At 34.2% G+C, this 144179-nt stretch overlaps 1 protein-coding gene across 1 annotated transcript; it reads left to right on the forward strand.

Annotated features, from left to right (window-relative positions):
- Positions 1–81313: 81313 nt before the first annotated feature.
- On the forward strand, positions 81314–82199 carry LOC101682662 (eukaryotic translation initiation factor 4E). The gene has a single exon (XM_045082963.1). It carries the CDS (start codon positions 81323–81325, stop codon positions 81974–81976), a length of 654 nt encoding a protein of 217 aa, XP_044938898.1. The 5' UTR covers positions 81314–81322; the 3' UTR covers positions 81977–82199.
- The last annotated feature ends 61980 nt before the right edge of the window (positions 82200–144179 follow it).

The following is a 144179-nucleotide window of genomic DNA, read 5'->3' on the forward strand; positions in this document are numbered from 1 at the left end:
GAGCCTGCTTCCTCCTCTCTCTCTCTCTGCCTACTTGTGATTTCTCTCTGTCGAATAAATAAATAAAATATTTAAAAATAAATAAATAAATAAATAAGATCTTTTTAAAAAATAATAATTCATTTATCTTTGTTGCTGAATACAATTGTACCTATGGATATACTACAGTTTGTTTATTCATTTACCTATTGGGTAACATCTGAGTTATTTACAGTTTGGGGCCATTACAAACAAAGTTACTATGAACATTTATATATATATAAGTATTTATATTTTACTTTTTCTTAAGTAAATGCCTTAAAGTGGGATAGTTGATGCATGTGGTACTTTATTAAACATTTGTAAACTGATTTACAAAATTATTGTACCATTTTTGAATCCTACAATTAGTGCATGAGAATTCCAGTTGTTCTATAGCCTTGCAAAAGTGGGTGTTGTCAGTGTTTATAAATCTTAGTTTAACATGTGTAGTAGTATGTTGTGGTTTTGTCATTGTCCCCATTATCTACTGATATTAAGCATTAATGGCAGAAAAGGTTTTCCTGTCCTTATTTATAATCATATGTATATGTCTTCTTTGATGAAGTGTGTACCAATATTTGAACTACTTTCACTTTTTTATTATTATTGAGGTTTTTTAAAAGATTTCATTTATTTATTTGAGAGAGAGAAAGAGAAGGCATGAACAGGAAGAAAGGCAGAGGGACAAGCAGACTCCCTGCTGATTGCTGAGCCGGATGCAGGGACTTTAAGATTATAACCTGAGCCAAAATCAAGAACCAAGTTGCTTAACTGACTGAGCCACCCCTGAGCCACCCAGGTGTTCCTATTTTGAGTTTTTAAAATTCTTATTATATATTATGGATATAAATCCTTTATCAGATATAAGATTAGCTAATACATTTTTTCTTGCCTAAACATACTGTCTAGTACTTCTAAAACAATGTGGTTGGGAGTGCACAACATTGTGGGTTTTTTTCTGTTTTAAGTGGGGAGCCTTTAGTCTTTCACTCCTTTTTTACTTAAATTCAATCAGCCAAGGTATAGTACCTCATTGGATTTTTTCTTTTTAAGATTTTATTTATTTGACAGACAGAGATCACAAGTAGGCAGAGAGGTAGGCAGAGAGAGAGAGGAGGAAGCCTGCTCCCTGCCAAGCAGAGAGCCTGATGCGGGACTCGATTCCAGGACCCTGAGATCATGATCTGAGCGGAAGGCAGAGCCACCCAGGCGCCCCAGTACATCATTGGATTTTGATATAATGTTCAATGATTAATTAGTTTAGTATAACACCCAATGCTTATTGTATCAATACCCTCTTTAATGCCCATCACCCAGTTACCCCATCCCACCACCCATCTCCTTTCTGCAAACTTCAGTTTGTTTTCTGGAGTCAAGAGTCTCATATGGTTTGTCTCCCTCTCTGGAAAACTGAATGGGAAGAAATCAGAGAGGGACACAAATCATAGTCTTTCACTATTAAGTATAATATTAGCTTTGGGTTTTTGGGACAAGCATATATCAGGTAGAGGGATACCTTCTTTTTTTATTTCTCTTAAAATCCATGGTATGAATGGATGATGGGTATAGCCATTTGATTTTTTTTGCATCTAATGAGAATATTATATGGTTTTCCTCTTCTAATTTCTTAATGTGTTATATCACATGACTAGTTTGAGAATATTATACCAATCTTATATTCCTCTGATAAACTTAAATTAGTTTTAATGTATTATTCTTTTTATATATTGCTGGATTTGGTTAGCTAAAATTTTGTTAGGAATATTTACATATATATCCAGGAACAATATTCATCTTTAGTTTTATTTCTTATTATGTGGTTTTCTGATTTTGACATCACGAGTGACCTCTTCATAGAAGAATGTGAAATATATTTTCTTCTTTTAAATTTTTGTAAACAATTTGTGTAAGATTCATATTATTTCAAAATATTTATAGAATTCATCAAAGAACATGTAAGCCTGGAGGTTTTTTTCATGATAATATTTTAAATTAAATTGCTTTAATAAATGAAGAGTTGTTTAGTTTCCCTGTTTCTTCTTGAGTGAGATTCAGTAGATTGTATCTTTTGATGAATTCATGCATTTTATCAACATTTTTAAATTTATTGACATAAAATTTTTGTATTTTCCTCTTCTATCCATAAAATCAGTGGTAATGTCATCTGTCTCATTCCAGACATGGGGTTTTTTTGTGTTTTTTGTATTTTTTTTCCAAAATCTGTCTGTGTGGATGTTTATCAGTTTTATTGATCTTCTCAAAGAAAGGTCTTTTGATTTCATTGAACTCTATCATTACCCTGTTTTCTTTTTTCACTAATTTCCGTTCTGAATTTTATTTTCTGTTTTCTTCATGCTCTTATTTACTCTTATTTTTCTAGTTCCTGAATGTGGAAGCTGAGGTCAACAAATCATGGCTGTTTTTTATAACAGAAACATTTAGTACTACAATCTTTCCTTGAACATTTAGTGTCAGCTGTGCTTTCATATTCATTCATTTCAAAATACTTTTTATTTTTCATTTGGTTACTCTTTTAATGCATGAGTTATTTAGAACAGTGTTAGTTATAATAAATATAGAATAAATATACAGAATTTTTCCAGAAACCTTTTTAGTTTTGATTTCTGATTTAATCCTATCATTATTTTTTAAAAATTTTGAAACTTGTTTTTGACCAAAAATATAGAATATATAAGTACATATTCCATGTGTACTGAAAATAATGTGTGTTCTGTTCTGTTTTTGTCTGGTAGAATGGCCCATAAATGTCAATGTCATCTTGTATGTTGATATTTGTTCAAATGTTCTATATTTGTACTGATTTTTTATTTTCTTGTTCTGTCAGTTATTCACAGAATAGTATAAAAAAGTCTCTGGTTATGATTCTAGATATGTTTGTTTCTCCTTACTATTCTATTATGTTGTGTGTGTATGTGTGTGTGTGTGTGTGTGTGTGTGTTTTAATTCAGGAGCCTATTTGGTAGGTACCTATCAGCTCCCTTGTTTAGTCTGAAAATGTACCTTTAGTAAGTGTGTTGTTCAGACCCTTTGCATTAAATGAGTTTATTTCTGTTGTTACAGTTAAAGAGATCATCTTGTTATTTGTTTTCTGTTTGATCCATGTGTTTTTTTTTTTTTTAAGATTTTATTTATTTACTTGACAGAGAGAGACACAGTGAAAGTGGGACACAGCAGAGGGAATGGGAGTGTGAAGTAGACTCCCTGCATAGCAGGAAGCCCAATCCTGGACTTGATCCCAGAACCCTGGGATCAAGACCAGAGGGGAAGGCAGATGCATAATGACTCTGAGCCACCCAGGTGCCCCCGTTCCATGTATTCTATTCTTCCTTTTTGCCCTTTTATTTCATTATTTGACAATTTTTTTAAAATTTTACCTCTTTTGAAATATTATTAAGCAATTGTTAATTGATTAATATTATTAAGCATTGCTATTTTGGTGATTATTTTAAGGCTTATTATATTCACTTTTAACTAATCAAAGTCTTGCCTATATATAGTACAAGAGATTTGAGTTGAGTTACATTTTTTGTATAAATAATTATTCCAGTGTGATCTTTCTCCACTGATTTTCCCTCTATTAAAGGTCTTATTCTTTATGTGTGAAAGAAATTAAAGATTACCATCATTTTACTTCTCAACTGTCTTTGAGTTTATATGTGAAGTGTATTTCTTGTAAACAGCATAAAGTTGGGTCTTGCTTTCTTATTCAATCTAAGAATCTCTACCTTTTAATTGGGCAGTTTACATTTATACTTAATGTAATTTACATGACAGGGCTTAAGTGTATCATCTACAATACAAATTAAGGTCTATTTATCTTACAATTTTCCCTCTTTTCCTCCTTTCCTTTATTCTTCTACCTTAAAATATAGTATTTTTATATGCATCTTATTTCTTGTATTATTATTACTTCATATTTTTTTATTATTTGCTCTAGGAATTATTACATTATTAATTATATATATTTATAATTATATATATATAATTATATATATAATATATATATATTATTATATATATAATTATATATATATATAATAATATATATATATAATTATTAATTATATATCAGTTAACATTTAATCTAAGAATCATACAACAGTATAATTTAATTTAACCCATCTCATCGTTTATGACATTTTATCATATATTTTGTTCTAATGTTTTAACCTTTCCCTAATAAAATATAATTTTGTTTAAATGGTCAAGTTGATTTTAAATAATTAAGGAAAATTTTTAAAAATGACTTAAAGTGACCCACATATTTATCAGTTCTGGTCATCTTTGTTCATTCATGTACATTCAGATTTCCGTAAGGATTTTTCTTCAGCTTAAAAACTCCCTTTAACATTTTTTTTTTAACATTTATCATTTTATTAAAGTATATGATAAAAAGGAAACGAATCAACAGCCAGATGAAGAGATACGGCAAGGTCCTAAACAAAAGAGCTTCTGATGTCATGAAGTTTGGGGCCCCACTTCTGGCACCTGGGAGCATTCTTTTTTTTTTTTTTTTTTTTTTTTTTTTTATAAACATATATTTTTATCCCCAGGGGTACAGGTCTGTGAATCACCAGGTTTACACACTTCACAGCACTCACCAAAGCACATACCCTCCCCAATGTCCATAATCCCACCCCCTCCCTTTAACATTTTTTGAAGTAGGAATCTGTTGGTAATAAATTCTCTTAGCTTTGTTTTATATAAAAATTTCTTTATTTCACCTTTATTTTTAGAAGATATTTTCAGTGAATATGGAATTCCCGATTAATATTTTATCTCTTGAGAGTATACTGTTCCATTGACGTCTGGCATGTACTTCTAATGAGAAGTCTGCTGTAATTTTTATTTTTCTTTATGCAGTATGCCTTTTGAGTTGTAATTTTTTCCTTAACTTTGAATTTTACCAGTTTGACTCTGATGTATTTTACTTGAAACTATTCTTCTCAATTGTATTGTTATTCTTTGCTGTTGAGTTAATGTTTTCATTCAAATTCGGGGAAAAAAGTCACTTATTATTTCATGAACATTTCTTTCCCATCACATTCCCTTTCGATCTAGATCTCTAATTATACAAATGGCAAACAGCTTGATATTGCCTAGTGAAACTCTTTTAAAATTATAATCTTCTGGGGTTCCTGGGTGGTTTGGTTGGTTAAGTATCTGCCTTCAGCTCAGGTCATGATCCTCAGGCCCTGCTTAGCAGAGAGCCTGTTTCTCCCTCTCCGTCTACCATTCCCTCCCATTCGTGCATGCACTCTCTCTCTCAAATAAATAAATAAATAGATAAAATATCTTAAAAAATTAAAATCTTCTTTTTGAGTTCCAGCTTGCAAAAAATTTTTGAATGAATGTTTACTGACACTTTCAATTGTTCAGTGTTCAATTGTGCAATGTTCAATTTGTTGCTAATACTGTCCATTGCGTTCTTAATTTTAGAGATTGTGTTTTTCATTTCTATAATTAATATTTTTCTCTTTTTAGAATTTCCATTTCTCTGCTGAATTCTCTAATTCTTCTGTTATCATACCCATCTTTACATATAAATCTCTACATGTTATAATAGTTACATAAGAGTTTTTATTTGTTAATTCTGATTTAAGAGTCTTAACCCATTCCTTTGTAGACATGTGGATCCATTTCTAATAACCAGATTTTCACGATAGTATTATAGGTTCTACTTTTGATCTTACCAGGATGTCCTTTGGGTCCTAACACTCAGAGTTGCCAATTATTGAAAGGAATATTAGCCCATTATATCAGACCCTTCCTGTACTGTTGTTTCTAAAATTTCTTTTTTCTTTTTTTACTTTTTTCTCTCTCAAAGCATGTTGAGAGTACCTCACACTCTAGACTATACCTTTTCATTCCCCATTCAGGGAATCAGAAAATACCCTGAAGAGGAAAAAAAAAAAAAAAAAAAAAAGTTGACCAATGTGGGGATCAACTTAATGCATTTTGTCTTCTCAAAGATCTTGCCACCTCAAATCTAACCTCCCCTGGGTTGTTCTCCACTGCTTCAAACTGCCAAATTTTTACATTTATTTATTTATTTATTTGTTTGTTTGTTTTTATATAATTTCAGTAAGAGGCTTAGTCTGATACCAGCAACTATCAACTCAAAATAAGAAAGTCTTCCCTTCTTTCTGTTTTGTGTTTATTACTGCATCAATATGTAGCTGATAAGATTTTTTTTTTAATTTTTTATTTTTTATAAACATATATTTTTATCCCCAGGGGTACAGGTCTGTGAATCACCAGGTTTACACACTTCACAGCACTCATGTATACAGTGATTCATTCATTTCTTTGATCTGCCATTCATTCAGCAATTGTAGTTTATATACCAGGCATTGTGTTAATTACTGAGATCACTGGTCAAAGTAGATAAAAACAGTTCATAACAGCCTTGCATTGAACACAACATATATGTTCATATTATCTACTATTTACTAAATACCTAAGCATTTAAGCATATTAGAGATACATCTATTTGCATACACATATGTATCATGTCATTGAACCTTTTCAGTAAGATTATTATTATTATTATCTTTTGAATTTTTGTTAAATTAAAGCTTGATGTTCAAACATTTAATAATGCATTTAGATTCTGGTCACACATGTGTATAACTTCACATAGCATACACCTTTATTGGGATTTAATCATAGTAACATTAGTGGAAAGAACTATATTTTCAGAGAGTACTATAATACCTGGTACAAAATAGGCATGATGAAAATAATTACTTCATTTACAAATAATTGAATCTAAACCATTCTGCTTACACAGAAACTGAATCTATATCAGTTCATCTAAATTTTGACATTTTTACAAAATTGTTAAACAATTGGCTCCTTCATGTTCACCATCTTGCCTAAAAACCCTTTCTTGTCTTTCCAATATACACACACTATATGTAAATAGGATATACCATTTTTTTAGAGCTAACTTCAAACCACTCAAAAATATCCTACCATACTTATAGAATGGATACTTATATAATAGTTACTAATACAATACTTATAATTCTGTGATATTTTATGCAAAAATTTATTAACCAGGTTATATACATCCCCTGTGTCTTTTTCATAGATTAAATACAGAATTATGTGAACCAACCATTTATTAACAGGGATTGATTTTAACCAGAAGTGGAGCTCCTAGACACTAAAAATATAAACATTGATCAAAAACATGCTCTGACTAAAGAAAAATCTAGAAAAGAGTCTATCTATAATTTTGGATCACAGCCTGATTAATTAGAGGTAAATATTTTAGTTATATTAGGTTTCCCTAACATTCGTGGAACTATGACATTTATACAGATCTATGGCATTAAATTATTAGCTTAAATTTTATTGAACACCAATGTTATATTATATGAACACATGACTCTTTTTGTACTTTTTAAAAAATAATATCACCTATGATTTTACTACTTATATAGCTTTCTACTGGGACCATTATGATTATAGAAATTGTTTGTCTCTTGGGAGTATTGAATTACATAATTTTTATCAAAGAGGAACCTCCAGTATCTAAAGCCCACATTTTTAAAATTGTCCTTTTGTATAATATACATTATATTTTCATGGTTTTATATTTTAATAAAGAGTGTATTTGGATGTACATATTTGTTCACAACTCCCTTGGGAACTTTTTAGGTATAATCTGAAGCAACCCCTGTATGTGGAGAGTAGGGAGAAACCAAAGAAAGAGGCAGACCACTCCAGATTGGTAGGTGGCAGCTTTATAAAACAAGGGAACTTACTTAGGAGGTTTGTTTTGGGCAATCTCAAGATGAATATATCTTTTCAGCTGCCCGGCAATTCTTAGAAGTTTATGTAGTGGTCTTGACTGGGTTCAGACACATATACCATGCAAATAATCTCAACACCACAATTTAGCCTCAGTCTGTGTCCTTGGGACAGCTTCTGGGAATGGCGAAGGCAAGTAGAATGCACATTCCAAGGACTGGTCAACCTTCGATTGCCTGGGTCCAACTTGCAGGTCAACCAGTGGTCACATCTTCTCACTGACTTCCCCAACATCATCACTGGTGCCCTTGGTTATCTATATGGAAGGAACGGCATTAGAACCAAAGCAGTTCATTGAGACATTACCTCCATCTGTTGACAGAACCAAATTTTTGGCACAGCCTCAAAGAGAAACTAATAAGCTTCCAAAGAGAATGAACTTTTTTTGCTTTTTAGCTAATACAAAATATAAGAGACCTGATCTGAAGATCTGCAAAGTTCATCAAAGAACTCATCTGCTTTATTGGGTTGTAGTAAGATTTCGCTATAGTTAGAGAACATAGGACACAGCTGGTCTCCAGCTGGTGCTTTGTACTATCTCACTGAAGTGGAATGTTTGTTACACCAAGCTTCATTAAAATTAAATTCCACCTTCACTCTATTTACAATGAAAATTAATATGTTTTATAAGGCAATGCTCAAGATTCTACAAGATACAGCATAAGAATAAATAAAATAGAATATGTTAAGATATGTATAATTTAATAGAGCAAAGAGAAGGGTCTGAAAGAAACTTTAAAAGAATCATTTAAAGGAAAGTCAGTATTTAGAGATTAGTAATATCCACAGTTTGATGAAATTATTCTTGATGCTGATAGTCCTATAATCAATCAATCTAGTAAGTAGTAGACTTGAGATCAAACTAGGGAAGAACCAACTGACCATAAACATATTTATTAAGATAAATAAATATACAAAAACAGAAATGTGATCTAAAAAGGAGGAACATTTATCAATTAATAGTAAAATAAACACAATTTAAGTAACTCAAATATGAACCTAAGACCTGAGACTTGGGAAAATAAGGGCAAATGGTAAAAGATAAAGACAATCAGAATAGAGAAATCATTTAGAATTTGCTTCCAGTATGATTGGCTTTAGACTTGCAGCCATTCCATTTTTGCTATAAATTATAGAAGACCAATAAAATAATGGTTTAAATAATTCAGGAATTTATTACATAAATTGACAAGGCTGGAAGGGAGCCATTTCACAGTGCAGTGACTTACTGATGTCCTTAAGGATCCAGGTTTTTCTTATTTTGTTCTGTCATCCTCAGCATAAAAATAATATTCATGTGACAGTTGCAGTGGACCTGAGCATCAACTGACATGCAATAATGTACCAATAAGAAGGGGAAATGAGTTTTAAAAAGTTGTCTATTTTCTCTGCTCTCCTTTCCATAAAGGAATAAGCTTTTCTTCTAAAAACACCTGGCAACCATTCTCTTGAGGATCAGTGGTCAGGAAACAACCATAGTCTGTCAGGAGACAAATGAATGGCAGCAAGGACAGAGTTTCAATAGTTGGCTTTTATTCATAGATAAAAAATAATCCACAGTAAAAAGGTTACTTTTATATAAACACTCTTACACACAATTTGTATTTTAATAAAAATAGCAGTTCTATAAAACTATATTTACCATACACTGGAAAAAAGCACTTTGGTATTTTCTTCACAGTTTAAATTGATTTTGACCCACTAAATAAATTTCATGACTCACAGTTGGGTAATATTCCCTAGATTGGAAAATGCTCACTTACCTATTTCTTGGGGTTGGCAGTTGCTAAATAGTTTCTGTGAGCCAGGAAGTTGGACAAATGACTATTAGGCATGTATTCAACAGTGTCCCACTACCAGAGACACAATGTGGCAAAGTGGCTTGCTTTCGCTTTTCTCTGCTTTCCTTTTCATAGGAACTATGAAACTAGGAACTAGGAACTACCGGCTATTTGCCCAGTGTGGATGCCATCCAAATTGTCCCCTCTATAAAGTTCAAAGTTGCTCTGAAATCAACATTCTCCTTTGCTTGACATGGGAAACCATGTTTATTGGCTCAGTGTATGTTAAAAAAAAAAAAATGTATTAATTCAGACAAGTGTGAAGGATTATTAAGCTATCATAACACAGCATTTTAAAAATAAGATGATTTCTAGCCAAGCAAATATTCACTTGGTGTCAGGTAATACAACCAACTATAGCAAAAACAAAAATCAAGCAGTATAAGGAAAATGCTTAGTTACGTAAGTGTCAACCACTAAGCAAGTGAGCTATTTCTGGGGTTGTCAGCTTGTGTCTGCCTTTTAGCCCATTCTCAATTTTCATAGGTATAATTTTTCCTTTTCCTTTTCTGGACACACTAGCAGTATTTTACTCCAAATGTGTGAAATATAGAAGAACAGAACGGGAAATAAAGTATTTTGACCCACTTGGTAAGTTTAAAAGTAACATGGCTTTATAAAACTCAAGTATTACAGAAAACTCAGTATAAGACATTAACATTCTATCATAGAGGTCAAATGATTGGCCTTATAGAAACTATGTATTCAATCCATTGTGGTTTTGTTTTTGTCTTCTGATGCTAGTTTGGAAGACATAGATGGGCAAATGCTATGATCCCTGCTTGGGAGTAACAGGGGAAGCAGGCAAGCAAAGAACCTAATAAGCAAACCAAGTTGTAAAACAGTCTATTTCTGATTAAAGACAGAATTACTTCTGGAGTGGGGGGAGAGTCTTCCTTTTTATATAGTCATTGACTTCTAGATTTTGAGCTATTTCATGTAAATGTCTGATTTCATGAAAAGATAATATTTGTGATTATTATTGACTAGATAGGTAAATATATAACTTTCTAAAGTGTTTAAGAGAAGTCATGAGTAATTTTTTTTTACATATATTCATTGTCCATTTCTGGGTTTTCTATTCTGTTCCATTGATCTAAGTGTCTGTGTTTGTGTCAGTACTATACTGTCTTGTTCACTACATCTTTTTTTGTTTTATTTTATCTATTTGTTTATTTGAGAGGGAGCAAGCATGAGCAGGGGGAGGGGTACAAGAATAAGAAGATTTCCCCACTTAGCATGGCTCTGTCCCAGGACCCAGGTCTCAAGACCCTGAGATCATGACCTAAGCTGGAATGAGTTGTTGGACCTTTAACTGAGCCACCTAGGTGCCCCTTGTTTGCTACAGTTTTGTAATATAACTTGAAGTCTGAATTGTGACGTCTACAGCTTTTTTCTTTTTTTAAGTTCTTCATTTAAAAAAAATTATTTAAATTCAACTTAATTAGCATATAGTGTATTAGTTTCAGAGGTAGAATTTTGTACTTCCTCAGTCCCATACGACACCAATGCTGGTTACATCAAGTGCCCACCTTAATCCCCGTCACCCAATTACTCCATATCACCACCCACCTCTTCTCCAGCAACCCTCAGTCTGTTTCCTATAGCTAAGTATCTCTTATGGTTTGTCTCCCTCTCTGTTTTTATCTTATTTTATTTTTCCCTTCCCCTATGTTTATCTGTTTTGTTTCTTGCTTTTCTTTTTCAAGATTGCTTTGGCTATTTTGGGTCTTTTGTGATTCCATACAAATTTCAGGATTATTTGTTCTAAATCTGTGAAAATTGCTGGTGATGATAATTGCATTAAATACCCATTGACAGATGAATGGATAAGATGTGGTTTGTACATACAATGGAATATTACTCGGCCATAAAAAAAGAATGAGATCTTGCAATTTGCAGCAAGGTGGATAGAGCTAAAGAGTACAATGCTAAGTGAAACAAGTCAGTCAGAGAAGGATAAATACCATTTGATTCCATTCATGTGGAATTTATGAGACAAAAGAAATAAACACAGGGGAATAAAAAAGAGAGAGACAAACCAGGAAACAAACTCTTAACTATAGGAAACAAACCGAAGGTTACCAGAGGGGAGGTAGGTGGGGTGATGAGCTTAATAGGTGATGGGGATTAAGGAGGGCATATGCGGCCATGAGCACTGGGTGTTGTATATAAATGATGGATCACTAAATTCTGTACCTGAAACTAATAATTACACTGTATTTTAACTAACTAGATATTAAATAAGAGCTTTAAAAAAAAACTTTAAAAATTTAATTTTCTAAAATCACCAAAACGTTTTAAAAATAAAAATATATATTGTCAAGCCCCATTTAAAAAATAATGAATATCCATGCTGTACTCCTACTCATCTTAGATATCATTTTGTAGATGGGAGGGAGTAGGTCTTGATTTTGGATTTCTTAATGTACTTACAGTCTTGTTTGTTTAATTATATTTTTGTTTTTGTCTTTTTTAGCTTTCTAGTTTTCCTAAAAAATCAAAAAATCAAAACTAAAAACTGAGATACTTCTGTTTCAATTTTGTTAACAAGCTGAACATGTAGTGAAATAATGTAGTTTTTAATATTAAAACAAAAAGGCATGTGCATTCTTAAAATTACTATTTAGGAAAAATAGAGAATAGAATTATTCCTAAAACTTAGCAAGGTATTTTCCTGTGGCATAACCTAAAACTTAGTTCATTTTCTTCCTAAAGAGAAAGAAAAAGAAAACAGTAATACTTGGCCACTTCGTTTATTTGGGTTCTAGGGATTTGTCATATCTATAATCTGTAGATGACTCAATAATACTTTTAAACATAATAAGGGAATGAAAAAAGAGAGAAGTAGGGTGATCACATAACTTATTTCCAGACTAGAAAACTTCTTGAAAGTAGCAAGGAACACTATTAATAACTTTGTAACAACAATAGGTATAAAGCCCACAGTCAGGGAGAAAAAGAACATAAATTTATTCTAACCATAGAAGTAATTCTCAGGTTCTTTTGCCTAGCATAAACTTTCTTCATTTGTTAAAAAATAAGGTTCTTTATTATTATTCTGACATTATTGACCGCTTATTATGTGCCTGTCCTTTGCTAAGTATTATACATGCATCATTTCATTTTTCTTTTAGAAAACCTACGAGGTAGATATTATTATTTTATTTAGCTCATGAAAAGAAACTGAAATGAGGCTCAAACTTTTCATTATAATGATCTGATGTCTTGCACTGCTTCAGATGTTATCATTTGCCTCCCTAAATAAACCACTAAAGCAGCAGAAGAAATGAAAAACAGGTATAAATCTTCAGGTATAAATCCTTCCATGGGGCCTTTATAGAGCACTTACCTCGCAGCATCTGTGAGAACATTGCATCAAACAAACTGCAAACCTGTTTTCAAGCAGAGATGATAAAGGAAATAAGGTACTTTAAATGATGTGGCCAAAACTCACTCATCCATATAGCAAAGAGTTTTTGAGCTACTAATTATGAGACACTGAAGTAAATAAGATGGAAGAAATCAGGTTCTTAACTATAAGGAGCCAGCATGGAGCATCAAGATAAAATAGGTAAAAATAGCTCTACCACGTGGCATGATTAGATTAGGAGCCCAGTGGAAGTGTGTTGCCACAGATGGAGTGATGGGCAAGAAGAGCTTTCCAAGTAAATGAACTGAACTGACCAAAGAAAGAAATGCCCATTCTGCTTTCAGGAAAAAAAACACATTGCTTTTATTGGAGAGGAAATATACAGGTACATCTGCATATGCATGTGTATGTACATATATATTTGCATATATAAATACTCACTTAAGTACTCATACTTACACATATATGTGCATGCATACACAAGAATACATGCATCCTTACCAACTCTGTGAAATAAAGAAAACAGGACAATGAAGGCTGTGTGACCTTCCAATTATACAAATCTATATAGTATTCCTAATTACGAAACTCATTTTGGTTTGGGGGGTTTGTTTGTTTGCTTGTTTTCATTAATTTCAGATGTAGTGTTCTATAATTCATCAGTTGATATGATACCCAGTGCTCATCACATCAAATGCCCTCTTTAATGCTCCCCCCAATTACCATCCCTCCCATTTACCTCCCCTTCAGCAACCCTCAGTTTGTTTCCCATAGTTAAGGGTCTCTCATGATTTGTCTTCCTCTCCAGTTTCTTTCCATTCAGTCTTCACTCCCTTCCCTTATGCTCCTCTGCACTGTTTCTTATATTCCACATATGAATGAAACCATATGATAATTGACTTTCTCTAAATGACTTATTTCACTTAGCATAATACCCCCCAGTTCCATCCACATCAATGTAAATGGTAAGTATTCATCCGTTCTGATTACTAGTAATACTCCATTGTATATATATATATACACCACATCTTCTTTATCCATTCATCAGTCTAAGGACATCTCAGCTCCTTCCACAGTTTACCTGTTGGACATTCCTGCTATGAATATTGGGGTGCAGGTCTCCCTTTGTTTCACTACATCTGTATCTTTGGGATAAATACCTAGTAGTTCAATTACTGGGTCGTAGGGTAACTCTATCTTTTTTTTTTTTTTTTTTTTTTTTTTTTTTTTTTTTTTAAGAGTAACTTCTTGAGAAATCTCCATACTCTTTTCCAGAGTGGCTGTACCAGCTTGCATTCCTACCAACAGTGTAAAAGGGTTCCCCTTTCTCCACATTAACTTCTTGAGAAATCTCCATACTCTTTTCCAGAGTGGCTGTACCAGCTTGCATTCCTACCAACAGTGTAAAAGGGTTCCCCTTTCTCCACATCCTTGCCAACATTTGTTGTTTCTTTATTTTAGCCATTCTGACTGGTGTAAGGTGGTAGGTATCCTGTGGCTTTGATTTGTATTTCCCAGATGCTGAGTGATGTTGAGCATTATTTCATGTGTTTGTTGGCCATTTGGATGTCTTCTTCGGAGAAGTCTGTGTCTTCTGCCCATTTCTTGACCATATTATTTGTTTTCTGGGTGTTGAGTTTGATAAGTTCTTTATATATCTTGGGTACTATTAGCCCTTTATCTGATATATCATTTGCAAATATCTTCTTCCATTCCATAGGTTGCCTTTTAGTTTTGTTGACTGCTGAAACTCTTCTTAAATCTCAGATTAAGGAACTTTTTTTTTTTGTCCCCATTACACTTAATCATCAAGCTTCCATCATATAGAAATTATATGTCTGTTATTTGTGTAAAAGATAACATAAAATTCCCTTGACACTCACCCTAGTATCACTTAGGAAATTGTTATATTTGTCACTGTGTTTTCAGGGCATTTTGCAAAGAAGAATAAAGCTGTAACTTTATAAAGCTCAGGCTAATCTATTTGCCTTTTTTAAATAATAAAAGACCCATTCAGGAAGCTTCATCTATGGATAATATGTTTTTCACAAAATGATACATTTAATAGATAAAAATCAAAAAGTGAGGTGGGGCAAGGCAGATACAGGTGTGTTACTTTATTTAAAATGACATTTAGAAGCCAAATAAGAAAGAAGAGGTCTCCTTTCAAGTATATTCAGTATTGCAAAATGAAACACTCTGTGTCTGTTTTTCTTAAATTTGACATTTCTTTTTAGAATTTTAAGATCTTGCCTTACTGGAATGAAAAAGATCACCAAAAAATTGTCAAAAGCATTAAAGCTTCATTCATTAACCAGTTACTTTTATGAGTTTTGGAATGATATTTGCTTGAATACATTTTTTAAAGAGATACTGAAACATGCAGTATAAAATGTTAGTATCCAGGAAATTCATATCATATACAAATTGTAGTAAATGTTTCAATAATACTTGGAAGTAGAATACATTAAATAATTTGCAGCATGATTTCTTCATACATCTTTTCTTTCCTGTGTTTCTATATTGGGAGACTTATTAATTTAGACTTTTAAGAAGAAAGAATTATTCTAAGGCACAATGATTTTTCAGAAGACATTTTTTTCTGCCTCTTCTCAATAGCATTGTCCCCCACATCTCGCATAGTCTGTTCCTGTACTCAAACATTTTAAGCTAATGGAACTCAACTTTTTGTGTTTCCAAAATAAGGTAAACATTTTTTTTATATTACACACTCACTGTTCTTATAATGATGTACTTATTCAGTGAAAATATTCATTGGTAATGTACTCTAATCACAATATTATGATTAGAAAAAATTGAATAAAATAATATGATGTAAAGTGTTCTATCACACATGGATGGAAATTATAAAAATATTGATTAATAGTTTCAATGATTCAGTCTAGCTTTTTTTTGTTGTTATTTTGTTTCTTTTAGAGAGAGAGAGTGTGTGAGCAGCAGTGGGGGGGGGTGCAGAGGGATAGAGAGAAATCAAGCCCAACCAGGAACCCAACATATGGATCAACCTCACAACCCTGAGATCATGACCTGAGCTGAAATCAAGAGTCAGACCCTTAACTGACTGAGCCACTCAGGTATCCCAATTCATTCTAATTATTAAAATACTAAAAATAAATTTTAAAAAGACGTTTTTCTAGTGGAAGGCTGTAATTTTAAAAATTCACATTACCTATTTTCTTCTTCTATTAATTTGTGGCATGATTATTAGACCTTTTGGACTATACTTGTATATTCTTAGTGTACTACCTTGGGATATTATTAAAAGCATTTAGCCCAAACTATAACAACTTATGTTGGTTAACCAAAAATATTACACATTCATTTATTAATCAAAGTCATAACAGCAACTTTTTTTTAAAGATTTTTTCATTTGTTTATTTAGAGAGAGAGAGAGAGAGAGGCAAGCTGGGGGAGTGGCATAGGGAGAGGGAGAAAGAGAATCCCAAGCAGCCTCCATGGGAGCCAGACACGGGACAAGCCAGACACTGGGCTTGATCTCACAACCCAGAGATCATGACCTGAGCTGAAATCAAGAGTCAGATGTTAACTGATTGACCCATCCAGGCATCCCAAGATCATAATAGTCAATTTTTATTGGCACTAGATGACATACTGTGGGCTTTTGAATGCCTAATAGACAAAAACATTACATAAATATTTATTTAAAGCAACATAAATATGTAATAAAAGTAGGAAATTCTAGACAGCAAATACCAATCACTTACTGTATTTATCGTTTTATATTAATTGGATTCAAATTTGAACACACACATATAAATGCCTATATGTATTTACATATGATTTTTCTGAATGATTTTGGAATTGCAGGTGCCAGTGCCACAGTACTCCAAAATACTCAGTATGCTTTTGTAAGAACAAGAACATTTTTACACATAATCCTAGTACAATTATGAAAATCAGGTTACTTAATTTACCCTGAATACAATTAATAAATAAAAACATAATAATTATAATTAGTAAATAGGAAATCAATTGTTAATTTATAAAATTTAATCTAATAGAGTTATCTGGTTAACAGATCGTGTATGCTTTGCCAATTCTCCCAAAAATGTCTTTTTATGTAAGAGAATTATCTGTCCTAACCCGTGGTCCAATCAGGATCACACATGCACTCAGTTTTCATCTCTCTATAGCCTCCTTAATTAGAAGCAGTTTGTCAGTCATTGTCTTTCATGAATTTGGCATTTTAGAAGAATGAAAGCCAGTTATTTTGTAGACTTCTTACTTTGGGTTCCTGTATTACTTCCTTATGATTAAGAATACCACAAAGTGATGTGCCCCTCTCAAGGCCAAACAAAGCCCTAATTCTCAAACAAAAGGCAAGTCTGTGTTCATCTGGCAACTCACATGATCTGAGGTGACAATAAAGACAGTCACAGGACCCCCTCCATTTTTTACCATGCCCTGGATTTATTCTTTTTGTGTTTAAGTTCCTAGCACAGTTCAAAGCAAATAGGTTATTGTAATATCTTTGTATTTCTTATTTTTGCCATGATAATTTATTGTGGCAGACTCTCAGCCTATCAAAAACTTGACTGCTAGAGGCCTACTATTTCAGCACCACAGGCTAGTTAAGGTAACTGTTTTGCCGAATGTCTTATAAGAATGGGGCGTCTGGGTGGCTCAGTCATTAAGCGTCTGCCTTCGGCTCAGGTCATGATCCCAGAATCCTGGGATCGAGCCCGGCACTGGGATCCCTGCTCCATGGGAAACCTGCTTCTCTCTCTCCCTCTCCCCCTGCTCATATTCCCTCTCTCACTGTGTCTCTCTCTGTCAAATAAATAAATAAAATCTTAAAAAAAAAAAAAAAAAGCCAGTCTCCATTTCCTCATGTTCATGAGGATATCAGGGACTTCAACTCAGCCAGGAAGATAACCAATCTCACACTGCCATGTCCCTGAGTGCCTCTGCCTGTGACAACTTCTAGTCATATCAAATGTCTAGTCATATCAAATGCCCAGATAAAGGGCGCAGAGAAAGGAGTAAACTCTTAAAGTAGTGAGAATGTGTTCTAAGCTACAGATCACAGAAGGAGGACACCAAATGGCCACTGCCTTATCTGTAACTCAGAGAATGTTGGCACTGTTGTGACTTCAATCAAAATTGCAATTATCAGAAGCCCATCATATTCAGGAAGCTCTGTGTTACAGAAATGTGTGACATCAACAATATGGATGTTCCATGTCTTCCTTCTTGGCATCCTTAAGTTAGTGACTGATGCTGCTACTCTAATAGAGAAACAATGGCTGCTGCAACTGCACATGTCAGAAGAAGCTGCAAACCAGCAGAATTTGCAGCCCCGCCCTACTTCCAGCTTCACTGTCCCCCGCAAATACATCTGGTTTGCCAAATCTAAATTCAACTGAGCCACAAAGGAAATCTGGAAAATGTAAATTTTAGCTTTTCAACCTCTCTTATACAAGGAGCCATGTAATGCCAGGAGTGCTGATTCACCGTCTCCTCTCTTGCTGGGGAGAATGTCACAAACTCCTCAGAGTTTCAACTCTCATCATCTCCTACAGTTTGCTTAATGCAGGTTGTTTGTGGTCTTTGCCGTTCTCTGCCAGCAACTTTGGGTCCTTTCTTTAGCCCTGACATCTGGGTAGCCCCTTTGTGAGAATCATGATGTCACTTCAGAGAATCCTTTCGGGAAGCTTCTTTTTAACAGACAGCTCTAAGCTGATTCCCTTCTCTGGGACCATATGAGTACATATGAGTAACAAACAGTTAATTTCTAATTTAGGATGATTCAGCCGACTTGCATAGCCTTTATTCTCATTGCTCTAGTACCAGGCAGACATGAATAGTAGACCAAACCTACATGTCTTTCTCTTCCTACTAGATATCTATCCTATAAAGGTCTTAGGCAACCAACCTTCTTTAGGGCCCTATCCAGTGGCTGCAGATGAAGCATCCTATTTATATTCATATATAAGTTCATGATGTGGTTCCTAGTATGCATGGTTATTTTCTAATATTAAAAATATTTGCATGTAGATATTTGCCTCATTAACACTAAAGAAGAGGGTGATCAGAATAATAAGCAATTCAAAAAGGTCATACAGCTAGTTGTCCCGTTCCAAATTCTGAATCTTTTTGTTATACTCTACTCTCTCCAGAGCATTCAGAAATTATTCTAAAGATTCAACAAATTTCCAGTCACCTCCTTAATATTAATGCATAAATTGTAGTTTAATTTTTATGTTTCATATTATTCCTTTTTTCTCTAATTTGAAATCTAGGTAGGCATTAGCATAATTTTTCTCTCCAAGATGTATGAATTTTCTCAAAGGTATAACATCTATTATTTGATAAAGGATATTTATCATATATTGGCAGGCTGAACGGAGAAAAGATATTTTTGTGAATACTTTGAAAAATAACAGAACTGAAAAAAATTCTCTCTATCCTCTGTATATATAAGATAACCTCAGTAGATGAAATAATTTTTTTCTTATAGGGTATTTTCAAAAACTTCTATTCAATATGTTTATTTTCTATAGCTGTCATTATTATTTTGTTTTCTGTCACTGATCTGATGATTATCCCTAGATTATTTTTCATTTAAATTTAAACCATTTATTTTCACATATTCCTAGCTTGGTTTAACATGTGTACTATACTATGGGGTTATATAAACACTGACAAAATTAATAGTTTTACAGAAATGAAAGCAAGATAGTAGGACTCAGACACTTTCTCAGTCTTGCCTTTTCTTTACTTGCCAGGCATGTGTACTAAAATCTTTCGTAATTTACATCAGCTCATATTGCCAGTGCCTGATATGCTCAGCACTGCTTAACAGTACATTAAGAGTTAACTTTCCCATGTGTGTAAGGAGGGATTTGGAACAAGACTTCTCATTCTTCTCCTAGGTATCTTGTGGGATTTAATGAGAGATGAGTTAAATTTACTTTCCTCAGCTCTTAGGAGCACTGGGTTGCAGCTCCTCTACCCATCCCTTGGGTGCATCCAATCTGTTGACTAAATTACTGGCATATCATTCCCTTCCAGCTCCCTGCTAGGATTTCACTAAGCTTTATATTCTGGCATGGTCAGCTGAAAGTTCTGATCTCCTCATCTGGTCTGTGCCAGTAATTCCCCTCGGGGGTCAACCATTGCTTCTGGTATCCTTTGAATCAAACAGATGTTGTCCAGCACATTATCTTTCATGAATAATATAGACCTTTCACTTTATTTCCTGGCAATTTGATCATTGACTCTAGGTTTCATATTGAAAACTGTTTGTCTATATTGAGTTTTCCTTGTTCTTTATACTCATTTTTTTCTTTTGTATTTTCAATCAAAAAGGATGGTCTTGGGGCCCCTGGGTGGCTCAGAGGGTTAAGCCTCTGCCTTCGGCTCAGGTCATGGTCTCAGGGTCCTGGAATCGAGCCCTGCATCGGCCTCTCTGCTCAGCAGGGAGCCTGCTCCTCCTGCCCTGCCTGCCTCTCTGCCTGCTTGTGATCTCTCTCTCCCTCTCTGTCAAATAAATAAAATCAATCTTTAAAAAGAATCTATTTTTTAAAAAGTATGGTATTAGTGGATTTCAATTCTTTAGCTTGTTCTCTGTGTTCCCTAGTTGTCATAGCTCAATCCTATGCCTTTCCTTCCTATTCCTTCTCTAGCGAGGGGGTCTTTTTATCACAATTTTCTCACAAATCACTATGACAAAGGATCCAATAAGATTATTTACACAGAAAAAATTTTAAGATATTTATATTCAAAGGAAACAAAGTTTGGGCCAAAAGAAAGAGGAAAATGTAATATGTCTCAAGCCATGATTGATGGATTTGGCCTACAAACCACACCAAGTGCCTTTTATTGTTGAAGTTTATGACCATCATAATGTAGAGATATGTTGCTTTTAGGGAATAATTAGTCACTCATTAATGGAGAATAATCTGGTTTTATAAATCTTTAAAGGAAGAAGAAATTCCACAGCCAGGGTCTGAGAATATTTGGTGAGTTTTTGGCCTCTGTGATGAAGCAAAAAGTCCTTTGTGTTTCAATATATATTCTGATTCAATAGCATCAATTCTTTACAACTCCAGAGTCTTAGATTTAAATAGCTCTTTGGGGGACCAAGTTATTTTATTGGTCTCCAATTACTAGTTGTCCAGACCTCAGACTAAATCAGTTCTCTACTTTGGTCCATTATGATATCCACCAGTTTTTCCTGAAAAGAAATTGTAGGTGATAAAACTAATAACTCAAGGGAAAGGACAATTGTGACATTTTACAAGGACAAAATAAATGGTTCAATTTAAGGCCAATATAGCTTTGCAGAATATGAAATGCCATACCCTTAGTTGTCCCAAAAGGCCAACATTTTTCAAAATCTCTCTGAAATGCTAAGTAATATTTGATAAGAGTCTACAATCTTTATAAAATATATATCTTTATATTAAATAGGTTATGGCCTTCCATTTAACACGTATCTTTTCAAAGTCTAGAATTAAAAAATACTGCAGTCTTCTTCTACATTCAGCTTACTTATATTTTAAAAAGGCACTCCTTTTTCTAAATATATAAAAAATCAATTTCTTTTTTCTCTAAGATTGCATTATACTCTGAGAAGTTCAAAGCAATTAATCATCTCAGTTCATTTGATTGTGCTAAGTGTTCTTATTTCAGAAATGCAGAAACCAAGTCTGAAAGGAGAACTTTATACACAATAAAATAAGTACAAATGTACTTACTAATGTACAATGGAATCTAACCAATCATCCTTAGTATTGTTATTTATTTACATTAAAAAACAAAAAAGAAAAAACTTTATACTTATTATTTATTCCAATGCTTTTCAATTTTTAGCCCACTAATATAAAACAATCTTTTAATAAAGATAACTTGAAAACTTTAAGTTTAATTTAAATTTCTCATGAGTTTAAATTTCTTATGAGTCAGCCATGTTAATGGAAAAAAGGGTGGTTATTAGTACTTGATATTTTCCAGAGTGTGTTAGAAAACACAAGTCTTTATAGATAGATTGAACTAAATTTTAAACCTAGTTATACTGTGACCAAGGAACTAGCATAACCTATGTGATTCAGTTCATTCATCTTTAAGAGGTATGCCACCAACTCACCATCTTATGAAGTTTGTAGGAATAGATACTAGAAAGTGCCTTGGCCTGTATCTATCAAGGGTGTAACAGAGTGGGAGCATAGACCTGTTTCACCAGTTCTTATAATTATTACTCATGCTAATGGTAGACAGTCATGTAGCCAAAATTGAGGACATAGAAAAGAGCCCTGAAAAGAGCACTGAAACTAAAACACCATTAAGAATGGCAAAAAACAAACAAACAAACAACAACAACAAAAGACAAAACAGCACAAAACAAAAAACTACTTAAATGTCCTCCATTCAAATCAGGGAATTTCCAATAGCCCCTGGGAATTACTGTGACCCCTAGTCTATACAGCTATCTTCATGAAGTACGTCTTTCACAAACTTCTATTACTCTTTGTATCTGTTGGTCTATGTATCAGTCATTCCTAAGCCAACTATGTGGATTATGCTGCCATTATTGAAAAACATATGTTAAGTGTTTACACATAATAAATAAACTCTTAATAAATGTTATGTATTTATTTGTCCTCTTTTCAATACATACTATGTGCCAGTGACCATACCTCCCATTTACATATGTATTTCTCTTATATTTCTCACAAAAACTCTGAGTGTCACATACAACTGTGATTTTGCAGACAGGGAAATTAAACCCTAATGTAAAAAAAAAAAAAGACAAATCTAGTAATTGGCTGAATTGTTTGAGGCCCAAACCTGACTCAAATCATAAGTTTTGTTTTCCACTCTCCTGTAAGCCTTCATTTCCAGTGAAGCATACAAGTGAGAAAACAGACAAACAAATAAATAATAATAATAATAATAATAATATTTATTCTCTATATCTAAGGAAACAGCATATAGTGAAGAAAACTGATGCACTGTAGATTACTCTCAAACTGATGTATAGAGTAAGAGATACAACTAAAATATTGGTGTAGATAATTGGTGTATATGAGGAGCAATGGCACTTGAATAGAGAAAAAATAACCTCTTCAACAAATGATGCTAGAATAACCGGATATCCATATTCTAAAAAACACAGACCTAGACATGATCCTCTATCTTTCTCAAAAATTAACACAATATGGATTGTAGATCTAAATGTAAAACACAATATGTATAAATTCTACAAGAAAACTTGCATGAAAATCTAGGTGACCTTGAGTTTAGTGAGGAGTTTTTAATCCTTTTTTTTTTAATTGAGGTGTAACTGACATACAACTTTACATTGATTTCAGGTGTACAGCATAATAATTTGGCATTTGTATATGTTGTAAAATGATCGCCACATTAAGTCTAGTTAACATCTGTCACCTTACATACTTACAATTTTTTGTTGTGAAATTTTTAAGATGAGTTTTTAGATACAACACCAAAAGCACAATCCATGCAAAGAGAAATTGGTAAGTTAGACCTTATTAAAATTAAAAACAGTTGTTCTGTGGAAAACATTTTTAAGAGAATCAGAAGATTAGCCACAGAATTTCATGAAAACATTTGCAAAACATATATGATAAAGAACTCTTAAAAATCAATGTGAGCAAAGAACCCTCTCCCCAAGATAAACCAAAGATCTGAGCAGACTTTACAGTGACGAAGATATATAGTTAGCCAATAAGCATAATGACAGGTGCTTAATGTCATTTGTCATTAGGGAATTGCAATCAAACAGTGAAATACCACACACAATTAGTAGAATAGCTGAAATCCAAAAAACTGAACATATCCACTGATGTTTAAGATGCAAATGGCAGGAATTACTTTGAGGGAATGCAAAATGGTGTAACTACTTTGGAAGACAGTTTGGTATTTTCATACATTGCTAAACATAAACATCTTATCATATGATATATCGATCATGTTTCTATTTACTTCCGCAATTGATTTGAAAATGTATGTCAACAAAATCCTGCACACAATGTTTAAAGAGATATAAAAAATAATATAAAAAGAAATACCCTGAACAGAGTTTAGGCTGAGGAAGATTTCGTTAACAAAACTCAATCAGCTTCTTTATCAAATTAAAAGATTTCTAGGTATGTTCAGTGAACAAATGTGACCATTATTACTCAAGAAAAAAATAGCATTCAACCACAGAATCATTTCCCCCACCCTGAACCTTTTGGTCTTAGAGCATATCCTGGGACTTTTGTTTCCTAAAATATTCACGTTAGGGAATAAGACATGCCACTTTCATACATCTGGGAGGTGAATAAAAGATTACTCTGGGCTAAACCCTGGGCATTGCAGATAATATGTTAATTTTAGTTTGTATATTTGTTTGTATTTTTTATTTTCAAACATAGGGAAAAAGACATACTAAGAACAGAGTATTTATATCACAGTCTCCATTTAATAGGAAAACCAAGGAAAGGAAAAATACAAAATGAAATATTACCTATTGTTCACTATTGGCATATTTCTCTATTTAATTGAACCAATTTTAAAATAGTAATGTAAGTTTTTCTATAATGAATCTTAATTTACCATTCTCTTTTCCTTGGAAGCACTTTGTTCTTTTTCTTTTTTTTTCCCTGATGGTATAGAAACGATCACAGTCTAAATGTGCTATAAATTATAGAAAGGGGAAGAAAGTCTGTATATATCTTCTACCTCCATATTTTAAAAGCACACAATGATTAAGCTAGTTTAGTGACTATGAAGCATTTGACTGACTGAGCATTCATTCTGACATTTTTCAGGACCTTTCTCTCCTCTGGTTCCTACTGTTCAGTCTTGGAACCAGATAGAAAACAGTCCATCTTGAGTTCTCCTCTGAAAATATGAAATTAAATAGTCTATAAAAATATAAAAATACAAAAATACTACGAATCAATGCTAGCTGTAAAATTAACACAAAAAATGAAGGGAACAGGGGCACCTGGGTGGCTCAGTCATTAGGCATCTGTGTTTGGCTTAGGTTATGATCCCAGGGCTCTGAGCTCCATGTCCAGCTCCCTGCTCAACAGAGAGTCTGCTTCTCCCTCTCTCTCTGCTCTCTCTGTCTCTCAAGGAAATAAAATCTTAAAAAAGAGAGAGAGAGAGAATGAACATCTTCCCTAAATGATTGATATTCCAAAATTTAAAATGGTCTAGCTTTTGTAATTAAACATATTTATGCTTAACCAAGTGAATGATATTAAAAGACTTAATAAAAAATAGAGTTTTCTATAGCTGTCAAAATAAAACAACAGATACCATATCCCATTAAACACAGATATATGAAAGTCATTTGGCATGCCATCCTGAAGTCAAAGATAAGTAGTTACTGCTGCCTTCTCTAAATCTGACATTCATACAATTACAACTATGTAGGTGATTTTTTACACAAAAGTCAAAAGGAAATCCTATTGCTAAATAGTAAATATGTATATTTCCAAACATACTTTATGTGCACCAACTACATTCTAAGTTCCTTTTACTTGTTTATCCAAATAAATTATTAATTGTTTGTTTCTTAAACTTAGCTATTCTGTTTAGTTCACTTTGTTAAAGCATTGACATTAGAGTGATTGATATTATGGTATATTGATATATGGTATATTGATATTATGATATATTGATATTATATTATGATATATTCTGTTTAGTTCACCTTGTTAAAGCATTGACATTAAAGTGATTGATATTATGGTATATTGATATATGGTATATTGATATTATGATAATTAATGAGGGTTTTAAAAGTTTACAAATAAATATAGTAAGGCTTGTGATATTTCATGCAAAGAAAAAACATTATTGGTCACCATTTTAATAAGTACAGAAAATGTAAATATGCAAAGACCTTTCAGGAAAAGGTAAATCCTAAATCATACTAATGAAAAGAAATTATAGAGGGGTGCCTGGGTGGCTCATTCTTTAAGCATCTGCCTTTGGTTCAGGTCATGATCCCAGGGTCCTGGGATGGATTCCCCCATCAGGCTCCTGCTCAGCAGGGAGCCTGCTTCTCCCTCTCACACTCCTCTGTTTGTCTCCCCTCTCTTGCTGTGTCTCTCTCTGTCAAATAAACAAATAAAATCTTAAAAAAAAAAGAAATTAGAGAAAAAGTTCTATAAGGACAATTTAAATATACTGCTTATATTTAGCTTATTAACTTTTATTTTGATATTTATTTTGTATTTATTATATTTCAGTAGTATTCTAACAATTATTCTGTAATGATTCTATTAAATAATGAAGTTCCTCTTATGCCCTAAGGATCATTGTTGGCTTATGTTAGTTCCCTTAATAATCACAAGTCATATGAGCTAAACATTATTATCTCAGTACTTTAAAACAGATGGTTGCATTTGTTGTATGCAATCTAAAAATTTAATGTGGTTTAAAAGTTGTTTTTGGAATCCATAAAATTGATATTTATATGGTGTTTTACATGTCCTGGTAGCATGGATGGGTATTTAGTAATTTAAACACAGTTGACTACTTTTAATATTTAAAATATAAAGATGTATATACCATTTTGAAAAACATAAAAGATTAAGATACTCTAAATGGAACCCAAAAAAGCTTACCAACTGTTATTTAATTTCTTTAATTTTAATATAGAGTATTGATATATCAATAGATTATATCAATCCAACCAAAGAGTATATCAATAGAGTATCAACCTTGAAGCTTTTTTAAAAATTTTGAAATCACTTTACAGAGAAAAGACATACATTTCCAAAATGATTCTTATAACCAATATTTATTCTGAAATGTTGAAATGTAGTAAAAATGGTGAAAAACTCTATAGCTTTGGACCCATTAATAGAGACTATAATGATTTATTTAGCACAAGTTATGTGCCAAAGATTATGCTGATCGATTCCTTTTGCTGTTTACTTTACCCTCACAATGAGATTATGAGATTTTATTATGTCAAATGTGAGAAGTGAAGTTCCAAGAGTTGAAATTGAAGGCATAACAAGAAAAATATTAAAGTAAAGAAAAATCTGAGTAGAAAAACTAGAATTATTACTTCTTAATGTACTAGATGTAAATATTTAAAACTCAGAAAAATAAACCACAAGATTAATGAATCTAAACATTATGATTAATAAACAGGGAACACAAGCATCTCTTCATCCAGCGACCAGACAGGCTTTTCATACAGTGATCATTGCAAGGTTCCCAAGTGCCCCAAGAGAGAGAAAATCCAATGAGCAAGCACTTTTTAAGTCTCTCCTTGAATCAATCATGTTGGTTTTCCCCAAGATTGGAATCAGGTCACAGTCATGTTGATTATTGTCATGGCAAGAAACATAATCAGTATGGGAAAAGACTACACGGATAGTAGCTATGGGGAAGTAAATTATTTGTAAGGAACTTCAGGTGCAAATTGATTTTTCTTAACTCAAGCCTGTACTCTGTCCACCACAGGGTCTATATCTGCAAACCACAAACAAAAAGATAACAACTGTCCTAAGACTATTGGTTCTAAACCTTCTCACTCTCAAATGTTGACATCAAATGATGCCATCTTATTGGCATCTCCATACTGCTTGGTAAATATCCCTCTTTTTTTTTCTTGCAGATTATTGTCTAATATGCCTCCAAAACTCCTGCTGGAGTCAGTTTCATTTATGTTTCCACTGCTGCTTCCTTCACTCCATTGGCACTCACACAAGAGCAAATGTGTTAAGAGTATGTATTCCGGAGTCAAAATACATGTGTTCAAATCCCGACTATGTGACTTGGCAAGTTACTTATTCACTCGGCTCTATGTTTAATTCCTCATTTTTAGAATCAAAAAATCGCGTATCCCCCTGACAGGGATAAGTGAATCTTAGTTAAAATAATATGTATAAACAAAATGCTCAGCATTTGCTGAATACTTTCTGCGTTCAATGATAAGTAGCTCTCAATATTTTATTTGCCTCCTGCTATCTGTTGTATGTAAATATCCTTAGTTCTTTGTAAGACTGGTTTTTTTGTTACATTCCAATTCCTGCTTTCAAACTGGGTGATATAAGTAATATTATGGGTAACTTATCTAACAGTGTTGAGCTCTGAACTTTATTGTTTGTAAGAAAATTTTGTTCCATTTTTATCTTGATTAACTAACCTTCTCTACTGTACACTGAAGTGCCATTTCCACAAACTTGTCTTATCTGGAATCATGATTGCATACCTTTCACTCTTATGAATCCTTCTCAGTTTCTGCATTCCCTGTCCTAAATCTTCATTGGGACCTACCAATTTTTGATTTCACTTTTCATTCTCTATCTACTGGCAGCCTCCTGACCTTCCTTACCTCCCTGTATAGAATATTTAGTCAAGTTATCCTTTGCAAGTAACTTTCACTTTTTTTTGGCTGCTCCACTGGGATTTTAAATCTTTTAAAGTGATCTTCACTTCCTGGCATAGAGTCTTCCTCATACTTATTTGGCTCAAATAACAATTCTTTTGACCACCCCCCGCCCCCAACCATTCCTGTTCACTTAAGTTTACTCATCAAATCCACTGGTGACAGCCTGAATGCATTATTTCAGGTAAACTTCCCATGTGTTTTCATTGTATAATTTAACCCTCCTAAATTTAACCCTCATCAAAACAATGTTTACCTAAACCATCAAACTGTACTTACTTATTTGTCAAATCTCTGATTGGCATTTGCTCCACATAAGCCCCTTGAGTGCAGGGACCATATCCGACTTGCCTGCCTTTTTAAATAGTGAATTGCTTTATAAATATTATCGTTATTGGTGTCCAGTGTCAGGATAGACATGAGTACTCTTTTGGCTCTTTTTCCTCCCACATACCCCACTCTTCAAACTATTTTTCATTTGTTATGCAAAACAGAACTCTTTCTCTTAAAATTCTGAGTTTTAAAGCTAGTAATATAAACCGGGTTCTGTTAGGTCACTGTATCCAAGTCATCTGTTTTGTATTGGTTAATATTATTTCTTGCAGATGACAGGAAATGCAATTCAAACTGGCTTAAACAACAACACAAAAAATTTTATGGCCTTATGTAACTGAAATGTCCAGCTGTAAGTTTTCAGGTGCAGCTTGATCCAGAGCCCCAAACGCTGTCAACAGGACTTATTTTCTCTAAATGTCTTGGCTCTAAATATAATAGACCGGCTTTGTTCTCAGCCCCCCAGCCTGTCAGGTTTAAGCCTAATGGGGAATAGTCCCTGCCTCTTTTTCATTGGCCCCAGGAAGCATCACACTGTATCTTAATGGCTTTGTTTGGGTACTCATCACTTAACCATCACTGCATGCAAGAGAATGTTCTATTTCATTTGGTTAAACTTGAGTCTCCCACTTGCCTGTCCTAACCCTGATATTAGGATTGGAATCCTATGCGAAGCATCTGGACAGAGAGTTTCTCAAAAAGAAGTTACAGAACCATCTTATATAGCTACCAGATTAAGAATATGCAGCAAACACACACAGATGTGTACTTGTACACACATGTTCACTATAAATCACATAACTAGAAAGGCATTGATGAAATCATATATGCTCATATTTATATTGCTTACTCTTACCATTTAGGTCACATAAACAAGAAAAACATGTCATGCAGTGAAATGCAACAAGATCCATCACTCTAATTGTAGGACAGTTAATCATCTTTATTATATATTTTTTTCTACTAAGATTTTAAGATAAAATTCAAACCATGGAATTGGTGATATTTCTGCTTATCTTAGATATTCACATAGGTATATGAAGATTCACTGTATATATTTCAGGTTAAGCCTTAATTGAAATATATTACAAATTCAAAGTTTTTCAGTTCCAAAATTAGCAAGGTAAAGAAATAATCTCATGTTCGTGAAATATCAAATATGATTAATTATTATAATAAAAGAGCTTAATGTAAAGAAACCACAGGTGAGACCACGTGTGTCTTTATCTATATCATCTATATCCATGAGAGCATATACTTACCCAGCCTACAAGACAAAGGTGGGACACAGCAGGAGGAAGTTGGAAGGAAGACACTGTGTGCACTAAAAGTAATGTGATGGGAATTCAAGCCTAAAATGTCAATTCTTAAACTAATTAGAAAAATAAGATATCTGTCAGAAGAAGGGAAAACCTGTGATTGAAGGTGAATTCACAGGTGTGGAGTGAGAGGGAGCATTTGAGTAGGTCCTGGTCCTGCCACTTGCTATTTGACTTTGGTGAGCCATTGAGATTCTGGTTGGGTTCTGATTTCTTTCTATAAATGGACATAATAAGACCTACCTCTCCAGTATTGATAGCAAATATCTATAATACCATAATATTAAAGTCAATTACTACTCCATCTTGGAGACTGAGTGTTAATTTATAAGGCAGAGGGGGAAGAGAGGATGAACATGAAGAAAAAGCTAAAACACTCTTAGGCACAAAAGTAAGTGTACTGTGGTACTCTGGAATGTATTCTCTCACCCATTCTTTCTCCAAATCTTAGATTTTTAAAATTCAAGAAATGAAATGATGACTTGTTTTCATGAATGTCATTCCTTTTACTTAATACTACTTTACTTAATTTTAAGTTTTTTTACTTTAATCTTACCAATACTTTAATTAATTGTACCAATACATTTTTCCCCTCTATGTTAAAATCTTGAATGCCGGCATTCAGCATCTACTCTAAGATTATTGATAACTTCCCTACTGAAGATGTGGAAGAATTCCCAAATTACTTAAACAGTTAGCTAATACCTTTTGGTGTTCCGGTTTTCAAATCATATCTAAGTATGGTGGCTATATTTAGACAGGCAAAGCTTAAATAGAAGGAATAATAAGCTGTATCTGACCATCCTGCAGCAAAGAAGATGCGAGCCTTGATTTCTGTATAATTATTATAAAATACTTTATAAATTATTATCTCTCTCTCACCTCCCTTGAGAAAATGTTGAGCATGTTCACATTATCAATTATTCATTGGTTAATATATCAGTGAAGATTTATTGAGGGTACATTCTTTAAGCTTTTCAAAAAATCAGTTGGACACAAAATGGATGGTGGACCTTTCCAGGCAGGTATACAGATTGATTACTAAGTCAAAATGTTTTATCAATGAGTATTATGATTTTTAAGGAATGGAAAAATAATTTAACGATCCATGCCCTTTTCATAAGGACATCTAATTTTCTCTTTGGGAGCAGAGTCTCTTTGCCTTGTAACCACAAAGACTGAGAAGGAATCCTTTTTATTCCCAATTCCCTCAAACTGGGATGCATTTTTATGAATGTGGTTTTTAAAACTGCACATGTGTTTAACTTGGTTTTTGACTTCACAGTCCAACAATTTAGGCAATGACTGACCAAAGCATAAAATCATATAATACCATTCTAGGTTTTATATACAGAAAAAATACAAAGAATTTCTGGAATACACAGAAATGATACATCTACACATTCCCATCAGTCCTCCATGTGTGCCTGTACAATATTCCATGCTCCCCACACACATCACAAAGTGTTTCCTCCTCCTGAGTAGGGAAATGAGGCTCAAAGGTATCTATGTTTTTTCTGTCTCTGCTTCCATTAATCCAAGAAGTCTGTCCTGTCCCATCAGACATTGTTTCTTTTTTCTCCATTTTCAACTATTCCCAAAGGTTTTATATCTGAAATTTCTAAATGCTTTAACATTGTTTCAGCATGATTTTTATAAATGGTACCATTATAAATATCACTGGTTTTACATATTTAGTAGCTAGCTCTTGCAAACTTAGTTTGATAAAATGGGTGAATTCATATTTAGAATAAAAACACAACTAACGATTTTGTCAGAAGTTCCAAAACAGCATGACTGAAATGAATCATGAGATATTTAATATTGAAGTTGTTTCGTGAGTTTCCAGTGAGAAACTATCACCTTTTTTTGTATTCCCATGCTATTCTGAACTCCTTTTATAATATTCAAATTACATTATTGGTTTAATTCCTGTTTTATTGATTATACTATGAGGTTTTCAAGAGCTAGAATCATAGCTACCTTTTTCACTGAGCATAGAAGTGTCTGACATATGCTCAGCACTTACTAACTACTGGTTGATTAATGAATTCATTCAAAAAATTCGTAAACAAAGAGAACTTTTGATTTTAACATCCTATCTCTCTATGAGATTCATCACTTGGTGACAAAAGTTCTTCCTAACCAGAAATTAGGTTATTTCACACCCTTCCTTAGAAATACTATTAATTCTTTATTCTTTCAAAAATAACTACCAGATCATCATAAATCTTCCTTTATACAAGTTTTCATCCCCCACAATATTCTTCCCCGCACTTCTTTGCCTCTGTGTTTCTGGCATTATTACCTTGGCTGACAATATTATCCTCCTAATTCTATAACTTATACAACTTTAATTCACAGTACTGCCAGTGCAAAACTTCAAACATGGGTTGTGAGTAAAATAACACCATTATGAGATGCTCTTCCGGTATGATTCAGAGAGTAACTGAAGAGGAAATGTGCTTGAAGAATACCTCCTCACTCAGTTCTCTGAATTCTAAAGGAGATATTTACAGTGACTTGTGTTGCATAAATGACTAAGACACCTGGTTTATCCCTATGAAATGAAGGGCTATGCAAATAGGGGGAGCCAGTGATCATGGCTAACGTCAGTTTTGACGTACTGCATAGATTATCTGAATGAAGATATGAATCCTGGTAGTACACACAACTAGCCAAGTGATGAACAGAAATTAGTCATGATTGATCACAGAACCCATGGCTCCTGAGTTGTAAAGTTGATGACTAAGCTGCTTAGTCATCACCCCATAATATTTGCTTATTTTTTTGTTCTTAATTATGGTACTTTTCATCTTTCTACTTCACTTATGATACCCTCTCTTTTTATGTTCTTTCCAGAGCCTTTAAATTTCATACTTTCTCCTTAAAAATTTTTTCCTGTTATATTAAGGTATATTGAGCCCTCCTTCACTGAAATCCTATCGTGGCTATGTTTGTATATTAAAAAAAGAAACAACTCGGCCAAATAAGTTGAAAGTAAGATAATTAAGTAGGTAAGAGAAGGTGTTTTATAGTCATAGAAATCCTGCCATAAATATCAGCTTCACCACTTTCCTTCTGTGCGATCACAGATGAATTTTTTTAATTTTATAATTATATATACATTTTTATAGTATTTTTTAAATTTATTTTCAGCGTAACAGTATTCATTGTTTTTGCACCACACCCAGTGCTCTATGCAATCCATGCCCTCTCCAATACCCACCACCTGGTTCCCTCAACCCAACCCCCCGCCCCTTCAAAACCCTCAGATTGTTTTTCAGAGTCCATAGTCTCTCATGGTTCACCTCCCCTTTGTGGAGCATAACAAATAGCATGAAGGACAAGGGGAGATGGAGAGGAGAAGAGAGTTGACGGATGAATTTTTTAACCTCTTTGAGTCCCAGTTTCCCCCACAGAAAACTGAAGATAATAGCTATATATACTTCATCACTTTGTTGGAAAAAGCTAGTGATAATTCTTGGTATATAATAGGAACTCATTGATTATTCCCCACCAAAATATTAATAAGGAACTTTGGGGTCTAGACATAGCTATTTCCCTATCAACATGAGTTTGAAAAAAATCACTTATTCTCTTTGACAATCAATACTATTTATTATAATTTGGAGATAAAATTACATATTTTCTATCTGGTTCATATAGTTGTTGTGAAGATTAGTAAAGATCATGGCCAGTCTCTTAATCCCAACATTATTATGATGGAATTTTTTTTATTATTTTAATAATAATAGCTTGTTCATTCTAGTGCTGTTATGGACTGAATATATGTGTTCCCCCAATATTTATATGTTGAAAACTTGAGCTTTAATATAATGGTATTGGAGATGGAGCCTTTGGGAGGTAATTGGGACATAAGGGTGGATTCCTTGTGATGGTATTAGTGCTCTTTATAGGAAAAGAGAAGAAAGAGCTTGCTTCTTCTTTCTCTGTCATGGGATGACACAGCTGTCTGTGAACTAGGAAGAAAGACTTCACCAGAATCTGACCATGTTGGCATCTTGATTTTGACTTCCTAGCCTCAAGGACCATTAGTAATAAATTACTGTTGTTTAAGCCATTCAGCCTATGATATTGATTAGAGCAGCCCAAAGAGACTTAAGACAGACACATAAGAGTAGTATATGAGATGGAAAAAGATGGTATCTTTATATAGTGGGTTTTTACATGTCATTCATTCAAACATGGTAGGAAAATAAATAACAGAAGTTTACCAAAGAGCTAGTTATCAGGAAATAATAAACCAAAATCCAGAAATACACTTATTTCTGGTGAGTGGGTGTTATAGGGAAATGAGATAAAAAAGGAGCAAGATGGTAGGGATAGCATTATCTTAGAATGACTACCTTGTGTTAGGGAGTTGGTCCCTGGACATTTCTTTTATTATTCTATTTCATAATTTATGTAGAAGCTACATACATTTCTCCCTTTAAGTTTCAAGTACTACATAAAATTCTAAAAAATATAAATAGTTACTGATTGAATGTTATTTTCTAATTACCATATATATGTGAAATGTATGAGGTATTTTGTTTGAAGAAAAAAAAGAAACTTTAATCACAAGGAATAGCTTCTCTTAAAGGACCTTCCCTATAAAGATATGTTTACTGAAGATTTGAAAATTAATATGAGTGACATTACTATTATGTGACAAAATCCATGACACCAGCTTTTCCTTTAAGCTTTCTTCTGAAACTGAGTTAGAATTCTAAGTTTCTAAATCTCCATCATGCATTTTTCCTATCACTGAGTTTTACTCAGATTTTTATTCCCTTGATCATTCCCAGGGACATAATTTACCTTTTTCCCCCATTTTAACACTCAGAAACATAATAATTACCTAAGAAACAAGTTAACTTTATGAATGTGATTTTTTTTTTTTTGCAACAACATGTTACACATAGTTTTTGGTTTAAATGTAAAACTTGGCTCACAGGCAAACAAAGAACAAAGAAGTATGTTGTTGGAATCAGTTGTGTATTGGCCTCTGAGGATGGACTTCAAGGTATAAGCTTATAGAAATTCTTTCTAACTAGAAGTTGTGTGCATTCCCTCCTGCTGTTTTATCCCCAGTACTTGCTTATACACTGGAATGGTTGTGGGGTTTTAGTCACAGAAATTCAGTTGGGCTATTAGATTCAAACCATGACTCTTTAATACTTGAAATGTTAAATTTTTTCCACAATAAACTGCCTAGATTAAAATCTATAAAATAAAAGAGAATTTTAAAGGGTTTAAATGACTCAATGTAATAGGAATCTTGAACCACATTAAACTGTGACAACTTGGTCAAATTTACATGTTCCTCCTCATCTCTGTGACTTGCTTCTGCACAGAGTGTCTCTGAAGAACAGAAAGACACCAAATAAACAGATTTGAGAAAGCGTGAGTTTGGCCAGAATAAAGACATATCTTAAGAAAGATGGGCAAGATTCCCAGCATTCTTCAGGCACACCTGACTTCTGTTTTCTTTGTGGTGCATTAAGTTTCCATGTCCAGCTGATTCCCTTAGGATTTAAACTTAATTAAATAAAACATAGAAATATTTCAGTAGATTTAAAATGGCGTTCCTTTTGTGTCTATAAACTTCACAAGGTCAGAAACTATATTAGCTTTTCCTGAGTCATTTTATTATAACGAATAACTCCATAATTTTCCTGGCTTAAAAAAACAAAGGTTTATGTTTGTTCATATTATGTGTCAGCTGTATGTCAGCTCAGGCTCTGTTCCACAAATATTCATTCTGGAATCCAGATTGAAGAAACCATCACTATCTAAGACATGTCATTCTTATGGCACACAGAAAAGAATAATAGTAGAAAGCTCTTAAAATCTCCTCTTGACAATGGCATACATCACTTTTGCTTATATGCCATTGGTCATACCAATAGCATGGCTAACCTTGATGTCAGGCGAATGGTGTCTCCCTGCTTAGATGCACATAGCAAGTCATATGGTAATAAGCAAAAAGTATATTCCTTATAGAGGAAGGCACCAAATAATTAGGAACAATTACACAATCTACCACAGGAATTTAGTCTGACACTCACTACGACATGCCTTGTACCTAGGACAGGTTTGGTCCTTTATTAGTATTTGATTCCTTCAATGGTTATTCAAACTTTCATTTATTAATTTACTACTGTGTGCCTGAAATACATTAGATGTTGTGATACTGTAGTAAACAAACATCAATTCTTAGAGCTTTTATTCTAATAATAGGAAAGACACAATAAACAGAATGAGTTAAATGTATAGCAGTTAGATGGTGATAATTTCCATGGGAACATTTAGACAAAGGCTGTTGTTTTAAATAGAGTGATCAAAAAAGGTCTCACAGGGAAGGTTGTAGAAAGACTGAAAAGGAATGTGGGAGAACAGTGTGGCGATCTGCCTCCCAGAGTGTTACAAGGACAGAGACCATGAGGTAAAAAGTCCCTGGTACAAATGTACCAAGTGGATTTGAGAAACAGCAAGGAGACTAGTATAGTTAGAGCTGATGCAGATAGAAAGGATGTGGTAGGGGAGTCAATGCAGGATAATTTATAGGAAATTTGGGTCTTTTCACATATTTAGCTATATGAATAAGAAATCATCAGAGGACTTTGAGGAGCAGCATAATCTGATTTACACTGATTTATATATTATTTATGCTTACTTTTTATTTTGTTCTTCTTGTTGATTTTCATTTTAAAGGATCATTTTAGCTGCACTGTTGAGAACAGTTTGACTTGGGGTTAGGCAAGAGAGGGAAGACTAGGTTTTTTTTGTTGTTGTTGTTGTTTTTAAGATTTTTATTTATTTATTTGACAGAGAGAGAGAGAGATCACAAGTAGGAAGAGAGTCTGGCAGAGAGAGAGGGGTGAAGTGGGCTCCCTGCTGAGCAGAGAGCCTGATGCTGGGCTAGATCCCAGGACCCTGAAACTATGACCTGAGCTGAAAGCAGAGGCTTAATCCTCTGAGCCACCCAGGTGCCCCAGGAAGACTGGTTATGATCATATAACAAACCAGAGGAGAGGTGACAATGATTCAAACTATGGGGAAGCAGTGGCAGTGGTAAGAAATGGTTGGGTTCTAGCTATTTTTTAAAAAGCTTTTTTTTTTTTTTTTTTTTTTTTAACGTATTTGACAGAGAGAGCACAAGCAGGGGGAACAGCAGGAGAGAAGCTGGCTCCCTGCTGAGCAGGGAGTCCTATGCAGGCTCCATCCCAGGACCCTGGGATCATGACTAGAGCCGAAGAGAGCTGCTTAACCGACTGAGTCACCCAGGTGTTACTCTGACTGTATTTTAAAGGTAAAATCCATTGGATTTCCTTCTTGATTAGATGTGGGTAGGAGACAAAGAGGCACAGTGATAACCCTACAGTTTTGCAATCCAATAAAGGACTGATGGAGTGGATTAACTGCACAAATAAATCCACTTTGTTCTCACATTCCTTTATCCACATATTTTGAATACAAGGCTATTTCTTTCAGTACTCCTATGCTGAATCTGTGCTTGGCCATGTGACTTGCTTTAGTCAATGTAACAACGACAGTAAGACCTTAGAAGTGCTTGCATATTGGGGCTAACCCTCTTGCTCACCCGAAACCCTGAGCCACCAAGCAAACAGGTCTAAACAGGAGTCGAGATGATTAAAAGCACACAGCCCAATCACCCTCATTGTCTCTGGTAATAACCAGTCAATCCTTCAAAGCAGAACCAATCTAGCTGAATGGTAGTTAACCTCAAATACATGAGTAAGCCCAGCTTAGAGCAGTAGAATAATTGCTCAACTGATTCTAGCCCAAACTGCTAACCCACATAAATTTAGCTAATTAACTGATTTTTGTTTTTAGCCACTGAAATGGAGGGAGGAGGGTGTTGCACAGCAAAAGTTGTCTGATACAATGAAGTTACTATTAACTTTAATGGAGTTGGTTTTGGTGTTTAATTCTAAAGACGAATATTAGAAACTTATTTTTTGGACATGTTAAATATGTGATGCCTATTAGATATTGAAGTAGGAGAAATGAACAAGAGAATTATAGTACAAAAACCAGGAAGCCTTAAGTACTCCATAGGCTTAGGGACCAGTTAGAGTGTTTGTGTGTTTTTCTCCACAAAAATGATCAAAGAAGAGGAGGAGGCAGAGAGCTGGACTTTCTAGATATCTGTTAGACATTAAGATGGTAAATGTTGACAGGTCAAAGTAAATAAAAATTGGTTAAAGAAAATTTAAAAAATTCAGTCTTTCAATGTATCCTCTATATTCCAAATTTTTTAGTTAAGCACTAAATAGGGTGCACAAATCCATGCTTGGTGCTGTGAGATTTAAAAAATAAAAATAAATATATGATTTCCATATATGGAAAAAAGAAATTAGCATACATGAAACCAAGTGAAATGGATTAAATGAAAATCTGTACTAAACCAACTATAGGGGTAGAAGAAATAATAGAAGATAGCAAAAATCATAAACTAAAGTTTCTGTGGAAAATTTCTAGCAAATGATAAGTAGGATTTTTGTTGGTAGAGCAGGGAGAAGTAGGAAAGAGAATTTACAGAGGCAAAGAAGTCATATGGATAGAATGAAACTACCAGCTGAAGCAGAAGATGGATGATACAATAAAGTTGATTGTTATACAGACTTTGGTAACTTACCAATCACAGACTGTCAAGGGCAGTGGTATCCTGGTAAATAGATAATAACTGGTTTTTCGAAAATTGGGGAGGCTGGTTATTTGTAATGTGTTCTTTTCCATGGTATAAATTCTGCCAACATTGCCAATTCCAAGCTACCAATATGGTTTGACCAACTTGTAAAATTTCTGGGATTAAATAATCATGTCTTATAGGCCAGTATATGTCAGGTCCAACATATCACTGCTAGACATTCTTACAACTAAAACATAAATATCTTTATCACTTGGGAAATACTGCCAATATTGGGATATTAAGCCCTCTGCATCACCTGGAAAATGACTGGTTTTTATTCCACCCAGAAACATTTATAAAAAGCTAAAATGACTTAGGTATTCAATTAAATGTGATTGATGATCTTTTCCTTGTTGTTATGAGGCCGAAATCATAACATTTAGTTCTGTCCTCTGGAATGCAGCAACTCATTGAGCTCTCCTTGTGTATGGGTTATTGATCCATCTCTGGTGAACCGTCTAATATGGACCATGGTTCCATAAAGACAACATTATGTTGATCCCAAGTGTTCCATCCTGAATCTTATGGAATTCAGTGTCCTGGGAGGCAGTTCATACAGAGTGAAAGAAACTTAGGCATTTGCTTATGAGTTCTACAATTTATCATCTCTGTAACCTTATAAAAGCAAATTTACTTCTTCCTCGACTCATAACACTTCTGACATGAGATATATAAATTTTTCCACACTAAGCAATTTTCCAGTTCTTGGCAGACACTGACTGGATGTCTTATAACTTAACTCATTTCTGATACTAACTGCCCAGAGTTAGCACAGACTTCACAGGTTAAGGACTCAGTCCCCTAAGACTGCTTCCCCATCACACCAGATGCCAATTTCAAGTAGTGAGTCCCAGTTTAGCCACAACTTCTGTCCAAATTAGCTACATATCAGGGGTTGCCATGACTTCCTCATCAGTTTTGATAATTTGCTAGAACATCTTATAGAGCCCAGGGAAATAGTTTATTTACTATTATGGATTTATTAAAAAGGATATTTTAAAGGAAAGAGATAAACTGACAGATGAAGAGATATATAGGTTGAGGTTTGAAGTATTGAAGTTTGAAGTGTATAGTTGAGGTTGAGTATAAGAGTTTCTTAGGTGTTAGTTTGTCAGTCTCCCAGAATACAGATCTGTTCATCATCTCAGAAGCTCTCTGAACCCCTTTCGGTAAGGTTTTTATGGAGGCTTCATTATATGGGCATGGTTGATTAAATCATTGACCATTAGTTATTAACTCAAGCTCTGTCCTTTTTCTCTTTCTGGGAGTCAGGAGGTAGCAAAAGTTCTAACCCTCTAATCACATGGTTGGTTCCCCCAGCAATGAGCCCTTCATCCATCCTTGGAGGCTTTCCAATAATCACCTCATTAACATAAACTCTGATATGGTTGAAATAGCTCCTTATGAATAACAAGATATTCATTTCAACTTTATTTTTCCAGAGCAGTTTCAGGAGCAGTTACAAACACCATATTAAAAAAAAAAATGTTTCTATTGCTCTTATCACTTAGGAAATTACAAGGGTTTTTGAAGCTTTGGCCAGGATCTGGGGCTGAAAACCAAAATATTAATTTCTTATTATATCACATACTACACCTGGGAACATTATTTAACCTCTCTGAGTTTTCTGTAAAAGAGGATAATAGTAATGCTTACCTTTAAGATAGCTTATGGTGTCTTATGATTATCAGTATGATTATGGTATCTTGTGATTATGACATTTAGTTGTTCTCATTATTTAAATTTTAATCAAATCAGTGATGTCTCTTTACAATTCTGTTCCTGGGTGACCTCAGATGAGTTAACTAATATCTAAGATTTAATTTGTATTTAAAAATTTAATGAGACATTTGATATAAATGGTTTTTCTAGCCTCTTATATTCTATGATTTTGTGAGACTATAACTCAGATCTCTGGGTCATTTGTTGTTCTATTATATTATTCCCTTTCCCTTAGACATTGTCCTATGTATTTCTTCTATCTAGATATTCATCTATATCCTTTATCATATCCTTTAATAAACTGGCAAATGAGTACTTCCCTCGTTCTGTGAACTGCTTTATCAAATTAATTGAATCCAAGGAGACAGTAATGGAATCTCCAGTCTATAGTCAGTCAGAAGCACAGGTTTTGAGACTGGCATTTGAAGTGGCGGGGAAAGGGGACAATCTTATGAGACTGAGCCCTTACCTATGAACCCTGCTGGTGTCACTGAGAATCACTTGTTGATGTGGGCAAAAACCTCCATACGACTGGTGACCAGAAATGTCAGAAGTGTTTTGTGCAAAAGTAATGGAGACACACAGGGAAGAAAGATACAGTAGGAAAGAGCTGGATTTTTTCCTACGCAGGAGGTAGGAAACTGAGTTTTTCATTTACAACTTGTAATAGATCATGAATGTTAATATAATGAATGACTGTTGTTAATGAAATGTAAATACTTTACTTCTTTAATAAAATCAGAGTTTTTTCATTTCTGTTTCCCAATCAAAAATCTAGTATCTAATATATATTTTATAGTAGACTAGATCTTAAAGATGTAGACTTATTCTTACCAAGGAATTTATATTTCTGGTATATGTTCAATTCATTGGTAGTAGAAACCAATAAAAAATTATTGTTCTTGAAAAACCATTCTCTCGAGAATTTCTGCTTGCCAAAGGAATTAAAGTCACTCATTGAAGAAATTACATGAAGACATTCCTTTAATTTCAAACTGTAATATGTACTAGATTCATAGGCAGATCTACAACCTAGTTAGATGTTCTGCAGCAGAACAATGTAGGTAGAGACAAAAAATAAAAAAATATTTCTGTTGCATAAAGAGTAATGTTAAGTTAAAACAAAAATTGTCTACTTCTTACAAAAGGTTAATAATATTATTTTGCTGTGTTTATATTTGCTTACTTAGAGTACTGTTCTTCAAAACGATAACTGTTTGTATCATGTCCTTCTTACACCCAGACATAGACTACTTTTCATGGTATCCACTTGGATGAGAAGCAAGGGACCATTTAGAGGATCCACTAATAGGAACCAGATTGCCTGGGTTTGGCTACTAACGTCAACAATCTATGTGACCTGGTAAGTAATGCAACCTCTCTGTGCCATCATTTCCTTATTTGTAAGATGAGATGGAAGTAATAATAATCCTACCTCAGCAAGTAATTAAATTATAAATTAATTCATAACTAAAGGATTTACAACTGTGCCTGTGTAGTAAGTCTGCCATATTAACAATCATTGAGAGATGCATATTTTTTAAAAAGTATAAAATATTACCATATGAATATATAAGTAATTAACTTTTTGGTAGAGAGCAATAGGGATCATGATTTGTTTTTTAAGAGAGTGAAAACTAAATAATGCCTTCTATTTTTGCTTTCTTTTTACTTATACAGCAAATAGTAAGCTATAAAATTTAAATGTGCTCTAGAGAAATTGTTCATCTTTATAAAGAGAATAAGTTTTGCAAGTATGTTCTTGTATTTTCTAAGAAATAAGCAAATTATATTTAGTCAGATAAAAAGATTTTCAAAAATTTATTTTTATGCCTTATTCAAATATCTGGTGAAATTTTAAAGTGAAATGATTGGACTTTTCTAAATTAGGACCTGGTTAGTTATTTAGCAGAAAATCATGATCACATTTGGGGAAAATCTGATATAGTAAACAATCTTAACTAAAAGCTAATTGGTGGGTAACTTTTAAATTCATCTTTTGGTTACAGAATCTTTTAGTATTTCTTATAGGAGTTTTTATTTTAATTTTAAATTACTGCTTGCATCAGTCAGGGTTTGAGCACAGAAATGGAAATTATACTACATATTTAAACATAATTTTGTATAGTGATTTGGTTCTACATTTGGAGGGCTGAAAAGGCAAAAAGGAACACTGAGGAAACATAATGGTAGTTTAACAGCAGGAAACAGCTGCCAGACATAGGAAGCAGGATTATCAGAATCTGGAAGCTGTGGGGAGGAGCCAGACAATGCTGGCACTCAGACCTCTGAGGAGGAGATGTTGCCTGGCCTGGCCTGGCTAAAAGCTAATTCAAGAGATCAGAAGAGCACTTGGGAATTGGGGCTTAAATTGCTGATGACCTCCCAGCTTCTGTGGAAACCAGGAAAGGCCATGCTGAGGCCTGGGCTAAGAGTAAAAAAATCTATTTGTTGCCCAAGTGAAGTGCCATTGTTTGGACTATGCTGACTGGGACAGCAATAAATAGGAAGGAGAATGTCCCTCTCTCTTCTTCCTGCTTTCAAAGTCTCTCACCCTCCAGGTCCCCCAGTAACAGAGGAAGTTAACTGATAAAGGAGAAAGATGATTTTTCAGAGACCCCACCCTCAGTGTTACAAAACTGAGAAGAAAAGGGTAAACAAAGACTTCATAACAGAAATATGCTTAAAAATTAGATTATTATAAATGGAAAAGTCCTCAGTGCTAATTGTTCTCATTTATCTCATGGATTGGATCTCCTCTTTCTCTCTGTCTACCCTTAGGATAAGGTGAACAATTCCTCTCTTTCTCCAGAACTTTCCTGGATTTAGCCCTGAAAACCATTCATCTGAAGAAAACATTTGTGTTGGAGGGAACCTAGGATTGTTGGTCACTTTACCCTAGAAACTAATATTTAAGTTTCTATACATAAGGCAAAGAGAAATTGCCAGTATGGAAGGAGGAAAGAAAACATATTTTACTGTAAACAGGTCGTTACATCTATAGATTAGGCATACCACCTGTCCTGCTTGTTATCTTTTAATTTTGATGATTCGTAGAGGGCTGTAAAGAAAATTGATAGTGTAGGAGGAGATGAATTGGAAAAGTTTAGCTCTGATTTCACTTGAGTGCAACTGTGCAAATTGTCACTAACCCGACTGATAGCTGGAACTGATTTATCCACCCACCAAAGACCCACACATTGACAGGTTACTATATGCTAAAATTCAGAGAGCTTTCTGGAACCAAAGACTACAAGTTCTGAATCAGATTAATATTGGCATTATTAGTGCAGGCACAAAATATACTAGCTGCCACATTATCCATGAATGGCTAGTCCCTTTCACAGAACTGAAAGATATTTCATAGGACTCATAGGTTCAGCTAGAGCATGTTGACTTAAAAAAATTAATGTTTCCTGTGGGAATTGATTAAATGGAGTGACCTAGCCTCTTTGGGTCACATTGGGTCATGGTGCTGCCATCCGGTTAAGATTCTGCACAATTACTTGTCCTCCGTAATGGGCATCTTTATTGGATTTTAAACCAATACAATCAAAAATTAACAACACACTTTTCTTTCATAATCAAATCATTTTTTTCTTTGATCTTATTTCTCCTCAGAATTTTTTTTTTTTTTTAATGAAACTCAAGGCTCTGAAGGATCTGGTTTCTTACTACCCTCTCAAGCTCAATTCCAATTACTCTGCTTCTCATCCTCTGCTGTCTGATAATGTGAGACCTAGTTTAAATGTTGTATCAATTGTGGTGAAGGGTAGGCTAGGTTAATTAAAGCAAAGAGACCCAAATAAGTGTATTTCTTCTCATGTCACAGTCCAGCAAGCTTAGGCTAGTGAGGCAGCTGTGCTCCATGAAGTCATTCAGGGATTCAGGTTCTCTCCTTCATTAACTGTGTCATTTGTTAGACACCAGACTCTTCTTCGCGGTCCAAGCTGAAATGTAAAGGACCTGATTTCTAGGAAAAAGAAAAAGATGAAATCCAAGGCAGCAGCTTATTTTTGTTCAAGTTTGAAAACTGCACAAGTCACAGTTGTGAACCTGGCCACGCATGGCTACAAGGATGAATGGAACCTATAACAGATTTGGGGGTATGATCAGCCACTCATTTTATGGAAGCTTCAAATTTCCTAAGTAAACAGAATCAATTACTTTATTTTCTATACCTTGAACATATTATTGCACTTATCACATCATATTATATATCTCAATGTCTACTTTTAATAAGAGACTGCAAAATCCTGAGATGGGGGCAGAGGTTTCTTCATTTATATAGTTCCTAAAACTTGCACATGGTAAATAATCACTTTATGTTAGTGAGTTGATCTGAATAGATTGCATTGTTGTGACAGCTAATTAGGTACAGAGATTATAACAACCTCTACATTATCAATAGGGATCTTCAGGCTCTGACAACATCAAATGGTATTCTCAAAATCAAGTTCACAATGAAACTAGGATTAGAGCAAACTTTTCTGGTTCAATTTAATTAAAGTAAGCGAAGCAATGTGTGGGTCTACTCTGGCATGGAAGTCATTAATTTAAAAACTAAACACTAGTCATTTGAATGATACTGTGTTTATTGTATGTGGATTTTTATAATGTCAACATCCAAAGATATCTTTCTGCATCCTTATGTAACTTGACAATATGCATAACATATTGCTTTCCTTAATTTAACATCATTTTACATTGTCCAGCTGGGCTAATTCCAGTGAATACTGCCATTCTCAAACATCACATTGGTTTTTGATAGTCTTAAAGTTGAGATTGTTGCTATATTACAATATGAAATGATCTTCAAAAAGAAAGACTAACTGATTTTAGTTAATAAGGTGATTAGAAAAACTTAAATACACATGCTGATGATGGAGGAAAAGGTATGAAGATGATGCTGAAATTTATCAGAAAAAAACATTATCCTGGAAACTCAGTGGTGACTGACTACATTATAAATAGGTCTAGAATCAGACATACTTTGGTGACATCCTGGCTTAACTAATTCATAGCTCCTCAACTTTTAGGAAGTGACTCTTTCTTAGTAAGCCTCAACTGCCACGTTCCTAAAATAAAGGTAATTCCCTAAGACCAGTTTTTGGATAATTCATTTAACACATTTTCTGGAATAGATGAGGCAAATAATAAATGACAGCTTTTATCACTGACTATCTTATAGATCTAAGTGCCCTATGAAATGTGACTGTAACTAAGATATTAAAATAGCTTTGTTTAAATTGGCTATTTTAGGGACGCCTGGGTGGCTCAGTTGGTTAAGCAGCTGCTTTTGGCTCGGGTCATGATCCCAGCATCCTGGGATTGAGTCCCACATTGGGCTCCTTGCTCGGCAGGGAGCCTGCTTCTCCCTCTGCCTCTGCCTGTCATTCTGTCTGCCTGTGCTCACTCTCTCTCCCTCTCGCTCTCTGACAAATAAATAAAATCTTAAAAAAATAAAAATAAAAAAATAAACAAATTGGCTATTTTAAAATGGTCAATAAAAGTAATTGTTTCTCTAAGGTCAGGCATTAGCATTCATATTAAATTTTCTATTTTTGTGAACATATGAAGAAAAATGACATAGTTTTTGAACTAGTCTACATTATTCTTAAGGCAGTAGAGCAAAGCATAAAAATCCAGAACACTCCAATGGGAAAACAAGCAATTGTCAGTGGGGATAACTGCAAAGAAATGCTGACATTGGCAAAGACCTTAGAAGAGCTGGGTAAAGAAATATATAAGAAATGGTTATTTTTAAAAGGGAGAAAGACAAAAACATGTTCACCACCAAAAGTTAGATTATGATAAATTGAAAAGTAGAGAGATAAAAGAGAAAATAGTTTTCACTAGTAGATCTTTGAAAGTAAAGCATTTTTTCATCTACTACTTTCATTACCAGACTAACATCAACCCTTGAGCGCCTCACAAAAATAATGGCTTGGAAGAAAATTTGAATTAGACAGGGGATATTTTCTCTAGTGAGCTTTTAAACTTATTACTGACTGTATTTTTTGATGGGATAATGTTCTTTCTGCAATCAGTTGAACTAAATGAAAAGTATACATCTGTTTGTACCACCACAAAAATTATAGGAATTAACACTGTTTAACCCTGTCATCAATTTGTGGTTGAGGGTTTAAAGGAAGGATTTCCGAAAGGTTGATTGTGAATATCTTATTGAAATATTATAAGAACATGGCCAGTAATTACATATTTAATATGACATTAAGATGGCTAATATGACATTCCAAAGTTTAAGAGCAGTGCAGCAAATATGGAACCCTCATAAATATTGGTCTATATAATTAATTACTTTTTATGCCATACATTTTACATCATTTTGTTCTATTGTTTGAATCTCTCTGTGATTATACTTTTATCTTACATATAAATGGGTGAAGTAAGGTAAATATAATTAATTTTCCTAATAGTTGCACTTGTGATTTTTTAATTTTAGAAGAATATTTATAAAAAATAGACAATAGAACCAAGTTTCTTCTAAGTAAAAGAACTCTTATTAAAACATACTTAAATTGGGGTACCTGGCTGGTTCAGGTCATAGAGCCTGCAACTCTTGATCTCTGGGTTATGACTGCAAGCCCCCACACTGGGCATAGAGCTTATTTATAAACAAAAACAAAAACAGAAAAAAATTTAACCTATTAACATTTTAGTAAAAGTAAGTGTAAATTAAGGATTAATTGTTCTGGGTTTCAGAGACACCTTTTTTTTTTTCCCAAACATGAGGAATTATACTCATAAATAATATTTTATAAGTTTTCTATAGATTTTTATTTATTTTTTCTCATATCACTAATTCATTTCACCTTTTTCTAAAGAGTTATTGCTAAATCATTTAAGTGTAAATCTTCAAGATATATTATGAAAATGGAACTAACAAGATTAAGTCCTTAGAATTCAGAATCCAAAATATCAATCATATGACTACTCTATAATTAATTAATTTATTCACATTTTAACCTTCAAAAAAATGTAAGGTAGATCTTAAAAATATTTTAAATAATTTTTTAATCATTCATCTTAAGCCGCAATAATCATGCATAACAAATCATACAAAGCTCCTGTGGAATACTACAATATGTGTATTTTCCACTCATCTGCAGTCATCATCTAGGCAGTGCTGTGGACTTCAGATGGGCCTTTCATGCTTTTGCATGTTATACAGGTGTTGAAATCTGCTGGGATGACTAAGGTGATTAGCTCTGCTCCACATGTTTCTCATCCTGCATCAAGCTAGCCTGGCCATGTTCTTACGGTGGTGATGGTAGAAACACAAACATAGTTAATAAAAACACACACGGTCTTTGAGATATAGAGTGGGAATCCACTCCATAACATCCACATTCATAGCACTCTGTTAATCAAACACATTCCAAGGTCAAGTCAACTTGATAGTGTGAGAAAAGCTCTGCCTATTTTATAAGGACTGCAAACTCACATGACAAATACAAAGAGAGGTAAAGAATTAGGACCATTTTTAGAATCTATTATATACACATACTTTTTTACTTTACAACAAGTTTTTTAATGATTATTAATCAACCAAACATCTATATGCAGGAATTATTCTGTAACAACTAACTGATGTGTTTATCTCTCTGTTCTATATTTCTGAACTATTAGGCAACAATACATGCTGTTCCCCAAATGCAAAAAGAATTCTATTTTGATCACTCTGACCACATCTTATGAGTACCAGGACAATGAGTTGAGCATCAACAAATTAAACCTCAATAACGCAACAAACTAAAATTCAATAGCTCATTGTATCCTGTATAATTTTTATCATTTCAAACAATGTAGAAGTGTTGTCCAGTAACATAGTAAGGATCCTTCTATTTAGACAACTACCACTCCAATGGGAAGTAGAGTCACAGATATAACTGGGTGATAGTATGCATTTGCCTCTATGAGAACTCATAAAAATGATAAGAAGAAGAATATGAAGTAGAAGTAAATATTAAAATCTACTTGTCTTCAATAAATTTCTCAGGACATAATTATACATCTTTTAAAGAAGTGTAGAAAATAAAATTCCCCTTAATTTCAAGTCTAGAAAGAAAAAATTCTACCACATAGATAAGAAAGTAGTTATGATATTAATATTTCAATTGATTAATATTATTTCCTATTCAGGATTTTAAATTAGCTTGATAAAGACTCATGTTTTCATAATGAAGCCTGTATTAATTCACAAGTCTTAAATTGGACAATTTTTTCCCTAAACTTATTTCTTAAATATCTTTAAAACCCTAGCTTCTTCTCAAAGTCATTGCTCAATAAATGACTTAATGATTCCAAGTAATCATTGGCCTTTAATGGAGGTAATTTTAAACTTTGCCTATAAAATGCCAATTATTCAAGTGAAAATTTGAAAGAAAAACCGATATTTTCTATTTGGAATTCACATTTTAATACTGAATTTTTAAAGTAATGGTCAGTTTGATTTATTGATGTCCCATGGGGCACAAAATTTGTCTTGTTCACTGCTAGGTTGCCCGAGCCTGGAATAAACCTGGTACAGGGGCACCTGGGTGGCTCAGTGGGTTCAAGCCTCTGCCTTCGGCTCAGGTCATGATCCCAGGGTCCTGGAATTGAGCCCCGAATCATGCTCTCTGCTCAGCAGGGAGCCGGCTTCCTCCTCTCTCTCTGCCTGCCTCTCTGCCTATTTGTGATCTTTGTCTGTCAAATAAAAAAAAATATTTAAAACCTGGTACAGAGTATCGACTCAATAAATATTTTTAAATACAATATTTGTAAACTGAATTATGTTATTATGTAATTGAATAATGTTGCCCATTGATTACTTAGGAGTAATCAATAAAGGATTTTTCATAATCCACATGACTAGAAAATAATAAGGACATGCTCTAAGGGCTATCAGATTCTTCACAAATTTCATGAGAGTGACAGAATAATCCTAAAGTAAAAATCAGAGCCAAAAAAACTCCATGTTGTTTTGAAGTTTTATACATTTTGCAGATTTCTTTTTAGATTTATTGCATTTGAACTCTAAACTGTCAAATCGGAATGGTTCCTTTGAGTTGCTTTGGCAGCCAAAAGAAAACATATTGTTGGGTTAAAAATCTAAGACTACATTTAAATTCAATCAGTTTATACATTTAGAAATTTCTAAAATTTGGGGAGAAATGTTATTTGCACTAAACTAGGAACTGGACGCCTATTGAACATCTATTGATTTGCCAAAGAACAGCCATATGCACCATAAGGTAGAAAAGTAATAAATATTCCAGTAGTTCAAATTTTGTTATTTATGAGATTTCTCAAATTCAGCAGGAAATCATTGTTTTGGTATTGTACTATTATAAAATCCAGAGTTGAATTCAATACATAGAGAAACATGAACCTGGATTTCCTGTTGTTTAAAAAATGTTGTATGCTGGTAAATAAAAATTATTCTAGGTGTATTTTTACTAAAGATGAATTCACTGCACTCTCTTTTTCTCTCCATCATGCAGTAGTTTGTTCTAAGAAACACTATAATAAAAATTATAAATTTCATTGTTGTTTTTTTTTTAAGAAAAATCGATTTGGAAATTCATTGATATTTCTGAAAAAGAGGAAATAGAGGAAAGGATTATGAGAGAGATAGATTAGTAGACTCAAATATTGTAAATTTTCTAGTTCTCAGATTGACTAGGTAGCTTATGAGTAATAGTTACAGTACAATACTTCATAATATTATGCTTATAACTTATATATGCTACATAGCTCTTATGTAAGTAACATTATTAATAAGCAAAATCACTTTCAGAGACAAAATGTAGTCAAAACTACTTATAAATGCTAATTATGTCAAACTATTTCAAATCTAAAAGTATCTTGCTAAGGACACATCACAGGAAACATTTTCAGATTTGTTTCCTGAGGAAAAATAAATCTTAAATTTTATATATGAGATTTTTTCATGTTATCTCATCAAGGTGTGAGTAATATTGCTTCCTGACAACTTGGGAGAGCTCAGCGGAGAATTTTCTACATCTTCATAAACAGAAGATGATAGAAATATACTGCTGTTTATTTTGATCAAAAGAAAATGCCCATTTATAGTGAAATTTACAGGGAACTTAAAATTAAGAATACAGTGATTTAAAAAACAACTTATTATTTATGACAATTCTTATTTCTTAATATGGGGTTAAGATAGTGTATGTATACTGGGGCAAATAATACATTATATGTTAATAAAAATAATTTTAAAAAGAAAGTATATGTATACATATTTTTTTAATGGGGAGGCACATTATACCAAGAGGGAAACGAAAAGTAATTAGCAGTGTTCAACTGAGGTGATTAAATAAGTTCAACAATTTACATAGGTTACATGCGCACTGTGGAGCATGCTTAAGATTCTCTCACTCCTTCTCCCTCTGCCCCTCCCTGCTTACACCCTCTATCTCTCAAGGAAAGAAAGAAAGAATGAAAGAAAGAAAGAAAGAAATTACAACCATAAACTACAATATATAATTTAATGCAATTGTTAAGATGTCATAAAGTTACATATAAATAAAATACAGAGTTAATGTTGAGACAAAAATAACATTGAATTGGTAAAAATATAATTGGGTAAATCAATGATAGGAAAGAGCCAGTTTTCAGATGTCTAGGAAATTCAGTTTTCTAGTATGAAAAAAACTGATATCAAATTAACATACAATATATTTTAAAACTCAAAGTAGTTTTGAATTTCATTACATAGTATGTTAAAATTATATTACATTATGCTAAACATAACATTGTAAAATATAAATGATACATGGGTTCTCAAAAATTATTCTTATTGTCATTCATGTTTTTAAATTTTTATTTAATTTTTAAAGATTTTGTTTATTTGTTTGAGAGAGATAGTGAGCAGGAGCCAGGGGAGGGGAGGGGAGAAGCAGACTTCCCACTGAACAGGGAGGCCTATGCAGGGCTCGATCCCAGGACCCTCAGATTATGACCTAAGCTGAAGGCAAACACTTAAGTGACTGAGCCACCCAGGTGCCAGTTCCTTCTTATTTTAGAGACTAAATTGTTATTTCCCTATTCCTCACCATCTTTAGCTCACCTTAGGCTGATGTTTACTGATTACAGGTGGGAAAAAAAAAACAACTCAAATTGTTTTAAGCAAAGTGAAGAAGATATTTACTCACTCATATAATTCAAAATGGGGCTTTGATTTTGGATATTGCTGGTTTCAGAAATTAGATGATGTCAGATGGGCATCAGGTGCTTCAGTCCCTTGATTCAGCTTTACCCTGTTTGGAGAAGTATCTTTTGGCCATCTCTACCTATAGAGTAAGGATGATGGCTATTAACAGATGGATAGATTCATGTTTACATTCTCTCAGCTTGGTGAATTCTCAATAATCTTTAGTCACGTTTATGTATATCCCTAAAAAGTGGTTGTCAAAAGGAAAATCAAATACAACCACCAAAACAAAGATAAATGGATTTGGGGCACAAAAACAACAAATAAAAATGCGTGATATAGTCCTTAGCACTTACTGCTCAAACACACACTTTTTTCCCCATGTATAATTTCTTAAATGGCTCTCCTCTAATATAGTACACTCACCTCTATTTTGAATTTTGTTAACTCAAGTTCTTTCTTTCTTTACACCAAGAAAGGTATCCATCCATAATACAGGTCTGTGCCTATTACTATCTCAAGAACTATTTTAATTATTACATATTACAAATTGTCATACAAAAAGCAAAAGGCCTTTATTAAAAAAAATCATTAAAAAATTTACTCATATATAAGTGTATTTACACAAGGGGCTACCATAATGGATAATTTGGACCAGGTCTTTGTCTTCAGGGATTTTTAAGTTCAGGGAAGAAATTATTTACCATGTATTATAGCAAAAATGCAGTAGTTTCCATGGAAGGAGATTGGAGAATACTAGGCTAGCTCAGGGCCAAGCTGTATTTTATAGGTCAGAGAGTGAGAGGGAATACTGAGAATAGCTTCCCAGAGTAGGTGATATCTAAATTGAGGCTAGATTAATGACGAAGAAATATGGAGGTGTCCATGGGAAGAACGTATTCCAGGTAAAGAAAACAACAGTTCAAAACATCCAGAACTAAGAGTAAAAAAAGGTCAGTTGAGGAACTGGAAGATATAACAGAATCAATATAAAAGAATCATGGAGTAAAATCTAAGCTGGTGCAAAGGAGATAATGCTAGAGAATTAAAGAGAATGCATTATGAAAACGGCCTATAATATTTAAATGGCCTATAATATGCCTTTTTGTGTATGCCTTTTCAAAACATACATATAAACATTATACCTCATAGAGTTCTCTCTTCCTTCCAGCATCAACATGAGAAAATCTGATATACTGGAAATAATTCTGAATAGCTCAGTTTTTTTCCATATCAAACTGAGATGATGAGGGTCTACAGAGTTGATGTGAATTAACTGTGTTAGCACAGTTAGAATCTGCTTAGGGAAGTGCCCGATTTATATTTGATTAGTTATTACTGGTCTTACATACCAGGAGTCTGTCATACATTTCTCCATTTCTTTAACCTTTGACCAAGTTGGTTCATTTGGCAGAAATTATTTTCTTCTCTGTTTCTAAAACCCATTTCAATAATTAAATATTATCTGTAAGAATAATTCTCATACTTTGAAATCTCCATAGCTCATTTTTGGTCTATTAGATCTAATAACGCATACTGTCCTGACTTAAAATTATGTGTCTATATGTCTTTCTGCCTGTGTATCATATGGCCTGCAGGTCAATTTCATCTAGCATCTAGCATAGGGCTGTGTTAAATTAAATGCCACAGTTTTGTTTTTTAATTTGAACTGATTCCAGACAGCAGAGGTAAAATAAATAAGAAATTCAAAACCATTGCACATGTAAAGACACACACACACACACACACGTGACCGAAAATCAATATTAAAAAAAAAATCTCTCATTCATTTCAATCTTTGGTTATAAGTGTCTGGAGTTCATAGAAAACATAGAAATGCACACACACGCACATAATTTTAACTGAAGGACTAAAGGCAACCTGTGTTAGGTGCTACACAAAATAGACACCAATGATGAGAATTGGAAGATTTGAGGTTTACTTTTATTCTGATATATTGGGTTGAATATATATTTGTATGGTGCATAACCAAATGATTAACTGTTGAAACCCATAGTGTAAAGTAGATGGGAAAAAGGTAACAATAAGAATGACTGAAGAATCTAGTGCTTTTAAGGAATTCTGGGAATGTGTTTACAATCAAATAAAAAAGCAGAGTCAAGTGGTGCTTAAGGTCTGACTTTGCTATGCTTATTTCAATAAGCTGCTATCTAGTCATGAAAACAGGATTTTCGTGCAAGGAGGTATATAAATTGAAAAAATTGAAAAATATCAAGTGCCATTTCTCTAAATATCATAAATAACTCAACATGTCATTACTTCAGTTGTCTTACTCCTTAAATATTTAATAAACACTTGTATATGGTCATTCAAGTACAGGTCTAAACTTCTTAGATGAATAATTTCATTTCATTCATGAAACACCACTTCCGCTATTATTACCATTTTACAGGTGAGGAAATTGGGCCATTGGGAAGTTAAGCAACTCACTGAAACTCACCCCACCAGTAAAAGGTGGCTCCAAGATTCTACCCAGACAGCTTGGCTCCAGGGTACAAACTGAAACACCATAGTGTGTTGCCTCTGATGTCTAAGAATAAACCTAACACAGAAAGTTGGGGGGAGGGGGCAGAGAACTAAGGAAAAGAAAGTTAAACACTCAAATTAAAAAATATAATGCATCCAGGATCTGCCATTACTATGTAACATTTACATTTAAGGTTAGAACTGCAGTCCCTCTGTATGTCAGATCTGTCATTTGATTTGATCTGACAAATTGAGTATTGCTTTGACATCCACTTTTCAGGTTATAAACTATTTCATCCTATCTTTATAAATACTATTTTAAAAATGTTACCTCTTACTGTAGACTGTTAGAATTTTTAGTACTAAACATTATCCTTGTGTGTGATAGTGATGGTCACTATTATGTGTTGAATGTATTAAAGACAGTGCATAGAAAAAGCTTTTCTAATGGGCACAGACATTTATATCAATTGGTATATTAATGGATTTATTTCTGTGACACTGAAAACAATGGATATATTTAGATGTGCTTACTTTTTGTATGTTTCAAACCAAATTACCTGAACACTTATCATCCAGATAAGACAAATAACTCTGACTCGCAACTTCTCTAACCAAACACTTCTACATTTTCTTCAAAATGATAAATTACAGCATCAATACTTTTGTCTCTTTGTTTTGTTATCACCCTTTTCAGTTGTCTTTCAATGGCTTGTTTTAAATCTACATTTTATGTTCTGCTCCCATTACACTTCCAAAGACATATTTCCAAGATAGACATTGAAAACAGCTCCTAAATCGAAAAGAGTTGTGAGTGGTTTGCAATCTGTCATACCCAAAGTTCCTGTTACCTTTTCTTATTGGTTGACACCCATGACTGGAAGGGAAAGGAAAAAAAGTGTGTGCGTGTGTGTGTGTGTGTAACTCATGTTTAAAAGATAAACTGAGGCATGTTACAAATTTTTAAGAGTTTGAGCAAAATTCAAATCTTGCAGCATCCAATATAGCAGGTAGGAAGGAACTCCAAGTAGCTACACAAAATGAAAGACTTTTATAGACAGAAGGGAAATGGAACAAGGAGGTTATACTAGGCAAAAAAAGTGGGTTGATTGCAAAGTTACTTTCCATTAGGGGATGGAAGGGGCCTCTCAGGCAGATTACCTAAAGAGGGGGTGATAGGTGATTCCTGATGAACTGATTTAAAATTCCATTTCTGGGAGAACCAAAACTATAAGCCTTGGTTTGTTGGCATGGGCTTATAATATGATCTTCATTTTGAGTCTGTTGTCTTATTTTAAACATTCATAAGAAGCTATTTAAGAGTGAATATCAAAGTGTGAAGAGGAAAAAGCACATGGATAAGAAGAGAAGGGCCACAGAAAGAAAGAAATAAAGGAAGAAATCTCTTTCTTAAAAACATGTTATTGGCTCTTTGAAAAATGCTCCCAAAACTATAAAATAAAAACATGTATCTGCTGGCTTGGAACATTAGCCATCCAGCCAATAAATGGCCAGTGTTTCTCAGCCCTAAAAGTCGTAGATTGTTGAACATTCAATAGCATTATTGGCACAATTATACTAAGATGATGAGAAAAGTTACTGTTATATGATGAAGTTCTAGAACATAAGTGAGGTTTGGTGAGGTGAGGTCCGGAGCCAATGACCATGAAACAATTCTTGAGACATCTTTGGTGCAAAATGGTGGTTAATTAAAGCACGGGGACAGGACCTGTGGGCAGAAAGAGCTGCTCCAGGCACCCCAGGTTGTGAGGGATGGCAGGTTATATACTCTGCAGTTGGGGGAAGGTGAGGGAAAGGGATGTTTCAATGGAGCTTTCATATGCTAAAGAGGGCCTACAAGGTGCCAGGATACCAGAGGTCTTGAAGCTAGATCAATGTTGTCTTTTCCCTTTTGGCAAGCCATTAACATCAAGATAGTTGGGACATTCCTGGTGAGATGTCACAATCCTGCTATCAAGCGTCTTTGTTAGTGAGATTTAGGTTCAGAAGACATTTAACTTTATTTACATTTCCTTCTACCTCAACCTCCTTCAGTTTTGTTTATGGAGGGGAGGGTGACATTAGGGCTTGAGGAACTGAGTTATTTGCCTCTGGAAATTGTGCTATTGATAAGGTAACTTCTTTGTAGATCTCTAGGACATTTGTAAACCAAGGGAGACTCCTGCCTTGCAGGATTGTGATCTCTGCAAGTTAACTATTTGCTTTTCTCTTAGGGCAGTCAGGGGTGCCTGAGGAATGTCACACATGCTACCAAGGCAGCGAGTGGAGAGGGGGTGCAAGGTGCCAGCTTTTGCTTTGTCCTCAGACAACTTCTTGCTCCCTCATCATTATGGATCAGTGGAGAATCTATTAAAAATTTGTTTGATGGGGCACTGGGGTGGCTCAGTCGGCTAAGTGTTCCATTATTGATTTTGACTCAGGTCCATGACCTCAGGGTCTTAAGATCCAGCCACATATCAGGATTCCTGTTTAGCACAAAGTCTGCTCGAGATTCTCTCCCTTTCCCCTCCCTCCCAGTTTGCACCTCTCTCTGCTTGCATGCTCTCTCTCTCTCATATAAAAAAATGAAATCTTTTTAAAAATATGTTTGGCAAGATGTGGTATATATCTACAATGGAATACTATGCAGCCATCAAAAGAAATGAAATCTTACCATTTGCAACAACGTGGATGGAACTAGAGGGTATTATGCTTAGCGAATAAGTCAATTGGAGAAAGACAACTATCATATGATCTCCCTGATATGAGGAATTGGAGATGGAACATGGGGGGTTTCTGGGGTAGGAAAAGAATAAATGAAACAAGATGGGATCGGGAAGGAAACAAACCATAAGTGACTCTTAATCTCACAAAACAAACTGAGGGGTGCTGGAGAGGGGTCAGGAGAAGGGGGTGAGGTTATAGACATTGGGGAGGGTATGTGCTATGCTATGGTGTGAAGTAAGTGAGTGCTGTGAAGTAAACCTGGCGATTCACAGACCTGTACCCCTGGGGATAAAAATACATTATATGTTTATAAAAAATTTTTAAAAATTAATAAACAAATGTGTTTGGCAATTACTGTTTCGGAAAAGAAAAGATCCGTTATAGGAAGGGGTTTGAGAAGTTCATACCAAATACCCTGAGACTCAGCATTCCAGTAGGAAAACCTGAAGCCATTGTCACTTTAAAAAATAATATTGTGATCTTATTTTTTCAAAACCAATATTTACAATGTTGTGCTAATTCTATTATAGTCCCTGTGCTTCTTTTAAAGGATTTAAAAATTATGATAACTGTTCCTTCAAAAGTCGGCGAAGGTAAAACTTCAAGTAATTTTGTCTTCAGATATTTTAGTGCCCTCTAGTGTGCAGAAATCCACAGTAGCATCTTGTCTTCTAAATTATATAACTGTTTTAAAAATGCAAAATTTAAAAAATAAAAAAATGGAGTGGTAAAAAAAAAAAAAAAAACCTTGGAAAGCAAATTACAACCAGATGTCAGTTCAAACTAAATATAATACCCAACAAAATGCAACATTTTTCCTACTTTTATTCAAATCATATTAAACAGTCCTCGTTCCCCTTCTCCCCTTCTCTCTCTCTCTCTCTCTCTTTTTTTTTTTTTTTTTGGCTAAACAGGACTCTCATTTTCATAAATCCATCTCCAGATTTCAGACGTTCAGGTGAACTAGACTGTTGACTTCCCCTTCTAATACTGTGAATTTCACGTTTTCTCCTTGGTGCGTATGCAGAATAGTGTATGCATGTGGCTAAAAGGGGTGTCTTTTCTCCATCTACTAGCCTCTGACATACTGAATCATTTGATTTATGACTAGGGCAGTTGGTTATTGCCAAGTAAAAGGAGTCTAATAATACAAAGCCTGCCATTCCTATAAAGGGATTTTTTTTTTTTTTTTTGAACAAAGATGGGATACTAAGGAGATGCACCCTTTCAAAAAAAAAAAAAAAATGCAGGGTCTCTAAAGCAACAACAGAAGGGATATGAGCCAAAAGAAAGTTTAATTTAAGTTTGGAAAATCATTTTGCGGGAGGCTTTTTGAAATTTAACTTTAAATCCAGTAGTGGATTCATCAGTGGTATTGAATGCCAAAGGCCAATATCAACCCACAGACCTTCTGCATTAAAAAGATATCTCCCAGCATTTGTAAAAATTTCTATGGTGAACTCATGACTTCTAAATTAAAATGCATTCATATAGAGATCATAGCCCAGTTCATACTATTAGAAAATCTGTAAATGCCTCTCAGAACTTACTTGCATCACCTTCTTTATCATGCTTTTACTGAAAAGTGAACAGCAAAATTGAGTGATTACAAATTGCTTTGTAGTTTTTAATATCAGAAAAGAGACAGAAAAGATCAAGAACCATTGCTGAATATTTAGAGGACATCCAAAATGCCAGATAATGATATTTTATTTGGCAGTGCTATATTTCTAATGTGATCCAAATTGTATGAAAAATCATTTCCATAAAAAGCAGAGAATTATTTTGTCTGTGTTTTGGCAAGTCTCATACATGTTCCTTATGTGTAGGTTGGGATGAAATCATAAAATTTAGGGAATTATAGCATCAGAGGAAAACTAAACATTTCCATACATTTAAAACTTAAATGAAATTTGGGTTGTTATTTTTAATATCTTAAGATAAAATATTAATAAGCATGCTATTCTGTCAACTTTCTAACTATCCTCAATCAACATAACACTCTACACATTGCTATACATTTTATAAGAAATTGGCCAGATAGACTGAATTTCCCTAATTTGAACAAAAATTCACACAAATAATTGCAGGATTACCGAGTGACTTAAATATCCTAGTTCTTTTACTCAACAGCTTGGCTAAATGTGGAATTAAAACTATGCCAACTATTATAATTAATAGCAGCAAAGGTGACATCAGTATTCCCTTCCATGTATTTCCTGGGATAAGTTTCATTTTCTTGTATATTTATTTACATATACCATTTCCCCTACTCCCAAATAATTAGGCATATGAGAAATATGAGGAGACTTGAATGCAACCATCTTTTTTTATACCCTGAGCATAAGAGGGGGAAATTTAGGTTAGTTGAGTGTCTACCACACACAAGATACCCTTCATGTGATTTTATGGTCTTAGCCTCTTTTATCCCTCATAATAGTTATTTGATATGGACAACATTACCACTTTTTAAAAATAAAAATAACAAAGGTTCAGGGCACCTGGCTGGCTTAGTTGGTAGAGCATGTGACTCTTGATCTTGGGATTGTGAACTTGAGCCCCATGTTGGATACACAAATTACTTTAAAAATCTAAAAAAGATAACAAACGTCCAGAGGGAAAAAAAAAATAATTTCTATCATGTATTGAGGTCCTTCTAGTTGCCAGATACTTTTATAAAATCTTTCCAGAAGAAATTATTTTCAAGTCCTGATGGCAACACACAAAATAGAGGTTTTATGTCTTCAATGTTACAGATGAAACAACTAAACCTTAAGGACCTTAGTAACTTGACCATGTTTACATAGCTTTCCAGTAGTAAAACTGAGACTTTATCCCAGATTAGTCTGATTCTAAACTTTGTTCTCCTACTAGTGTTAACAGGGTGAATTAGTAAGAATACCCGGAGTGTGTCAGCTTCTCTGGCCCATCTCATCCCCAGGAAAATGACAGCATTTCTTTTCTTTGTGTACTTAAAGGCAGACTGGGACTAGATACCAAACTGACAGCCCACGATTTCTTTGTATTGTACTGAACACTAGGACTTGGGCTTCCAAGACTTGGCAAAGACTCATGTGCCCAAATTTGGCATGAAATTATGATATAACCCAATTTAAAAGGAACTACAGAATAATGAGGAAATGCTAGTGAACATCTTAAAAAAGAGCCAGACCAGTATAAACAGAAGACTACATATGAACAGTGAAAAGAAGAGGGCAAGCGGCAAAAATCTTACTTCTTAGAGAAAGGATCAGACTTTATCACTTGCCGTCCAACCCACTTCCAAACTCCAATTCTACTCTCCATTCATGTTTGGTTACTTTTACTTCCTGGAAAGAGCAATGTCCTCTTTTGCCTCAGACCCTTTAGTTATGAAGCAACTTCATATGGAATCCATTTCCTACAACGTTTCCCCCACTTTGCCTTGCCAATTCCTAATCATTTTTCAGGTTTTAATTTATGATCATTTCTCCTAGGAAGCCTTTTCTTACCCTAAGTCCACATTAGGTCTTCTTAAACTTCCTAAAATACCTGAACTTCCCCTCTCATGACTCTAATTGCCTAATTGTTAGGTACTTGACCACACTAGAAGCTCCATGAAAACAGATTTTAGATGTCTGGTATACCAGCATTTCACTTCATTTAGCATGCTGTTGAAGATATGAATGAATGCTAATCTGCAACTTTCACATACACGGAGGATCATAATTATAATTTCAATATGAGAAGGAGTTCTCATGAATTTATGAGCTTCTCATGAGGATACAGAGAAAGATGAGCTAGAGGGCCTTTTTCTTTAAACGTTCTGAGTATAGTTATAGGAAGAAAGTAAATAACTATAAAATATTATGGAATGAAAACAAATATACAGTTTTGTCCAGGCTATATGTAGAGGGCTGGATTGCTCATAGGTCACTTAAAACCAACCAACAAACAAAAATCTCAACAGAAAAGAGGTCTAATATGTCCATTAATATTTTATGAATAAAAATCAATTATTCTTACCATTTATGTTCTCCTAGTAGTGAAAAATATATTGTAGTCCTTACTTATTCAATCATATTCAAATACACTCAATTCAAATACACATTCAAATACATCAACATCCACATGCAAAGCATTTAGAACACACTAAAAGGTTGACATTGAGCATATTCAGGGTGCATACTTATTAAATCTTTTGTGCTGGACTAATTAATCAATAAAATTTGCATCTGCTTTTCAAAGATGCTTTAAGTTCTACATAATAAGAATAACTCAAATTCTTAAAAAATACACTTTCCATAATGAGTGAGTAAACTACAATTGAAAACATATTAGAAAAGTTTAAGTAGATTTGTAGAAACTACATTTTCAAACACTTAAGAAAAAAAAATAGTTCAAAGGATATATTTTCTTAACTTTGGAGCTCTCAAAATTCTTTAGCATTTATGATTGTCAAAAACAAAAATAATCCATGCCTGTATTAGTCTGCTTTGGAGAAGTAATCTGACCTAATTTATTCTCCATGAGAGCAATTTTGCTAAATTTATTCACTATCTATTTATATTTATAAATCATCAGCCATAAAATGGAATGAAATTGATTGTATTATTCTACATTTTAAACTTGTTGTCTATATTTTGCTCTTCCTTAATATCCAAGTCATTCAAGTAAATTCAATCAGGCTTTCCTTCATCATCTTATGGATGCAAATAATATTTTTAAGACTCCAAGCCAAAATAAATCCTCACTTTAACTGACAGTGAATGATATAAGTATCAGATTTAATAATAAGAAGCACTGATATTCAGTAGACTGACTAGATGGATAGAGGCATCAAGAGATAAAAAAAAAAAAAAGATAGATAGGAGTTTATTTTTCCCTGAGACAAGAACTCCACATGTAAGCAGTCCAGTGATTATACAGCTATTCAAGAATGTCAAGAAGGACCTGTGTTCCTTCTGTCTTTTTGCTACATGATGTTTATTGTCTGACTTTCGTCCTCCAGGTTGCAATATGGCTGCATATAGAGGCGTTATTCTCTATTCTTCACAAAGAAGAAATACCAGTGTACAGAAGTGAAAGACTGTCCCAGTTTGGCTTTTCCTTTTCATTTGGAAGGGTTGTCCTCCCATTAACTTTCACTTATGGATCATTATTTTTTATGTATGTTACACCCCACCACTAGGTGCAAGAAAAGCTCAACTCAAGGTATTGTGTTTTGTTTTTAAGATATGCAGCCTTGCAGACTCTATGGCAGAATTAGGCAATGGAGAAGGGAATTGAACAAGTTTATCCACTCTCTGTTTTCTCTCTCTCTCTCTCTCTCTCTTTCTCTCTCTCTCTATATATATATATAAGAATACATATATGTATATGAGGTGCTGAGGAATGAGTTAACCATTATCCTCAAATTCTCTGACATTCCAGGGATGCCTGGGTGGCTCAGTCAGTTAAGCATCTGCCTTCAGCTGAGGTCATGATCTCAGGGTCTTGGGATCCAGTCTTGCATCACGCTCTCTGCTCAGCAGGGAGTCTGCTTCTCCTTCCACCTGCTGCTTCCCTTGCTTTGTGCTCTTGCAGTCTTTCTCTCTGACAAATGAATAAATAAAATCTTAAAAAAAAAAAAAAAGTTCTACAACATTCCTCTTTTATCCTTCCTATATATCCTATTATCTGTTACTTTACAACCATACTCCTATCCTCCCATAGGCACATTTAGCTTATTTAATACATGTGACTTTCTGCTTATATCTGTTCCTATAAAATGCCTATTTCTGGTTTTATAGGTAAAAATAATTAATGGACATGATATTGTGCTGCATTTCTCATTCCTCATCTTCCTCTTACATGAAGTACATTTTAGGTGAACGTTGTACTAAATAAAAATTTTAATGTAAATGTAGAATTCTTAATGACTATTTGAGGATATGAAACATTAAAATTCATCTACTTATTCAGTATGTATTTATTGAATGCCCGCTGCATGTCAGGAACTATTTCTAGGTACTATAACACAACAATGAATAAGAGATATTTTTCATGAAATGTGTTTTGGAGCTTACATTCTAGTGAAGATGGAAGGAAAAAGTAAATTATTAAATTACAAGTATGCTAGATAGTAATAAGCACTAAAGAAAACAAAGTCAAAATTAGGGATAAGAAGGGCTGCAGGCAGGGCTCAAATAAGGGGTAGAACATCAAGATGTGATTTTAGACTAGAGGGAAGGCAGCCAGAGAAGATGGCCCTGAGTAGACACCATGTGAGTAAAGACCTCAAACGTGAACACAAGTTGTGTTGTTATCTGGGGTAGAGGATCCCAGAAAGACAACAAAGTATACAGGCATTCAGGAAAGAGAACAACCAGTTTATTCAAAGAACTACAAGGAAACAGTATTGCTGTAGCAAATGGAGGGAAGAGGAGAATCGACAGATATGTGAGAGAATATAAGGAAATAAGTTATGTGAGGCTGGTATGTCATCATGAGCACGTAGGCTTTCACTCTGAGTCAGCAAGCTCTTGGAGAGTTTGAACTGAGGAATAAAAATGGGCATGCTAATATTTTACGGGATAATTTGCTGCCAGATTTAGAAAAGACCAAAGGACAACAGCACCAGAATCAAGGAGGATACACTGAGAAACTATTAAAATAAGGTTGATGAAGCATCGTAGCTACTTGAGAAAAGTTGGTAGCAGAAAAGTGATGAAAAATTACTAAATTCTAGATAATTTTGAAGGATAGAGATAGGCAGAATCTGTTAGTGAATTATGTATCGAATGAGGAATGTAAGAATATATGAGAATAAAGAGGTGTCAAAAATGATTCTTGGTTTTTTGGACATGTCGAATGAACAGGCATGTAAAAAGTCAGGTGACTCTTAACCTCGTAATATGTGACTAGGCTCTGGATCCCTGACTACAAAAGTGTCTTTTTATCAATGACTGCTCAGTAAGTCCCAACATGGGCACGTCAAGGCAGTGGACTGGAGCAAATGTTTTGCCATAAATCTCTCATGGAGATGTCACAAGATCATGATTAATGCATAGAGTGTATTATTGTTACAGTGAGGATGGATTAGGTATGGCTCATCTCCAAGGTAGACTGCAGAGCTGAAGAATCAAACTACATGATGCAGAGTGACTTTAACTTGCCGCACAGTGTAGCAAAGCTTAAAGATAAGCCAGGCAGCACCAAAGATCAAGAGTTTCTTGTAACATTGTGTGAGTGGAACCTATATACCATTCCTGCTTCCTAGGTCAGGGCGACTTCTTGTCCACTTGCCCTAGATAATTCTTTCTTCATCTGGAAAAATAATCACAGACTTGATAACCTGTCACTAGAAAAGTATGACTTGGACCTTTCTCTCTCAAGATGCAATTTCTATGCTACATAAAAGAGCAGACTCAACAGCAGGGTATGCTCATAGTCTTTATATCTTGCTGCTAAGTAAGTTGGGATCTATCTGAAAATGCAGTGCCAAAATAAAAATGGTATTTCTATAAAGAAAGAATGTGATGTAGGCATTGCTTAGGACTGGGGATGCAAAGTCGCACAAGATAAAGCCCCAACTGGACTGTTGTTGAGAATGTAAATTGGTGCAGCCACTGTGGAAAACAGTGTCAAAGTTTCTCAAAAAATTAAAAACAGAAATACCATATAATTCAATAATTCCATTATGGAGTATTTACCCAGAGAAAATGAAAAGACTAACACAAAAAGATACATATATCCCTATGTTTATCACAGTGTTATTTGCAATAGCTAGGACATGAAAGCAATCTAAGTCTCCATCAATAGAAAAATGGATAGGGAAATATGTGTTTACACACACACACACACACACAGAGAGAGAGAGAGAGAGAGAGAGGAATATTACATAGCTATCAAAAAGGATGAGATCATGCCATTTGAGACAACATGGGTGGACCTAGAGGGTATTATGCTAAATGAAACAACTCAGACTGAAAAAGGCAAATACCATATGATTTCACTCGTAAATGGAATCTAAAATAAATGAATAGACAAACAAAAAGCAATCAGAACTATATATACAGAGAATAAACTGATGGTTACCAGAGGGAGAGGTGAGTGAGGTTTGGAGCAAAATGGTTAAAAGGGAGAGGGAGATACAGACCTCCAGTTATGGCATGAGTAAGTCAGGGAAATAAAAAGTAGAGCATAAGGAATACAGTCAGTGATATTGTAATGGCAATATAATGGCTGAACATAGCATAATGTAATAAACTGGTCAAATCACTAAGTTGTACACCTGAAACAAATGTAACATTGTGTGTCAACTATACTCAGTTAACAACAACAACAAAATGTTAAAACTCCAGCTATAGGTCAAACATTTATAAAATCTCAAATGAAATCTAGTGATACTGTTTTTAAAATGCTATCTACATCAAAAATTGGGATAAAGATTTTAACTTTCTTTTAGGGCACTCCTGATCTTTTAATATGTGGGCCAAAGAAGCCAATTTCCTGTCATCCTTTTCCTTCTCATTCACTGTCCACTATCTGCCCTATGTAGCCCATGACTCCCTAAACTAACATTCACATTGCAGCTCTTATCCGGAAACATCCTTTCTTCTCTTGTCTGAAAATAACCTACTTAGATTTTTGAGTCTCTGTCAAATGTTTCATACTTTGGGGGAAAAGCTGATTTTTTCCAATAAAAAATGTAAAGGTCTTTTTAAGGTATCCATATAAAACTCTGACAATATTCATTATATTGTACATTGTATTATAAAATGTTTTTAGTGGTCTGTCTTTTCCAGTGCAGTTTGAGAGGCTCATTAACAGAGATATGTCTTTAATTTTTGTACACACCATGTCTGCTCAAAGGGTTATCTATTTGAATCAATCAATCAATCAAGAGTGTCTGCTATATCACTACAGTGAATTATACCTGTGATTTGCATGAGGGCACTGACCCTATGTCTTTTCTTCATCACTGTTTAATGCCCCCCACCCCAGAGAGCACTTATTCTGTGATATAACATTGATATCTTTATGCATAAACCAATTACTTATACTCCTTTTGTTTTGTCCTTGGATGATTTTTTAGACTTTGCCTCAGTTATAATACAGGTTTTGTTTTTCTAATTTCAAAGGTATACATGAGTATATAATACCTTTAGTTTTTTTTTAATTTAAATCTTTGCATTTTTTTCTCTTTTATTTTATTTTATTTATTTATTTTTTTAATTTTTTATTTTTTATAAACATATATTTTTATCCCCAGGGGTACAGGTCTGTGAATCACCAGGTATACACACTTCACAGCACTCACCAAAGCACATCCCCTCCCCAATGTCCATAATCCCACCCCCTTCTCCCAAACCCCCTCCCCCCAGCAACCCTCAGTTTGTTTTGTGAGATTAAGAGTCACTTTTGGTTTGTCTCCCTCCCAATCCCATCTTGTTTCATTGATTCTTCTCCTACCCACTTAAGCCCCCATGTTGCATCACCACTTCCTCATATCAGGGAGATCATATGATAGTTGTCTTTCTCTGCTTGACTTATTTCACTAAGCATGACACGCTCTAGTTCCATCCATGTTGTCGCAAATGGCAAGATTTCATTTCTTTTGATGGCTGCATAGTATTCCATTGTGTATATATACCACTTCTTCTTGATCCATTCATCTGTTGATGGACATCTAGGTTCTTTCCATAGTTTGGCTATTGCGGACATTGCTGCTATAAACATTCGGGTGCATGTGCCCCTTTGGATCACTACGTTTGTATCTTTAGGGTAAATACCCAATAGTGCAATTGCTGGGTCATAGGGCAGTTCTATTTTCAACATTTTGAGGAACCTCCATGCTGTTTTCCAGAGTGGCTGCACCAGCTTGCATTCCCACCAACAGTGTAGGAGGGTTCCCCTTTCTCCGCATCCTTGCCAGCATCTGTCATTTCCTGACTTGTTTATTTTAGCCATTCTGACTGGTGTGAGGTGATATCTCATTGTGGTTTTGATTTGTATTTCCCTGATGCCGAGTGATATGGAGCACTTTTTCATGTGTCTGTTGGCCATCTGGATGTCTTCTTTGCAGAAATGTCTGCTCATGTCCTCTGCCCATTTCTTGATTGGATTATTTGTTCTTTGGGTGTTGAGTTTGCTAAGTTCTTTATAGATTCTGGACACTAGTCCTTTATCTGATATGTCGTTTGCAAATACCTTCTCCCATTCTGTCAGTTGTCTTTTGATTTTGTTAACTGTTTCCTTTGCTGTGCAAAAGCTTTTGATCTTGATGAAATCCCAATAGTTCATTAATTTAGTTTTTATAATGTATAGCTATATATTATGTTTGCCTCAGAAATGCCTTATAAAAACTCTAGCACATTTTACCGGTCTATACATCCAGAATAGTCCTAATACAAGTTTATAGAATGAGAGATAGAAATAATCTACAAGCAATGTAAAATAAATAAAATAAATGTTAGTTATGGTGAGTGCTGTGAAATACGTAAGCCTGATGATTAACAGACCTGTACTCCTGGGGCAAACAATACAGTATATGTTAATAAAAAAAAAATACAAAATACAAAAATAATAATAATAATAAAATAAAGAAGTGTTAGAGATCAGTTCTCTACTTTGAGCAGTGTATCACTTAACAAAGGAATCTATTTCCTAAAAGCTATGAATGAATGCAAAATATAATTCCTAAAAGTAAGAATCCTAATTGAATGAATAACTGACATTGGGTCCTTGCTTAAAATTTCTTGCTTGGGGGAGACTCTAGCTAGATTTTGTACCAAGCAAAACAGAAGTTATTTCTAAAATTCTATAACTAGGGGCACCTGGATGGCTCAGTGGGTTAAACCTCTGCCTTCGGCTCAGGTCATGATCTCAGGGTCCTGGGAGCCCCGCATGGGGCTCTCTGCTCAGTGGGGAGCCTGCTTCCTCCTCCTCTCTCTCTCTCTCTGCCTGCCTCTCCACCTACTTGAGATTGAAATAAATAATATCTTTTTAAAAAAAAGTAAAATTCTATAACTAAAAATAATAAAGAAATAACCATGAGGGCTACGAACAGGTTCTGTTCACCCTTTGACATCAAGATCATTAAAAAAAAAAAAAAAAAAAAAAAACAGTTTTCTTCAAATATCTGATGCTACTTCCTTCAGTGGCATTATTGGCAAAAATGTTTTCATTTAGTTTTACAATTTGCAAAAATGCTTTCCTAATAAGAAAACTACTTTCATTTCTCAGACCTTGTGACCACAAGAAAATAGATTGCTGTAACAAAATGTGCTGCAATGTTATGTTAAACTTCCCTTTCATGTCAGGACATGCTAAACTTGAAGTTATTATCAAACACAATGAGAGAAACAAAAATCGCAAAAGGCACAGGTAATTCAGTGCATCAACATTGGGTTTGGATAATGTGCTTTTATAACAGCCAAACAAAATTCTAGTATTTCTGATAATGGCTCTGGAAATTGGGACCTATATATAAATGTCCCTTTCTTCTAGAATTTTGCTTTCATTCACCAGAATTATAAATTGTGGGCATTCTGGTTACTTTTATTTTTGTGTGCTGGGGAAAGGGGCTGATGCCTCAAACTCATCTGTGAGATCAAACTAATACAGTGAAACTCTGGCACCTTAAGTGATGTAGAGAGGGTCTGCTATTTTGTTTGCTGAAGGCATCCAAAGCTTCTGGAAATGCAGTAAACTGGAAAAGACCTATATGGAATTATTCTCCACTTAGGGCTAGAGCAAAATAATATGGTTCTGTATAATGGAAGGTCCTAGGAAGAAAGAAAAAAAAAATCTGTTCAAACACCTGCCCACTTCTATCAGTAGGTAAAACCAAGATGATAATGGCCTCCAGTTCTTTAAATAATGTATTGTAACTTACTCTGCTGGAATGCTCTGAAAATGTAGTCTAAAGACTTTCTTAATAGTCCACAGGAGCAATAATAGAACTAAAATAATTTAAGATGTTTTCTATGTGCTTTATCTAAGAACAGGACTAAAAGTGAACTTGGTTTAACTAAATAAATGGTATGCCAGCCACCCTTTTTATTTCCTATTTGTTTCCTCCTTCTTTCTTTTCCCACCAACTTTGCATCTCCCTATGATTTAATTAGATTTTTATGCACTCTTTCAGAAAGGGTTTACATTCTAAAGGATTAAATTAAACCACAGGCCTAACTGAGGAAATCACTTACTGGCAAAATGCACATAATAAAAAAAATTTCAAATGGGGTTTAATATAAATTGAGTCAGAAATAGAGTTTGTATATTTAAAAATCAAATAACACTTTAGTTATGCTAAGATTTAAACAATCTGAATAGAGTTCTCAGCATTTTAGAAAAATGAAAACAACCCAAAAAACTCAGGAGGGAAGAGAGAAACTGTTTCAAAGTTGGATTCTTTTTTTTTTTTTTGTTCAAATGAGAGCTAAAGTCCAACAACATATTCTCAAAAGTATAAAAATCTCAAAAAACCAAGATAAGCAATTGCCTATTTTTGCTAATTTTTGTTAATGGGGAAATACCCTTCTGACCAGAGTTTTGACACCAGCAGATTCTTATATTATTATTTGTGTATTCATTCATTCATTCATTCATGCATTCATTCATTCATCCATTCATTCATTTTTTTTTAAAGATTTTATTTATTTATTTGATAGACAGAGATTACAAGTAGGCAGAGAGTCAGGCAGAGAGAGAGGGGGAAGCAGGCTCCCTGCTGAGCAGAAAGCCTGATGCGGGGCTCCATCCCAGGGTCCTGGGATCATGACCTGAACTGAAAGCAGAGGCTTTAACCCACTGAGCCACCCAGGCACCCCCCATTCATTCATTTTAACCATCACCATCACCACTGCCGCTAGTCACTTACTCTGATGATCGAATGTGGTAGAGATTGAAATTCTTCTGTTCAATTAAAAAAAAAAATCATTTCTTGGAAGACAGTGGTCATAACTTAAAATTGTTTTAAAGTAAGTGTATCAATCCCTTCTTCCAGTTTGTGTCTGCTGTAAGTGGAAGAACTGAGATGGGAAAGTGGTGAGCCATTGACTTCCTCTGTCTCCCCCTGCTTGACTTCTATTCCTCCTCTCCCCTTCCCTAGGGGTCCTGGTTCCTCCAGGTTGAAGAGAGAAAGATGAGAAAAAAGGGATTTTCCTTGTGTCTTAGCATTGCTTATTTCAGTCCCTAGGGAACTTATTTATTTTTTTATTTTTTTTTTAATTTATTTTTTTCCCCTAGGGAATTTTTAAAGCTACTTTGTTCTGGTCTCAGTTCATGCTCTTATAGATGCTTTTTGTGGGCTTTGGAGTCACACTAGAAACATTTCATGCATTCCCATTGAAAGATGATGTAGAATTTTTGTGAAACCCTTTATAGTTCTTGTCTATTCTTGGGATTTGTATTATTCATCCTTTTGTTGGGATCTCATTCTTTTTCTGAACAGCCACTAGGGAAGGATTTGAATTAACTCTTGGGCAACTTTTTTCCACTGTGCTGTTCACATCTGACCCTCAAGAAAACAAAAATATCCTTGCCCCTACTAGCAGTAGAAAAGAAGCTCCCAAAGCAAATTAAAAAAAAAAAAAAATGTTTTCTTCTGATGCCTCAGGTCAATATCCACATCCTTTCTCATTTATTTTCTTTACTAAGACTAGTCCTTTCTGTTCTTCAAGCAACATGTAGGATTCTTAAACCATTTCTCATCTGGCTTGAGCTAAAGAGGAAGCAATACCTGTGTGTGGTGAAACAGAGCACATTTTCTCCAAATTCCTGCACTCCATTTCCAATATTCCAATACTCTGGTTGCTTCCACTTTGACTACTATACATGGGCAAGGTATGGGAGGGGCTGCTTTTGTTTGTTATTCACTAGTTCTACATTGATGGTCTACCAGGACATTTTTCAATCTAAAATATTTGCTACATTTGTTATGCTTGTTGGTGCTATTGTTTTGGACCATTATGTGTTGTTTGACTATGAGGCAAATTTTCACCTTTACAATCAATTGTGAACTTAAATCACGTTCTAGAAAATCAACTCATTTCATCCTTACATTCATATTATAATAATTCCATGCCTCCTATTGATTTATTTAACCAACACATGTAATAGACACTATTGTCAACAGGGTTTTCAATCTAAAAGCTATTGAACACGTAAAATAAAAATGAGACAAACAGGGTAGGGTATGCTATAAAATTATTTATGTAGCTGGACCTGCTCTGGGGACCAGAGAGGATTTGTTAAAAAAAAAAAAAAAATAAGTGCTAAAGCTGGGAATGAAGAACAAGTAGAGAACAGAGGTATTATGAAAGTGAAAATAACATATATGAAAGCATTAAAGGAAGAATAGTTACAGCACATTCAAGAAAGGGGGGAAATATTTTGTAAACAAAGTATCAAGAATAAGAAATGTTCAAGGGGCTGGGTGGCTCAGTGAGTTAAGCATCTGCCTTCAGCGCAGGTCATGATCCTGGGGTCATGAAATCCAACCTCAGCAGGGAGACTACTTCTCCCTGTCCCTCTGCCCTCCCCTTCTTTTCTCTCACCCTCTGCCCCTCCCCTCTTCTCCATCTCCCTCTGCCCTGCCCTCTCCACTCCTGCTTTCTCTCTCAAATAAATAAATGAAATCTTAAAAAAAAAATAAGAAATGTACCAAGACATAAGCTAAGAAATAAGTAGCAACCGCACTACTTAAACCTTTCTCTAAAATACATAGATACATACATTAAGGATTTAATTTTCATTAAAAGGCAACACAAAACTATTAAAGTGTTTTAAATTAGGAGATGACAATCAGATTTGTGTTCCTAAAATACCACTCTAGCTTCAAGGCATATGTCACCTAAAAGGAAGAACAGGCAGTCCCTACTTGGGTTTTTGCAGAGGAGAAGGAGAAAGATCAGATTTAACTAGACTTGGTGCTTGACTGTACATGAAGTCTAAGAGAAAAGGACTCATTTATGACCATTAGGAAAGTCATCCAATCAATAAGCCCTGGAGAAAAAAAAAGAAAACAAAACAACAGCAACAACAACAACAAAACAAGTTACCTTACTTACAGAATCACAAAACAAGTTACCTTACTTACAGAATCATAGATTTTATCAAAGGGATCCTAAAAATCACTGAGTCTGATGCCCTCTTTTTAACGAAGAAAAATGTATCTCCTTCTCCATTCAAGTATCTTGTGAAATTTCACTTTCTTCACCTTGTTCACTAGAAAACTTTCTATTTCCTGAGGATAGTGCTTCCTTTACAGCCCTCTCAAGTGATAGCTGTGTTCTCTCATACCTCCTATAGCAAATTGTCCTCTCTAAATATCCCACCACCCCGCCTCCCTACAAACACTTAGCTTAGCAGTCATTATCTGTTGCTGTAGAAGTAATTTATCAACTGCCCTCTCACTCTGTGAAGATTATTTCTGAACTAACATCAATTTCTCCATTATTAACTTTGTTTTGCTTTTCTGGTAACCTCAATATCAACATAGAATGGACTTCTGAGTGATTTGATCCCTTCCAATGATCTTGTTCTCTATTCCTATATTTTTTCATTAACGTAAGTACAATTGCTCTAAAATCTCACTTTTAAGTACCTCCATTCCAAACTGTATTACCAAACTGTATTACCATTAAGACCTCAAAGAAGTTTACATGTTTTGGAAACTTTTTTAAGACTTTATTTTTAAAATGATTTTAGATTTATAACAAAATTGAGAGGGAGGTACACAGATTTCCCATATACCCCCTACCCCTACATAGGCATAAACTCCCCATTATCAATATTACTCATTGAAATGATACATTTTGTACCAGTATGAATATGTATTGACACATCATTATAATGCCATACAGAGTATTTAGACTGGCCTATAAAGCTTTTGTGTTCTGCTTATTCACCTTCCCTCCTCCACTCGCCTCCCCTGTCTCCCTCATGATAATCACCAATCTTTTCATTGTGTCCCTAGTTTTGTCTTTTCCAGAATCACAAAGTAACAATAACATACAATAACATTTGTGTTTTCCAGTCATACAATAACATTTCTAGGATCATACAATAACATCATAACAATAACAATACATACATACAATAACATTGTATGTTATACAATAACATTCAATAACATTGGCTTCTTCTATTTACTAATATGCACTTCAGGTTTATCTATGTCTCATTTCTCATTTTTTAAAGTGCAGAATAATATTCCAATGTCTGGATATACCATAGTTTACTTTTCGATTCACCTAATGAAAGGATGTTTCAGTTGCTTCCAAGTTTGGACAACTATAAAAAAAAAAAAAAAAGTTGCTATAAACATCTCTTTGCAGGTGTCTGTGTGGACATGAGTTTTTAACTCCTTTGTATAAAGACCAAGGAGCACAGTTGCTAGATTATATGACAAGAGTACATTTAGTTTTGTAAAAACACACAAAATTGTCTTCCAAAGTAGCTGTACCATTTTCATTCACACAACCAATGAATGAGAGTTCTTGTTGTTCTACATCCTTGTCAACATTTGGTGTTGTCAGTGTTCCAGATTTTGGCCCTTCTAAGAGGTGCATAGAGGTATCTCATTGTTGTTTTAATTTGCATTTCACTGATAACATATGATGTGAAGCATCTTTTCTGTATATGTACTTTAGTGAGGTGTCAAAGTTTTTGACCCATTTTTAATTGGGTTGTCTATTTTCTTATGGTTGAGTTTTAAGGGTTTTTTTTTATATATTGTGGATAATCATCTTTTATCGGATGTGGCTTTTGCAAATATTTTCTCCCTGCCTATTTCTTGTCTTCTAATTCAATTGTTTTGGAAATTTCTGTTACTTAAATTGAAAGAATTAAAAAAAAAAAAAAAAGTAAAGCTTAAATGAGAAAATTAAGAATGTGAGAATGGATTATCTAGAAATGCACCACCTCATATATATATATATTTGTGACTTAGATATCTATATCTATATCTATCTATGTATATATATAAAGCCACTGGCTTTGCTCTCTCAATATCTCTCTCTTCCTATATCTATCTATAGATAGATATCTATCTATATGGCCACTACCATATTTTATGCACTATCTATAGATAGATATAGGAAGAGAGAGATATTGAGAGAGCAAAGCCAGTGGCTAAGCCTTGAGAATTCACATTATGCCACCCTACATCATTCACACTATGTCTAGCAGAGCATAGATGGAGTAGACACACCACAGAGGATTCAAGTAAAGAAAGTCCTCCCCTGAATTCTTTGCTTTTTTTTTTAATAAGAAGATAATACAGAGATCACCCAGGACACTATTTCATAATGGGAAATTCCTGATTTTAAAAATGGCTTTATAGAAAGGAGTACCTCTGGGGTTGTTAGGAGGCAGGTATCATTTTATTCTTATGCAGAGTTAACTCACTCTTGTTAGGCCAGCTCTTGCTAAGCTCCTAAAAAGGAATGGAATGATTCTCCAGGGCCATCTGAACTTTGAGTTTAATTTTAGCTATTATAATCACAGCAATCAAAATAGTTTGAAAGCAATTTTGATGCACCTACGTTACACTAAGTAGTATATTAAAAGAGAAAATATCAAGCTTATTTCTAATACTTAATTTTACAAAGCTGAAAATACAGTAGAATATTAAAAAGAAAATATCAAGGTTATTTCAAATACTAAATTTTACAAGACTGAGAATACAATAGAATATGAGGACTTTAGAGATTTCCCATGACAGGCTTCCTCATATAAAACTGAACTTCATCTAAAAAGTAAAGAAAAAATGCTTAAGTTAAATCAGTTTAAGCATCATTCTTTGATATAGCTGCAAGTTAATTACCAAAAAGAAGTAAAAGGTATGGGGAGATGCACAAGATTGCTAAGGAAAATCATATTACGTTTTATAGTTTCCAATAAATATGATTTTATATAAAATGCAATAGAGAAAAGTGTAAAAACATCTTCTGCCATTCTAATAAAAATGAGTCTAACATTTTTTACTAAGAAATTTGAAGGCTTATTTTAAATATATTTTATATACATTGTTTAATAAGCAAAATTATTTTTCTACATTTTAATACTTTCAACATGTCTGAAATTTTGTTCATATTTAACCACAATCATATAAATTAAACTGAAAATAGAAAAAAGTTTAAAGAAGTACAAAAATATGTTTCTTTAAGGATTCAGTACAAAGCATGTTTATAATTAGGCCAGAATGTGTTCAACTTTAGATCTATATGAACTTTACTTATACTCCTTTAAGGTCTATAACCTAAACAAAGAAACTATTTCATTTATTTACGCAGTCTCCTGTAGTAGAGTTCTCAAATAGAAATAGTAAAGCCTTCAATCTAAAGATGCCTCAAAGAATTCATTGCTCAAATAAAAAATATTCTTTGGCTTTCAGTCCCCAAAAATGTGTTCTCCATGTAAGAACAATGAAGTGTTTAACAAACTTCTTTATTCTAGAACTTTTTAAAAAGATTTTATTTATTTATTCAAGAGTTCACGTACGTGTGCTCATTCACACACACACACACACACACACACACACACACACGAGCATGGCAGGAATGGCAGAGGGAGAGAGACAAACAGACTCCCCTCAGAGCAGGGAGCTTAATGCGGGGTTGAGGGCCCAATCCCAGGACCCGGGAATCATGATCTGGGTTGAAGGCAGACACTTCGACTGAGTCACCTAGGGGACCCTTAGAACTTTCCAAAGGTATACACATTCTAAAGATATTTTTAATCTACAAGAGGGATATATTGTGGCAGTATTTTACCAGACACATTTACTAGAGAACTCATTAAATAACATCTCTCAGGGTATGTGTTTCAAAGAAAATACTTCGGCAAGTGGCACTCAGGCGTTACTTCTTATGTCAAATACTCTTTTTGCTCCAATCTCTCCCTCACTTCCTTCAGCCAGCAGTTTGCCTCATGTATTTGTGTGCCATAAACTACCATAGTCTGTTTTGTTTTGTTTTGTTATTTTAAGAGGAGATGGTTCTCTCTAGAGGCACATAGTGCACTTTTGACCCCACTCATATCCTTTTACTTTCTTTGAGAAAGCAATTAGCTTGATGCCTCCCTCAATTATGCTCCCTGGCAATTCCATCTTACCAGGATGGAAATAATTGTATTTTCATTGATTCCTGGACTCACGGCTAAGATTGAGACTATCGTAGTAAAATAGTCAGTCAATAATCTGGATTGCATATGTAAAGAACAAATTCAAGATTTTTCAATGCATATTATAAAACTCATAAGTGTCCAGTGTCAGAGACTATTATAATGTAAATGAATCAGTGAAAATTACATTTCAAGCCAAATATATTTCCTTTATGGCCACTACCATATTTTATGCACTAAATTATAAATTGTGTGCAATACATTTTACAGGCAGTCCCTGATAGTAGCCCAGTGGAATTAAATTGGGTTTAGAGTACATCAACTTTGCGTAGCTCAATTCAAGTTGACTTTTAACCCACTTGAAGGACTAAAGATGTAAAAGTCTATGGATGTAGCTCTATCTGTGTTCTTATTTTGGATATGCCAGAACCTTCTTGCATCTATATATTCTGATGCTTGCCCATTTGCATCTACTCTCCTGAGCAAGCAGCCTGCTATCCATTTCCCCACCCCTTTATTATTTATTTGTTTATTTTTTGCAGCTTCCGGGATTACAGGGTCAACAGTGTCTCCTCTGATTAAGTGGCTGCTCCACTCTAAACTCCTTTGATATACATTAGGATATACACCCTCTCCCAATTTTAGAGAGGCATTGAGAATCCGTACATACTGCCTATGCTGATAACTGTAAACAAAAATTACATTTTATTTTGCTGGCTAACAAGAACTTTGCCTGGGTTTTTAGATGAGTTTTTGAGCCCAGGGCACAAACACATAAATGTTTTCATGAAAGCTTATACATCAAAATCATTGCTTTGGGTCTAAGACGAATTTCTCAACATTTCCCCAACATGTCTTATAAGTCAACTTAGAGGAGAGCAATATAGGAAAAATTATAGAAAGGCAGTCATAAGAGGCTCTTAAAGAACCCGATTTACTTGTATTTTAAGTCAAAATTTTGTTCAAACATGTCTTCTCTACAAAAAGGTTTCTCAGACCCAGAGAGAAACCCTCTTACTCCATGCAGTAGAAACCAACAATAGTCAAATGTGGTATAAGGACTTAGACCAGGACATCTTATTTTTATTACGGTTAATGCTAAAGAATTTTTTTAATCTTATAATCATTGGTGAAAAAAATAGCTATACAAGAAAATCATTGCATGAAGGAGAACCTGAAATGAGTCTCACTAGCTTGGATGACAACAAATACAAAGCTAGTGTGAACGTACTAAAGAACACACAAAAAAGAATGTGCTTATGCAATGACTGGCCCCATGTGATGCTGCTAGCTGTAATGGTAGTAATGGAGCTTGTTGTTATGGTAATCATTAAAGTCACCTATCTAAAAGGAAATGAGAAAACAAATTATTATTAGTTAGGATATTAAGGAAATTTAGTAGGGAAGAAGATATAGTACCAACTGTCTTAATCATCTTTCAGTATATTAAGATAAAAAATATTAATACAGTTACTTGAAGACAGATTTCAGTGTATGCAATAGCTATCATCACACTCTGATTTTTCTGTTCCCTGGAATTTCCCATACTATGAATTGAGCTATGGCAGTAGAAATCATTGTCATCTGTACTTAATACTGCATACGAACAGCTAAATATAAATAAACAGGGCTTATGGAAGGATTAGTTGTAAACTCTGTTCTAGAGAATAAAGATGCAGTATGTTAAATATCAAAAGTAAAAGACTGATCAGCATGACAAGAAAAACTACGATAAAAGAAAGGCACTAAAAATTTGAAAAAAGTATAGAGAAAAAAATACTAATATAATAAAATAATTAAATGTAATGCAGAGGTGCAGGCAAGGCTAGGCTATTCTTAGACATGTTGCTTTGCAACTTGTTCTTATTCCGACTTTGCTGAAGTACCATTTAAAGACAATAAAATGCACTCATCACAAGTGTGCCATTTGATCAGATTTAACACCAGGAATTCCAATACATTCCAATGAATGTACGGACCATCAAAATCAAGGTGAAGATAATGACTTTTACTCCCAAAATTTCTCTTGTGACTCCCTTACCATCAGCTGACCATATTCCCATCCCAAGTAACCCTGGTATACTATATGTCATTAGATATTAATTTCACCTTTCATAGAACTTCATATTAACAGAATTATGCAATAAATGCTTTTTGTCTGGCTTCTTTTGTTCAACATATTTCTCATATTTGGTTTGTTATTGTTGTTATGAATCAATTGTTTGTTCTTTTTTTAATCGCTGAGCAGAATTCCAGTGTATGGCCATCCCACAGTTTGTTGATCCTTTCACTGGTGAAAGACATTTGTAGAATTTCCAATTTGGGGCTAATAGAAATAAAGCTGTTACTGATGCTAATGTCAGAGTTTATTCATGTCGTGAGAGGGTCAATTATAGGGCATATTTTTACATTTTTCTTAAATAACTGGAAGTGTAATTCTATTCCTGGACTCACTATTCTGTCCATTTGGTCCAATCATCTATCCTGATGTTTCACCACACTTTCTCAATTACTGTAGTTTTGCAATAAATTCTAATATAAGGTCATGTAAGTCCTCAATCTGTGTTCTTTTTCAAAATTGTTTTGGCTTTTCTAGGCCTCTGTATATTCTTTTAAAGTTGATATACAGTTTATCAATCCCCTACCCCACCAAGAAAGCCTGATGGGATTTTGATTGGGAGTACATTGGATCTATAGATCAATTCAGGTAGAATTGACTTTAAACAATATGAGTCTTTTAAGGCATAACTATATCTTTCCATTCATTTAGTTAATTAACTTTTATAACTCTCTGTACATATCTTGGTTAAATTTATTCCTAAACAACTCATGTTTTTTAATGTTATTTTAGATGGTCTATTTTCATTTTATTTCCCTGATTTTGATCACTAGTGTATGGACATACAATTAATTTTTTTTAAGTTTTATTTAGATTCTATTTACTTAACATATAGTATAATAGTGGTTTCAGCAGTAGAACTTAGTAGTTCATTACTTACATATAACATCCAGTGCTCATCACAACAAGGGCCTTCCTTAATACCCATCGTCCACTTAGCACATTCCCCACCCTCCTCCCCTCCAGCAACTCTCAGTTTTTTCAGTATAGTTGAGCCTCTTATAGTTTGCCTCTTTTTTTTTTTTCTTCCTTACTTCCTCTGGGTTCATCTGTTTTGTTTCTTAAATTTCACATATGAATAAAATCATGGGATTTGTCTTTCTCTGACTTATTTCACTTGGCATAATACACTCTAGCTTCATCCACATCATTGCAAATGGCAAGATTTCATTCTTTTTGATGGCTGAGTAACAAACATTCCATGGACATACAATGAATTTTTATGCTTTGACATTGTATTCCAGTTGCTATCAATGCTGGTAGCTATTTGGGAGATTGTTTAGGATTTTCTAAATGTGCAGTCATCTTATTCATCTGTCTTCCTCTTTATCTGCTTTTCCTTATTTTTCTTGCCATACTGTATGGAGTAGGTGCCCAAATAAAATGTTACGTAGAAGTAGAGAGATTCAAAGTCCATGTCTTTTTTTCTAACTAAGGCGAATATCATTGATGATAGCTAAATACTTCTCATAACATCTTTTAAAAGTCCGAGAAGAAATGCCTGGCTGGCTCAGTCAGTTGAGTGTCTGACTCAGGACTTGATCTCAGGGTCATAAGATAGGGCCCTGTGTCAAGCTACATGCTGAGCCGGGAGCCTGCTTATACTGTCTTTTTCTTGCATATAGCTGGATTCTATTTTCTAATATATTTGGGGAATTTTTACTTCTTTATTTCTGAAGGATATTGGCGTATAGGTTTAAAACAATAATGACTTTATAAGGTTTTAATATCAAGTAATACTAGCCTCATAAAATAAGTTGGAAAACATTCATAATATCCTTTATTTTATGAATAAGATTGTGTAATATTAAATGTTTAAGAGAATCCACCAATAAAGGCATCTCTAGCTGGGGTTTTCCTTTGTGAGATGAATTTCTATTAAAATTTCAATTCTTCAAGCATTTGGATTTTCTATTTATTTTTATGTCAGTTTTGATAGTGTCTCTTTAATGGAATTTGTCCACTTAATCTAAGTTGCATACCTTATTGTTGTATAAGTTTTATAACTAACAAATTTATAAGTGTCCTGTATAAGCTCCACTCAAATCTTTGCAATTTAACACTCAGGAACTAATAAGAAATTAAAAAAAAAATATTGACTGAGTTTTTACTATACTATTTTATTTTTTTAATTAAGGTATCATGTATTATTTGCTTCAGGGGTACAGATCTAATGAATCATCAGTCTTACACAATTCACAGCACTCACCATAGCACATACCCTCCCCAATGTCCATAATACAGCCACCCTACTCCTTCCCTGCCACCTTATTCCCCCTACCCCCCAGCAACCCTCAGTTTGTTTCCTGAAATTAAGAGTCTCTTATGACTTGTCCCCCTCCCCAGCCCCATTTTGTTTCATTTTGAAAATATATGTCTTGTGCCTCACTGAACAAGATTATGTTTGGAACTTTAAGAATATTTCAATAAGAATTTTTAAGTATTTTTCTCCTTCTAGAAAATTATGTTTAATCTAACATATATGATCATTTTATACTCATTTCATCAATAATTTAATAATTTAAGTACTATTTTATATAAAGAAATACTTAGAACATAATAGTTTTTTCCTTAGTTATATTAAGAAATATTATTTAGAAAACCCTGAGGGAAAAGAAAACTAATATTTCACAGTATCCACATTAAACCAGCTCCAAGTTTCACTGCTTTAAAAGTAAATGATAGGCACTCGTTATTTTTCAAAGCATCAAAGAAGAATTTATTAGTATTTTTCAGAGAGGAACTGAACTCCAGAATAGAACAAAAGTAAACAATTGTTAATGACCACAAATATTTATTCTTTGGAATTCTGTATTTTCTCATTAATGAAATAGGAGAATTTGTTTCTTGTCTCACAGCAACATAACTGCCTCAGAAGTGAAAACTTCATATAATCATAAGTCCCAAGAAGTTTAGTAATTCATCTTCATGTATGCATAAGTAATCTATTTTCTGGAACTATTTTATTACTCTACTACTTATTTTATTACTTATATTTAATGGGTACAGGTGTATAATTTGCCTCCTTAGGTAGATTATAGTTTCAGGGATAGAGACGAATAGTATAGTCCTTTGTCAAGTACTAGCAATACTATTTAAAAGAGTATTGTCAGATCGATCTAAGATGGCGACTGTGGAACCGGAAACCACCCCTACTCCTAATCCCCCGCCTACAGAAGAAGAGAAAACAGAATCTAATCAGGAGGTTGCTAACCCAGAACACTATATTAAACATCCTTTACAGAACAGATGGGCACTCTGGTTTTTTAAAAATGATAAAAGCAAAACTTGGCAAGCAAACCTTCGGCTGATCTCTAAGTTTGATACTGTTGAAGACTTTTGGGCTCTGTACAACCACATCCAGTTGTCTAGTAATTTAATGCCTGGCTGTGACTACTCACTTTTTAAGGATGGTATTGAGCCTATGTGGGAAGATGAGAAAAACAAACGAGGAGGACGATGGCTAATTACATTGAACAAGCAGCAGAGACGAAGTGACCTGGATCGCTTTTGGCTAGAGACACTGCTGTGCCTTATTGGAGAATCTTTTGATGACTACAGTGATGATGTATGTGGAGCTGTTGTTAATGTTAGAGCTAAAGGTGATAAGATAGCAATATGGACTACTGAATGTGAAAACAGAGAGGCTGTTACACATATAGGGAGGGTATACAAGGAAAGGTTAGGACTTCCTCCAAAGATAGTGATTGGTTATCAGTCCCATGCAGACACAGCTACTAAGAGCGGCTCCACCACTAAAAATAGGTTTGTTGTTTAAGAAGACACCTTCTGAGTATTCTCATAGGAGACTGCGTCAAGCAATCGAGATTTGGGAGCTGAACCAAAGCCTCTTCAAAAGCAGAGTGGACTGCATTTAAATTAGATTTCCATCTAAATGTTGCTAAGATATAAGAGAAGTCTCATTCGCCTTTGTCTTGTACTTCTGTGTTCATATTTTTTTTTTTTAAATTTTGGCTAGAGTGTCCACTATCCCAATCAAAGAATTACAGTACACATCATCCCCAGAATCCATAAGTGTGTTCCTGGCCCACTCTGTAATAGCTTAGTAGAATTACCATTACAAACACATTTTACCTATCCACAATATTCAAAAAAGAACTTGCATTTCTATACCTTACAGGAAAAAAATTTTGTTTATGTTCCATTGTATGCAGGAGCATATTTTGCTGGTTTGAAAGAGTATGATGCATACAGTTTTCTAGCAATTTTCTTTGTTTCTTTTTACAGCATTGTCTTTGCTGTACTCTTGCTGATGGCTGCTAGATTTTAATTTATTTGTTTCCCTACTTGATTCTGATTTCAGTTTTTCATTTGTTTTGCTTTTGTTTTTTTTCCTCATGTAACATTGGTGAAGGATCCAGGAATATGACACAAAGGTGGAATAAACATTAATTTTGTGCAAAAAAAAAAAAAAAAAAAAAGAGTATTGGGACTTTAGCCAACTTAATCTCTATAAACCTCAATTTCCTCATCTGTAATATGAACTTAAAAATTATGACTTTTTCTTGACATAATAAATGTAAGTCAAAACTGGCATGTAAAAACACTAAACCAATTTTAAATAATAATGGCAACAATAACGACAATAATAATGGAAACATTGTCTGCTGATTATCCACTTTGGTCCTTTCCCCTTTTCCATATTGTACTTTCAACTAAATTCAGTCCATGCACAGATTTGGAATGGCCTGTGATACAAAAATGTCTTTTACATTTTTAAGGCTGGAAAAAAAAAAAAAAAAAAGAAAGACAGACAAGAAAAAAGAAAAAAAACAAAGAATCAAAACCAAAGAAAATCAAAGATCTTATGACCTACAAAACTACTATTTTTGCTCTCTACCTTGACAGAAAAGGTTACTGCCCCTTACTGAGTTATATGCAGTTAATTTCATATTTAATCAATACTTATATTCAATAAGTATAATAATAAGATAATAACCTTAGGTTTGATTAATTGATTAGCTTACTCAAGCTAGATAAATGGAAAAGAGTACACAGAAAGGAATCAATTTAGAGCCGTGTTTTGAATAATATGACTGAAATTTCTACTTACATATAGTAAAGCTTGTAAAGCATAATGAATATCATGTAAAACATAATGAATAATGGCGTATTTCACAAACAGTTGTAAATGGCCAATTTAATGGTGCAAAAGTTGAACAAAACCAAAAGGAAATTACAGAAATTCATTTTGTTAATTAATTGAAGTGACTGATTTGGCAATTAAATGATGCCAGCTAAAATAATCTCTCCATTTCTGCTATTTTAGGGGTTTTTTTGTTTGTTTTTTGGAAACAATGAACTTTAAAAAACTAATTTGTATAACTAAAAATATTATCTAAATGCATGGCAGGTAGAATTCCAAGATGACCCACAAGATCTGCAGCCTGAGTACACATACCTCCTGCCAGTTACTCTGTCAAAAACTAAGATAAGTACTCTGTGTAAATTAGGTCCCAAATTAGTTGACTGTAAAATAAGAAGATTATCCAGGGAGTCTGACTTAATCACCTGAAGTCAGATACAGAGGAAGTAAGAAATTAAAACTTGGAGGGATTCTCAGATGAGAAATTCTTTTTTGTCTTTGAAGATGGTGAGTTCATAGGTTAAGGAATGCAGATAGCAACTGAGAACTGAAATTGGCCCTTGGTGACAACTTTGAAAGGACAGACTTAGTCCTACAACCATAAACAACCAAGTTCTGCCAAAAACCTGAATGAAGTTGGAAGCAGATTCTTCTCCAGAGCCTCTAGCCTAGAACTCAGTGCATCTGACAGTCTGATTTTAGACTATGAGACCCCAAGTAGAAAACCTCGTCATGGCACGTATAGATTTCTGACCTATGTTGTCTTAGTCTGTTAAACTTGAGGTGATTGTTATTCAGCAATGGAAAAGTTATACCAATGAACATTTTCAAAGTCTTAAATTTCTCATATTTGGGCATTTTTATTATTTAAAATTTTTAAGTTTGCCGATTTTCATTCACACCATGCCAGGTCAACAGAGACTTAGAAAAATTGTCTGAACAAAGATCATATTAAATTTAAAATAGATGATCCTTAAGATTTCAGAGTTTCTTGGGCAGAGAAATGACAGACACATGTATGATTTCATAACTCTTTATTAACTTCTCTATCTTTTCAATTTCACAGTAATGATAGTTAATAGGAGGTTTTCAAAATAAGTTCATAGGTAAAGTCAATCAAAATTCTTGCAACAAATATTTACCTTATTTTATGAGATTATGTTATGGTCAAGTGGTTTCATCCCTAAAAACACTATAACCTATCTGGAATATTTCTAATACTTTCAGTTTTGAATTTTTGACCACAGAAGACTATGAGTCTCAGCTAGCTATCATGATATTTGTTTCAGACACAAAAAGAAAATAATTTTTGAGCCATTTTTACTGCCATGTGGACCATATTCAATACTTCAGTATCATACTTTTGCTATATATTCACAAATCTAACTTTTCCTGAAGGCAAACAAATGTATTAGATAGGAGATTAAGGAACCACTGCAATGCTTTTTGAAAAATATTTGCCCCAAGTCATGTCTCCAGAGTTCCAAAAAATGTCTTGTCTATTTCAGTCTATGGAATTGGAGAAACTGAATAACAAGAAAACAGTATGTGTCAGACATAGTCTGTTAAATTTTCTAGAAATAATTTTTCTGCTATGTGCAGAGTATTTATCAGCATGATCTTTTTAATCTTTACACCCAGACTGTAAAGTAAATCCCATTATTATCCCCATATTACAGATAAGCAAACTGAAGTACAGTGGGGTTAAGAACCGTGTCTAAGACCACAAAGCCATCAAGAGGCTGAATCAGGATCTCCGTGAGGCATACTAGTCTCATCTGCTTAACCATTGCCCAATATTGTCTCCATACCTGAATATGAGGAACAGAATACCTTCAAGTTAAATCTAGTTACTTCATAAATGCTTAACTTAAATAGTAAAAATATTTGAGAAAATTTTATATAAAACAAGATTAAATGTTCAATTTGATCTGGTGTCTATTTGACAATAAAAATAAACTCCTTTAAATTACATGTGGCATAAGGACTGTCTTTAAAGGTTTTATTCATGTTTTTACTTGTCTCTTACTTATTAGTAGGTGTATTTAACAATACATCAGAGGATGTATTGCAAATTGAAATTTGCAAACACGTGAGATTTGATGAGACTTGCTTACAATGTCAGTAAATGCAATACTTGCTGTGTACCATGATGCTCCATGAAGTGCTTCATGGAAAGCCTCTGTACTCTGTCACAGTTGGCTGCACTTATGCCTGCAAATCATGTCCACTAGGTCATACTTGCTTACTGGGGGGTAAAAATTTGCTAATTGGGATGTCACACTCTTTGAATATCAACTGGTTGTTTTCTGCTTGTTTTATTGGCTATGGAGAGGATTATACCATGATTTTTGATTCATCTATTTTTCCTTCTAATTGTATTTATTTTTGTTTGTTTGTTTTTCAGTGAAACTATGTAGTTGGTTGCTTGTAGATTTAGAATTCCTCGAGGATTATTTTATCATTATGAAACGTTCCTCTTTTCTCTTAAAAAAATATGTTAACTTACAGTCTACTTTGTCTGATAATCCAATAGCTATACCACCCTTCATTGACTAGATTGTTTTGGGGTTTTTTCCCCATCCTTTAACTGAACTTGTTGTTTGTTGATTTAAAAAGCTGTGTGTTAGAAATTCCATGTTTCTACCTTGCCTTGCATATGGTAGGAGCTCATAAATTATTTGTTGAACGAACAAGCGAATATATGTTTAGATGAATGAATGAATGAATGGCTTTGAATCTAGGTTTTCTGACTTAGAGACTTTCTTTCAAATTACTTCCAAATGCATTGTCTTTACTTGGCTGCCATATAGTTTTACATTTATTAACAACCACCTCCCTTCACTATATATTCCCCCAGGTATAATGATTTTATGAGGTACAGCTTATATGAAGTACCGATTGACATATAGCCCTGTCTCCAGAGCTTGCCAGAGAGTGCAAGTTATGGTGAGCACAGTGAGCATGCTGTTGAGATCAAAGTTACTAAATTCTCCAAGGCCAAGTTTTTAGAAATCCTGCTGCTTGGTCTAATGTGCCTCTTCTGCCTCTGGATAGGATAAGGGATAAATGTTTTATAGATTTACCACCAAAAAAAAAAAAAAATTGAAGGAAATCAGAGTTGCTGTTCTTCAGTACTTAGTGGCTGAAGAAGCTTCACTGTTCTCCTTCCTCCTCCCCACCTACTGAAGGTAACAGCTGAATTACAACCAAATATGAATACAAATTATGAAATCAGACTGAGATGGCATTAAGAAAGTCTACTATCTGGCAGGAAAAGGGAGAAACAACAGAGCAAAGTCAATAGCAGTTTCTAAAATATTAAATTTCACCATGTTTACAGTTGAACCCCCCAAGAGATTAATTTTATATATTTTATTTTTCTTATTAAGATTTCTTGTTTGCATGATTTTTCCTGCATTATACTGAGCAACTGACCAATTCCATTGCCTTAAACTCTTCCCTCTTCTTTATTCAACCCAGTTATCAGAATGGTTGAATAATTCTCCAAGGATAAATTTAACTATACTATAAGAATGTTGATGTGGGGAAATAATGTATTAACTCCATTGAAATTTTAGTGAAACTGCAAGTAGGTTCTCATGTGAAAAGATAATGAGTCCTAGGAAACTGTTCAAATCTTAAGTGTTGAGCTATAAGGATTTTTAAAATGTGTTAATTATTAAAAAATTATTAAATATGACTATTGATTATTTTCTAGCTCAGTTTTATCTTTCTATTTAAAAAAGTATCTGTAGAGTTCCATTTTTGTTTAATGAAACAAATCTTTATACTATTGATTTGTGTAGAGTCTGCACTGAATTAGCTAACCTTTTATTTTGCCTTACCCTCAAAAGTACTCAATCTAATTTTTATAAGAAGTCTTTGTTCTAAAAAAAAAAAAAAGAAGAAGAAGAAGAAGAAGAAGTCTTTGTCCGAAAGTAATCATTTTCAACTAAATGCTTTGTGCCTTATATACCTTAGAGGAAAGATACTAACATACAAAGGCTAGTACTGAAGAACAATGTCATTCTAACCTGTGTGATCCGCACCCCCAAGCAATTGCTGACAGATTAGGAATTTCAGATAAAAAGCCCAGATCAGTTTGTGTGATGGAATCCTATTGAGGAAAATTCATTAACACATCAATTTATAAGCATAAACAGTGTATTTGAGATGTTTATGTCCTGTGAACATATTAAAAACTTAATTTAGCATCATATTAGAATGAAATAAATAGATTGACCCTATTCAGGAACGATTATGTTCACAAAATAGATTTCCGTCCTCTGTATATTGGCAGCATGTCAGCTTTGAAACAAAACAACTAGAACATTACTGAAGTGTCTCCTACACAAAAGCATTTCACAAAAGCAAGAGGTTGCTCTAGCTGGTGGAATTAAATTATTAAATTTGTTGCTCTTAAATATGCTTTCTGTCCTAAGGTTACTGGGATTTGAGGAATTAGGAATGAGATGTGATGAAAAGCCAAAACCCTGATTTTAAGTTTACTCTTCAAAGAAGTAGAAACAAAAGCAGTAAACAAAGGTGATGGATACTAATTATAGGAAATTATAATTTACTGAAGTTAAATTTTTCTATTTCTCCAAGAGTAGTGTTTTCTTTACGCACCCTCAAGCAGCCAAACTCTCTAACTCTCAGGACTTTGGAAATTATTTCTATGTGCAGTTTCCAATACATTACAGAATGATAGACAATAAAATGGCCTAATATCAAATCTGAAACATTACACCTTTAAAAGTAAAGCATACCTTTGGGAGAAGACGGTGTTAGTCACGAGTTCAGGATTCTCCCAAATATTGGAAAACAAAAGCAAAGCAAAATTTTACAACACAATGAGACAAATTATAACAACACCACCAATAACAAAAACACAAAAGCAAAAACTAAAAACCTATATATGGCATGAATTTATCCTTGCTAATATTACAGAAGAAATTGCACTGGTATAGCTGGGCCCTCCCATTATAGCTATTCCAAGAGGAATATCCATATAGAATTGATTCCATGTATGATAACACATACATCTATCCACCCTAGCTTTGCCTTTCTAGAAAATGGTGAGGGTAGGGATATAAGGAAAAAATTAAAAGACACTTATCTTAGGAGATAGGAAAATGAAAATGAGGGAGCTAAGGATAAAACTTCAGCAGTGTATCTTTGTCCATCTCCTTTTCTGTCATGAATTTCCATCTTTCTGTCTTGGTTTCCATTTGACAAGTGCCTTCATTCTTTCCCCCAACCCCACTGGAGAGACCAATTCAAAAGTATACAAAATTACATACCATCTGTTCCATTGTCAATTCAGTGCTAACTATTGCTGATGGATAAATTTCACAGAAGTAGTTAATGTTTCTAAGATAAACCAATTAGGAAAAATAACAGACTTCAGAAAGAACAACTCAGGCAGCCATAAACAATTTATCTAGTTTTTTCAAAGCCACTGATTTCATACAAAACAATTCCCAATCAAGCTGATTTCATATTCCATATGAGGATATTTGATGACTTTGAGAGGGAATGCAAAGTCTTCTAATTAGCTATGAGTTCAAACTAGATAGGACATTGGACTTGTGATAGAACATAACAAAGCAATAAACAATGCAACTAATGGGGCAGTCTGTCACTCACTGGTAAGTTACTCACATTGAGATAAACCACATCATTCAGTAAGTAGAAGTTCTGTTCTTAAAGGATCTTCATTATTTTACTTTCCACAGAAGGTATGTATGCATCAGAAAGAATTAGATTTACTTTGACAACATACAATGACATTGTGAAAGTCAGAGTTCCCTCTGCTTGTTCACTATTGACCCAAATAAATGAAACCCAGCAAGTCATGTCCTCCTTTTCCAGCATATGAACAGATAAATAAACCTTTCACCCAATTGTTTATGTTCTACAAATGTGTGACAAGTCTTCCTCTCCCCCACTCAGTCATTCCTCATGAATTTGAGTCTCTTATTTATTTCAGGAAATGTCTTGAGCATCTAATTACACTTCAGAGAGATTAGTAGACAATCTCTCTACATTTGCTTGTATTACTGCTGACCCAGATTTATTCATTTAGTTTCCAAGTAAATTTCAGTCAATGTACCTGACTCAGCTGGTTTCCTGACTGATGACCGCTCACATTTCGCTTTGGATGTTGTATCTGCAGAGCAGTCTTTACCTGAATTAAGTAATCTAATAGCAGAAAACCTAATGTAAAAATATTAATATGAGCAGAAATTTTCCAGAGAAAGGATTTCTATAAGGAAGCTAAGGGTACAACAAAGCTAATACCTGTTGCAAAGGAAGTTGTATACAAATAGTGCATGTTACAGAGCCATTGTGGATGTTTCATAATTCCTGATTTTGAAATGCATATTAAAAATTATATCCACTTTGACCCAAACAACTGTCTTTTATTATAAAATTAATTTATTTAACTTAGATTCTGATCTGACTTCTCATTCCTTGAAGAAATGGTTAAAAAAGTGACCTGCTCACTTTTTTTTTCAGTCAAATACACTTAGTTAGAAAATAATAAACTCACTTTATAAACTATATTTAGATGAGCTCTAACTTTATTAAAAAACAAACTTCTTGGTCATTTCTGTAAGTAATCTTAGCCAAATAATAGTGACCCCCCAAAAGCATAAATCTGCTTACATCAGAAAACAATGATATATTTAGAATATTGTTAGTGAAGTGTAATGCTGAAGGTACACATTTTGTGAAATTTTTCCATATTCAGAAATGAAAGTAAATGCAAACATTTTAAAATGTTTTATGAACGAATACTTTAGCATCAGAGGATATAAACTTTAAAAGTTATTGCTAAATATGTCACAGAATGCCTCAATGCAAAGTAGCTATTTTTGTAATGTTATGATAAAAATTTCACATTAACAACAACAAAAATAAGCAGTAACATTTATTGAATAGTTACAATTATCAGGCACTGTGTTCAGCTCACTTTACATGCATTATATTAATTGAATTGCATAATAACTCAATGGGACTGTTACTAATGCTCTCATCTTACAAATGAGAAAAATCATTCTTACTCATGGAAATGGTACACAGTATTTTGTTTAAAAAAATGTCAGGGGCACCTGGGTGGCTCAGTGGGTTAAACCTTTGCCTTCATCTCAGGTCATGATCCCAGGGTCCTGGGATCAAGTCCCGCATCGGGCTCTCTGCTCAGCGGGGAGCCTGCTTCCCCCTCTCTCTCTCTGCCTGCCTCTCTGCCTACTTGTGATCTCTGTCAAATAAATAAATAAATAAAATCTTTTTTAAAAAAGTCAAAAATTTCTTAGTCCATATTTAAAAATCTAATTTCTATTTTTGAGATCAATAAAATATACATCTATTTCATAGCATGCTGTATTCAGCTTGGGGTTTCAAAGGAAATAGTTTTTAATTACAGAATCCTAAAGCATTTAGGAGTTCAAGGTTAATTTTTGTTGTATAAGTGACACGTCAAAGTTTTTCATATTTTCCAGAGGTGCTCCTTTTGTGTTCCAAGATGACTACTGATGCTTTTTCATCACCCACAAAAACTATTTTTTTAACTTTCTACAATTATAAAACCTTCTGTAATCTGGAGCACATAAGTTTTATATAGCCTGATATAGTAGAAAAATGGAATGCCTTGGATACACAAATATCTAGTTTATTTACATTTCTTGAGAACATTTATTCTATTTTTTAAACATGGTAACTGCAAAAATATGCAGGAAACATACATATTCTAAGCCTCTGCAGAAGACAATAAAATGTAGATATATATATTTACTATAAAATAAGGTTTTAAAACAAGTTAATTTCTTTAGAAGGAGCATAGATTATTTTTCTTTTTAGTGAAGCAGTTTTGATCAGAGGCCAAAGGATCTTTTGTGTCTACAGTACAAGTATAAAAGGTAGATGCTTAGTGTTGAAGATGTACACTGTGATGGGCCACCCAGATGCCCTTGAGGGAGTAAGGACTGGTGGCTTTAAGAACTTCCTCAGCTCAGGCGGCCTGGGTGCCTGGATAGCTCAGTCGCTAGGCTAAGCATCTGACCAGCTCAGGTGGTGATCTCAGGGCCTTAGAATCAGCCTCCTTGGGCTCCCTCCTCAGCAGGGAGTCTGCTTGTCCTTCTTCCTCTTCCCTTGCAAGCCCCTCCACTCTGCTCCTGTGTTCTCTCTCCAATAAATAAATGAAATCTAGAAAGAAAGGAGAAAGGAAGAAAGAAAGAGAGAGAGAGAGAAAGAAGGAAGGAAGGACTGACTAACTTCCGGAGTGCAACCATACACAAGGTCACACACCCCTACCAGTGCAAATTGCAAACAGCAATGCCTGTCCAGCGTGAGCTTGTCCAAGCCAGGCCCCTCGACTCCACTGTGCTCTGAAGGACTTGCCCAGCCTTAGCTTCCTCTAAAACCTCCTCCAAGTTTATCTTCCTCCCTCTACCCACTGTTACTTTATCACTTCCTTTCACAAGGAAAACCTTGTTTGTAAACCTCTTGCATACTCATCTCTATCCCAGAACTGGCTTTCAGGTAACCCAGCCTGGAAAAATATTATTTGTTTTGTCTTTTGGTTTGCTTTGTTTTATTTGTTCCTCTGCAATCACTCCACCCAGAGACGCATTCAGAGGACATTAAAATAACAAACAGAAAGGAACAACCGAACTGATAACAAACTTCAGAACTGGGTGGTCAGCTTAGTACCTGTCTGATAGTGTAAGTCTCAAAACAGTGCAGCTCTTTGAGGCTGGTTCTGAAGGAAGTAGATGTGATGATGCAGCCCGGAGATGGAGAGAGTTTTAAAGGTACATGTCCTGGCAAATGCTTGGTCAGTTTTAAAAATAGGTGTCTTTCTTGTTTGTTTTCCGGCTTGCTAGCTGTTTTTTCCTTCCTTCCTTCCTTTCCTGACAATATTTGAATAATGAAAATAAGTATTGATAAATTTGGCATTTTCCAAAATGGAAATCGAAATATTCCTTACTGATATATGGAATTCTTTGGTTTATAGGTGCCAGTGTATTTATCTTTTTAATTTCTAATTCTGAAGACAAACTGCCAAAATCTTACAAACTATTTCAGTCACTGTAAATGGCACTAACCCCACATGATATGAAAATAATCATTTGGGGTCTAAAAGGTGTGTATATACAATCATTGTGTCTCTGCCCCTTAAATTCAGAAGTTTAAAAAACTCTTTGAGAGTAATTTCTCATGAATCTGAGGTGTCAGGATTTTTTAGGTAAATGGATTTGAATTGAGAGCTTGTCTTTGCAAGATAGAAAGGGATTTAAGTATCTCCACCTAATTTAGCCCGGATTCAGGTGGCAAGTTGGTAATTTAAGTAATAAATTTTTGTTGTAAATTAAGATCATAACCAGTCTCAAAAAAAAAAAAAAAAAAGGCAATGAAAACCTGATTACTGTATTGAAAATGGCCAAACTCTCTCGCCTTATAAAATCAAAGTTTCTGAAGCATTGCTTAAGTAAAAGCACACATAAAATATATCACAAAGTAATTAAATTGAATTACTTTGGCTTCACTTTTTGCTAACAGAGCAAAATTTCTTACCCTGCCTTATCCTAATATGAGTTGAAGGAACAAAACACTTCATTACTATTCTCTATATTGTAAAATCAAAGATGGGTTGTTTTTAAAATCAAATCCATTTGATATTCCTTATAGTTCTTATAATAGTTCCCCAAAGGTCAGAGTTGATAAAAACTTCTTTAAGGAATGTACTCAAGCGCTGGCTTTTTTGTTCTTATTTAATTCCAATGAATCTTTACCTTTTTTCATGCTCTGTTTCATCCAGCCATAAATCCTCTTCATGCAGGGTAATACACCAATAAATCAGTTTAAGGAGGTTGGCCCAATTTCCTGATGAGTCTTCAGGGTAAATTCTCTAGGTATTTATGAAATGGTATGTAATACTGAAGAATTATTGGAAAACAATTTTAAGGTAATCATACAGTTCATATGAGGTAGAAAAACATTTTTTTAATAAATTTCGAGTGGAGAAATCTTTTAATTGGCTTCAGAAAAATATACTGCTTAATATTTTAGCTAATAAAATGTAACAATTGTAAACTTTTCTCAAAAATGGGTAAAACTAGTTAATAACAGATTGGTCTTTCTGAAAGTTTTTTGTTTTTTGTTTTGTTTGTTTGTTTGTTTTGGTTTTTTGTTTTTTTTTAACCAAATGACCTCATCTTCTCTTTTTTCAAAAATTCTATTTAGTGCCAAACATTTAGTGTAAGAAAAAAAAAAAAAAAGGCCAGCCCTGGACATTTTGACACAGGGAGGGTGGGCCCAAGAACCCAGAGGGTGTCCAGCAAGACCAGCCAAGAGAGTGTCCTTGGTCTCACACAAGATAGACATCAAACTCGAGTCAAGAGAAAGAGAAAGCAGAGTTCATTGAATAGCGTAAGTGACAGAGAGAGTAAAGCAGGTGGAATGTCTAGAAGACTTGGAAAGGAAAGGAGAGTGAGTCTCATCACAGTTTGGGGTTAAGGGTTTACAGTGGCAAGAGATCCAGGGTACGGTAGGATCAAAGGCAAGTGACAGGTGAATAATAGGTATTATTTCATAAATCATCAAAGGTAAGGGGTATTGATGCCAGTGTTGGTTGAGATTTGTTCAAAGCTAATGTCCTGGAACATGTTTGGATTCTGGTTCTTTGATGTTGTCGGGCGCTTGGAAGCCAAGGACAAAGCTCAGAAGATGATTAACTTCCTTGCTCCCACCTTGGAGTAGAAGCATAGCTTTTTTGGTTTATCAGGATGCAAGGTGAAATATAGAACCTGAGTAGATAGAGCCTACCAGAAAAACGACAGAGATGGAACCTGTCTAAGAGTGTAATCCCTTTGGTTTCCCTATCTGAATTGGACCTGGGACAACAAATATGACACTCACAGCTAAGCCTCCATAGTTTTACACATTTATCTGATGCTTAAGATTAACCCATGTTGTGTTTCCATTGGCTATAATCTCAAAAAATATTTACTTTTGGACAGTCACTGAGCGACCCACAAAATATCTCTTACTGGGTGATTGCTCCTTCTTTACTTACTCGGTCTTCATCCTCACTCTAGTCGGTGTGCTCGATAGATAGATAAGACTTATGGACTTCCCAATCACAAAATTGCCCCCACTTTCTAATAACACCCGCCTGAGAGCACACCTTGACCACTGTTTTATTATTGCACCAATGACTCAAGCAGTACATGTTCTTTCTAACACCCTCTTATGCACTGTGGTTCACGGGGTGAGCGTTCTCCCTCCCTGCAACCAGTAATAAACTCAATTTGTTTAACGATAAGAGTGTGCCTGGTGGGTTTTGGTTGAAGGGCACTAAATGAAAAAGTGCGTGGAATATTCATAAAGGACTAAAGGCTCAAAAGTAGGATCTTATAAGCAAACTTGCAGACAACCAGATCTTCAAATTAAATTTTAAATCTCAGTAGAACCTTTAAAGTTCCAAAATTAGGGTCTTGTGTGTTTGTTTTTGGCATGTCTTGTTTTTTTTGTTTGTTTGTTTGTTCTGGCATGTCTTGTTTTTTGATCTAGGATGATTAAGTTCTGCTCTAATATATATCCTTTATTCCTTAGAGAAAAAAGATAATTCATTGTCTTGCATCTCTTCTTGTTTAAAGGCCTGTGTTATAGCTTCTCCATCTTTTTTTCTGTAATCCCAATAAAACCAATTATGGAAGCTTTCCTTGGGTAATCACTACCCAGTACTTTTATCACTGTAACAGATCTTTCACAATTTTCACACTCTGAGAGCAGAAGCAAGAAAGTTAATCATTTTCTGAGTTTTGTCCTTGACCCCCAATTTTCAGTTATGCTATTGGTGTTCAAGACTGCCTGAAAAAAAACTGCAAATGTGAAAGGGGAAACTTAAATTATAATTCAGGGTTTTTTTAGATATGTATATTTAATTTATGCATAGATTTTGTATTTATATTAATAGGATAGTGTTAAGAATAGGGGGCAATCTTGTTTTTTTTAAGATTTATTATTTATTTGAGTGAGAGAGAGAGAGAACATGCACATGAGCAGGGGGAGGGGAAGAGGGAGAAGCAAGCTTCCCAATGAGCAGGGATCCAGACGTGGGACTCGATCCCAGGACCTGAGCTGAAGGCAGATGCTTAACTGATTGAGCCACCCACGTGCCACAGTCTTTTGTTTTTAAATATACTGTTTTATCAAATTTAGATAGAGTTACTTAGATACAGAACAATAAAGTCATTTCATCATATATATATATATATATGCACACAGATATATGTGTGTGTGTATATATATATATGAATATATATGTGAATTCTCAATCCCTGCCTCTTTTGTTTCTACAGAATGCCTCCTGACCAAATTTTGCTGACTATACACTGAGATGCTTAAGCTATTCAAACTCTATACTTAAGATTCTTTGGCAAGAAGAGATAGCTAGTTATTGTATATGTTAAAGTGGTCTTAGAGTTTCCATCCAAAAAGCCCTGGACCACCTTTTAAGAGCAGATATAAGGGTACCCTGTTATTGACTTTATTGTCTCCCTGGCATATTTTGGAGTTCCATCACAACACTCAATATAGCACAACACAAATAAAACCCACCACTAGACTTCAAAAAGTTTAAGAAGCTTACAATTTCCACTTCTAATAGTCTTACATTAGAAAACAATCTGAAACTATCATACGATTTATGATGTACTATACAAAAATGGAGGGATTAAAAAGTCACTATAGGATAACAGTTAAGTAAAGACTACATGTTAAGCAACTATTAGGCATGAAAAGTTACATATACAATTTTCTACAGTCATAAGTATATAAAGTAAAGAAAAAAGCATAGAAAAAATGGAAGAAAACGCAGAAACATTTGCAAGTGTTATATTTTTCTCATCAAGCAATGATGTAACATTTTCTTAACAGTTTTCTATATTTTATAAAATATCTATAGCCCATACATTTTATTTACTAGAATACAAGAAGAACCTAATTTTAAAACATAACAGTATAAAATGATTTTGTGTGTTTAAATATGAATTAATTGGGGCGTCTGGGTGGCTCAGTGGGTTAAAGCCTCTGCCTTCAACTCAGGTCATGATCCCAGGGTCCTGGGCTCGAGCCCCACATCAGGCTTTCTGCTCAGCGGGGAGCCTGCTTCCCCCTCTCTCTGCCTGCGTCTCTGCCTACTTGTGATCTCTGTCTGTCAAATAAATAATAAAATAAAATCTTTTTTAAAAAAATAAATGAATATGAATTAATTAATAGTCTAAATTATTTTTTTTACTTTTTAAATAATTAGACAAAATATAAGCATGGATATATAACCTAAAATATTTTTATTTCTTCATTTTTTTTAAAGATTGTATGTATTTATTTGTCAGAGAGGGAGAGCATAAGCAGGGGGAGCAGCAGGCAGAGGGAGAAGCAGACTCCCCACTGAGCAGGGAGCCTGATATGGGACTTGATCCCAAGACACCGGGATCATGACCTGAGCCAAAGTCAGACATTTAACCTGCTGAGCCACCCAGGTGTCCCTAACCTAAAATATTTTTAGTGCAGTCCTAAATATGACCAATTCACAACCAAAGTATAATTCAGCATCCAAGGTGAACCCTGTTAAACACATATATTCAATTAGGAATTACAATGTCTGGCTTCATTACTATTTCTGTATAATCTAACTATATGTTAAATTTTGTGAATTATTTCCATTTTATTTATAAAGCATTGATATTGGAGCTAAAAAGGTTATATCTCACAGGGATCTTGTGCAGAAGTAATAGAACCTCATTCTGGCTCAAGTGAGGAAAAAAATAGTTTATTCAAAGGAATTTAGGTATGAGATAGAATCAGTAGGAAGCTCGTAGAAGAGGCTTGGGCAATGGCCAGCATCTATTTCATTTAGGCAGCAGGACATTCTGGCAGAAGCACAGGACAGAGGCAGTCCAGGGAGATGCCGGCCACTGACACTACTGGGTTTATTGTGAGGCCTCAGTATAACTTTGATCACTCCTGACTTCTACCTTCCTGGCTTTCCCCTCAAAGGATCTGACAGAGACAAAAGGGAACCATGTTCCCTACCAAGGTGTGTGACATTTTATTTTTTGTATTATCAAAACAGCTACTGATCTTATGCCTTAGCTGAATGAACCATTATCTTCATGGTCATTCGAAGTAAAAAGTTGGAATTCAGCCTTAATTATTTACTCTTTCATCCCACTTATTCACTGCATTGCCAGATCTTACCATTTTAATTGTCTTTATTGTATTCTGAATATCTCTGCCTTAATATGCATCCTCTTTTTTTTTTTAAGATTTTATTTATTTATTTGAGAGAGAGAGAGAGAGCACAAGCTGGGGGGAAGGCAGAGGGAGAGAGAAAAACAGAATAGGCTCCCCACTGAATGAGGAGCCCCATCCCAGTCCCCTAGGATCATGACCTGAGCCGAAGGCTGATGCTTAATCACTAAGCCACCCAGGCACCAAATACCTGCTCTCTTTAAAACTTGCCAGGACTGTTGGAATAATAGCCTTAGTTTCTTTATGAAGGAGGTATTAAAATTACACAGCAACCTAAACCATTATTCAACTAACAATATAGTTCTCTCTCTCTCTATATATATATATGAACTTTACATATATGCATATATGAAAAAGCAATGGAAATAGAAGAAAAATATGGCAAAAACCAATGATTTATAGAATCAGTCTCAGAAATCGACAGATCAGATGAAAACAATGCATAATAATATTAAAAAGGTAAGTAACTGAATCGATAAAATGGATTTCATAAGTACTGTATTGTTTTTCTATTGCGGTTGTAACACACTGTGGCAAAGTTAGTGGCTTATTAAACAGCACAAATTTAGTATCTTCTAGTACTATCGATCAGAAGTTTGTCACAGTTCTCACCTAGCTAAAATCACACTGTGAGTGAGGCTACATTACCTTCTGGAGACTATAAAGAGAATCTGTTTTCTCGCCTTTTTTAATTTCCAGAGGCTGCTCATAATCCGTGGGTCATTGCTCCCTCCTGCCATCTTCAAAGCCAGAAAAATCACATCTCTCAAATTTCAGTTGTCATATCTCTCCCTCTTTCTCTTTGACCACAGCCAAGAGAGTTTCTCTGCCTTTAAGGTCTCATATGTTTAGATTAGGCCCATCCACATAGTTTAGAATAATCTTCCCATTTCATGGTGTTTAGCCTTAATCATATTCCCTTTTCTATTGTAAAGTAACAGAGTGACAGATTATAGGGGTTAGGATATGGACATCTTTTGAATGCCATTATTCTGCCTTGTACAGATATAACTAAATTTTGAACAAGAGCAAGAATATACATTGTTTTCAAATCCATGTGGGAAGTCCACGAAAAATGACCATAAAGGCAATATTGACAAATATCAAGATGCAGAAATAATACAGACCATTTCATCAGAATAAAATTAGATACAATAACAAGAATAGCTAAAAATATTTATAGATCTGGAAATTCATAAATCCCATAATAAAACACTATTCAGAGGAATTAAAAAATATTTTGAAATGGAAATTACAACCAAATGATAAATGCATACCACTGAGAACACAGTGCCTCAAAAGCTTGGAGGTAGAGCTAAAGTGACACTCAAATGAACAGAAATGCCTCATGTTCATAACCATCCAATAGGAAATTTTTAAATAAAAATAATTATCCTCCCCAAATCTAGAAAAAGGACAACTAAAAAACCACAAATAAAAATATATTAGTAAATGTACAACTTGAAGAGAAAACCAAAATAGAGTTAATCAAGACAATGATCCATGGAAAGATTTATGAAGTTGATAATGCTTTTATGTTCGCAGCTGATCAAGATGGGGGGAGAGAGAAACAGAGGTAATCTGGCTTCTTGTTTCCTCCATGACTTAATTTCCCACTATCTCTCCCTCTAACTTAGTCCCTATCGCCACCCATAACACTATCCGTTTGCCCCTGGAAAATTCCAGCTATGTTCTGTCTTGAGACATTACATCTGCTTTTCCTTTGCTTAGAAATCTTTTTCATCACATATCCACATAAATATCTTCAATATAGGTGTTTGTTACTTTTTTCCATGAAAATCTCTCTTGGTTACACTATTTAACATTGAAACCAACCCTCCTTACACTCCCTATTTTTCCTCCTTTGTTTTATTTTTTTCCTCCATAACTTTTACTGTCTTCACAGATACACTATTGTTTATTATTCACTGACCTCCACTATTCTATAAAGTCATTGAAGCTAGTGATTTTATTTAGTTTCTTCATTGTACATACCCCAAGAACAGAAAAGTGATAATAAATACCTATAAATAGTTGTTTAATAAATATATGAATGAATAAAAGTAAAATGACTTTTAAAAATTAGTTATATAACATACAAAAGATAAAAAACTACCAAAAATTTACAACTTTGTAGAAACAGGAACTGAAATTTAGATGAAATTTGATTATCTTTGTGGAACTATAGGAATGGTATTTTCAGCAATTAGTACCTATAGACTATCATCATATAACATTACAGTGGATAGATTCAAAGAAAACAACTGATCTGAATATTTTAAGTAAAATATAAACTCATTCATGAAAAAAAATCACCTCTTTAACTGTATATTTTGGGGATGCCTGGGTGGCTCAGTGGGTTGAACATCCCTTGGCTTCAGCTCGGATCATGGTCTCAGGGCCATGGGATCAGGCCCCACACCAGGCTTTGCACTCTGTGTAGAGTCTGCTTGTCTCTCTTCCTCCCTTTCTGCTCTTCCCTCCCTCCCCCATGCTCTCTCTCAAATAAATAAAATCTTTTTTAAATATTGCATTTTTTTAAATTGTGCTTTGCTTGCGGGTGTTGTTTGGAATTTAATTTGTGCCGTAGGGACCTAAAAGGTACAAGTGAAGAAAAAATTGTTAAAAGGTGGCATAAAGGTGCCTGGATGACAGTCCTTGGTTTCTCAGGTCATAATCTTGAAATCCTGGAAGGAGCCCTGCACACTCAGAGGGGAGTTTGCTTGAGGTTCTCTCTCTCCCTCTTCCTCTGCCCCGCCCCTGCTTGTGGATATGTGTGCACATGCTCTCTATCTAAAATAAATAATCTTTTTTTAAAAAAGTCTGATGTCTTGACTTTCCTATACTACAAATAGTACAAGATAAGCATTACTTTTATAAGAATAAAGTATTTGTATAAGGCATCAAATCTGAATTTATAATGATTCAATCAATGAACTAACATATGGAGTCCCATTTTTTTTTGGCGGGGGAGGTTTCTTCTTATACATGGACTTTTCTCTCTGTATCCATTACATTTGTCACTCTATGGAGTAGTCACTGCTTTACTATTCGCCAGCTATCCCTTTTTTTCTAAAAGCATCCAGATTTTCCTTTAGGGAACTAGTCTTCTTCAGTTTTATTTATCTTTGTGATTTGGGTAATATTTAACTCACACCAAGCTCCATTGTTTGGCCCTCAGTGGCATGATCCAATCAACATAATCTTGTCCTCTTGCTGAAGGTTTGGTTTAGGAATAGGTAATAGCTAAGAGCTAGCATTCTCTGGCCAAATTCAGGGGTTTAGGTGATGATGATCAAAGTTGTTACTCTCCCTCATCCTTATTGTGAACTGGAGAACATGTAACCCTGGTTGGTAGCGTCAGCCATTCTCTGCCTGTGCTAAGAAAGCCTGGGGTATAAGCCAACCCAGAGAAGAAGGAATTGAAGGAGTCACAGAAAAATGGAGCTGGAGTCCTGCTTGGGTCAGATCTGTCCCAGACTTACCTCTGGGCTTTTCAGCTGTATAAACCAACTGATCTTTTCCATTTAAAAGCATGATTGAGTTGTTCTTTATTTAGTAAGAGACAATTAATTGTTGGTGCACAAGTGCGCATGTATATGTGTGTTTTATAGGTCAGATTTGGACTCTGGGAAAACAAAGCTTGTTCTCTATTTTGTTGTTTAATATTGAGAGATATTTTTGCCATACATAACTTTTTCCTCCCCTCTAGTACAGCCGAAAACTGCTATTCTTTACATAAAATTAAAATACTCAGCAGTTTCACTTCTCCAACCTGTCATTTTGTTCTCTGACCATAAAATAAGTTAGATATGAATATGTAGACACTTATTCAGTGCATTATTACAGATTGAGATAATTTGGCTCTGTAATTACAATGTTTCTCTTTAGAAAAAAATGGAATCAGAGCACTAATACTGCAATTTGTACATTGATCCCTTTATATCATTCTGTCAGACTCCTGGCCTTCAAAGGTTTCCTGAGTCTATTATAAAATAGCATAATTCATCCATTTTGCTATCTGCACCATTTGCAAGAATTTTCTCATTAATTACTTTCAATTTCAACCATTATGCCCTAATCCAAAACCATGTCCTTTTCTTCAACACTTTGCCATGATGTTTTAAACTCTTTCTCAGGGAAAAAATAATAATCCCAGATCTTTGTGAAGACATGATGAACTATTTCCATGAAGGCTCATTTAGAAAAACAACAAAGTGCTCTTATTTGAAACAAGGGAATAATCAGTTCATATGAAAAAAGAAGTGACCTAGGCCTACCCAAACTCAAATGAACCTTTCCTATGGTTCAAAATTTGGTTAGCTTATTTCTATTTGTTTTCTTTTTCATTTTCATGCTTCTATGCATTTCCAGCTGGACTGACTCTGGAAGGAGCAATATATTACAAGAAACTTTGTTCTCATATTTCCAGTCTGATTTCAACCTCTATGAGAAAGGTTAGGATAATCACAAGAATGTTGAGTTTCTTATCTGGATCCCATCTTTAAATCTTGAAAGGCTTACCCATCACTAGTTCTTAATTTCCAGTGTTTCCTTCTGGGCTAGAATATTTGTTATGATTAATGTACCTCTGATCTTTCCCTCTGTCTCTGTCTCATTTTCTTTCTTCCTCTGTCTTCCAAAGATAAAATCTCTCCAGTTTTTCTCTCACATTGATTTGTTTATTTTCAGTTCTTTCATCTTTGAAAGGTTAACTTTGAAATCATGGCTAGAGAAACACTGCAAAGTCTACTAGGAAAATATATTAGAGATTTAGCTAATTTTCTGAAATTTCTCTTAAAAAAAGTACCAGTCCAACATTCAGTTATTTGTATAGATTTCACAGTTAAGGTAGTATTGAACACATATTTGTCACTATTGAGTAGTTAATAGTCATTGGCTTTATTGTACAGTGGGTATAATTAAAAAGTTTTAAACTAACTCTCATACAAATATTTTCTTACTTAAAATGAAATAACTAAAAACATTATTTTCAAAATATGGTATTTTATTAGAGCAAGAAATTGAAGCCATTATTGGCGTCATTTCAATTTCTCTGATCTGTGAACACAAAAATAAGAAAGAAGATAGCCAGAGACATTCAAATGCTAGGAATTTAATTTACTATTTTACCAGACAATCTGAGATTTGGGGAAAAGGGCTACATGGGAACGAGCAAAGAGGATATCAGATAAATAAAAGTAACTCCTAGTTACTCTCCATAATACTTTTACTCCCAATAGCCTTGTTTTCTAATGACAGTGATTATCAGCGTTTCATTGAATGAGTTCTAGTCTAGATCACTATTATTAGAGATATTTTAGAATGCATAACAAAACCTGGCTTTTTATTTATCTAATCTCAATCTCAAAAGTAGTTCCTTTAAGGCACTATCCCAAGTGCAAGTTTGACAGCCTGGCCATAGAAGTGGTTCAGTTTATGGGGTAAGAATTAAAAATTCAAAAAGATTCAAATCTCCAGCTCATCTTAGCCTTCTAGATTTGGCAAATAAATCAACTCCTAAGCCTTTGTTTTCTGATCAGGGTAATGGGAGAAAATAGTATCTACCTTATATAATTATTTTGAGAATTAAACTCTAATACAAGTAAAGTTCTATTGAAAAGAATACCTAAAATAGGTATTATTCCTAAAATATTTAATAGGGAGCATCTGGCCAGTTCAGATGGTAGAGATGAGACTTGATCTTGGGGTTGTGAGTTCAAGCCCCATAGTGGGTATAGAGATTACTTAAAAAAAATTAAATCTTTAAAAAGTAACAGTATTCAAAAAATATTAGCCAGTACTGGGAGTAGTATTATAAATTACCTGTTCATTTTCCTTTCCTTAAATTGAATATTAAGCTATTTCTGTGAAATTATTGATCTACAAAGTATATATTACCAAAAAAAGTATTACAATCCTGAAGGTTATATTTATTAACTGTAATTGGCTTTCTAAGGAGAGGCATTTTATTTTATTTTTTTTCCTAATGAGAGGCATTTCAGAATGCTTTGTATTTAAATATGTAGGTTCTCCTTCTCCCTACATATACACATTATTGCAGAGAAATATATAAAGTGAGAAATAATGAGAAAAACAATGAGACTCTAGTAGGTTGGACTTTGAAGTCAGAAACACCTGAATCCAGAATAGAACTTTTCTACTTTTAAACTGATGACTTGATGCAAATTCCAATTTCTTGTATCTCCAGTTTCCTCAACTGTAAAACAAAGATAATGATGCCTATGTCACTGAGCAGCTTTGAAAATTAAAGATGATGCTTAGCAGAGCTCTTCAAAGAGAATAGCAGTCACTGGGACTAACAATAATAATTAGCATTACCACGTTATTAATAAGAACATGCTTTCCAAGTGTTTTTCAGTCAAAAGATTGATCCAGTAAGAAACTATAGCCCGCTGAAATTTGTGAAATTGACCTTTTAAAAATCTATAGGTCTTTATAGGCTAAAGGATGCTGAGCTAACATTTTGTCATACCATCATATTGGAAAGCTTAAATGCACATTTTTCGTATGTATTAAATAATGGGAGAAACTAATTTTAAACACATGAACCACTTTGATGCAACGTCCCCCCCCCACTCCCCGCCCAAACCAATTCCATGAGGACTTTTTAAACTCCCTTAAGGTTATTGTCAATATGATACTGTTTATTTCAACCTATGGAGCTGCTCTCTCTCCTTGTTCCTTCCCTGGCCACATTTAACCAGTTTTAACTGGTGTCAATTCTTTGTGACCTCTAGCGAGGCAAATGGCTGAAGCGTCTGGCAGGTTCATTTGCACAGTAATGAGTTCTGTCTACTAGTCTGCTAGAGACTGATGGGGAGAAGGAGATTACCTTCCACCACTGCCTATTAAATGTGATTGACATGCCTGTATGATATCTGTCTTCCTTAACAGCCCTCTCGTCCTCTAAAAACTGTTTGTGAGCAAAAAGAATAGTTACTTAAATGAGGTTCTCCTGCCACTTGTGTTTGTTTCAATTGCTATGGTGTAAAATGACGTTTTTTTTTTTTTAAACAAAGAAAAATTGTATGATATTGTGAATAAGTGGTAAGAGAAGGAAACATTTCATTATTTTTTTTAATTGGGAAAAAATACTATAGCAAGTCTCCTGCAGCACAAGGATTATTAAAAAAAAAAAAAGTAAAAAATATTTCCTCAACTCATTTTAAGCTTTTTTAATAACATCTTTAATTGTGCTATTTCATTTGATATTTTCAAACACTGACATTTATTATAGCTTTTATATCTACATTTATTCTCTAATCTTCTGTTTTATTTTTTATTCAGTTCATATCCTGTTTTAATATAACTTTTGCTTTATGGTGTAATTGCTATAAACATCTTCTTAAAAATGTCTCTTAATAGCTCAATAACACATAAAATTGCAACAACTCACATAATGACTCTAATTTTATACCTCTATAAGAATGCACTTACCAGAAAACATTCCAAAAACCTCAACATAAAAGGGATATTTTAATTCTTATAAAAATTACCTTTTCCTATTACACTTTACCTACAGCATTTTAGGCAATCAAATCATATACATTTTATTTTAAGGTCCTATTGCAAGAGTCATTTTTAAACAAAATGAAAGGCCAAATTCTATTTAATTGCAGGAAATCAGGGGCAAGTCATGTTGAAATTCTCTTCAATTGTGAAGTGTGACAAGTATTTTCCATTGTTAAAGATTTAAATTTATTCCTGCTTATGTTTTATGATCTATATTTCATGTCGAATTTTAGCATGGTTTAATTTTTAAATATGCCCAATCACAACATTATTAATGCTAAGATCTGATGAATTAATAGCTTAAATACTTGCTCACCAACTTTGAACTACAAGCATTGGCTCTCTGTATAATCATAGTTCCCTATAATGCAATCAGGATATAGCCATATGGTTATCATGAAGCTGTCTGTTGGTTCAAGTTGTGGATATAGCTCAGACTGAAGCTACTTGAAACCTGAAATCCATCTCACCATAACCTAGAAGTTCTGAATGTGTTGGTTTAAATTAAGTGCTTGACTAGAGCAATGTAGCCATGCAAGTGAGAATAGAGCAGAAATGTATTTACATTTGATCTACATTCACTTGCCTCAAAAAGGAGAGCAAGGGGCAGGCAGCTGCAGAAGGAAAAAGCAAATGCTGCTGTAAGGATTCACTAAACAACTGTGCCACATCAATAGTTTATAATATACTATTCTACAGTTTTGCTGTTGCAGAACTGTAAGCAGTAAAGAATAGTAGATGTCTTCTTCCATCAACTCTAGCAAAACATTTGTTCTTTATATTCTCTATATAAAAATAAAATCCTGCTTCTACCTTGATGATTGCCTTACTCTAAAGTATGGAGAAAGAACTATTGGGGACCCTTCTGGTATTAGTATTATAATTTAATTTAACTCAGGGCACAGCAGGAAATTGATTAATAGCTACAAAATGCACACGTGACTTAAAAGCATGAAAAGCAATTACTTCACCAATTACAGAAAGTCCAAAACAATTGTGATTGACAGAGCATAAGAAATACATTAGAATTGAAAATGTTGATCTTGAAAAAAAAAAAAAGGAAACCCTATAATCTCTTGATTTTATTTATAAAAACACACATAAAAAGAGCCACATATACTTTTTTTTTCTGTATAACAACCTGTTAAAATGAAATAATAAAATCAAGATTCATAAGTATTTATAATTATTTAATTAATTTATTTATTTAAGGGAGAGTGAGAAACAGTATGAGAGGGGAGAGGGTCAGAGAGAGAAAGCAGGCTCCCCACTAAGCCAGGAGCCTGATGCAGGACTCGATTTCAGGACTCTAGGATCATGACCTGAGCCAAAGGCAGTCACTTAATCAATTAAGCTACCCAGGTGCCCCAGAATTTATAATTCTGAAATAATTTTAGATTTGTGATGTTTTAGTCACACCAGAATGACCATATTAAGGTTGAAACATATCAATATTTTTTTAAAGTATTCTAAGTTTTCTAATAAGAAGCATTCAATGTACAACAGAGCAAATAATTACATGCTTTAAAAAAGCTAGAATTTTTCTTTAATACCAGAAATAAGGAAAAGAGAATTCACTTCTAGTTTTATATGTTCCAAAAGTTTCGGGTATTATTTAATTTGAAAAGTGGAAAAGCAACCTATAGAATTTTATAATAAAACATACAATATTATATAAATTTCATATTATTGAAATTATATATGTATATTTTATATTATATATGTATATTCTATATTATATTGTAATAATATATTTTTGTTCCAGATAGCTAATAGTAAAAACTAGATAGTCTTAAAGCTTACAAAGTTGTTTACTTTCTTTTTCCAAATATCCATTTTTTTGACACACTCGTTTATTTAATAGCTCAAAAGGCCATACATAAAACCATTCTTTTTCACTTCTTTATTTACTCAGTACATTTTTTGAGGGCCATATGTTTATCACTGAGCACTACATATAGTCACACTGAGTGTTCATCAAATATATTTAGAAAGATTGAATATTGAACACCAGCATTGTCTTGAAGATGGTGTTAATCATTGGGCCTTGGTTATTTCTCATCTGCATGATAATTTATTTGATATATAGATATTTGTCAAGAAATATGGTTAAATATTTCAGATATTTTGTCTTCCAATACAAACTTCACTTTTTGAAATGCAGATGTAAATGGCATTTAAAATAAGCTCTTTTCAGTCTATATTGGCATTGAAAATAATAAGCTCTTTTCAGTCTATATTAAAACTTTCAGAATCTTTGAGTAACATACTATCCCTTATTCTGAGTCCTTACTCAGAAAAAAATCTAAAAATTAAAAAAGATATAAACTTCAGATTTCTCTGTAAATTTATCCATGTGGAAAAACTCTATATGTTTATTAATTTCTGAGATTTCTTGTCCCTGTGACAATGACTTCTGCACTTGATCTTAGCCAAAACGCCAGTGACAATGACTTTTGATCATGCATTAGCTTTCTTATGAGTTGAATATATTATATTCATTAATATGAATATATTATTATATTCAATAATATGAAGAATAATAGTTGTCATGTATACAAGATTTGAAAAAAAGTAAATGACTTCCTAACCACCTAGCCACTTTGACATATTATTTTTAGCATGTACCCACTAATACTGTAGTTAGTTTGCCCTCCAAAAAGTCCATGAATTGTTCTATAGAATGTTGATCTCATTAATCAAACACCCTTTAAACACCCTTTCAGAATCCATAGATAAAATATTACCTAGGATACAAACAACAACAACAAAAAAAACCAACTTTTGTTTAAGGATAATATACTTAGTCATGTGAACTGGCTGATATAAATTAGTTATTGTAGATAATCACTAATTGTTAAGAAAAGAGATAAAGCAGATTTTATTTTATTTTTTTTTTAAGATTTTATTTATTTATTTGACAGAGAGAGATGACAAGCAGGCAGAGAGGCAGGCACAGAGAGAAGAGGAAGCAGGCTCCCTGCCGAGCAGAGAGCCCGACGCGGGACTCGATCCCAGGACTCTGAGATCATGACCTGAGCCGAAGGCAGTGGCTTAACCCACTGAGCCACCCAGGCGTCCCAGAGATAAAGCAGATTTTAAAAAGAGTTTGATGAAACTGAAGAAATCTTTGAATATTAACCAAAACTGCTAAAATTAATGCCAAAATATTTTAAAAATAAAAACAATGATTACCTATGGCTTGTAAAAAAAAAAAAAAATTAATGCCAGATAGCTGTAGGAATTCTTCAACTTTGAATGAATCAGAACAAATAGTGGTAATGTTTGAAATTGTTTTCAAACTCCGACTTTCTAATAATCTTAAGAGTTTCTGTAACAATTTGTCATAAATCTCTAATATTATCTGCCCAAAAAGTGAATGCCAGAATCAAAGTCAACCAGAGTAATAATTAAAATACACAGTATTCATTCAAAAACGAGACAGATGCAGCATACGGATAACTAATGTTAAAATAAAAGGTTTCTTTTTAACTAGAAATAGGCTAAAACCAGTAGTCAATTCTTAAAATAGACTTTTATAAAGATAATCTTGATTCATAGATTATATCCAGTTTTCCCTTTAGAAAAAAATTAAATATATATGTATGAAATCAGCATTTATATTTCATGTTTAATGTAAAATTTACCTAGCTTATCCTAAAGCCATTTATAACAAATTGCCTATACTTTATTCACTGTCTCCCTTAATGAAAAATTCATTTCCCTTTTTCTGATCTCTGGAAGTAACTTGAATGTTTAGGATTCACTTTGGCCTCTTATTATTCATTCAAATTCTGCTTCTTTTCTGGGGGTAAAAGATATATATTTATGAATCACTCAGTATGTCAACCACATGTGGATTCTACAATGCTATGAGCATATGTTATTTGTATCCTGCTTTCTGATTTTCTGATTGACAGCAGGAGTTTAAGGGTGACTAGGCTTATTTCCTGCGGTTTAAGATTGATAGAAGTTTAGCAAAGCATATTCACTGATATATAATATTGCTTCCCTGATGACAGAGGGAATGAAAATTGGCACACGAACTCTTTGAACTTCAGAAGGAGGAAAAAACTTTAGCAGATTGTGTGCTTATGCAAATAGTGACATAAATTAACTTTGAAAATGTTGAGAATACAACAGGAAGTAAGAAATTTGAAAGTGAGCCAATCATAATGTCAGGAAATTACAGAATCTTTTCAACCACTTTTCATTTACTGAATTGTAAATAAGAGCATTATTCTTTTTTATAAGTTAAATCTTATAAGTTTTGTTAATTTGCATTCAGAAAAAGGAATCCAGTTATATGATGAAAATTAAATAAAATTCTATTGGAACTTCTTGAAAGAAATATGTCACAATTTGGGTTCTTTGGTGGAAAGTTTGACACAGACAGAACAATGAAAACTACTAAGAATATGTCATCACTGCTGAAACTGATATTGTCACACAACTTTAAGAAGAGAATAGAATTCAAGTTTTGATTTATATTTAAATGCAGTTAATATGGCTTTGAATTACTTTGCAAAAATGATCAATATAAGTTAATGACAACAAATGTTTTTCTATAGCTTTTTTGTTAGTCAAGATTTCACAATCAGAAGATGAAGTTCCTATTTTTTCAGTCTAGCTAATGTCTTTTTCAGTTCTCAAACTGACCATACTTCTCAAGTGCACTTAATCTTCCTGATGCATGGAATTCTGCAAGTATTTCGGCCAGAATTTCTACTAATACTTTGTTTCTTGGTTTAGATATGGCTTCCCCTGGGAAGAGATCCTCAGATACAGGTTAGACAGACCTCTCAAACGTTCCACAGACCCTTCCTTTTTTCTCTCTCGGATCTTATCATACACACGGTATTTGCCTGTTCACTTCTCTTTATTCTTTATAAAATGTCCATGAGGACAGAAAACACATCTACTAACATAATTTTGGTATCAGGTGTGTCATCAATAAATAGTGCATGAGATTTATGAGTTAAATATCATATCCTTAGATAGGGAATATGAACTTGTCTGTCTCCACATGCAATTATCTTTTTATGGACAAGAATAGTGTCTTATTAAACTTTTTATTTCCAATGCCTAATACAAAGCCAAGAATATAATATATATTCAATAAATATTTTATTAAGTAAATGCATATTCAAATAGATTTTGGAGAGACACAACTGAATGAAGCTAAAATCCTTACATTACACAACTGAAATTCTTACATTTACGAACACAAAGCTTGCTTTCATTAAAAAAGAATCCTTCCCTTTTTCAGAAAAAAGCATTTGTTCCTGACAAGAAAGAGCAGTCTCTTACTAAGCATTCTTTGTACTTACAATAAGCCCTGATATCATAGGCTAATGTAAGACCTCCTTTTTTCTTCTTATCCCAGATAAAACCATTAGTGCATCCCTCCTTTTCCATTCAAATAAACAAAGTTGTTTTTGCTTAAAAAAAAAAGAAAGTCAAAGTACTGTGTATTTCCAAGATGAAAAGAGGCACGTGCTCAGAGTACAACATCCAAAAATAAAATGATTGTTAGTGGCTTTTCACAACGGATACAAAACATGGGTGGCATTCTCTGCACACTCATCTGTCAAGATGAGTTTCTCACATTAGGTTGTAGCAAGGTTGATATTCCATGGTGACAAAAACATGAGCTGAAAAGTCAGAAAAACCTAGGTTTGTTGGAATTCTGTTTCTGCAGTATATGGTGTGAAGCTTTGGGGAAATTATTTAAACATTTTAAATATCAATTTCTTCAATTTTTGGTAGAGAAAATAAAATCTAATTCATAGGGCTTGTAAGGAGAAAGTGTGCAATCCTGTAAAGGTCTTTTCTTTAGTTGAAAGAATGTTCTAAGGAAAGCTCTATGATTTTTTTCTGAAAGAGCTGAAGTTCTACAATATCAAAATATATATAAAAAATATAGAATTTTTCCAAGACGCTCTGATTTCCTGAGCATTTCATGGCCTCCAATAACACTGTCCATGATGCTTGGCAGTGATCACTGAAAACTGGATCATTCCTTTCCTAATCCAGGTCACTTTCACGGGTACCTCTACCAAAAGGGAGTCCACATTCAAATCCTCAGGAGTGCTTAGGTGTTCCTAAGATTCTAGTTCAAAATTCAAACCACAGTCAGGGGCTGGAAAAATCATCACATTTCTCTCCAATTAAGACAATTTATCTGATTTTTCCTTTATCTTGTTTTGTGGTAGTAATTAGATTCCACTCTAGATTCTTTAAAGTTCTTAGTCCCTTGAAGCTCAACATATATTTTTCTCTCACAGAGCCCTAACTCCATAATTACAATCTTGGCTTTCAGGATTATTGCTTAGTTTATGGGTTTTAGGAGAAGTTTGATTTGAAATACAAAACTGTGCAATGATGTCTTTGTTCTTGGATGTATTCCCCTCTCCCAAGGCAAATGGACCGCTCTCACAGCTGCCTATTATTGCCAAAAAGTCAGAGGTTACCAGAAATCCCTAGAAGTTGAATTGCTAATAAGTATCTAAAAACATTTCCTGCCAAGGGGCGCCTGGGTGGCTCAGTGGGATAAGCCTCTGCCTTGGGCTCAGGTCATGGTCTCAGGGTTCTGGGATCCAGCCCCACATCAGGCTCTCTGCTCAGTGGGGACCCTGCTTCCCCCACTCTCTCTGCCTGCCTCTCTGCCTACTTGTAATCTCTCTCTCTCTCTGTGTCAAATAAGTAAATAAATAAATAAATAAATAAAACCTGAAAAAAAAAAAAAAAAAAAGAATTACCTGCCAAAAATACTAGTGCAAAATTCCAAACCAGGGTTATATTTGAAAGCCTCTATTAAATTTGACTACAAATATTGCCATATTCCATCATCTTCCAAAACTCCTTATTTCCCCTTAGTTCACAGAATAGTTTTCTGTGAATAATAAAATTCATATTAAGCATTTCACATCTATAAATTAGCAGATAGTAATTCTTAATAAATTGTAGCTAATATTTTAACTCAGTTATGGCCTTTTTTAGGAAAAAAAAGGCAGTATTTCCCCTCTTTCTATTTTATTGGCACCATCTGAATCACATATAAATTTGTAAAAAGCCCTACTTTGAATTAAGCTTGGTCACAAGAATGTTTACCAATGATCACATCACCTTTCCTAAAGTCAGGCTATGTGTTCTAACATGAGTTATTCCTTTTACTATTTTCTACAGTTTCTTTGTATAAAATGAGTAAAGTATTAGTGAATTTATTTTGAATGGATCTCTATGTCTTTCAACTATAAACTTTATGTCTTTAAGCTTTTATTTGCTTACTTCTAAATTTTTCTTCCCGTGGACAGAAAGTTTACCTAAGAAGCTTCCTACATCATTTAAACTATTAGTTTGAATTCATTTATGGTCAGTTGCTAAAACACCGTCTGGCAAACATTTTTTTGTCTGTTTGTTTGTTTTAATTATTATGTTTAATAAGTGAAGAGAAGCAAAATGTAACGTCCTCAAGTGTGCCTTTTTGGCATAAGGATTATCTTGAGCTGATTATTTTTAAGGAAAAAGAGACACAGGAGAAGCTCTGAAAATTGCATAAAAATTACTCTTTTGTAGTAGATATTTATAAGAGAAATCTTCATTTTTAAGGGTTTCTCCCTTTCTGTAGCAAGAAGAAAAGGATGGCTAAGTCCCTAGAAATTTATCAGAATTTATGAATTTCTGACTTAGAATTTATGACTTAAAATTGTGCATCAACCATATATTTGTTTACTGTGCTTTGATAATAACTTCCCATAAACTGGCTCTCCTTAACCCAAACATCTTCTTTTGTCTTCAGCAGGAGATAATATTTAAGGTGATAGCTTGAGCCATTTTGGGTGTTACTGAGTTTTCCTGCGTATCTCCCATTCATTCAGGAGGGATATGTGTTATTAAATTTCTGTATGTGTGTTGTTGTTTTTTTTCTGTTAATCTGTCTTTTATTACATGTTAGTCTCAGCCAAGAACCTTAAAGGGTAGAGCAAAAATTATTTTTTGTCCCTTACATAAGTTTACAGTAAACCACACATTTTTGATAAAATATTAACTACTTTTGACTAATTAGAACTACAAGTATTTGAAATAATAGTTAATACAAGCTAATAATTATCCTAATCTCCATAAAGATGGAATTCTAGTACTATAGAAGGGTATTGGGGGTAGGGAGATAGATAGTTGGCAAAACATTTTGCTATTCTTTGTTTTGATTCATGCTAACCAGGTGGAGGACCCAGAGTGGGTTGGGCAGGACCAGCCAAGAGGGTCCTTGGCTTCATGCAGGATGGAAATCAAATGCAAGCTAAGAGGAAATGAGAGCAGAATTTACTGAAGACATAGAGTATAGATAAAGACAACATCTGGGAGACTTGGAAAGGAACGGAGAATGAGTCTTGTCTTTACTTGGCTTGGGGTCTGGGTTTTTGTTGAGGACTGTGGTCTGGTGGGCATGCCTCTCAGGTATTGCAGAACTGGTTAAAATGAAGAGGAGTGTTTAGATGTCCTCCATTAGTCAAATATGATCTAGAGCCAGGTGTCTTGGTGAGTCAGTGGGCTCACTGACTTACATGATAACCCTGCCTGATCACTCCTTAGATGTTACCTATTGTGTTGGAAGACTCCAAAGAAATAAATCATTAACTCTTTGACCTTTACAAGAATATACATCATGGGACCCCAAGGCTATAAGGTAGGGTTGTAGGTCCTAACAAGAACAGAAGCAGCAAAAAAGCAGTCTTTTATAGGGTCCCTTAAGTTCCCCTGTCTCAGTTTTACAGGTGAACTGAAGGAATATGTTGGACTGTTTCCAAGTATGCAAACCTGGTTTTAGACATTATGTAATGACCCTCACTGCTTCCTATAACCTATAAGTAATAATATCAAAGTTCTATAGGTATAGCTCACAAATGGCTAAGACAACCTTGTGTTCTTTCCCTTTGTTAAAACAATTTTTATTACTCCAACTTTTTTTTTTCTTTTTCACCATTGTTCTGTCTAGGCCAACATCTCAAACTATTTTTCATTTCAAAGGAAGGTTAGAAAAGCCTTGACTGGTGGCAGGTAGCTAGGAATTCAGAGAAATCTGAAATAAGAGTCCATGTACACTTCTGACATGGCTCAGCTAGGTAGTAAAACAGTTGTTAAGATTTACAGGGATCTCAGCACAGAAGACAGTACACAGAGCTTGACTAAGCTCAACAAGCTACTCAAGTATACAGAAAAACCTTTGCTTTTTGCTTCTCTTTCTCTGCCAGAGCACATCCAAAGTAGGTAACTAATTGCCCCAGGCATTGTTGGAGCAAAAGACCTCACATCGTTATTGATCCTGTACTTTTGTCTTTTCCCCTGAGTTCAACCTTCCTTCAGGGTGTTTGTGGGTGTTTAGAATTAAAGACTAAAAGGAAGTTTGAAACACTGACTGTAAGGCTCTTTGGTGCAGCTGTATTAGTTCTAAGAAACTGAGTTTAAACTGGAAAAACTATGCCAGCCGTATTTCCTAAACACTGTATAGAGAAGCAATAAATAGAAACCATCTGCATTTCCAGTTTATCTAATTTTTAAAGTATTTAATAACCCAGGTTATTTGATAATATATGTGATGAGACTTATGGCATTCATGGATTAAAACAAATGCACCTTAGCAGGTAGCTTTATGTAAACATGTGGTTGCAGGTAGAGAGTAGAAGTGGTCACCTAGAGGAAAAGTAGAGATCTGTTGACAAAAAAACAACAACACAAATTTCCACTATATTCTTTCCACAACAAAATTTTGTAGTCTGTTAAACCCCCAAAACAATATCAAATCCTATAGAAAAAAATTATTCTGTATGTATATATACATGTATATATAAGTACATGCAAATGTATATTTAATGGTGCTCTCATTTCCCTTAGAATAAATAAAAGTATCATGGGGTAAAATTCCATAAAGAAGAACACCGACCCAATGTTTCTGTATCCTACAATACTTAAATAAAACAATTAATGTAACTACACAAAAATGCATATTTAGGAATTTATAATTTGTTTCCACAGATGTAACTCACCTATATTTCTATATCTAATGTGTTCCTAGGCAGGAAGTTAGTTTCTCAGGGTTGCCCCCCTCATCTTCAAGAGGAGGAAATCTTTTGCAAAAGCAAGATTAGCTGGTTTGTACTAAATAATTAACTAGTGGGGTTTTTTTTTCATTATATTATTATTTTTCTTAATGCATAGGGTGGTTTCTATACCTCTACGACTTTACTTTTGGTTGAACAGATTAATAAAATTAATGTAACATTATACCTTCAAAAACTTAACAGTAATATGCAAAAACTTATTTCATGAAGTTGCATTTGTAATGCTTTTAGAATATAGCAAATACCATACAAAGAAGGGATTCACAAACAAACCACAAAACAAGAAATATTTGCATTGACTACCTTTTGGCATGAAAGGACTTGGAGAGTGGGTACAAATAGTGAGAGTTAATTTATTTGAGTTGGACTCTGGGAACTAATGAAGAGATCCTCTTTTCCCTTCAGGTAAATCCAAAAGTTGTTCTTGGCCATTATTTTGCTATCCAGGGCAACAAGTAGGAAACTATGGTTGACAATTAGAGAAAATATTAAAGCAGATACACAGGGGGAAGTAAAAGAAAATGATCCAAGTGAGGTGGGGAGTGGAGAAAGGAAAACTCAAGAGGGAGAAAGGGGAGGAGGAGGAATGGAGAAACAAAGAGAGAGAACTTTCTTGGTTTCCCTAGTATTCTGTTCACTCATTTCTGTTTCTGGCATGCATCTTCAACCTTGAATGTCCTGAGATATCATAGTGATGCTATCCTATCAGGCTGGGTCATAGAATCCAGAGGGGTACCACAGGCCTAGCCAAGAGGGTCCTTGGCTTCATTTTCATCCTGAAGAAAGGAAATCAAATGCGAGGCAGCAGGAGGTAAAAACAGAGTTTATTGAAGTTGAGAGAGTGCTTGCTTTGGCAGCACTTATACTAAAATCCTGAAGTTGAGAGAGAGAGAAATATGGATTCAGTATTTGAAAGACTCAGAAAGGAAAAGAGCACGAGCCTTCTCTTAGCTTGGGGACTAGTGCATGTGTCCTCTTAGGCATCCAGGAACTGGTCTGAAATAGGACAGAGTTCAGGTGTCCTTTATAAGTCATTCTTTTCCTGAAGTCAGGGGTCTTGGCATCAAAGTGTTTGGAGTCATTGTCTTAGAGAACAGTTAGGAGGATCCTGCAGGGTCACTCCTTAGATGGTATCTATTGTGCTGGAAGCCTCCCATCATTATCTTTGTCCTATATAAGGAGGACATAGGATATTTGCATTACAAGGCATCCGTAGAGCAGGGTGGGGGTGTAGGTCCTAGGAAGAAGAGAACCTGGGAAATGAACAAAAGGAAAAAAAAAAAAAAGGCTTTTCTGTGGGGTCCCTTCAGTTTCCCTATCTCAGTAGCACCTGTCCAATGAACATTCTTTCTTAATTAATTAATTAATTTTACTCTAACCAAACAATGAAAAAATCCAACTCCTCATAGAAAATTTCAAGTCTAGAACCAGACTAAGCGAATGGTTGATTGGATAAAGTAGCATCTATTTTGGACCAGAAATCTGAAGCAAAATCATAGTCATAGCTAATTTTTCATGGGGATTTCTTATCTTTTCTTTTGTAAGCCTCTTTCTGCTCTAAAATCTAGTGCTTTTTTCCGACAAAAAAAATGTGAACCTTGTATTTTAATCTGAATCCATCTCTTACATGTTCTAGTCAATGTTCTTTTGACAGTAGGGAACATAACTGGCTCAGGCCAGCTCATATAAAACTAGAAGGAATCATGAAAGGAAATAATCCATAGCTAGGTCTTCAGAATCTAGAATAAGGAACCAGGAAGCTGCCAGTTTTAAAGAAGCTACTCTCTGTATTTCTTTACTTTTGAAGTTCCTGTGGTCAGGAATTCTCTATGCAAATTTACTAAATTTCTCTCTTTGAAAACTGTCATTCTTCAGTGAATCTAGATTTCTGCATTTAATATAACAGGCTTGAACATGATTTGACCCAGGCACTGTGCTAACTCTGATCCATCTTCTATGTCAGCCTTCCACCGTAAATTTACTGACTAATCTTGGTGTCTTTTAGGGATAAAGAGAAGATAAGATAATGTATTTCGTTGCTAGGTGGCTAATTGCTGGTAGATTGGAACTGGCTGTTTCACACCATCGTTGCCAGGAGGTCATAGGATTAAGAATGGGTGCCCTTGACTTATCTGATAAAGGATTGTTACCAAAACATACAAAGAACTCTTAAAACTCAACAATAAGAAAACAAACATCCTTATTAAAAAAAAAAAAAAAATGAGCCAAACACCTTCACAGACACCACGCCAAAGAAGACATACAGATGGCAAATAAGCATATGAAAAAATACTCCACCTCATATATCATCAAGGAAATGTATATTAAAACAACAAATACCACCACATATCTATTAAAATTGCCAAAATCCCAAACTCTGACAATACCAAATGCTGTGAAGATATGGAGTAACAGAAATGCTCATACATTGCTGGCAGGAATGCAAAACAATATAATCACATTGGAAGACAGTTTGACGGTTTCTCATAAAGTTAAACATACTCTTACTACATGACCCTGCAGTTGTGTTCCCTGCGTTTACCCCCCCAAATTGAAAACTCATGTCTAAAAAAATCCTGCACATGAATGCTTATAGCAGTTTGACTTACAATTTCTAAACCTTGGAAGCAACCAAGATATCCTTCAGTAGGTGAAGGGATAAATAAACTGACATGCAGATGATGGAATATTACTCAGTGTTGAAAAGTAATGAGCTGTCAAGCCATGAAAAGACATGAAGAAAGTCTAAATGCATATTACTAGGTGAAATAAGTCAATCTAAATAAGTTACATACTGTACAATTATAACTAACATTCTGGAAAAGGCAAAACTGTAGAGAGGCTAAAAAGATCAGTGGTTGCTACAGTTTGGGGGTAGCATGAAGGAGGAATAGGCAGAGCACAAAGGATTTTTAGGGCAGTTAAACTCCTCTATATGATGCTATAATGATGGATAGATATCATTATACATTTGTCTGAACCCATAGAATATACAGCATCAAGAATGTACCCTAATGTAAACTATGGACTTTCAATGATTATGATGTGTTAGAGTAGGTTCAATTGTATCCAACATTCCACCCTGGCAAGGGGTGTTGATAATGGGGAAGGCTGTGTATATGTTGGGGCAAGGAATATGTAGGAAAACTCTGTGCTTCACTCTCAATTTTGCCATGAACCTAAAACTGCTTTAACAAAAAAAAAGGGTGGGGGTTGCCTGGGTGGCTCAGTGGGTTAAAGCCTTTGCCTTTGCCTCAGGTCATAATCCCAGGGTCCTGGGATGAAGCCCCGCATCAGGCTCTCTGCTCAGCAGGGAGCCTGATGCTCCCCTCTCTCTCTGCCTGTCTCTCTGCCTACTTGTGATCTCTGTCAGTCAAATAAATAGATAAAATCTTTAAAAAAAAAAAAAGATATATATGTATATCTTTTTTTTCTTTTTTTTTTTAAGTGTCCCCTTTCAGGCCTTATGGTCAGAGCAATTTCTCACAATAGTCCATTGACAGGCAAGTTTGAAGCAAGAGATTTTAAGAAACAAGACAGGAAAACATTCATTTAAAAAATGCTTTTATAAATTAAATTGATTTGTGAATTAATGTGGAATTCACATTATTTTTGAATTCATATTCATTACCTTCGACCAAGGCAAGAGACTTTTATTTGAATTAATTAAATTAATTGATTGATAGCAGTTAATGAAATGATCTAATAGATTTTCCCCATTTCAGATTGATTTTTAACTAACATACATACAAATATTAAAACAATCTTAAAGTATCAAAGATATACTAGAATTGTAAGTTAAGTGAGAAAATCATTTGTCAAAATGATTCTTGTTAGCCTTTATTGTTTATAAGCACTGTTATGTCTTTTCACTCTTTTTGGTCAGAGGAAAGAATATCCACCTTGTAAATCCCATTTCAAACACCATCTCCTTCATCCTCTAAGAGGCTCTCTTGGTTCACCAGTTTGAAGTATTTCCCCTAAAACTACTGAAGCAATAATTTTCAGTATTAGTTGTCTTTATGATACAATACCATTTATTGGGAGCTATATATTTGAACTATTACATTCTCTCCTAGCATACATATTCCATATTGGCAAAGATCATTTTATATTTCTCTATATTCTTCAAATGCATGCAACCAAAATTCATTCAAAGTAATGAATGAATGAAAAGGAAAAAAATCCCAGCAACTGTTTCTCTAAATCTAGTCAAATCTGCCTCAACCCAAGCATCAACCCAGATGCCTCTTAACAGATAGTTATAAAAACAATGACCAAAAAAAAAAAAAAAAGGAAAGAAAGAAAGAAAGAGAGGAAGGAAGAAAGAAAGAAAGGAAGGAAGGAAGGAAGGAAGGAAGGAAGGAAGGAAGGAAGGAAGAAAGAAAGAAAGAAAGAAAGAAAGAAAAGAGAAGAAAGAGAAAAGGCAAGGCAAAAACAAAAAACCCACAACTCTGTCATTGACTCTCCTTTTCTTTACCAATTCCCTGAGAAGGTCTTGAACCTCCTTGCCATGTTAGTACAGATGGAACTAGGTCCCCTAATTTGATCAATGAATTATGTAAGTATATATGGTCCTCAGATGGTGGATATCTTCATTGTTTTCAGTGTCGATTTGGGAATCCTTGCCATGAGATGCAGCCTGTGTTATACAGCCAGACTTCCCAAGTTCACCATGGTCCAGGGACCTGCTCCTTTCTGTGGTTGCACTTTCTGTGGTTTCACTAGCATTCTACAATGGCAGTGTTCTGCTGGTCTCAAGTCTTGCTGTAAGGCATAAACCATCATCTCCTTAGCATTGGGAATGATTTCATTTCCCACAACCCCTACCAGAATTGGTAGCTTCCATTTCTCCCCTACATGTCCTTTCCTCCATATCTTCTCTCTTTGGTGATGGAAGTTTGAATCTCATCATTTCCCTTCAAAGAAACCTCAGAAATCCAATGTTGGTCTCTTTTCTCCCCATTGTTTGACAGCAGGTTAAAAGTGCTGAAATTCAAGTTGGTTTTTTTGGGGTCTTTTATCTTACTTGGTCCCTTTATTACCTAACATAGTGTACACGGTTCAATACTAGCAACTTTTTTTAAAGATTTTATTTATTTATTTGAGAGAGAGAGAGAGAGAGACAATGAGTGAGAGAGAACATGGGAGGGGGCATTAAGGTGCAGAGGGAGAGGAAGAAGCAGACGCCCTGCTAAGCAGGGAGCCTGATGTGGGGCTGGATCCCAGAATCCTGGAATCATGACCTGAGCCAAAGGCAGACACTTAACCAACTGAGCCACCCAGGTGCCCCTAGCAACACTTTTTTAAATAGGATATTTGACTTGTTAATATTTTCATTTGTAGAAATGTAAATAGAGAGATAGTCTTGGAACTTAGAAATTTTGCCAAGTCTCTACCTGAAACTACTATCTTACTGACTTACAGCAGACAGTATTATTAGTATACATTGCCCATTATTGGACATGAGCAAAGTTAAAAGAAATCTAATAAATTATCTTACTTCCCTTCTTGTTAAATTCCAAATTGGCCAATTTCCATATGAATAACATTTGCTCTAGATGAAAGGAAGTACTGTTCATTATTTATAATAAGTGTCTGACATCATGGATCAAATAATTAAATCATAGAATTGGCAGTGCTGACCTGACATTCAGGAATAATACAGAACATAGAAACTGATATTTAAAAATAATAGCCCTTTCCTGAGTTACTTGCATGGAAAATTCTCACTAAAATGAATTATGAAATAGAATAGAGTTATTTTTAAAGCTTAAAAATGTGTGCTGGGAATGATAAAAACAATATTTAGGGCACTCAAGCATCAACTTGAAATAAAATGGAAAATATTGATGAAAAAAATTAAATCATACTTGCTTACAAAATCAATAAACTACAAACATCACTATTATAAGATGTCATGTGAAGATAAGCAAAATATCTGTAAGCTTTCATTCTCTGGAAACCACCAAACTACTGAGAATAATGTAAAAAAAAGAAAAAGCCATTCCTAAACTCCAGTTGTTACTGCCACAGATGAATTATGTTCGTTTTAAGAGTCCTCTAAAATGGGTAGACCAAACATTACATTTTAAGCTTGACAATTTACAGACTTTCACAAACCTGATTAAAGTCTGCCTAGATCAATTCCAAACAATGTGCAGGAAGTTATGTAAAATAAGGTACTTGGCAAAAAGATGTTATACTGAGTGTCCCAACTTTTATAAAGACATTAAGCCATCAAGCTTTAAAATCAGTCAAAATTAGATGTTTCTTAACAGGAATAATGTGACATTCTTAAAGAAAATTAAAACAATGTATGCTTTTAAGTTTATAGTCCCTGGCAAGTATCCTCAGTCCTCTTCTCTACAGCTCCTGCCTATTCTCAGCCCATTCTATAAATATTTTTCCAATTTATTATTTCAACTTGCATATTCTATATAGAGCCTATATTTCTTTCTCCGTGCTACATATTAGCTTCCAAATTGTGTATAAATTTATTTCTGGGAAGAACTAATTCCAATAATGTTGGTTTTATAATTCTTATTTTGATTTTAAACTCACTACACCTAAAATATTTATTTTAGACTCCCTACATCTAAAAGCCAGAATTTTTTTTTTTTTAAGATTTTTATTTATGTATTTGACAGACAGAGATCACAAGTAGGCAGAGAGGCAGGCAGAGAGATAGGAAGGAAAGCAGGGTGCCAGCTGAGCAGGGAGCCCAACAAGGGGCTCAATCCCAGGACTCCGGGATCATGACCTGAGCCTAACTCAGAGGCTTTAACCCACTGAGCCACCCCGGCGCCCCGCCAGAATGTTTACATTATGTTTATTTTATTTTAATCTACATGTTTGATGTAATACAGAAATTTTGGTAGACAAGCTTCTAAGACGCACCAAAAGATTCCAAGGCCCTTGTGTTCATGGCCTTTGTAGTCTCTTCTCCGGAGTAATTTGTTCTTATCAAGAGAATATGGGAACGCCAAGAGGATGTCCTTCCATGATAAGTCTACAAGAGATTACAACCTTGTCACACTAACAGAGCCTCTCTCTTACTGCTTTGATGAAGCAAAATCCCATGTGGAAAGTCCTCTGCTACAAGAAACTAAAAGAACACCACAGTCAATTCCAGGGAAGGAACTGAAGGCCTCAGTTTTGCACACCAGGAAGAACTAAATGAATCCTGCTAACAACCACTGATGAATTTGGAAACAGATCTTTCTGCACTCAAGCCTTCACATAATTCCCCAACTCTGGTTGATATCTTGTTTCCAGCCTGTGAGAGACTCTCAACTAGAGGACTCAAAAAAATCATGCCTTGACTCTTGGCCAACAGGAACTATGAAGAAATATATATTCCTAGTTTGTAATCACTGAATTCATAGTAATTTGTTAGGCCACAACGGATAACAAATCCATAAATAATACAGCAATGAAAATAAATCAAAAAAGCAAAATTTAAAATGTCATAAATTGCCAATATGAAGAGTTTCTCTGTCTCCAAAGGTATATTTATATCTTCTGAAATATTCTCTGTATTATTTGGGTGTGGACCTAGCATTAAAAATAACAAAGTACCACCATCTGCTCAATTGCTTACATCATGATTCTTTTATTACTGGTAATCACTAAGCCCTCAAAAACAAAAAACAAAACAAAAAACACTCAAAAAAAAACAAACAAACAAACAACTCTCCTATTCCACTTCTCTCTTTCTCTACTGCTTTTACCATTACCTGGTGTATGAAACACTACATCATGATCCCTGTGTTCAGGTTATAGGTCTCCATTCTCCCTCTGATCCATTTTATTGAAGTAATCAAGAGCGAATTTTTAAAATTCATGTCTGATCATATCCTTACCCTTTTTATGGCTTTTGTAGAATAAAGTCACAAATCTTTAATGGAATACACCTGTGTAAATATAACTTGGCACCTGCTGACCTCTCTAGGTTTCATATGATAGATTGCCCTCCATACTTTAGATAAACTGACATTTTGTTTTCACTTCTTCAAATGGGCCATACTTTGTTCTTCTCATGCTTCTTCCTCTGCCTGGGGTACTCTTTTCTTCTATATCTACTCCCTTCTCAATCTTTAATTAGCTTAATCTTTTAGAACACTAATATCTCAGCTTACAAATGCTTCTTGAAGGGAAGTTTTTCCCAACACCTGGTTTACCTTCAGTTCTTGCTGCATACTTCAATTTTACCCTATATTTCTTCATAGCAGTTATATGAGATTACTAGTTTAATTATCTCTGTTTCCAACTAGATTTTAGTTTTTTTTTTTTTAAGATTATTTATTTATTTATTTGACAGACAGAGATCACAAGCAGGCAGAGAGGCAGGCAGAGAGAGAGGAAGAAGCAGGCTCCTTGCTGATTGGAGAGCCCTATGTGGGGCTCAATCCCCGGACCATGACTTGAGACCATGACCTGAGCCCAAGGCAGAGGCTTAACCCACCGAGCCAGATTTTAGGCTTTTGAGAGCACCAAGAAAGTCTCTTATTTATTTTGTAAAATATGCAGCCTGCAGCAGATATTTCATCAGTAGTTCTCAATTATGTCTGGGCGGGGGGTGGGGGAGGGTAATTTTTCCCTTCCAGGGCACTCCTGGCAATGTTTGGAGATATTTGAATTTGTCACAAATGGGTAGGAGATGGGGAAAAAAGAAAGATACTGTTAATACCTAGTGGATAGAGATAGGGATTCTGCTATGTATCCTACAATTCACTGCCAGCACCCACCAGGAAAAGAAAACAGACCAAAATGTTAATAGTGCTGAAACTGAGGAACTGCTTTATGAATTAATATTTACAGAATGAATAAGTTAAACAACTATTGAATAAGCTAATTTTGTATTATGAAACCATACAATATTCAAGAACATGAATAAACAAAAGCTTTTGTTTCTATTAGTTTATTGTTTTCCTTTATAATTCTTTAAAATAAAGAGATTCATTTACTCACTCAATTATTAAGTGTTCACTGACTTTAGACATTGAGCTTGGTGGTTGTGGGGGAGGATTCTACAGTAAACCAGCATCCTGCCTCAAGGAGTTGTATATCAAAGGAAGAAAAAGATAACAAACTGATAAATAAGTAGATTGTGATAAGTCCTAGCAAATAAACAGAATGGTATGATAGAAACTGGCATAAGAGATCAATGTTGGCAGCACTTTAATAAAGATATACGAGGAGCCAGTTGTACAAAGAACTATGGGGAGACTATTCCAGGTGTAGAAATAGTGGATGCAAACTCCACTAGACAGGAAAGACCTTGGTATATTCAGGAAACTTAAAGGATTCCAGTAGAGTTGGATCATTTTGAAATTATTTCAAATGGCAAAGGAATTTATCGAATGGTTTGCAGTAGAAAAAATAACATGATTTGACTTATATTTTTAAAATACTATTGCTGCTGTATAGAAAATGCATGGAAAAAGAAAAACATAGCTAGTAAAGTAAGACACTGCCTTGCAGCAGACCAGTGAAAAATAATAGTGATGTGGATATGAAAAGAAATGGGTAGATATGAAGTGAAGTCTATCTTGTAGATACAATTTACATGACTTGTTGAGAAATTGGATGTTGGTGATGAAAGATATATAAAATGCAATGCTAAAAAATTGTTAAAAATACAATAGAATTTAATGTTTGAGTAAATGAAGTAAAGGTGATACCATTTATTGGTGAGTTTGTGAAAACTAAAGAAAAACATATGACAGGAAAAATTTAGTTCTTCCTCAGATATGAAATATTTGAAATACCCAGGAGTAATTTAATTGGAGATGTTATAGTCCAGGATCAGTTGATTATGAACCAGAGGACATATATATTCCACTGCTTGTTTTTATATGTTTTTGTAAGTAAAGAACAAAGGCCCTCCTATTCATTTACATATTGCCTCTGGCTTCTTATACTCTACAACAGCAGAATTACAAAGGGGAGCATATAGTCTGCAAAGCCTAAAAGATTTTCTGCCTGGCCCTTTACTGAAAAAGCTTACTGACCCTTTTATAGATAAACACTTTTTTCAGAGATATATTCCCAAGTACCAAAAAACGTGTCTGGGATCCTTATAGGAACATAATAAATATGTATTGTAAGAATAAATGTCAAGTGAGCTCTCAGGCTTATAAACTTGGAGGTCAGAGAGCAAGTCTTACACTGAGATACACACTTTGAGGGAATCAGCATGGTCATCATTTGAAATCAGAAGATTAAATAAAAATGCCCCAAAGCATGATGTTAGTGAAAAGAAAGAGAGGAAAAAATAGATGTAAAAGAAGAAAAGTAAAAAGGAGGTGAAGAAAAGTGGATGCAACTGAATCCCAGAAGCATGTTAAAATGTAGAGATGGGGGCACCTTGGTGGCTCAGTGGGTTAAACCTCTGCTTTCAGCTCAGGTCATGATCTCAGGGTCCTAGGGTAGAGTCCCACATCGGGCTCTCTGCTCAGCGGGGAGCCTGCTCCCCACCCCCACTTCCACCTGCCTCTCGGCTTACTTCTGATCTCTTTCTCTGTCAAATAAATAAATAAATAAATAATGCAGAGATGGGATAACAAAGTACTGTAACAGAAGGAAGCCTGTAAGGTAAGAGGAAGAAAAACTTGTGCATAGTACTTTATGCTGAAATAGGAGGAAATGAGGAAGCAGAGGAGAAGGATTTCAATTTGGAAAATGGTGCTTCTAAGAAAAAGTGGAAATGATGAAGCAAGACTGGAGAGTTCTGAAAAGAGAAGTGATTAGTAACAGCACAGACAAAACGTCCACTCTTTGCTAAGACACAGCAGAAGGGAGGCATTTGGGAGATGATGGAAGGATAAAGTCAAGTTTTGTTTTAGGTGATTGGTCTTCAAAGTAGGAGATCCCGGAAGGCTTTAGTGACAGGAATTTTAGAAAGGGAAAAAAAAATAATAATGTTGTTACTTCGTGAGGGAATAATTGAAAAACTTTTGAGAAGCTGAAAGAGATAGGACCCAGAGGCAGTTGGAGGGTTTGTTTGATAGGAGGAGGAACATTTATTACATTATGATAGAGGTTAAAATGGAGCAAACTGAAGCAGATAAAAGAAAATGTGAAGATAGGGTGATTGGGATATACTAATTTCAATAGCACTTAATAGAAGCACATTTAAATCAATATGCTCATTTAAAAGAATGGAATTTATTATTTCACATAAGCTGAAAGTCCAGGAGATGAACCAGTTCAAAGAGTCTTTGAATTAGTTATTCACATGACAGCATTCTACCTGGTTGGTCTGACATGGTCCTACCTCTACGTACAGGCTCGTGGCATTAAATCAATGGCTGCAGCTTCACATCTTTTATCTTTGTGCCGCCTAATCTGAAATAAATTGCAAACTTCTTTTTCCCCGAAGCATCAAAAAGAAAGATCTTCTACTTCACTGTCTTTGGTTGATTACATACTGTTTGTTAGATCATCTGTATTTAAAGAGAGAGTATAAACTGTTTTGTTTAAGCCTGTTATGCTCTTCCCTTCTATTGAGGTCCATTCTGCCCATTCCACATTGCTGAGTCTTAAGATGACAGTTAGGAACTCTAGTGGAACTTAGGAGTACAAAAACTGAGAGAAAGGTGAATGATTGCTGAGGAGTAAAAGCCATACAAAGTGAACTTTTGTATGTATGAGTGATGTGAACAATGAAACAATAATTCTCACTTTGTGTGCCCATTCTTTAATTATGCAAATCCTCGTTTTTAACCTGTCCAAAACTGGAGTGATTTCAAATATCAGAGACCAGGTAAACTGAAAGATATGTACACATTTTGACATTGTGGAAGCACTTTGAGAAGAGAACAACAAAATCTATTCTAGTGTTTATGTGTTTCAGTACTTCTGTAGGGAAATTGTTTACTCTTATGCCATTATTTCTATATCATCATATAATTTATTGTCTTATAACAATGCCATCTGAGCACTCTTTAATCTATGAGCCTGGTGCTAAAAATGACCTTAAGACCCAATAACTTTAGAGAGAAAATCAGATGCCATAAAAGCTAATGAAGAGGACAGATGACATCATTATATACCATTAGGTGATTTCAGGAAGCACACACTGCAGAATGTAAGAGAAGATGCTGCACAAATAAAAATCAGCCTCAAATGGGAAAATATGTTAACGCTTTTAGCTTTATTTATTCCAGGCACGAACACATGCACACGTGTATATGTTCATTCTTTGCTTTCGAATGAAAACTTTAATCTGGAATATAAAACATGGATATAAGATGACTACATGGTATATCTACTACAAAAGCAAAAAGAATTTCCCTTTAAAAGAATTAGTTTCTTAAAGAAGAATGAAATATGGTCATGAAGAATGAGGACTAGAAACAATTATAAGAGAGTTTCCCTCAAAAGGAAGTCATTCAACACGACTGAATATTTTATATTGCTAAAATATAAATCACAGGTCAAAAAACCAATTGAGGGAATTGCAAGAAGTCGCATCTCTTTATTTTCTCTTATTCAATTTAATTTCTGGCTAAAATTCCCTAGTCCAAGCTGGTGAGAAAGTTAAAGGTAGTTTCCTGGTATTTCTTTCTTTCAGTAAAGAAAGAGCTTCAATTGCAAGGGGGAAAGTTATTATCTATTAACAAAACACACTGTGAGAATGTAGTACTGTTTTAAAACATTTTTGAGTACTGAGCTGAGGTTTGTGGTGATGAGTCTAAAGTGATAAGAGTCAGCCCAGGTGGGTGGCTTCTCCAAAAACTTTCAGCTGCTTGAGAGCAGATGCAAAAGTGGTGGATAGTTGGATGAAGGCAGGAAAAGTGTTACCAGATGAGTGCAAAGGAAGGGGTATGCCTCGAGGAAGCTGAGGATATTCACAAGGATGTAGTTACATGCCACCATTATCAGGTAATCATTGTGGGTAATAGTGATGTTAAGACAAGGAAATTGTTTATATGGTAAGCAGTTAAACTTCTTTAGTGGCCTAATGTGTTGGGAGGAGAATGGGATCCAGTCTCCAACAGAATTGAATATTTAAACTTAAAGATATTAGCCTAAAAGCTTTCAAAGTCCATTTGCATATCTGCTAGCATGTAAATAGATAGCTTAAAGAAGGTGGGTTTAGACCAGGAATTGACTCTTGTTCTTATTTTAGAATTTAGTGGCTGTTTTTATCATGTGTTATATGTATATACATGTGCACATATATATAACATATATTATCTATAAGAGGTAAAATAGAGCCTGCAATTAGAGATATATTTACCACATATCCAAAACATATCCAGGTAATTTTGGTAATGATTATGATTTCAAATAAGAAAGTATATCATCTTTGGGAAATTATCTTCATATCACAACTATATGATTCTTCCTCAAATCTCTTGCTTACAGGTCAGTAAAGTCCACATTACAGTTTCATCTGTTTTGTGCAGCTAATGCAGGTAGACACACACAAGGCACACACACCCCTCAAAGAAAGGACTGATTTAAAAAAAAAAAAAAATCCTATTGGAGTAGTTTGTTTCCAGTTCCAAATAAATCTTCTATAAAATGTGCTAGAGGGAACACAAAGATAAACTGCTTTTACTCCTGTCATTTCATTTAACACTAAAGAAATATTGAATGCTGAAGGAACTCTCAGAATATGTTGATGGATGAGGCAAATATTGAGTGTCCAAATTCTGAAGTCAATATTTACCTTGAGCAACAATATATCTTAATACTTTCTCAAGCAAGAAACCAATATAACTTATCTGTGGCATCATATGTCAATGTATATATGTCATAGGTTTGAGAACTTTTGGAAATTATTCTGGCAGTTTTTATCTGGAAATTTCCCTATTATGGTTACTCTATAGAATATTTTAGTTTGTTTTATTTTTAAAAGGTTACCATAAGAGTTCTGATTTTAACTCCTTGGAGTTTGTTTCTGTAATCAACCAGTGACTAATACATCAAAATAAATACCTGATATTTATTATCTTTCTTTAGACATATGTTATGAGCTTTATAGTCTTTTAATCTCCTACTAAATTGTGAAAATGAAGTTCCTACAATAATACTTCAAGGTTTTAAGCATTGCAGTGCTTTTCATATATAAAGTGAGTCAATATTAATGCATATTCACAGATGCAAATAAAACTTAGGATAGACACCTTAGAAAAATGTCAAGGTGTTCCATAGTTAATATGTATTAGTTTCTAGGGCTATTGTAACAAATTACCAGAAATTTGTTGGCTTAAAGCAACAGAAATTTATCCTATCACAGTTCTGGAGGTTAGAAATCTGAAATCAAGGGTTCCACAAGGTTGGTTCCTTCTGGAGGTTCTGAGGGTAATCTATTCCTCAGCTCTGTTCTAGCTTCTGGTTGCCTGAAATTCTTGGTGTTCCTTGGCTTTTAGATAGATCACTGTAATCTCTCCTTCTGTTGTCTCATGGAATGCTTTCCACATGGATCAATTGCTGTGTCTCCTCTCTTTCTAAAAACACATCAGTCAAACTGGATATTAAGGGCCCCCCTTAATCTAGTATGACTCGTTTTAACTTGATTATACTACAAATAATTTATTTTCAGGTAAGATAAATTACAGATAGCCATGAATTTGGGGGGGATACTATTCAACTCAGCACAATATACAGTTAAGCTCATGAAATGGATGGTCTACAGATACTCATTATAGAGCTAGACTTATTTACCTGTCCATATTAGAGATACAGAATTAGTGTAGGCACTTATGGTTTTAGAAATATGATAGACTAAATAGCTGAAGAAATCCACTCAAAACTGGAAAATTTTAAATGCTAATTACAATATTTATTAAAGCATGTTAAATTTATAACTGAGTTAGCAATAAAAGGAAGGAAATTCTCAGAGAAGCAAATTACAAGAAAATATGACCCTGGAGAGGTAATCAAGGTCTAAAGCGAACAGTTATCCTTAAGACACCTGCCATTCTTTGTCTACAGCTTTCTATTTTAAAAGGTTACATAAGTATGGGATGGAAAGTAATGTCTATGGCCTGTGTGGAAAGGAAAGTTGGATGGATGCCTTTACATAATTCCATGACCCAAAAGGAGATGTTATGAGTGAGTGTCTCAGTCTTGCTTCTGGATAAATGGCGGGACAAAAATAATCTCCCCCTAAGATTACTAATCACAAACCAGAATTGAATTTAAAATAGTTACAGATTGGTAGTGTCCCAGATGCTTGGCAGAAGTAAATATAACTCCTTTCTGGAAGAAATCACCTTCAGCCTGGAGCTCAATGGCTTACCATAGGTAAAGTCCCATGGAAATTGAGTCCACAGTTAGTCATAAAGTAAATAATGAAACAAGTCAGCATGAAAGTAAGAAATAATGACAAACAGAAACAGAGCCACAAAGATTACTGATTTTAGCATTATATAAGATAGAATATGAAATAAGAATTATTGACCAGGTTTAAAATTTAAAAGAAGGTATTTAAAATCTGGGACAAAGAAACAAGAGACTATTTTTAAAAAATCCACTAGATCTTCTAGAAATGGAAAAGGAGTAATAACAATTAAAATAAAGAATCACTTTGTGGACTAAATGGTGCATTGGAAACACCGAAATGAGAACATGTGAACTAGAAAATGCATCTGAGGATTTTTCCCATAGTGCAGAAAAAGATAACAAAGACTAAATATTAGAAAAATAAAATTGAGAAAGAGAAAATAGAGTATGAGACAGAAATGAAATTCAAAGAGCTATTGGATGAGATATCCAGAACCGATCAAATATGCAAAAAAATCAGATTTAGGGGTGGGAGCAAAGACATCTTACTACAATGAATAAAAATAAATTTGAACTAAGACACATTAGAATGAAACGTCATGTGAATGCAAATAAAGAGAATATCTTAAGAGAAGCCAGGATCAAAAGGACAAACTAACCACCCCCAAGTTAAACACACAAAAAATTAAATTGACCATGGCATTTTCAGCTGCCACAATAGAAATCAGAATTATATTCTGGAGAAACTGATAAAAAAATTGCTAATCTAAAATCATATACCTAGAGAAACTATTATGCAATGAGAATCTATTAAAAACATTTTTAGGAAAAGTAAAAACTGAGATGGTACAACTAATAGAACCTCACTAAAGGACTTTTTTTTTTAAGATTATGCAGCAGGAATTACCAAAATGAACCCAGAAGATAAGTCTGAAATACAAAGCCTATGGTGAGTAAAGAAAATTCCAAATCCAAAAAGAGAAATCTAAAAACTTTAACTGTACAAAATAATAGTAATGATATTTGTTTTGTGAGATTATGAAACAATATATAATTAAAATACTGTACAACCTTATCAGTTATATGTTTCTAACTAGAATTAATATCTTCAAGTTTTCTTACATTGTTTAGGTAGAAGATATGAATGTATCTCCTAGTCAACAGAAAGGAGTAATGTGTGTGTGTGGGGGGTTGGTTACAGTATAGAGAATGAAAAAGTAGGACAAAAAGAAAACTCAAAATAAAATGGTAAAAATCAGTCCTATTTTAATAACTGCAACTGAACTCATGTGAGTTTTCTCCTTGGAGAGTCAAGATAGAAACTATATCAGGTGAAGTTGTCACACAAAGAAAACTTCATTTGCAGCAAATAAGACTATGAGAAGTAACTTCCAAAGCCATGACTCCCTGAGCAAGGATAAATCGGTTTCTTTTATTTAGGATTAAGATTGAATATTTAGAAAGGAAAACCTTGTTATCATATGTAGAGGCAGGCATAAGGTCGTACATGTGCCTTAAGGAAACCTGTCCATGCATACACTGCAGTTATGTAAATGAGGCTCCTCCTTGAGTGGAGATTTTAGTATTATATGAGGTTAAAGTAACTGTCAGCCACTCCATTGTCCATCTGTGCAGGGGTGTTTAGGTGGTTAAGCTCGAACTGGTCTCGGTATTCTGGGACTCCAGAGCTCTTCCTCCAGGCAGTCATTATTGCTGAAGGGGTAGTTTTGGTCTCAGTCACAGGATGATATGCCTGTGAGGTCTTTCGTCTGAGTTAAGAGATAAACTGCAAAGAAGAGCTTAAGGAAAAGTGTGGGACAAAGGCTGTTGGGTCGAGTCAGGAGAGCAGTAAGGGTTGGGTCTTGGGTCTAGCTGATGAAATAACCACATATAAAAACCTAAAAAACAAAAAACAAAAACAAACCTATCTCAGCTATATAGTAGAGAAACCAAACCTAAGAACAAATTTTAGAAGTAAAATCCTGGGAACATATGCAGATGCATACAAATCAAAGGAAAGCCAGAGTAGCCACAGTATTATAACACCAAAGGATTTTTAGGTAGCAAGGATTGCCAGCGAAACAGTGCGCTACATTATTTAAAAATAAGGCAAATAATTTAGAAATCAATCACAAAAACAAAACTAGAATTAGAATGGCTGGACTAAGCCAGAGAGCTCAACTAGTATTGTATAAACTTAGACATTCCAAAGTTTCTTTGAGGATGGATAGTTTTGTGACTTAGTTATCAGAAATAGCAGGTGGTCCTTTAGGTACCTGGTCGGCAAAGTGTTGCTAAGCACTGAAGTTGTCTTGAGACGCAACTTGTAGTTGAGTCATGGGTCCCAGACATTTTGGGATAGAGAAAAATGGACATAAAATGAGAATATTATTGACAGTGGGGGAAAGGGGGGGGATTTACTGAAAAGCTCTGGATTCCATTGCAAACAACGTAAACAAAGAAAATAGAGTACTTACATTCAAGAACAAAGTAAACTATCTAACCAAGGGTGCTATGTTATAGAATATTGGTTTAGGAATTGAAAAAGTAAGCTACATCATCATACAAGATGGTGGAGTGAATCACTTTCTCCCCTGAACCCTGAAACTTACCACATTTGATCACAAGTAAGAATTATAACAAAAATTTTAAGGGATACTCCTTTTCGAATTTTGATAAAAAATCTCCTTAGAAAGGATATTTGATAAATTAGTTTAAAAACTGGTTCATTTCTAGTAGATAGAATCTTTGTGACAAGTTTTTGTGATTATGGTTATTTATTTTATTTATTGTTAAATGTTGTGCTTTGTAAAATAGTTCAATGATTTTTGCAACTTAAGCTCTGATGGAAATTATGGGAAAGTTCTTTACATTTACATAACGATTATGCCATCCATTCTCATTACCTTACATTATTAGCATTCAGGATTTACTAAGCTTAAATTGCTCAGAGAAATAATGTTGGTTTGCCTCAGAGTGGTGTCCTACTGTTTAAGTAAAATGGATAGTGAATAACAGCATTCAAATCTATGAGAATGAATATACAAAGATGAAGTTAAAATTTTCCAAGTATGAACCCACGATTGGATTTTATTTATTTATTTATTTATTTATTTATTTATTTTTAGGTGATTTGATGTGTATTTCTCATTTTAGAGGAAATATCAAAGCTGCTTTAAAAAATGCATGTTCTCGAGTCAGGATTACACAGAAACAGAAATGTCAGTGTTTTCCTCTCTTTGACTAGTAACCATGTAAATGTAATTAAAAGACATAGTGGGCTATTTCCTGTTCTTATAAGCAAAACTCATTCTTGGATCCTTTATAATGGTACTAATTTGCATCACATTATTTAACCAATCGGCCTTTTTTTTTTTTCTAAGTAAGAAAAGGGTGCTGGATAGAAAATTTTATATTTTTATTGTAGAACTTTCACTAAAATGCCTTAGGTAGATTATCATTGTGAATGGTAAAAGTAATCTTGAGAAACGTCTTTGAATTTTTGTTGCACATTTTTGTCTACAGAGATTTTTCCATTGGTTTCTTCAGGGAGTACACATCTGGTATGCCCTCACATATCTGGAGCACTGCTATTTCTCAAATTGAGTACATGTGTATCATGTCTACATATACTCATCTTGATAGTTATAAATCAAAGGAAGCGTTTCAAGAAATCATCTGATCCATCTCCCCATCTTTAGGCATAATTGCCTTGGAAAGAAGCCAGGAAAAGAATGATCTGACTTACAAATAACAACATCAAAGAAAATGATTCCACACCTAAGTATGGTCGTGTCCTCTCTAGCATTCCAAGCTGTAAAAGAGTACGTTTCTGTCCATTTTAACTCAAATACTTTTTTGTCATTTAAAAAACCCATTAATATTTGTTTCCTATGTTTGTGATCACTTACTGCACCTGTGTAGAAATTAGGACAGTAATTTTTGCCTGCACTTTCTTCCCTGAGTCCTGCTTCTTTTCACTGATCTTTGGAAAACCAGTAGAACACTGTTCAAGATCTCATACATTTTTGTTGTACTACAGAGACACTAACATGTTTAAAACATGTACGAAAAAAATAGTGAGGACTGAGTGAAGCAGGACTTGGGTGGGAGAATTTTGAACATTAGCAAGCAAGTCTAGGAGAAAAGGAAGATCACAGTTGTCATTTTCTTTAGACTTCTTACCCAACACTGACACAATATCACTTATTATTGTGACTCTACTAGAGCTTAATAGTGAGTGTATGAAATTATTTTACTTTCTTAAGCACTGAGGATGAGATCATACTTCTTTCAAGAAATAGCTATTGAGATAGATACATAGGTTGGTATGGTTGTAGAGCTACCAGAAGTCCTCTATATTGCCCATGACTCATCATTTATACAAAGAAAAATTTTGTAATAAAAATAATAGCATAAACAGTGAACTATGACAATGATTCATAAGTTCAAATAAGCAGTGATAAAATGTAAATTATAATTGTTTTGAGTTTCTAATTTAATTTTTCAAAAACAAGTGGCTTTCCCTCAAACAAAACTTTGTTGTATATTTTCCCTTACCTGTTCAAGCCACACATAAACCCTTCCTCTCTGGTTTATATTCCTCAATTTTCTCTCTATTGATATATACTTATTAATCTTAGGACTGATCCACTGAATAGAATACACTAAAACATAAATTTATTCACTGTGTGGAAAGCACTGTTAGGAACCATTTGAATTCAAAATGAATATGCAAATACAGTATTTAAGAATGTATTCTCTGGTAGAAGAAATGTTTTTAAAGCTACCCATAAATGTTTTACCTCTTTCATTTACAAAAATACAGTGTCAGGACTCCAAACTGAATTGATCCAAGAAGGGGAATTTATTGGCTCAAATAACTGATATATCCAGTTGCTGCATAACACAATTGCAAGGGTCATCATTCACAAAAAACACAAATGTAAGGTGTTCTGCAATACATAATTCCTTTTTTTTTTTAAGTTTTATTTATTTTTTAGTAATCTCAAGTACTACCCTGGGGCTGGAACTTGTGACACCTAGATCAAGAGTCTTATGCTCTTTGGATTAAGCCAGCCAGGCAGCCCAGCAATACAAAATTCCTAAATCTAGAGTCTCAAAAATTTTTTATTAGAATTTGGACTTTCTTCATCTTTCATTCTTCTCAATTCCATTTTAATCTGTGTTGACTTGATTCTCAGGCTTGGTCCTGTTCAAGACATTAGTTCTGCCACTAGAGTGACTCCAATAGAATAAAACACATCATTCTTTACAGTGAAAGAGAAGTTCAGGTATTGATACTTGATTGCTCTGCCCTGTTCACTAGGATTATGAGACAATTCACTATGAGCCTGAGAATAGGGTCAATCTTACATGAAATCATGGTTTTGGTGTTTACCAAATTTAAATGAGGCTGCTGTTAATAGAGGCATATTGAATGGATGCTGAACAGGCAATGTATATCAACTCAAGTAAAATAAAAATATGATAAAGAAAAAAGTGTGTAAGTGTCATGAAGGGTGTTTGAAGATACTTCAGAAGGGTAGGTCTGCAGGTGGGGAAAATCAGAGTGAGTATAAGTAGATAGTACTTAATATGACATGAATGATGCCTAGGATATTGAAATTGAGAAACTTAAAAAAAAAGTGGTATTTCCAAATGAGCAAAATAAAAACATGAGAAAAGACATTGAGATGAGAAATAATGAATAAACACAGAAAACTGCCTGTTATATAACTATTAAAACTGTGATGAAACATAAGAACAAGAAAAATTGATTGGAAACAGGTAATGAATGGCTTTGAATGCCAGGATAAAACCTGGGGACTATAAATAGTGACTATTTAGTGATGGCTTTTGAGCAAGAGAGTCATATGTTCACATTTGAGATTTGAAAAGTTTATATTGCAGCTATGCATAAAAGGCATTGCACCAGGAAAAAGCTATTTAGAATGCTATGGCTGTAGCCCAGGTGAAATATGTGGCCCTGCTCCTGGTATGAAGACTAAAATTTGCATGTCTCTTTCATGTAGCTTTCTCTTGACCTCTGTACCTTCTCTCTATGACCTGGCATATGTGTATAAAAGATTGGACCACCTAATGAATAACCCAGTGAACTTTCCAAAGCCTCATTTTCTTTGACTTTTTTGTTATTAGTCACTGTGAACCAGTAATTCTTTTAAAAATTATTTTTCTCTTGGCCCTCATGTTACTACCCTACAGTAGAAAGATTGATCTGTATCTGCATCCTTCACTTCTATAAACACTAAGTCTTTGAATCTCTCTCTCTCTCTCTCTCTCTGTCCCTTCCACTGTGTCCCAGTCCCCTTCTTTCTCTATTCTCCTCTCTAATCTCTCACTCAGATGATCTTCTACTCTCAAGCTTCTTCTTCTACCATGTGGCTGGCTTTCTCCTCAGTTGAGGTCACTGGCCCCAGCCTTGCTTTTCAGCTGCAGACCCACATTTGTAATAATCCACCTGACATTTCAGCAAAAATACTGTACCCTCTAAAGCTTAACTTGTACAAAACCCACATCTATCATCATTTTTTTATCATCACCTTTCTCCAATTTTCCCATTATTTTTCAATATTTTTATCATTCCAATAGGCCTAAGTCAAATACTTCTTTATCCATGAAGACCTTTATGACATACCGGACTATGTAGGTGATTTCCTTTTCTAAGCTGTTTTTGTAGCTGCTGTATGCTTATCATGTTATATGCAGTAATAAATTCATTAATTTTTTGTTAGTGTGACAAATAATTATTAAGCCTTATGTGTTCAGATTCTATCTACTAATTGAAAAATACAACACTGAACAAATCACCAAGTATTATTTCCTGCTTTCATGGAACATTTATGTCCAAGTATAATGTCCTTGTGTGTAGACTGTGTACACTACAGTACAGGAATTGCCATATAGAGTTTTTGCAATAAATATTTGTTGGGTAAGTTAATTGATAAATGGATGAATCATCACAACCTTATCTTTTTCAATGTTGAAATATTTGGGGTATCAGTGCAAAAACATTCACAGTGTAAGATCCTAGAGACAGCGTTATGTCATATACTTTTTTATATAAGCCACGATTTCCCACTCACCATATTTTATGTTTTTCCCTTTTGATCTTGTAACCATTTGAAATGTCTAAGACTGACAATGTATATGTAACAGAATACATTGCAAATACATGAGTCATTCTTTGGTTTGCACATTTTCAAAATATAAATGATAGTATCATTTATAAAATGATACTATCTAAAATAAGATCAAATAAATAAATAAAATGATACTATCTAAACTAAGATCATTTCATGAAAAACTGTAGGTGAATTTCTTATTATGTGAGTTCTTCTAGTCATTTTGGAAACATGAAAAAGGTCCATGAAGAGCGGAAATTTACATATCATTTACATGTTGTATCAAATATACATGAGTTAATGCCATGGAATTAAATTTATTTTCTAGTCAGAAATGTCAAAACTTTTATCATGTACCAGGGTTCTCTGATAATTTAGCTCAATAAAAATTGTTAAACCAAAAATTTGCAGTTACTTGGTATAGGGAAGAGTTTCATAGGATAAGAGAATTATGAAAATACCTTTTCTTTAACTGATTGAAAAACTGATTAATTGCACAGCTTTTTTTTTCTGCATAATTTTTTTCTAGAGTAGTTGCTATAAAATATTAAGTATATGGCATACTGTTGCTGTTGATGTTTGAATTCAAACACAAATAACAAAGTATTATTTTATTTGTTTCCTTTCATGCAAAACTACAGATTCTATAGAGCTACTCAATTAGCTTTAGTGACTGCCAATAACAAGATTATCTTTACCTTAGGGTAGTCAGGGTTTCTCAACCTAGGTGCTCTTGATATTTTATGCCAGATAATTTTTTGTTGTGGGGGCTGTCTTGTACATTATATACATAGCACGTATGTCATCTACTTACTAGATGCAAATGATACCCCCAGAGGTGACAACTGATGTAGGAAAGACATTAGGGTTTGAAGCCAACAGCCAAGAAAGAATTCTTGAGATATCTTTGGTGCAAAAAGATCATTTTAGGGCAGCCGGGTGGCTCAATTGGTTAAGCATCTGCCTTCGGCTCAGATCATGATCCCAGAGTCCTGGGATCTAGCCCTGCATCAGGCTCCCTGCTCAGTGGGGAACTTGCTTCTCCCTCTGCCTCTTTCTCTCTCTTTCTGTCTCTCATGAATAAATAAATAAAATCTTAAAAAAAAAAAAAAGATGGTTTTATTAAAGCACTAGAACAGGACCCATGGGCAGAAAGAGCTGCACCAGGGTCATGAGGTTGCATACTTTCAAGTTGGGAAAGGCTTAGGGATAGTGTGAGTCGCTAAGGAATTTTGGAAGCAAGGTTTCCAGGACCTTGGGGCTAGCTATTCTTGGGAAAAGGTCATTTCTTACCATCTCATTAAACATGAGTCATGAGACCCTTCAGACATATATTGGTGGGCCGTATGCTTGGGGGATGATTGCCAACATGGATGTTTTGGGTAGAGATAAAGGAAGTTTCCAAAAGAATTTTTATATTTTAAAGTAGGCTTACAGGATCCTTAGCAGCATAGTTGCGGGGAGGTCAGTCAGGATTGCCTTTTCCCCTCAGCAAAGTGTCAACATAAAGGCAGTTGAGTCCCTCAAAGAATATCACTTTGCCTGTTTCAAGGACTCATCAGCAGGCTGTAGGTAGTAAGGAAATTTGATAAGTGTTCTTCTGCCTTTGCTTCCCACATCAACAATTATGAAATATCTTTGGGATAAAAAGTAAGGGGTGTGGAAACCATCCTGCTTGGGAAACAATGGCCTTAGTGATGTTGAATTATCTCAAATCTGCTGGAACTGAAGAGTCACTTTTGAATATTTCCCTGAAACTGAAAAATGTATTTCAAATTGACTATTTTATCTGATTTGTGTGATGATCACACAATAAAAAAAAAAATGCAATCTTCTCCTTTCATTCTCAGTGAAGATAAATCCTTCCTTGTTTTCCATCTCTGGAGATATAAGTTGAAGAAGACTGTCAGTCCCTGGCTCTCTTCAGTGGAACCTGAATGTAATTTCATACTTCTGATCAAATCCTTCTAATGAGCCCTGCCATATGAAAAATAAAATCCACCATATGTAATGTGAAAAATAAAAATAAATTATGAAAAAAATCTGTTTTAATTTTTCCAAAATCATAATAAATTCCACAGCCAAAGAATTTTTAACTATAACATGCTTATTCTTAACAAGTTAAGTTATACGAATATTGTTTTGACTTTCTCTGAGATGACTAAAAGGATTTCTGAGAAAATTAAATTGATATAAGCATATTGTTATATAAAAATAACAAGTATAATCCAGGCATTTTTGAGCTTTCACTTAAATGAAGAAGCAAAAATATTTCATATTAAGTTACTACTGTCTTGAGGGAGAAAAAACCCCATGGAATAAATGGAAACGTGGAGACATATTTATCTTGCAAATGCAGCTTCAAAGATAACGATTTGGAATTTTTTCAATCACTTTTCTATGTCCACTTGCTTGTTTTCTCATTGTGGATTTAAAGAGATTTCAAATAACAATTCCCTGAGCAGAGCAATTTTGCATGTGCAGTTATGTCTCCTGTAATGGAGAAAACAGAGCTAACAGATGATGTTGCTATCATTTAAAGCCATTTTCTTTCACCTGAATAAAAAGAAATAAGGGAGGGGGGAATCTCATCTGTGAGGAAGAAAAAAAAAAGAAAGACAAAAAGTACAATGTGTTGAGCAACTGTGATTATGACATATTGATCATTATATTTTCTACATTGAGGAACAAATGTAAAATAAATGGAATTCCAGGCAAGCCTGAATCATGACCAGTGGGGCACTTTTCCACTGTGTGTCTCCAAAGATTTCATTAAATGCTATTATATTGTTTGCATCTGGTTTGGACTCTGTAAGACAAGCAAGAGTTGGAAGTAGGGATGATGGCATATGTGTATTGTCCCCTAGAAGCTATAATTTCCTAAACTTACTAAAGTGTCTTCCTTTAATTCAACAGGAACCATGTTTCCAAGGGCCATTTTAAACAGATGTTCAAACAGCTTTGGAATAATATCCCAGTGAATCAATTTAGATTTTTGATGCAACATTTTTTCTTATTATTAATAATTGCCCTCGTTTCACACTCTGTTAGTTGGATTTTTAGAAATATTTAATTTTGACTAACCAGCAAGGAGGTTACAAATATACATATACAAGAGTATCTAAAATGTAGATAAATACAATATTGATTAAAAATAGCTGTCTCTATTTGTAATCTTATTCATATCCAGGGAATTCATTTAGCAGTCAAAACAACTTTGCTTGAATCTTTAAAGCATCTCTCCTTTCAGAAGAACAGTTACAGAATCTATTTTCCTTTCTGTCATTTAATGACCAAGAACGACAGTAAGCTACTGTAAGGAAAAACATGCTTAAAAATATTTAAGAAATTGGGTGCCTGGGTAGCTCAGTCAGTTAACTGTCTGCCTTCGGCTCAGATCAGGTTGTAATCTCAGGGTCCTGGGATTCTGGGATCAAGCCCCATGTCTGGCCCCATGCTCAGCAGGGGGTCTGTTTCTCCTCCATCTGCTCCCTTCCCTGCTTTGTGCAGGAGCTCTTTCTTTCTCTCTCAAATAAATACATAAATGCATAAAATTTTTAAAAAGAGATCAATTTAACGCCCTGCACTGGTACATAATTTCATACTCTGTTGAAGTTGAAGACAACAAAATAGTTCATTTTAACAGAAGTTTTAAAAATTCCATTATTATATATTTAGAATTTTAAAATGTCTTCCCATGTAATCTACCTTTTGTTAATTCATTATCTGTCTCCCCTACCTGAAATGTACATTTCATGAGATTCCAGAATTTTGTCTATGTTCATTGTGTTAGGCCTTATAGGTAGGAACATGCCTGGAATATATTTGACACACAAGTATTGGTTGAATGACTGAGTGTGTGAGTGAATAAAGTCTATTCAAATATGATGCCAGGAAAAAAAAAGATAGTTTGCTCTCACTTCTTTTCATTTTACGATAGAATGACTTAACGGTTCTATACATTACTCAGTGCTCATCAAGTTAAGTGTATTCTTGAGCCCTTTATTCATTTCACCCATCCTCCCAACCCACCTCCCCCGGCAACTGCCAGTTTGTTCTCCGTATTTTGTTCTCTGTTTTTCTCACTTGTCTCTTTTTTCTCTGTTTGTCCATTCATTTGGTTTCTTAAATTCCATATATGAGTGAAATCATGTGGTATTTGTTTTAATCTGACTGACTTATTTAACTTAACATTATGCCTTCTAGGTCTACACATATCATTGCAAATGGCAGGATCTCATTCTGTTTTATGGCTGAATAATATTCCAGTGTGTGTGTGTGTGTGTGTGTGTGTGTGTGTATTCTACACCTTTATCCATTTACCTATTGATGGACACATGGGTTACTTCCATGTCTTGGCTATTGTAAATCATTTGGCAATAAACACAGGGGTGTGTATTTCAAATTAGTGTTTTCATTTTCTTTGGATAAATACCCAGTAGTGGAATTACTGCATCATATAGTAATTTTATTCTTAATTTTTTGCTGGACCTCCATACTGTTTTGCACAGTGGCTGCACCAATTTGCATTCCCACTAACAATACATGAGCATTCTTTTTTCCCCCATATCCTCACCAACACTTGTTATTTCTTCTCTTTTTCTTCTAGCCATTCCAACAGATAGAAGGTGATATTTCATTGTGGTTTTGATTCACATTTTTCTAATGATTAATGATGTTGATCATTTTTCATGTGCTTGTTGGTCATCTCTATGCCTTCTTTAGAAAAATGTCCATTCGGGCGCCTGGGTGGCTCAGTGCGTTAGGCCACTGCCTTCAGCTCGGGTCATGATCTCAGCATCCTGGGATCGGGCCGTGTCGGGCTCCCTGCTCAGCGGGGAGCTTGCTTCCCTCCCTCCCTCTCTGCCTGCCTCTCTGCCTACTTGTGATCTCTCTGTCAAAGAAAGAAGAAAGAAAGAAAGAAAGAAAGAAAGAAAGAAAGAAAGAAGAAAAGAAAAATGTCCATTCATGTTCTCTGCCCATTTTTTTTATTTGTATTATTTGTTTGGAGAGGTTGAACTGTATAAGTTCTTTATATATTTTAGATATTAACCCCTTAACAGATATGCCATTGGCAAATATCTTCTCCCATTTAGTAGGTTGCCTTTGTGTGTTAGTGATGGTTTCCTTCACTATCCAAAAGCTTTCTATTTTGGTATAGTCCCAATAGTTTAATTTTGCTTTTGTTTCCCTTGCCTGAGCAGACATCTAGAAAAATGTTACTAAGGCCAATGTCAAAGAAATTACCACCTATTATTTTCTTCTAGGAGTTTCATGGAGTCAGGTCACATTTAACTATTTAGTTAGTCCTCAGTTTTAAAAATTTAAATACCAAGGTCTAACACGAAAACAATTTTGCTTATAAATCCAAACAACTAATAAATATAAGTTTTTATATCAGATTGACCTGAGTATAAATTTTAGTTGTTGCCACAGAATTTCAATAACTTTAAGCAAGCAATTTAACTTCTCTGAGCTTTTATTTCCTGGTGTATATAATATGGCATCTGCAAAAATACCTGGCAAAAAGTAGATGCTCAAATAGAAATAATTTTCATTCACTACCAAAAATATTGGGAAATCACTTAAAAGGGAACAAAATTACTAGTAAATGCCAAGTGGAAACAGAATATTACTTTATGGGATGTCTTTTTAGTACTTAACACCACTGAAGTAGCTGAGAAGTTATGTATTTGCATACCCTGAGCAGAAAAAATAATCTATCATTCTCTTAAATCTACCTATTCCACATCATGTATGACCTTGCAAATATAGGCCTGCTGTGTAGATGATACAGTTTCACTTTGGATTTTGTGCCTTGCATAATTATAGCAACAGTATCATTATGCCTACTGTCAGAGTATATTAATCCTTTCTTTTTCTTTTTTTTTAGATTTTATTTATTTATTTGACAGACAGAGATCACCAGTAGGCAGAGAGGCAGGCAGAGAGAGAGAGGGAAGCAGGCTCCCCGATGAGCAGAGAGCCTGATGCGGGGCTCGATCCCAGGACCCTGGGATCATGACCCGAGCTGAAGGCAGTGGCTTTAACCCACTGAGCCACCCAGGCGCCGTATTAATCCTTTCTTATATGGGAGTAGGAAGAGTACTTTTGAACAGCTTTTCTTAAGGTGATATAAAATAAAGATCTATAATCATGTGATGTACTTTCTACTTTCTCTTTTCCATTAGTGAAGCTATAAATTAAATTTGAGACAGGGAGGTAGAAAAGAAATTATACAGACAGAGGAATACAACTATGGTTATTTTTTTAATGCCAAGATATGAGTACCAAAAGTGACAAGATAGTTATCCAGATAGATTTATCTAATCACTCACAAGTGATTATTTCTGATTAAGTTCAGTGTTCAGAAGCAGTTGCTTTGTAGGAATAAAGTCAGTGAAGTCAGTCAAACTGGGATCTAATCTAGACTTTACTACGTAATAGTTAGACAACATCAAACAAATTATTTAACCTCAAACTTCCCAAACTCATTATATT

The sequence above is a fragment of the Mustela putorius genome, unplaced genomic scaffold (assembly GCF_011764305.1).
Source record: "Mustela putorius furo isolate JIRA1106 unplaced genomic scaffold, ASM1176430v1.1 tig00000640_pilon_pilon_pilon, whole genome shotgun sequence".
In the NCBI taxonomy this organism is placed as follows: domain Eukaryota; kingdom Metazoa; phylum Chordata; class Mammalia; order Carnivora; family Mustelidae; genus Mustela; species Mustela putorius.

Excerpts from the sequence above, each read along its gene's own strand:
- LOC101682662 (XM_045082963.1), top strand. The coding sequence starts at position 81,323 with ATGGCGACTGTGGAACCGGAAACCACCCCTACTCCTAATCCCCCGCCT.